General features: G+C 40.9%; 1 protein-coding gene across 2 annotated transcripts; it reads right to left on the bottom strand.

Annotated features, from left to right (window-relative positions):
- Positions 1-771: 771 nt before the first annotated feature.
- CFH (complement factor H) lies at positions 772-100247 on the bottom strand. Of its 2 annotated transcripts, XM_030573248.1 has the most exons (23): positions 100039-100247; positions 93959-94144; positions 88679-88784; positions 87258-87334; positions 84756-84950; positions 82604-82774; positions 80326-80505; positions 74702-74902; positions 64006-64173; positions 60609-60785; positions 56696-56872; positions 54962-55135; positions 54338-54520; positions 52393-52575; positions 51801-51983; positions 28501-28674; positions 25311-25520; positions 24331-24507; positions 18654-18830; positions 10032-10208; positions 5805-5987; positions 4531-4731; positions 772-1420 (listed from the first exon to the last, which is right to left on the bottom strand). In XM_030573248.1, exons 1-23 carry the CDS (start codon positions 100094-100096, stop codon positions 1407-1409), a joined length of 3732 nt encoding a protein of 1243 aa, XP_030429108.1. In that variant the 5' UTR covers positions 100097-100247; the 3' UTR covers positions 772-1406. The 2 variants fall into 2 exon arrangements, with proteins under 2 accessions (XP_030429108.1, XP_030429109.1); XM_030573249.1 differs by lacking the exons at positions 87258-87334; positions 88679-88784.
- Positions 100248-102455: the final 2208 nt, after the last annotated feature.

Below are 102455 nucleotides of genomic sequence, written 5' to 3'. Positions count from 1 at the left end.
GAAATTGCTGAGAAAAGTAAGATATCAGAAAGAAATATGTATAAACAAAATGGAGTTGTTGATCATTACTGTATGTCACAAAAGGTATAAATGCTTGCCTTAATTGTTTAATCTAACAGAGACCTACCTCAGGAGAGGAAACTCTGCCCATGTGTACTCTAACTGCAGTTTCTCGAAATAAACTGCCTCTGGCTTGTTGCTTTAACTCCAGAGAGTGAGAACTCATTTTTTTCCTATACCTAGGGTCACTGACTCTCCCTGTGCATTGAATAGGGAGCCTGGGTGAGTAAATTAGGACTGTGGATTCCACTAGGAGAATCAGTAACATAAGTGCTATACGCAGTCTTGCAAGAATGTGAAAAATTTCAAAATTTTTGGGAAAGTAAATGCACAGTTTTTTCAGCTTTATTGTGTAAGTGTGCTTACTGGTGTCTGCCACAGGTCCAGAATTTGATCCATTCCCTACCTATAGCATCCCTCAGTCTTCACTTTATCTTCATGTATTTGTCTGTGTGGAATCTGATAACGATTCATCTTTATCACAACACTAGTCTAATTTCCAGTTTATTGCATACAGTGGAAAATAGGAATAGACAATTTATTCACACACTGTCAAATGCATGTATCATGTTGATATTCAAATTAGCCGCAGGCTTTCATCTTTGTCTCCATTTTTCTACAAATCCTAAGATTCCTTCTTGCTTTACTACAGATAATGCTGTTAATAAAAAACCCGAAAAAGTCCAAATAAGAGACCTTTTAAGAATAGTGGTAAATGAAACATACAAATCTTTAATTTTAAAAAGAAGACATAATTAAGACACTAAGAGTTTAAATTTAAGCAGAGAAGTCAATGTTTTCTGTACAACTGTGCTAGATGACAGGATCATTTTTTGGTTACATGGACTAAAATATTTGGAAGAATGATCACCAGCAGCTAATAGTGATGGGCAGAACTCAAAAAAACCTCCATGCATATCCCAAACATTTTGGTGTGGTGATTGGGCTTAAAAATCTCTCAAGATTAATGTTTCTAATGAGACTTCCTTGAGTTCCTGATTTGGGCTGGAGGGAAATACTACTGCTTTCTTTTTCAGTGAGCAGGAAGTGTGTAATTCAAGATGCGCAGATGTGTATGATTTCCCTTAAAATTTCCTTTTCTAAATATAAAAAGTTGTAGTTTGATCTGAGTGTGAACTTATTTGCCGATCTGTTGTTACTATTTTATGACTATATATTTTAAACCGTTGTGACCAATGATAAAAAACGTGACTGAACTGAAACATGTAATCAATTTAAGCTAAAATAGTGACAAAGGACATAATGTGTGAAAATTACAAATAACTAGTCAGTGGATTCTGAGCCTCAGATCTCAGTTAAAATTATCTGATTGATGCTTCTTTTTTTCATCCTGAAGTACCTGTCAGAGAGAGAACAAACACTAGAAAATCAGTTTAGTACATGTCAATTTTTTAAAACAAATATTATATGCAACTTCCCTATGGACTGCACAGGAACAGACTATTGATTTCAACAAAATGGCATAAAACTTATACTGGATTGTTTTAACCTTTTTTGGAAAGTAAATGGGAACAAACTCCATCAAATATTATTGCAGTTACTTGAAATTGCAGCGGTTCAACTACTTCTTATATTAAAAATGATTACTTATTTTGAAGTAGCACAGAAAACCATACATTGATTGAATACATATTACTGTATTTTATCAGTATCCATGGTGTAGTTATTAGCATTTGAAGGTGATGGAGTTTTTGGAACAGGGATCTTGAACCTGTTTAGGTCCATGACTTTTTATCAGCTGGTTCCAGCCAGCCTTCTTCATATGTATGCATGAATTATTTGCTTCTGTTCCCATAATGCTATAAGGGAGGTGTCATTTCTCACATCAGTTTACAAAAGGTGATGTGGGAATTGCCACAATGATATAGTCATCCTAATATTGGAAGATCTGCAATTATGAGTATTCTTTATCAGAAGACAGGAGAACTAGAATGATGTAAGACAAAATATATTTTTTCATCCATAAATGTGACAGCATTGTTGCACTGGAGATAGAGTAGCTTGCCATAAGTAGGTCTGATCGATGGGCAGTCACAGGCCTCAGTGAAACTGATGGGTATGATACTTATCTTTCATTCAGGCTAAATGAGGAAGCAGTTACATGCCCCTTTGTCTAGTGATAGCTGACACAATGGAAACTACTGCCCATGGACTAGACCATATGCAAGGCGTGGGCAAAGGCTAGAGCAATTCTGGTTGAGTGGTTTCTCTAGGGATTGACAATGGGAGGGCTGGGGATTAAATGAGGGAGGGATGGAGAGTGTGTGCATGCACGTATGAATGTGTGAGCATGCCAGAAAGCTATGGAGAGACAGCAATAGACGTATTGGTAGCATGACCCTGACAGAAAAGATCTTTTTGGTCAGACTGGTGAATGTAAAGGTAGGCTTGGAATTGTGAGCAAGGAAACTGCCTCCTGTTGTCTGAGCCAACTGCTCAGAGAAACGGAACTTTGTGTCCATTCTTTGTAAATAATAAGGGCTGTGTCATGGAAATATTTCATACTACACCAATTTTTTCCTCTCAACTTAAAAATGGTGAAAGACCCTGAATATTGGCTAAAGGCTTAGGCTAAAAAGCGCAAAGTCAAAGATGACCAAAAGGAATTAAAACGGCAGCTAAAATATGACCTGGAGACCTTGCAAAAGGTATTGAAGTGACAGTGGGAGGTTTACCAGAAAGGACTGAGAGATGACATGCAGTCCAAGGCCATGTCTAAACTAATAGTTATGTTGGTAAAATTTTGTTGCTCAGGGATGTGAAAAAATACCCCTCAAGCAACATAACTTTTGCCATCATAAGCACGCACATGCACAGAGCGATGTCAATGAGAGATCTCACTGAGTTGGTTTGACTATGTCGACAGGAAAGCTCTCTCCCATTGGCATAATTTTTTTCATAGATTCATAGACTCTAGGACTGGAAGGGACCTCAAGAGGTCATCGAGTCCAGTCCCCTGCCCTCATGGCAGGACCAAATACTGTCTAGACCATCCCTGATAGACATTTATCTAACCTACCCTTAAATATCTCCAGAGATGGAGATTCCACAACCTCCCTAGACAATTTATTCTAGTGTTTAACTACCCTGACAGTTAGGAACTTTTTCCTAATGTCCAACCTAAATCTCCCTTGCTGCAGTTTAAGCCCATTGCTTCTTGTTCTATCCTTAGAGGCTAAGGTGAACAAATTTTCTCCCTCCTCCTGATGACACCCTTTTAGATACCTGAAAACTGCTATCATGTCCCCTCTCAGTCTTCTCTTTTCTAAACTAAATAAATCCAATTCTTTCAGCCTTCCTTCATAGGTCATGTTCTCAAGACCTTTAATCATTCTTGTTGCTCTTCTCTGGACCCTTTCCAATTGCTCCACGTCTTTCTTGAAATGCGGTGCCCAGAACTGGACACAATACTCCAGTTGAGGCCTAACCAATGCAGAGTAGTGCAGAAGAATGACTTCTTGTGTCTTGTTTACAACACACCTGTTAATGCATCCCAGAATCACGTTTGCTTTTTTTGCAACGGTATCATACTGTTGACTCATATTTAGCTTGTGGTCCACTGTGACCCCTAGATCTCTTTCTGCCATACTCCTTCCTAGACAGTCTCTTCCCATTCTGTATGTGTGAAACTGATTGTTCCTTCCTAAGTGGAGCACTTTGCATTTGTCTTTATTGAACTTCATCCGGTTTACCTCAGACCATTTCTCCAATTTGTCCAGATCACTTTGAATTTTGACCCTGTCCTCCAAAGCAGGCTAGATGAGCACTGTGACAGCACAGAGCGGTATTGGTACAACTGTGCTGCTGTCAGCTTGTAAGTATAGACATGGCCTAAACCTTTCTTCAGGCAGCAGCTACTAAGTATCTGGGCAGACTGAGAAGCCCAGCTGCAATACTCCCACCCTGGAATGGCAAGGCAGATAAATGAGGTGACAAGTAAACTGAGTCCCATGGATCAGATGGTTTCCCAGGAAGTAGAGGAGACTAGTGGAGCTTTGCCTAACACGTAACCTGTTAACAGTGCTTGCTGAAGCAAGGATTTAGGAGCCAAAAATCAGCTTCAGAGGGATATCAAAGGACTGAAGACCACAATAGAAGTCAGCTGTCTGGATGAGGAACTGGGCCAGCCAGAGAAGTTAGGTAAGACAAGACACTTTGCAAAATGTTTCTATCTTGTCTGTAACCCACAGAAGCCCAGATGTCAGAGGTGATTGTCCCTCAAGTAACAGTGTGGTCACCTTGCTTGTGAGCTGCATCTCTTTACCTCAATTTGCAAGAAGTCTGGGTTAGGATCCATGCTTTCTCATGAGTTTGTATGGTACCCATCACAACAGTGCCACTTGGCCATGCATTTTTGTATTTTTAAACCCTAGAATTCCTCAGTAAAAATTAAGAAATCTTTTAGTCAGATGTTTCACCAGTACTGTAGTGTAAATAGAGATTACTTACCTTTTTCCTTACATTTAGGATATGCTAATTTTCCCTCCATACACTGTACTCTAAGTGCAGAAGATATTGGATCCCTCTCATATCCCTGTTTACAGTCAAATTCAATAAAATCTCCACTTTCTGAATACAATTTAGTGGCCTCCCTCCATTTCAGCTCAATATTGTTTTTCTCCATGTCCTCTGGGGATGCTGTACATGGCTCTGGAAAAAGAAAAATGTAATGTCATTATGTACATGTGGATCTATTATTGGAAATTTGATTAACTATATTGACACTGACCCTGTCCCCGAATGCTTTACATAGTTAGATAAAACAGGGAAATATTTTCAGACAAGATTTGAAAAGTAAAGGAGAGGAGGAACAGCTGAGAGAACAAAAAGGAGCTCTAGAGGACCCTTTCACACCAAACTGTATGATATTGTGGGAAGGGACTCAGAGGAGATTGAGGTAGATGAACAGAGAGGATTTGATTCCATTTTACATTGTGGCTCCTTTGTGACACTCAGTTGATGCAAATGGGCCAGAACCTAACCATATCTGGCCAACAGAATACTCTCCATGCGGAAGGATGCTCTTTGCTCGTATAAAGCTAGCAAATCAAGCTCCCCATTGTCATCCCCCACCCCTTTTTCAGGTGACAAGGCAGGGGAGATCGAGGACATGTCAGGTTATTCACAAGATGTGAAGTCAAGTACAGGACAAAGCAGCCATTTTCTCATTTCACTTTGAGCATGTGGAGGTTAGAAAGACACTGGAGTGGACCAGACCGCATTAGCTTTATGCCATTAAAGCTCCCCCTGAGCAAAAGCGGAATCCGCTGCTGCTCATGCCAGCATCATGTCTACTCCTAGCTCTAAAGAGCAATGACCAATATTCCTCATGCCATTCTATAAGTTACTGAAATGTAGTTCATAGCATCAACTCTAACTGAAAGCTTTTCAACTAAAAATATATTTGAATACATCTTTTCATTTACAGTAAACATTGGTTTTATTGCAGTGGGTTTTTACAGGTTTTAACTGAGATTATTGTGGGGATACATTCTAAATATTTATAATGGCATGGCTGTTTGCCATTTCCTGATCTTTAAAAAAAAAAAAAAAAGGAGAATCTTCCCCTAACATATTCCTGTCTAAATCAGGAGTAACTCCATTCAGACTGATGGAATTAATGTGGTGTTATACCAGTACAAGTGACATCAGAATTGGGCTCATAATTTGAAAAATACATACTCACCACAGTTCTTTTTTATATAATATATTTTTGTACCTACCTAAGCAAACTGGTGGGTCTGTCCATTGGCCAGACTCGCAGCGAACAAATTGAGATCCCCTCATTACATGTAAACTTTTGCATTTGTATTGCACAGCTAAACCTGATTCATATACTTGCTGTACAAACTCAATGGTGTCTCCATTATCAATAATAGGTGGGGGTCCACACTTTCCAGCAGCCTCTAAAAGTAAGTATAGAAATAGAGAATATTTGCATCAGCGATTATTTACAATAAAGGTTGTAAGATCACAAACATTACACAATAGCGCTATCAATATACTCTGACAGAGCAGGAAAAATCCCAAGGGAAAAGCAAAAAAGAATCAGCCTGATATTGGAATTGCACACAAAAGACTAAAAGTTTTATCTTTATAGTTGAAGTAGCATGATATTTGTTTATTAACAACTAACACTACGGAACTGATGGCAGAAAATGTAGGTTAGTTTGAGATCTTTTGGGTTAGTCATCTCTGCCCTACTAATCCCACCATTCTGCCTTAACCACTCCCCTCCTCAGGCTCATGTGGACCAATCAACCTGCTTTTTGTCATGAGAAGTACATCCATGTATAGTACCTATTCTCTCCATGACCATATTACCATGTACGGCATTTGATGCACTCAGCACTTGTCTCAGACTATTGTAAATTATGACATTACCGTGGCATCTGAATATTGAGAGAAGAGCAAGACTGAGGATACAATAATGAGAACAGGACACTGACTAAATAGAAGCTGGGATAATACAGGCCAAAGGAGTGGAATATGAAACTCAGAGTGACACTAGAGAGATAAATGGGCTTGAATAGTAAAAAAATGAGGGGAGAAAGAAAAGAATGTATCTGAGGACAGAGTCTCTTGATGTCCCTATAACTGATGAACTCATAAATGTAGCTAAGCTTTGCCCTTTGGAAAGGTCCCTCAGTGAGGTGGATTTTAAAAATAATTAATAGAGAAGCCAAACTCATAAACTGAAATTTACTTTCAAATGCTAGCTCCCATTTCCTCTCTCTGCTTCTTTTCTCATAGAAAGGGATGTGGGATTAAGGCAAACAAGGTAAATTTTTGAAAACACAAAGGTTACAAATTAACACGAGTAGTACAAAAGCTTTACTTGTACTGATCATATGATTTGAGAGGTTTGCCTGAGACCTTTTTACTTGATGACCCACTTCTTTTGCCTTATGTCTCATCCCTAGATCTCATTTTTAGAAATGTGAATTTCTGGCACTGGTGGCCATTTTGAAAAAAAGTTTTGCCCTTCTATTTAATGTATTCTTATTACATGCATTAGAATGAAAGAAATATGTTTCTTGCCCTTTCCTCCTTTTAGCAAGAAAACATTTTATATATTTAGTGAAATTCTAAATAAAGTCTAGTAAACAAGTGTACAAAGTTTTAACAGAAAAATAAAGAGAGGCTAATATGCATCTTTAGAGAAAAATGACAGTTACTACATTAATAGTTTACAGAAATCTTAGTAATGGCCGAATAAAGAAGTGTTAAGACATAGGTGAATATTTTCCTCATTTTTAAGAGGAAAATATTCTAATAGTACATTTCTATAGGAGAATATACAGAGGATTATTTTTAGGGGGAAAATATGCAGTTAGTACAATTTTAAATAAAGTTGATGAAACAATTCCACAAAGAATTATTGATGAATGATTAAATTATTTAATGACTATTTAGAAATGCACTAGCTGCATGAAAAGCATATATTCTACTAAAAGTACAGCATTCTATGTATTAATACTTCTCCTTTATGCCTCTATCATTAAGACTTTGTATAATTATGTAATGACTGTTTAAAAATACAGTAAATGCACAAGAATATTTTCAGCTAAAACTCTGATTTTATATGAACATTTCTCCTTTATTCCTCTGAGCTTAAGGCTTTATTTAGAAATGTACTAGCTGCATAAAAACAATATTTTTTTGTAAAATGAAATAATTATGTCTGTCAATTAATCACAGTTAACTCGTACAACCAGGATCAGCTCCAGGCACCAGCTGAGCAAGCTCGTGCTTGGGGTGGCAGATTCCAAGGGGCAGCATTCCCTCAAAGCCTTTTTTTTTTTAATTGCTTCGCCGCTCCAGCTACCCTCTAGGGCAGTGGCGCAGAGGAGAGAAGTGCCCTGCTGGGAGCGGACTGTGCCCTCCGTCTGCCTCAGCTGCTGCCAGGTCTGTAGCAAGCCTGGCAGAGCAGCCCGCATCCTTCCCTACCTGCCGACCGAAGCGGTGCGGAGCCCTCCTGGCAGGCAGCGCGGCGGAAGCCCTGACTGCCCTCCTGCTTTCCCCTGCTCCCTCCCCTGCCCCTCTGCTGCCCAGGGCACGTCTGCAGCACCGGGAGTCCCCCGCCACCCGTTATGCTGCTCTGGCCACCCCATGGGTTTGCTTGTTTTGCTTGAGGTGGCAAAAAAGCTGAAGCTGACCCTGCGCACAACTAACTCAAAACAGATTAATTCAAAATTAATCGTGATTAATCACAGCTTCAGTTGCCCTGTTAAGCAATAACAGAATACTAATTTAAATTAATTATAAATATTTTGGATGTTTTTTCAACATTTTCAGATATATTGATTTCAATTACAACATAGAATACAAAGTGTACAGTGCTCACTTTATATTATTTTATTACAAATATTTGCACTGAAAAAAAGAAACAAAAGAAATAGTATTTTTCAATTCACCTCAGATGAGTACTGTAGTGCAATCTCTTTATCATGAAAGTGTAATTTACATATGTAGTTTTTTTGTTACATAACTGCACTCTAAAACAAAACAAAGTCCACTCAGTCCTACTTCTTGTTCAGACAATCACTAAGACAAACACGTTTGTTTACATTTATGAGCGATAATGCTTCCAGCTTCTTATTTACAGTGCCACATGAAAGTGAGAAAAGGCATTCACATGGGACTGTTGTAACTGGCATTGCAAGTTATTTGTGCACCAGAAATGCTAAACATTCATATGCCCCTTCATGCTTCAACCACCAATGTAGAGGACTGCTATTAAAACTGGGATTAATTGTGATATTTTTATTTTGTAATTAATCGTGATTAATTTTGTAATTGTTTGACAGCCCTGGAAATAATCCATATTAACATATATGTATTTCACTTTTTGTTCTGCCATTACTACATTACATTGCCCTGGGGCAGAAGCAGAAAATGTTACAGATGTTTCTGAAAGTCACGGATTCCATGACTTCCGTGACCTCCGTGACATAATCTTAGCCTTAGTCAAGGTACCAATCATTGTAAACACTAGTTGCAGATTACTATCTAGTTAGTTTTTAGAATCACAATTTTGGCTTTCAGAAAAAGGTGCTGTTACTCTGCAGATTTATTTTTAATATAAATATTCATATTCACCCAGACACCAATCCTGGTATGTCAAAAACCAAAAAATAGGAACCAGTAGAGTGACATCACTTTTTTCTGGAAGCTTAACAATATGTGGCGTTATCCTGGTCCTATTGAAGTCAAACAAAGTTTCTTCCACTGACTTCAATGGAGTGAGCATTTCATTAATTGTCTCTTGTGTACTGTCCAGCTCATCTGGAAGTGGCAGTGATACTGTGGCCCTAAAAAGAGTACCATCATGCAACCTTATTCACATTACATTGTGGGTCAAATCCTGAAATCCTAACATCAGACTAGTGAAACGTCAACAGACCCCAGTCATCAGGGGGCAGGATCGAACCTGAGACCTCTGTAGCTAAATGCACAAGCCTCTACGACATGACCTAAAAGCCATATGGCCCTTAGCTAACACTGTAGCAGATTCATTAATCTCTAAGTCGCCTCCGTGCTACTAGAGGGGACAGAGCACCACACCCGGGAGGTGTGTGGGCTACACTAGGTACACTGAAGTCAATGTTAACTACTCAACATGAGCAGTGGTGGCAAAATTTGGCCCTCAACCTTTACTCAGAAGTTACTCAGGCCAAACTCCCATTGAAATCCACTGAGGGTTTACTGGAATAAGGAGCTTAGGGTCTGGTCCAATGTGAGAATTTTCTCATTAATGTTCCACATGACCATTGCCAAGAACATCACAGACTAGAAATAGATTTGCCTTCTGGCTTTCAAGTGAGCATAAAGTTGTACATTAAAAGAAGAGACACAGGGAAGCAAACTCTTCTGAATGAGAGTGAAGTTTTTTGATTCTAACATTATCATCACTAGTGGGCTATTTTAGAAATAGAAAAGTAAAATACCTCTGCATTCTGGTGGTTGGGACCACTTTCCTTGTTTACAGCTTACCGTCGGAGACCCAATAAGGCTCAGACCTTGTGTACATCGATAACGCACTCTATCACCGGGGAAATACCTTTGCTGCTTACCACCTACACTCCTACCATGAGAAATGTCTGGTGCAGGTCCACATCTCATATCTGAAAAGAAATATGAAAACACAATCACTGACACATTCCCATGAAGGACATCAGGTTAGCACTTACCGTATTGCATTAGTTGTGTACAAATTCTTTTCAAATCCTCTAGGAATTAACCAGTCCTGTTTAACAGAAACTTTAAATTGTAGGGGGGTGACAAAAAGGCTATCCAATAGTGAATTGTTTTGGGTTAAGATTCATGGATGTGTTAAGATGAAAGTCAAACAAAATCATCAAGTTTCTGGAAAACAATTCATGCTTGACAAATCAATCTTCATTCTGTTGGAAACTTTCTGACAAGCTCTCTACACATTATATTGTGCTCTTCCTCCCTAACCCACTCAGAGTTTATGCTCTGGGGCTGAGGTGACTATGCCAACTAGACTGTGGCAAGTTCTCCCTCAGAAATAACAAGGGCAAAGCCATGTAAGCTTCTGCAATAACTTCTTCTGTTTCCCTTTCATGCAAAGGTGGTAGGGCCTTCAGGACTCCAAATCTGTAGCTCTCAGGTGACTAACCAGAGGAAAGGAGTGTCTTTCCAGTTTTCATTCTGGTCTCTGACAACACAGCCCCAACATGTGGCCAACTAACGGTTCTCAAATCCATGAGGAGACTTTGCAATGTTAGTGGCCAGTGTCAGCTCTACTTAAAGAAAGAATCATTGTAAAAAGAGCAGCAGGGAGCTGGATTTCTCCCTTGGAGCATCAAAATCTCCTCTTTTGACTGTTCTGTGTCAGTGGCACTGCTAGTTACTATAATGAGATACTGTATACATATTTACAGTACAAGGATCAGTGAATGACCTACCTGCTTGACAGACCACCTTCTTTCCCAAGAGATATTGGCATTAGAACCAGTGAAGGCCCTGGAGGTGTGGCTGCATTGAGTGGTAGGGCTTCACAAAATTGGCAACTCTCCAAAAGCTAGGCAGTCCAATCTGGGCAGAACTGGGCCAATGCAACTTTGTGGAGAGGTTTATAAGCATATGCTGCACCTTCCTTGAAAGGACAAGCAGCTAAGGGTACAGCACAACTATTTGCATAGGTAGGAAGAGTCTTTCTTTTGGAGTTGCAACCTTTAGCTGTTTAGTTCCTGTTTCAATCTGGTTGCAATAATGGGAAGGAGGTACAGACAGCAATTCCAGCAACTGGATGGGGGGAATATTGCCATTTAGTTAAATGCACTGTATTACTTGGCCAGCTGGCAGAAAACAATTGATGGGAAGCAGGGCTCAAATTGGGTTGTGTCATAGACACAGTACTTTTGGGGGGGGAGAGAGGAGTTATTTTATATGCTTCACACTCTGAGCTTTCATGTGGAAAACTAAAGTAAAGATCATGAGGAAAACTATAAAAATAACTGAATTAGTGTAACCGATGCTGAGATGTCTGCCTTGTTCTGCATTTAGCTTGGAACAATATTTCTAACTGGGGTGAATACCTTGTGAATCTAAATGGGGTGGACTCAGATGCCCAACTATTTCACTTGTGAAGAAAGCAGGTAAAATAATTGAAAAAGCATCACAGAACTCTACAGTCGACAGACAATGGATGGCATTTGGGAGATAGCCACCGCTTTCTCCCCCCTCAAACTCCAACCTCTAATTGTAGGGTAAAGAGGATTCTTCCCTACCTCTAATGGCTCTTGCTGCAGACTCACAAAATCAGTTATGCTCAGTTGAATATTTTCAAAACCATTCAGACTAGAACCAATATGTTTTAATGAAGGTTAAGATTCTGATGTCAACGTAGGACCCTAAGAGCCAGAGAGTAGGTTCCTATTTGTGCCTGTGCCTTAACCCAGCCCTGCCTAAACGTGTATGAAAACCACACTGTGAGGCAATCATGTTTTAAGCATTTGCAGAATCTCCTGAGAGTAACATCTCACCTTGGTATACCAAAAGAGTAGAGATTAAGAGAGTACCACCAACCCCCTGACTCCTAGCTTGAGCCCTGGTGAAAGGGTGGAACTGGCTCCTGCATAAAACTCCAAAGAGCAACATTTATCTGATTTAGCTCACTACAGCTACTTATGGTTTGGTTCAGCTAGTAAAATGGCTCCCAACATTACTAGCAATATACTATGGCATGAGTTCCAGCAACGATAGTGTGCAAGAAGCATACTCAGAGAGTCCAGACACCAGATAGGGTCTACACTAATTGGTGAAGTCTGTTCTCAGTTCTAGTCTTAGTAATGCTTCTTAGTAAGATTAAGTTGGACAGTAGGGATGTGATAAATCTACTTCGGTTGAGTCAGCCAAATATCAAACAACTGTTTGTATTCAAATGTTCCTCAACAGTTCCAGAGAGGCCAGCACTTCCAGAAGGAAACAGACAGCATGAATACCTGTGGCTGACCATTAGGTCCAAAGATTCCAGGCAGTGCAGCATTAGGAACTGCAAGACACATCCTCACTAAGTATATGTAGCATTAATTCATGAGTGCTCACTCAGGTCGTGGAGAATACAAAACAGGAGGCAGTTACTCACCTTGTGCCGTAATGATGGTAATTCAAGATGTGTGTCCCTGTGAGTGCTCCACTGTAGGTGTCTCTGCGCACTTACGCCTCTAATCAGAGATTTTTGTACCAGTGTCCATTGAGCCAGCACATGCACTCTCCCTCCCTCATGGTCTGCCTTGAGACTATCTAGCACTGCGCAGGTGAACCCCCCTCAGTTCCTTCTCTAATGCAGACCCCTTATGGAGAACTCTGAAGTAGAAGGAAGGGAGCACCAGTAGGGCCACACATCTTAAAAACCATCATTACTGCACAAGGTGAGTAACTGCCTCCTATTTTGCATTCTGCAGAACCTGAGTGAACACTCATGAACTAATTGCACAGGCATTCCTGACAGCTCTTAGCTCCAAACATTGATATGCAGGATCACTTCTGTGAAAGGCCACTTGTGCATTGAACCTTGTGGTTGTATAGGTTAGCTCCCCAGCCTCTTAGGGAGACATCCATGAAAGATGAAAGGCATCCATTGTTAGACTCAGTGTCAGTAGCAGCTGCACAAATGGAATGCCTGCTCAGATATTGGATGGGTCTTTCCACCAATCCAGAGAGTGTTTTACTGTGAAGGGCAGTGACAGCAGTTGGGTTAGTTTGTCCCTAGAGGAATAGACAGATGTGAGCTGCATCTAAAGACACTTCATGAACATCTGGGCTTTTGGAATGACAAAGGTGCATGCTGCCATATGACCTAGCAGCTTCAGGCAGTTCCTGGCTGATGTTTGCAGCTGGTCTGAACTGTCTCTATGAGACTTGTAAGGGAGGTAAGTCTGTATAGTAGGAGGAACGCTCTCACTTGTACTGCATCAAGGTTGGCGCTTTTTAATCCCAGTACAGTGACTGGAGTTTATGTGCCGCAATGATGGAGAGAACGTTGAAGAATACCCAGAGTGGAGCCGTCTGTACTGATAAAGGTCCTCCCCAAAGGTAAACCATAGGAATCTCCTGTACAATGGTTATATCAAGATATGGAAGTAGGCATTGTGTAGGTCAAGGGCCAGAAATCAATCTCTTTGCTATAGAGCTGGAATAATGGCTGTTAACATGACCACCTTGAACTTCTATGCCTTCCCATATTTGTTTAATGCCCTTAGATCTAGAATAGGCCTCCAACTCCCTTCACCTTGGGGATCAGGAAATAATGGGAGTAAAACCCCTTGCCCCTGAGTTGTGGCAGGACTGGTTCTATGGGCTCTAGGCATAACAAATTATCTACTTCCTGATGGGTCCCTAAAGTAGGATTGAGAAGGAAGGTTGCGGGAGGGATGTGAATTGAATGGTGTAACTCTTCAAAATAATCTCCAGGACCCATCTGTCAGAGGTTATATTCTCCCAACAGCTGTGAAAGAGGGTCAGGTGAAGGGGTGTAATAGATGTGTAGATGGCTGCTGACGTTGCAAGGTGTAATTGTTCAGGCCCTTGACTAACCCATCTAAAGTACTTAGAAGAGGCAGAGTGAGAGGTTGCAGATTGAGGGGCTGACTGATTCCGTTTCTGAGCTCTGGTCCTCTTATGCTGCAGCTTGTAACTGTGCTGAGATGGTTGGTTTTGAGGAGGTTATGACCTGTGCTGTGGCTGAGAGCTACATCTTCTGTTCTGCAGCGTAGATTTCCAGGCAGTGTAATATGGCCTGGAATCCTTCAAGGTGTGGAGAGAAGAATCTGTCTTCTCTGCGAAGAGCTTGGGCCCTTCAAACTGGAGATCTTCTTTGGGCAACCCAGAAAATTGTAGCTAAGAAGCCTGCATCATTACCACTGTCATGGAGACCAAGCAAGTTACTATATCGGCTATGTCCATTGCCATCTGTAGCACCATTCTGGCTATTAACCGACTCTCTCTGACAATGGCCTGAAAGTGCTCCTTTTGCATCTCGGGTAAATGTTCCAGAAATGCAGTGAGTTTCCCATAATTAATAAAATCGTATTTGGCCACTACAGCTTGGTAAATCTTGACTCTAAACTGTAATGTCACTGAGAAATACGTGATCCTTCCAATCCCGATCGGATGGGGTTGACTTGACATGGTGTTGCATGCCTTGTGCTTTAACTGCATCCATTAGATGGAGTTGGGTTGCAGATGTTGAAACAGGCAGTATGACTCTTTGGGAGGGCTGTAGTATTTTTTGTCAGCTCTCATGCTGATTATTGAGATGGAGGCTGGTGTCTGTCAGATAACTTTGGCAGGATCTAGAATTGGCTCATTAATTGAAAGGGAAATTCTGGATGAGGAGAAGGTGTGCAGAATATGCACCAGCTTGTGATATGTATCTGCCACTTCCTGTAGGGGAATGTGCATCTCATCTGCCATCCTCTTGGTATGATCCAGAAAGTTTTTTGGATCATCAACTACTGATGTGGGGGAGGGGTCATTACACCCTCACCTGGTGGAGATGGGGAGAATTTTGCTGGAGGAGTAGCTTCCCCTTTGAACCCTTCTTCCTCCTTTGCAAAAGCTTCCTCTTCCCCTGGCTCAGGAGCTCTGGACAACCAGGCTGTAGGAGATTGTGAGAGACACTGGGCAGCTGTGATGTGTGGGATGTCTAGATCACCTAAAGATCCCAATATAGCCTTGAGGAGGAGGAAGGGCATGGGCAGTGGGGTTGCCCCAGGGGCCATGTACTACAATTGTGGATCAGCTCGATGGAGCTGAGAAGTCCCCTTGTATTGTGACAGCAGGCCACAATGAAGGGTCAGGGAAAAGACCTTCTCCTCTTCACTGCCAGACTCATCACTGGGTAAGAGTGGTGCTGACTGGAGTATTGGTGATACATGGCCTGGTGCGGAGAGTGATTCCAGGCATTGGGATGTGCTGATACCAGGGCCCTAGTATCAAGTAATGGGGATTGCTGTTCTCCTCCAATTGTCAGGTCTCTAGGGTACCAGAGCTCATGTGATACCGTGGGCTCACTTGGTTCCGAAGAGGATTGTCAGAGGTACGTTGTCAGTACCAATGATTGAGAGGGTGTAGAGCACTCCCTAGTTGGGAGTTTTTAGTGGAGGACCCCTTCTAGGTACCATGCTTTCGAGCTACCGGTGCTGTGGGGATCAAGGTGGTTGCACTGGGGAATCCCTCTGGCTGGTCAACCACTCAGAACCCTTTTTAAGATCCTTTACAGGGGAAGTCTGCTTGTTTTTTCCATGACTCTATCCCCTTTGAAGTTAAAGGCTACAGGGATGATCTAGGGTTGGCATCGGAGTCCCCTGGAAACTGAAGTGTCTTCTCCATAAGGAGGAGTTTTAACTTCAGTTCTCATTTCCTGCAATACCACAGCTTTAGCTGGTTGTAGGGGATCACTTATGAGGGACATGGGACTCTCCCTAGCAGAGGATACTCTTCTTCTCTTCCTCTCTTTTTTTTTAAAAGTGATTTATTAAAGTGTCTTCTAAACACTCTGTGGGAGGGGAGAATCACCCCAGACGGGGCAGGAAACAAACAAATTCTCTCTCTTTTTTTATCCTAATAGGGTAAAAAGGAAACACTAACTATTAAGGAGAACAAAAGAAAAAAAATAAACTACTGCTTATGCTAATGACACAGATAAGGAAGGGACAACTGCTTGCTTCATTCAAGGACAAAGGAGGTTGAGAAGGAACAGAGGGAGGTCCACTCCTACAGTGCTAGATAGCCTTGAGGCAGACTATGGGGGAGGAAGAGCTTATGTGTGGGCTCAAGAGGCACTGCTACCAACAATCTCCCATTACAGGTGCAGGGGCACAGATGCACCTACAGTGGAGCACCTATAGGGACACTATTCAAAGAACCACCACCAGTTTGTGTGGATTATCCTGAACTAAGTCAGTTTGTATTCCTAAAGAGGTGATTATAAATTCCTGGAACATTATATAATTGTCTAGGTCAGGGAAAGATTATTCCAAAACAGGAGCCTCATCTGTAAATAATGAAGAAGTGTTAAGTGAAAGGAATAGTGTCAATCTGCTCTACTGTCTGCTGAACATCTATAACAGGAGGGTCAGAAACTGGAGGGATAATCTCCTTCAGCTGCTGGGTACCAGTGCTGATACACAGAATGGTAACAGTTAGAGAATGGCACTTCGATTGAGCCCTAGCAGAATGCTGACTATGAGAAGATGACCTGGAGTCTAGAGAAACTCCTCAGATTCCAGAAAGTCCACTGCTGTACTTCATGCAGTACCATGCTCAACTCCAAAGGAAGCTATGTCTCAGTCTGTTCCTGTAAAAGTTATGGTACCAGGGCCTTGACTTACACAATGAGGAATAAGGAGATACTTAAGATCTCCTGTAATGAGATTTCAATATTTAGGATCCCAGTTCTAGTCTGAAAAAAAGCCAGAATTGGAATGCCAAGCTGGCAAGGTACTGTGTGGAGCAGATGGGTTGCGGGACCTGAACCAACATAAGATGGAGAATACCAGAAGAAGCATCTGGGGCTTTCCTGATAAATGGATCTGCTGGACAATAGAGCTTCAAGACTCTGGCAACACTTACAAAGGCTCAGTTCCCAATGGCACTGAATATGTCAGTGCCATGGAGGATTTCAGTACCATGCTTAGAGGAATAGGCAGAGCCTGGACATTGTTCTGCACTAATAGTAATCCAGCACCAACAGGCATAAAATATCACTGGCTGATGAATAATTTCAGGTGTTGTAGATACCAAAACAGTAACATGCATTGCAGCAGATGTCTATGCTGTTCAAGGTCTTGACTGGTCATGAGGTGTTGGAGTCAACAACTCTGCATTCATTGAATGTGGGAATATGGGAAAGAGCCTCACAGGCGCTGATTTAGCTCTAACTTCACTAGTGATCTTCTTTGAAGAAGACGACAATGAAGACTATGATGACTTTTGCTAGTTGAAGAGGCTGAGCTGATGGATGACTTCTGCTGATTGCATGATAAAGAATGATATCGTCTTTCTGGCTCTTTTTGACATGGGGAGGCCACAAAGTCTGGCAGTGTGCTTAGAGAGTCGAATCTGAATCCCGGTATGGCCAAGTGGCTGGGTTCCAAATGGGGACACAAAGCCGCTTCCACTGGGACATCTCAAAGTAAAACTGCCTTCAGCTTCTTTGATCTGGTTTTAAACCTCCTACAAATAGGGTATTTATGCCTAATATGTTCTTCCCACTTCAAGTAGTGGGAATGAGAATCGGTGACTGTCATAGATTTGCTACAGTCAAAAAGCACTTAAATACCAAGGATTAAGACATGTCCTGCTGTTGAAAATAAAACTTGAAGAAGAAGAGCAAGATAACAACAAGAAAATATTTGAAAATGAGTACCACTATCTAAATTACAGCTATACTAAACCATTTACAATAAAAGAATGCTAAAAAGATTTCTAAAGGGAAAGGTGTGAGATGCTCAAACTGTCCATCTATGGGTGGCGAGGAGAAACTGAGAAGGTTAGGGCAGCTCCAACCATTTATACCCTTAGCTACAAGCATGAGTGTGCAGCAAAATTTCATGTACCACCTCGACAGGTACCACTATGTGAATATGTTCTCTGGCTTCGATGAACTAGTGCACACACAACCAAAGTGGAATGGACAGGTGCAAGCACTTCAAGATGCAGGGACTACAGTGGATCACAAATTGAATGAGTCAAAAGTCTGATGCTATTGTGGAAAGGGCAAATGTCATTCTGAAAAGTATTAACAGGAATGTCATATGTAAAACAAGAAAGGCAAATGTTCCACCCTAACTACTGTCTACATAGCTAGAAAGTTAAGTCCCAAAGCAGGTTACTTTGGGAGGCACTGTAATCCCCATCATTGGAGGTTTTAAGAACAGGTTACCTGTCAGAGATTATCTAGGTATACTTAATCCTGCCTCAATGCAGGGGGATGGATTAGACAACCTCTCAAGGTCCTTTCCAGCCCATGATTGTATGTCCCAGCTCACGAAAGCACACCTGGTCTTACTTGTTTTAATTAAAATACAAACACCTACCTTTGCAAATTGGTGGTTGTGACCAAGCTCCATTTTCACAAATTACATAATTTGATTCCATATTTTCAAATCCTTCCCGACATTTATATTGCACTTTATTACCAGGCAGATACCTTCCCTCCTTTTTATTTACAATATCAGCATTGGGAACTTCAGGTGGAGCACTACATGTTGCATCTGAAAAGGGAGAGAGACAAATATATATACTAGTAGTGAAACTCTATTAATGTAGTATCTTGTTTTCATGAAATGTTATGTTCCATCAAAAAGTGCACTTACATAAATGGAGGTGTGACATTATTGACATGAACTGGGACCATATAGATCATTGTTGCAACCAAAGTCCTGTAGTAGCACCAAATCTTGTATTAGGGGGGTCAAACAGGGTGTCTAAGACAAGATTATGGTTTGCTGATTATGATTATGCTATCTGTATCATTTTTGTAGTTGAAGTTATGAATATTGGCTCTATACTTCCTGCATTTCAAATTTATGCTATGCTTCTGGATGACACGCCAGACAAATTGGTGTCAGCTCTGACTAGCCTGCTTGATGGCCCATTAAGCTATACAATTGACTCATTGAGAGAGGGCAGATACGCCTTGTAACTCAGGAAAGTATGCAGGGACTTGCCCATGTGACTCCAGACTTAATTTTGTTGTAATTTTCCACAGTAAGGACAAATAGGTGTTCTTACATCTGGAAAAGACTATAAAAGGCTGATGCCTCATCTCCATCTTGTCTTCAGTCCTGCTTCTTACCTCTGGAGGGGCTTTGCTACAAAAGGAAGCTTTACACAAAGGACTGATGACTCATCCCAGCTGTGGATGTATTCCAGAGACTTGATTTGAACCTGTAGTTTATTCCATCACTGCTACAAGCCTGAACCAATAACTTTGCCATTACTGTATGTAATTGATTCCATTTAACTACTTCTAGCTCTCATCTATATCTTTTTCCTTTTATGAATGAACCTTTTAGATGCTAAAGGACTGGTTGTTACTGCCCTGTTTTAAGCAATTTGTCCTGAATTGGCACTCTCAGTTAGGTCCTGCCAGAACTAACATCGTTAAAGGAGGTTATTTGCTTGTAATTAAAGCTCTTTGAGATTCACACATTTGGGGTATTGTGCTGCCTAATTACGTTTAATGGTTGAACCTTCTCCAAGCAGCATCTGCTTATGCACACTCCTTCTAAAACCTTCCCTCTCCATCTCTGAACATTCTGAGGATGAAGCAATATAATGGGTCATGGGCACACTATCACCTCAGTTCTTTTCACTGCCAACCCAGAGATACAGCCCAAAAGCACCCTGAGAAAGAGGGGAAAGTGGATGCGATGTGTGAATATGAAAAGCCATTTCAAAAAACTCTCTTTTACAAGTAAGTAACCTTCATTTCTTCTTCCAGTGGCTCTGCATATCTCCACTTATGGGTAGTTTGAAAAGTAATGAGGAAAATAAACTGGAGGACATCACAGACCACTGCTCTACCAAATCTAGTATCTGCCCTAGAAGCCAAATTGAGAACATAATGATTAGTAAAAGTGTGCACAGAAGTCCACATTGAAACATTGCCAGTTGCAAGAAAAGGACTTGCTTAAGGCAAGCAAAAGACTCTACCACAGCTCTGGTGGAATGAGATCAAAGTATCCGAGGTACAAGAATTTGTTAATGTGTAACATTCAACAATTCATTATTAAATCCTTCTAGAAACAGTCTAGAGAGACAAGGTTTGATGCATGAAACTTTTAGCATAAAACACGAACTACCTAGATTATTTTCAAAACCTTTTTTGTTCTACTTAAATATGCAAGAGCTCTTTGTGAATCTAAAGTGCGTAAAACATATTTCCCCTTCTGAGTATGTGGCCTGGGAAAAATGTCAGGAAATTAATTGTCTGACTTATGTGAAATTCAGAAAGTCATTTTGACAAAAGCCTGGGATCAAGTCTAAGAATCACCTTATCTTTATGAAAAGACTTAAAGGGGGAATCAGCCATCAAGGCATTTAATTCACTCACCCTTCTGGCTGGTGACATGACAATAATGAATGCTGCCTTAAGATATCAAAAATAAAAAATACTCAGCCAAGGGGTTCAATTTTCTCTCACTGATGATGAAGGAGGAATTGAACTGGACTCCTAAGAGGATAACTGCTCTGACTGACCACCACCACAAGTCCAGAAGGCAGGCTGACTAGTGCTAGAACACTGTTCAGGTTTGGCTTGTAGACCTGAGACATCCAATGCTGCATTGGCCTTATTTTGAGATGCACAAATTGAGTCATACAAGTAGTCATGACCGCAAGACCCAGGAATAAAATTATTTTCTAAGTTTGACATATTTTATGTTTAAAACATATTGCGCTATTTTTAAAAAAATCTGTTCTCTGGTAAGAAGATTTTTCACTGCTGCTATGTGCACTAAGGAGCACAATAATAAAATTATGTAAGTTAGGTAGAGATTTGACTTTTTGACATTCAGATGTAGCCCCACATTTCAACAGTCAATCATACAAATATGTAAACAAAAATATCCTGTTTTCTCAAATGTGATGCTACCACAGAGAGACATTTGATAAACACTCGATGCTATGGATTGGCCAAATGCAAACACCTTGTATGGGAAATGGCATCCCGCCACCATGAAATGAAAATACTTTCAATGACTGTGTCAGATAGAAATATGAAAATATTTGTCCTTTAAATCAAGGGTCGCAAAGCAATCCATAGCTAAAAGTGAAGGCATTATGGAAGCCAGAGTTAACATGTAGAACCAAAACATCCAAATCTACTTGTTCAGATTTCTGAAATCTAAAATTGGATGAAACATCCCACTCTTTTTTCTGCATGTGAAAGTATCTTTAATAAAACCCCTGGTCCCTCTGCTGTTCAGATATCTTATTGGCAGTACATATAAGCAGTAATTTCTACACTTCTGGAAGTAGCAGAACCTTGTGAAATGGTTCTCTGGAAAGGGATAATGGGGCACTTGAAGGGGTTAGTTTCTCTAACCGAATGGCATAGCCCTTCTCTCTAATTTCTATGACCCATTTATCTAATGTACTAAGCCTTCATTTACTGAAATGATTGGTTAGCCTCTCTCCATAAGAGGAAGGGATGAGTCATTGCAATTTCATTTTCTACTTTTTATCATCACATCAAAGCGGAAGCCTGGTGTTCAATGAAGATGACAGGGAGGAGGCAGATTATTTTGATTTAGGCCTCAGTTTGAAAAACCTCTTCCTGTGTTACCTCTGGAAAAATGTAGCCCGCTCGTGTCGTTGACGGCATCTTTGATTTGACGAGAAATAAGCCAAAGAAGTTTGTGGATAATAATGTCTCTGATTATGGAAAGAAGGGGCAGAAAGTATAATCGTAATAGAAGAAATCAAACACAAACACAAAGAGCAGGCTGTCATTCTTGTCTCCTTCAGTTTTCTCAGCAACATGTCAGTCTTTTTATTTAAAGGACCATCTCTTTTGAAGGGAACTTCCTCTACCTTTATTCTAGTATTGAGAGCCAGAGTAAAAAAGCAAACCCAAGCATGTGTCCTCAGAGTAATTTCAGAAGCCAATGCTCTGGCAGAAGAGTCTGAAGCATTAAAGAAGGCCCTGAGTGTGTATTTTGCTACATTTTGACCCTCCATTAGGATTTCATTTGGCAAATTCTGTTTGTCATCTGGCAAATCCTGCAGAAACAATACTATCTTTTCCCCATAGGTGGAACTGATAGCAGGCCATAACTGCTTGATAGCTTTCCACTCTAAGACTAAGAAAGGAAGAAGAACACACCTTTCTTCTCAAGGAATCAATATTTCCTCCCCGAGTCAGCAGGAGTGAAATATGTTTGTCTAGTCCTCAAACTGCTACCAGCAGCCACCACCAGTGAATTAGACACAGGATGTGTGTGAAAATATGAAAACACCTCATCCTGATTATCTTATATAATTTCACTTTCTTCTTAGAAATAAGATGGCAAGAGGCAGAAGTGGAACAAATAATCTTAGCAGGCTGCAACAGAACATTAAGAATTGGTAGTGACATCCTACTCTTGGAGGTGGCACCAAAAGCTTCCTCCAAACACTAGAGGAGAGGTTTCTTCCATGGCTATGGAATATAAGTTCAACATGAACACCATGTGATCCATCAGGTCATGAAACTCTGCTGTCATGAGAAGGGGAAGAGGTAGAATTTTCCCTGACATTCTCTTGTGGTGACAAATCAGAAGAGTAGTCTGTGTTAGCATGTTTTTATTTAAAAAGAGGACTGATCTCCTCATCTTCTTCAGACAGAGTATCAGGCAGCAGACAGAGTATCTGTCTGAGATGCAGACAGATCCACTGTAACCAGAGGCAAGGATTCTCTGCAGCCAGATCCTTTATAGGTAAATCATTGTATCTCCATCCATATGGAGAATGGCTATAAAGTTACTGTATCAGCACTCAATAAGGCCATGGAGCTTCGGGCTGCCAGTTTCCACAGCAACTTGTATTGAGAACATATCCACAGGAGGAGGCACAAACTGGGAAGAAACAGTTCTCTTTATTCTTCCTCTATCTTCATATAAATAATGGAATTGATTTTGGATGTGTGATGGAGTGTAATGGAGACAGCAATGGACCTGGAGGGTGGAGAGAAATAAATGGTGAGAAAGCTGTTTGTGGATACCATGTAGAAGGCTGAGGAGGAGAAGGAGGGTAGAGATGGATCAAGAGAGAAACTAATAATTTCTGCCTTTCGTTTTTCAGATTAAGATGATCCAGACCTTGGAACTGGTGAGAAGTGCCTTCCTCAATACCCTTTGTTTCTCACTTAGATCTGAAGAGTGTTTATAACTGAATGATTGTACATCAGTCACTGAAGTAAAAGTCCTCTTTGGATCCAAAGATGGACCTGAAATTGGAGCAGGTGTCGAAGTCAGAGTGGAAGACCTGAATGGCACAGGATCTGGTGAAATACTCAGATCCACCCACTTGGTCCTTGAAGCTGAAATTAGACTGGTCTGGATTTCAGAGCCAGAGCTATAGAGGCACTGTCAGAATCAGACAAATCTGAAAACTCTGATCTATGCGATCTGGCACTGTTAACAGTGGTCATCTTCTCCCTTACCACCTTCTTCAGAATTGACACAGTTAGGGGTGATAATATGGCTCTTGATGCTGTAATAAGCCCACTGTCTTTCTCGATCAGCAATGCCTTTAAATCCCTGACTGCTTGAGAAACAGGACCCAGAGTTGGACATGAAGAAGGCTCTGATTTCCAGACAAAACACCCATTGACTTTAATGATTTAAAGGAAAGAAATGACTACTGAACTGAGCTCTGTATACTGACATGTACATCCTGTGAATTGTAACAAATTAAAAGGGAAGAGAGTGAACACAGATTTTATATTTTTAAAATTTATTTTAAATTTATATTCTTAGCAGCTTGCAAAAAAGATTTATTGTTCTACCATTTCCTCCTCCTCCTTTTGGCAAAGACTGATTCCTCCCAATCCCCTCTGTATTTGAAATTATCAGTCATGATTTGGCTACTTATTGTTTCTGCATCAGCATTCTGTAATCTATTCTATCTGTCTGACCCATCCAAGTGGTCTCTGAGTGCCCAGAATAATAATAATTAAAAAAATGAGTAACTAGATTCTATAAAGTTAGATCAAATTATTCACTGTACCTTCACATACAGGTTGTGTGGACCACTTCCCTGCTTTACACGTAACTTCTGATGGTCCACTGATGGTAAAACCAGGATGGCATTGATAACGTACTGTTTCACCAGGCTTATAACTATACTTCACTCTGCCTTCAGTCTGAGCATTGATAATATTTGGAACACTTGTACATTGCATTTCTGAAAAGACACAAGATCAAAATGAGTGTAACCCCTGCACAAACCACCTTTTTTACTTAAGCCCTTTGTAACTCTTTATACGGATACCTAATTTTAAATAAAAGTTGCAGCCAAAACCTAAACACATGCAGGAAATTGGGCGATGAAACTTGCAACATGAGCACTATTAAAAATCCATCTGAAAATTAAATAAACACTAGCCCTAAATACACTAGGAGTTCAGTTACTAATGAAATTTAGTTTGTGCCTCTGTCTGAGACCAATAATTGCAGCTGCTTCGCTTCTTCTGGACACCTCATACAGTGGTGTGTCTGCTTCCTTCAACAGAACTTTGATGAAAATACACTGTCCATGTAGAAACTTGATATGGGCCCTATCACTAGAATAGGTAAGTGCCTCACAGCTATTAATGGATTTATCCTCACAACCCCACTATCAAATAGAGAATACTATTATCCTCATTTTACAGATGGGAAGCTGAGACACAGAGATCAAAAGACTTGTCCAAGACTATAAAGGGAGTTTGTGCATTTCAGCCAGGAACTGAATGAAGACCTCCTGAGTCCTAGCTGGGAGCTTTTAAGAACTAAAACTACTCAAAACAAACAAAAAACAACCATTTAACCCAAAATCCTGAAGCTGTTACACATCAGAAGCTTTCTAAAGACCCTCAGCAAGAAAAATAAGCTTTTACAGAAATTTGAACAAATATATATATGTATATGTAATTTAGCCTCCAGTTGAAACTTATTGTCCTCTCCACTAAATGAACTGCTTTTGAAAATTCTACACAATGTAATTACCAACACATGTAGGAGCTGAGGTCCATCTTCCAGCCTTACAAATTATCTCAGGTGGTCCACGTAACATGAAACCAGAGTTGCAACTGTACATTAACATGGTACCATTCCGATAAGTCACTTGTGCTGATTGCTCCTGTCTTAAGTTCTGATTTTCTAGACTGAGAATCTCACCATTTGCTATGGAAGGTGGCTGGAAACATAATTTTTCTTCTGTTTTGGAAAAAAATAAAATTAGTATGTCAATTGCACATATAGTCTAAAACTCAAAGAGAAAGTAACAGTGAACTGCAGTGAAAATAAATTGTGATGATTTTTTGAGGTTGGAGAACATTCTAGATTCATCCACCCTAAATATGATTTACCATTGCCTCAAGCACCAAATAATAGGTGGATTCTAGATCATACTGCAGAGGTCCATTAAATGTCTATAGTCTCTTAAACATTCATTACAAGCAGTGCAGTGCACGTGGTGTCATGTCATCTTGTTGTAAGAGCTCAGAAATGAAAGGAAGTCTCTAATGCTTTGTCTACACTAAAGTTTTTATACTCATTTTCCAGAACAAGTGAAATTGCAACAGTGCATGGTAACGTAAAAGGTTTCATGATTTAATGCTAAAAATACTAGAGTCCAGTCTACACCAGAAGAGGCTCAATTACTGGAAATGCACTTATCCTGGGGGAGAGCTATAAAACATTATAGTGCAGATGCAACTTCGGCATGAGGAGGATCAAAACCCCTAGATCACTTTTGAGCACTGATGAAACAGGTAGGTATGTTCTAATGGGGGCCAAAAGACCTTTTACTCCTAAGGTTACCCAAGATGAATGAGAGATTTCAGTCATGTCATTCTCTGTGCACTTGTTTGGTATCAGTGAATTATGTTGAGTTTGCCAAGTATTCCTGAATTAACATATTACATGGGATTTAGATAGTTATATTGGGTTTAACAAGAGAGGGACACTTAAATCCATTCAAAATTCTGTTTGATTATCAATCAGGATGGAGGAGGAGGAAATTCAATTTTTTCTCAGAGAGTTCTGCTAAGGATCATATCTGATCCTGGAGTATAAACCTGAATGGGTTAGCGGAAATGGAAAATGGTGTCAATATAATATTATGAAGAAGCTAGATCCATTTTTGATTCTTCACAATTCTTTGTTTTAAAGGATCTAATCAGGAGATCATTATCAGACAGCAAGGGCCACTCTAAAACTGAATTATATAGTAAAATCAGTTGGATTCTGACGAGAATCTGAATCTGATTCATTAACAGAAAATGGATGGGATCTATTACAACTCTAGTTCTAAAGGAGATAGTATGTGTTACACAGAAGCAATAGACAATGAATTATAAACTGATATGTAAACATATCAGCTTGCATTAGAAGTATTAGTTTTGACTAATGTACAGCAATGCTATCTGTGAGGCTTTCTACATCAACTTGAATGGAGTTATATTTTTGGCCAGTTAAAATATTTTTAGAAACAATTTTAAAGTTCTGCTGGGTACCAGGAGAAACACCATTTGTCCCTAAGATACACAGAAAAGAAATAACAGAATGAAAAGAAAGAGTAGGGATGTCCACATAGCTTCAGAATACTCAAATTTCCAAAAGAAAGAGAAATCTCAAGAAGAGTTTTTGAAAGAAAGCAGGAAGGCTAGAGAGCTCAGGAAGGCTGTGCTGGAGAATGGCATTAGCTGTTTTGTCCGCTCAGTTCCTTCCAGGCCACAAAGTTACTTTAATTTGTGAGGAATAAGAGAATAACTTTTCAAGTTTAACTTAAAAAAAACAAAACAAAAACAAAACAACTCTGAAAACTAACATATGCCTGATGTTCTGAGATTGTGCATCTGGTTTGAAATTTGTTGGGACTGTGAGCCTTTAGCTGCAGGGACTTGAAAAGATGTTTAGAATCTCATGGACAATTTTGAAAGAAAGAATAAATTACTTGCATCTGAAGAAGTGGGTATTCACCCACGAAAGCTCATGCTCCAAAACATCTGTTAGTCTATAAGGTGCCACAGGATTCTTTGCTGCTTTTATAAATTATATAAAAGTTCCCTCTCTAAAAGTTACTGAACATTTTCCCCTCTTCTCCCACCAAAAAATAAAATAAAATTAAATACATTTTCCCCTGAGGAACCACGGTATTAAACTTTGTGATTAAATTAAATAATTAAATTTTGAAAGAGAGGAATTTTAAACCAGTTTAAATTGCAAAAAAAAAATGCACAGCCTTAATTATCTAGTCACTAGTTATATCTTCTTAATTCCTGCTATACATACACTCACATATACACAAAACAATTCAGAGGGGTGTTGTGAAAATAAATTAATTCATATTTGCAAAGCATTCAGTAGATATAGTGATAAGTACCACATAAAAACCAAGGAGGAAATATAAAATTGTGTACTTCTAGCAAGGTTTGAGTAGCATGCAGTAAATAAATACTAGGCCGCATACTGAGTAATGAGGATGAAACAAAATATTGGCTGCTCATTAGGTGAGCAACTATCCTTTGCACAGAATAAGGCAGAGATTCTGTGGAAAAAAAAATTGTGTGTGATCATGAAATTAAAATTAACATAATGAATACACACAAGGGGGTTAAATTAAAGTTGCACAGCCAGCCTTAATTATGGCTTTTCCTAATTTTTGAATGCTTGATTTTTCAACATTAAATTATATAAATATTGTGCGTATGTATACGAGAATCAGTATACACACACAAAAAACATACCAATATTTGTATATGTTTTTTCACAGCTCTTAATTTTATTAAATAAACATTGAGAGTCCCATCTGTGCTTTAATAGTCCCTTCTTTCACCCTTAGTGGTAGGATAAAAAAATGATTAGGTTCTGATATCAGATTGTACTTTTTGACATTACTATACTCATTTTTCAGACCCTAGTTAATTTTTAACCCATTAACAACATACTGCATACGATTCAAATCCTTTAACCCATTAGTCTAGTATTACAGGTCTGATTACTTTGTTAATTTTATTTTTCAATGCTTTTGTGAACAGAATGATTGGTAATGACTTCTTAACAAAATACATGAACACTAACTACCACAATGTGTAAGGGGCTAACAGTGACATGGCAGTTGTCCTGTTACTGATATTGTTTGTACATTTCCACTGACTGATGCACCTAAAGAAATATAAACTTCCATACTGACCAACACAGTGCGGTGGTGATTGCCACTTCCCATTTTCACACATTATTTCTTTCACTCCTTGGTGTTCAAAATGCTCTAGGCACGTAAAAGCTATTTTTTCACCACTCGCATAGTTTCGTGTCTCTGTGATCTTGATGGCACCCGGGAGCTGAGGTGGAGGTGGGCATCTTCTTTCTTTAGCAAAAGACATTTCAGTTAGATCTCTTGATTCAAACGATGGTAAATGTAAAAGTTCATTACAAACCAGAACAGTTAATAGATAAAAACATGTGCAGTCCATAGATCCTTATTAGCTATTCTCAGCATTTAGTTAGCATCATAATCATATTGCATTGACTCAAAGAACTGCATTATAGACAATGAAGTATAAATGTGGGCTTAAAATAAGACATTTTGTAATGGCCTCTCATTGTGAGCAGTTCTTCTTCCTGCTCCATAACAAGAGCATAACACACCATCACACAGTAAAGAAACCTTTATTGTAATTGAAGTTATTTTTCTAGTTAACCCAGGCCTGGTCTACACTACGAGTTTCTATCGAATTTAGCAGTGTTAAACCACATTAACCTTGCACCAATCCACACAACGAAGCCCTTTATATCGATATAAAGGGTTCTTAATACCGGTATCTGTAACCCTCCCTGATGAGGGGAGTAGCACTGAAATTGGTATTATTATTTCGAATTAGGGTTAGTGTGGCCACAATTCGACGGTATTCGCCTCCGGGCGCTATCCCAGAGTGCACCATTGTGACCACTCTGGACAGCAATCTGAACTCGGATGCACAGGCCAGGTAGACAGGAAAAGCCCCTCAAACTTTTGAATTTCATTTCCTGTTTGCCCAGCGTGAAGCGTCGATCAGCACAGGTGACCATGCCGTCCCAGGTGACCAGCACAGGTGACCATGCCGTACGGGATCTCTGTATGGGGAGATTAATCTGTTCTATCAGAACTCTGTTGGAAAAGAGGAAATGCCAAAGCATTTGGAAAAATCTCGAAGGCTATGATAGACAGAGGCCACAGCAGGGACTCAACATAGTGCTGTGCGACAAGCGTAACGGAAAGCCAAAGAATCAAATGGACTCTTACGGAGGGAGGGAGGGGGGAATGAGGACTCAAGCTATCCCACAGTTCCTGCAATCTCCAAAAACCATTAGCATTCTTGGCTGAGCTCCCAATGCCTGAAGGGTCAAAAACATTGTCGCGGGTGTTTCAGGATATTCATCGTCAATCTGCCCCATTTCCCCCCTGGTGAAAGAAAAAAAAGGGAAAAAATTCTTGCCTTTTTTCAATGTCACCGTATGTCTACTGGATGCTGCTGGTAGACATGGTGCTGCAGCGCTAAACAGCAGCATCCCCTCCCCTTCCCTTCCTGATGGCAGATGGTGCAATAGGACTGGTAGCCATCGTCATCATCCCGTGAGTTCTCCTGGCTGGCCTTGGTGAGGTCGGTTGGGGGCGCCTGGGCAAAAATGGGAATGACTCTCAGTCATTCTCTTCTTTAAAGCTTTGTCTCCTGGAGATTAAGTCCTGCCTGGAATATCATAGCAGCTGGAGGCTGCGCTCCTCTCCCCCCCACCCCTTTAATGTCTAATGGAGATTCAGTCCTGCCTGGAATATCATAGCAGCTGGAGGCTGCCTCCCCCTCATTTTATCTCAGTAAAGTCAGTGTTTCCTATTCATGCATTCTTTTTTACTTCATCAGACAAATGGGGTGGATAACTGCCACAGTAGCCTAGGAGGGGTATGGGAGGAGGGAAGTAATGGATGGCGTTGTTGCAGGGGCACCCCCTAGAATAGCATGCAGCTCATCATTTCAGTGGAATGTCTGAGGCTCTGACCTGGAACGGCCGTTTGCCTCTCTGGTTCTTTAGTAGGTTTGCCTGATATTCTAGGCAGGACTGACTCTACCTTTAGACCAAACTTAAAGAAGGGAATGACCCGGGGAGTCATTCCCATTTTTGTCCCTGCCCCACCAAGGCCAGCCAGGGGCACCCATGACAGTAGCAGATGGTACAACAGGACAGGTAACCATCACTGCCAATTTCCAAAGCAGCAGACAGTACAATATGACTGGTAACCATCTCTACTAACTTGCAAAGGCAAGTGAATGCTGCTGTGTAGCACTGCAGTACCATGTCTGTCAGCAGCATCCAGTAGACATACAGTGACAGTGAAAAAAGGCTAAACGGGCTCCGTGGTTGCCATGCTATGGCGTCTGCCAGGGCAATCCAAGGAAAAAGGTGTGAAATGATTGTCTGCCGTTGCTTTCACGGAGGGAGGATTGACTGATGACATTTACCCAGAATCACCTGCGACACTGTTTTTGCCCCATCATACATTGGGATCTCAACCCAGAATTCCAATGGGCGGAGGAGACTGCGGGAACGATGGGATAGCTATGGGATAGCTACCCACAGTGCAACGCTCCGGAAATCGATGGCTAGCCTCGGTACATGGACGCACACCACCGAATTAATGTGCTTAATATGGCTGCATGCACTCAACTTTATACAATCTGTTTCCAAATACCGGTTTCTGTAAAATCGGAATAATCTCATAGTGTAGACATACGCTCAGATGCTATAAACTGCTCAAGGCTCTAATCCAGCCTATTTCCTGAATGGTGAAATCAGTGCTATTCCACTGAGGAAACTGGGGGAGGTGCAAGAGTATGCTATGTGGCAGTCATATATGAGATGCACATTGTCTATTGCGGCACAGAGTTGAGCTATGCAGGGATCCGCATGCATGACAGTTAAGAGAGAGAGGAGGAAACAAGATATACATGGGTGGGAGAGGGTCAGTGCCAGAGGCGCCACTTCTTAAGGAGGGAGACGTGTGTAAGGATTCACATAGTTTACTCTGTAGTGTGGCCTCCGGGGAAAAATGATTTCTACTCTATCAGAATTTAATTGAAAACTGAGATCCATCAGAAATACACCCACACACACACACACACACACACACACACACAAAAGCAAAGTGTAAAAGGAATATTCAGGTTGCAAAAGTCAAGTACTCAAGAGTTAGTCTGTCATATACAGATGGTTAAGGGTTAATATCTCTTTTACCTGTAAAGGGTTAAGAAGCTCAGTAAACCTGGCTGATACCTGACCAGAGGACCAATAGGGAGACAAGATACTTTCAAATCTTGGTGGAGAGAAGTCTTTGTTTTTGCTGTTTGCTTTGTTCGTTGTTCACTCTCGGGACTGAGAGGGACAAGACGTATACCCAGACTTCTCCAAATCTTTCTGAATCAGTCTCTCATGTTTCAAAATAGTAAGTAATAGCCAGGAAACGTGGATTAGTCTTATGTTTGTTTTCTCAACTGGTAAATGTGTCTTTTTGCTGGAAGGATTTTTACCTCTGTTTGCTGTAACTTTGAATCTCAGGCTGGGGGTGGGGGAAGTCCCTCTAGTCTATATGAATCTGAGTACCCTGTAAAGCATTTTCCATCCTGATTTTACAGAGATAAATGTTACGTTTTCTTCCTTTAATTGAAAGCTTTCTTTTTAAGAACCTGATTGATTTTATCTTGTTTCAGAATCCCAGGGATTGAGTCTAAACTCACCAGAGATTGGTGGGGGGAAAGGAAGAGGGGGGTTAATTCCTCTTTGTTTTAAGATCCAAGGAGTTTGGATCTGTGTAGCCTTTCAGGGCAACCCAGGGAGGGGAGAGTCTGGGGGGAGGCGCGGAAAAGGGGATGGTTAATTTCTCCTTGTTTTAAGACCCAAGGGGTTTGGGTCTTGGGTTCCTCAGGGAAGGTTTTGGGGGAACAGAAGTGTGAAAGACACAGACTTCTGGCTGGTGGCAGTGTACCAAATTTAAGCTGGCAATTAAGCTTAAAAGTGATCATGCAGGTCCCCACTTTTTGGACGCTAAAGTTCAAAGTGGGGGAAAAAACCTTGACATGTGAGCAGCGTTGGGATTTCTAGGAACCAAAAGCCAGTAAGATTTTTTTTCCTCTCCTTTCTAGCTGCTTGGAAAGCAGCCTGAGGGCAGAGGTGTTAAGTTTTTAACAAGGGTCTTTGTTAAGAGGAGGCTTCAAGCTGTGAGCCAGCAGACAGCCAGCAAAAGGCATTTACAAGCTGAATTGCTTTTTTTTCTTTCTACCTCTCGGATATAGCTAGTTAGAAAATCTCTGTTAACCAAGCAGACTGAGTTGAAACATCCCAGTCAGTAGGCTGCAGAGGTAGTGTGGCCAGCACAAGAAAGCCGAAAAATGAGTGCCAAAAAAGCAGTTAAACAGGAAATGGCTAGGCTGGACGCAGAAGAAAAAGCCAAAGAGGTTGACCACAGGAGAAAGATGGAGATGAAAGAGGCTAACCACCGAAGGGCTTTGGAGCTCCAGAGGGAGGTCCACCAGCAGCCCCTAAAATTAGAAAAGGCTAAGCAGGATGGAAAAGCCAACCCTAACAACCCTTCTCCAGGTACTGTTCCCCATCCCAGGAAATTCCCCACCTACAAGGCAGGTGATGATACTGAGGCCTTCTTAGAAAATTTTGAAAGGACCTGCCTTGGGTACAAGATCTCTACAGACCAGTACATGATAGAGCTAAGGCCACAGCTTAGTGGATCCTTAGCAGAGGTGGCGGCTGAAATGCCTAGGGAAAACATGAACGACTATAAACTTTTTCAAACCAAGGACAGAATCAGAATGGGGCTAAAACCTGAGCCCGTCAGCGGTTCAGAGCCCTAAGGTGGAAACCAGATGTGTCATTTACCCAACACGTTTACCACATTGGAAAGAATTGGGATGCCTGGATATCAGGAGCAAATGCTAACTCTCTGGCACAGCTGTCCTTCCTAATGCAAATAGAGCAGTTCTTAGAGGGTGTTCCTGAGGAAACAGAAAGGTACTTCCTAGATGGGAAGCCCAAAACGGTAACCGAGGTGGGGGAAATTGGAACTAGATGGGTGGAAGTGGCAGAAAAGAAAAAAGCTACTAGCAAGGGGAGCGAATATCACAGGGGGCAAACAGAAAATAAACTCTATCACCGAGGGCAACCCAAGACCCCACCTACAACCCAAGGAAAGCCCCAAACACAATATTGTCCCACCTCACTAGTCTCCAGCAACCCACCTTGGCCCAGTGACCAGTCAGCTGGGCGATGCTTTAAATGTAATGAACTGGGACATATAAAGGTCAACTGTCCCAAGAACCCCAACCGAGTGCAGTTCATTTCACCACCATCACACCAAAGATCCCCAGGCCCAGATGCCTCTCAAATACCCTCGGAGCGAAGGGAAACCTTGAGAGTGGGCGGAAAGAAGGTTATCGTGTGGAGAGACACGGGGGCACAAGTGTCAGCTATCCATCAATACTTAGTGGACCCCAAATTCATCAACCCAGAGGCCCAAGTGACAATTTACCCATTCATGTCAAAATCTGTAAACTTGCCTACAGCTGAACTGCCTGTCCAATACAAAGGCTTGTCAGGAATGTGGACTTTTGCAGTCTGTGACAATTATCCCATCCCCATGCTACAGGGGGAAGACTTCGCCAACCAGGTGAAGCGGGCCAAGAGGGTGGGAATGGTTACACGCAGCCAAGCCAGGCAAGTTTCCAGACCCATCCCTGTTCCTGAGCCATCCACAAGGGCCCTCTCTGTGTTACCAGAGACCCAGACAGAGGTGTTGGACCCGGATCCCCTGCCAATGACTGCAACAGGCATAGTGCATCCAGTCCCAGAACTGGAACTGGAAGAGCAACCAAACACCAGAACCATTGCCAGCACTGACGCCAGCGCTTGCAAACCCATCTACCACTCCAACGCCAGAGGGCACCAGTGGGCCTGAACTAGCAGAAGCACTAGACCACCCTACCCAAGAGGCTCAGCCAGAGCCTGAAATATCACATAGTGCACCAGCGGAAAGCGGTTCACAGTCAACAAAGACAACCCCATCACCTATATCGCTTCCAGAGGGACCAAGCCCAAGTCCACAGTCTAAGGAGGAACTGGTGTCTCCAGCCTCAAGGGAACAGTTCCAGACTGAGCAGGAAGCAGATGACAGCCTTCAGAAAGCTTGGACGGCGGCCTGGAGCACGCCACTGCCTCTCAGTTCTTCTAACCGATCCTGGTTTGTTGTAGAACAAGGACTTTTATACAAGGAGACTCTTTCTGGTGGACACCAGGAAGACTGGCATCCGCAAAAACAGTTGATAGTTCCAACTAAGTACCGGGGAAAGCTCTTGAGCTTAGCCCATGATCATCCCAGTGGCCATTCTGGGGTGAACAGAACCAAAGACAGGTTGGGGAAGTCCTTCCACTGGAAGGGGATGGGCAAGGTCTTGTGAGGTGTGCCAACGAATGGGAAAGCCTCAAGACTAGGTCAAAGCCCCTCTCCAGCCACTCCCCATAACTGAGGTCCCATTTCAGCGAGTAGCTGTGGATATTCTGGGTCTTTTCCCAAAAAAGACCCCCAGAGGAAAGCTGGACTGACTTTCGTGGACTTTGCTACCCGATGGCTGGAAGCAGTAGCTCTAAGCAACACCAGGGCTAAAACTGTGTGCCAGGCCTTAACAGACATTTTTGCCAAGGTAGGTTGGCTCTCCGACATCCTTACAGATTCAGGAACTAATTTCCTGGCAGGGACCATGAAAGATCTGTGGGAAGCTTATGGGGTGAATCACTTGGTTGCCACCCCTTACCACCATCAAACCAATGGCCTGGTGGAGAGGTTTAATGGAACTTTGGGAGCCATGATACGTAAATTCATAAATGAACACTTCAATGATTGGGACCTAGTGTTGCAGCAGTTGCTTTTTGCCTACAGGGCTGTACCACATCCCAGTTTAGGGTTTTCACCATTCAAACTTGTGTATGGCCATGAGTTTAAGGGGCCATTATAGTTGGTGAAGCAGCAATGGGAGGGCTTTACGCCTTCTCCAGGAACTAACATTCTAGACTTTGTAAGCAACCTATAAAGCACCCTCTGACACTCTTTAGCCCTTGCTAAAGAAAATCTAAAGAATGCTCAGGAAGAGCAAAAGGCCTGGTATGATAAACATACCAGAGAGCGTTCCTTGAAAGTAAGAGATCAGGTTATGGTCTTAAAGGCGCAAAAGGCCCATAAGATGGAAGCGTCATGGGAAGGGCCATTCATGGTCCAAGAGAGCCTAGGAGCTGTTAACTATCTCATAGCATTCCCCACCTCCAGCCTAAAGCCTAAAGTGTACCATGTTAATTCTCTCAAGCCCTTTTATTCCAGAGACTTAAAGGTTTGTCAGTTTACAGCCCAGGGAGAAGATGACGCTGAGTGGCCTGAAGGTGTCTACTACGAAGGAAAAAGTGATGGTGGCGTGGAAGAGGTGACCCTCTCCACAACCTTGGAACGTCTGCAGCAGCAACAGATCAAGAAGCTGTGCACTAGCTTCGCCCCATTGTTCTCAGCCACCCCAGGATGGACTGAACGGGCATACCACTCTATTGACACAGGTAATGCTCACCCAATTAGAACCCCACCCTACCAGGTGTCTCCTCATGCCCAAGCTGATATAGAATGGGAGATCCAAAATATGCTACAGATGGGTATAATCCGCCCCTCTACCAGTGCATGGGCATCTCCAGTGGTTCTAGCACCCAAGCCAGATGGGGAAATACACTTTTGCATGGACTACTGTAAGCCTAATGCTGTAACTAGTCCTGACAACTATCCAAAGCCACACACCGATGAGCTATTGGAAAAATTGGGACGTGCCTAGTTCATCTCTACCATAGACTTAACCAATGGGTACTGGCAAGTACCGCTAGATGAGCCCGCCAAAGGAAGGTCAGCTTTCATCACCCATTCAGGGGTGTATGAATTTAATGTGCTTCCTTTCAGGCTGCGAAATGCACCCTCCACCTTCCAAAGACTTCCAAACAACTGAGGAGAGTTGGCAGTTTTTCAAAGGAACACTATTAAGGGCCCAAAAGCAAGCTATTCCGATGGTTAGGAAAGATATAAAATGTGGCAAAAGACTACCTTGGCTTAACCATGAGATCTTGCGTGACCTACAAAATAAAAAGGCGTCATATAAAAAATGGAAGCTAGGTCAGATTACAAAGGATGAATATAGGCAAATAACACAGGAATGCAGAGGCAAGATTAGAAAGGCAAAGGCACAAAATGAACTCAAACTAGCTATGGGAATAAAGGGAAACAAGAAGACTTTTTATCAATACATTAGAAGCAAGAGGAAGACCAAGGAAAGGGTAGGCCCACTGCTCAGTGAGGAGGGGGAAACAGTAACGGGAGACTTGGAAATGGAAGAGATGCTTAATGACTTCTTTGTTTCGGTCTTCACTGAGAAGTCTGAAGGAATGTCTAATATAGTGAATGCTTACGGGGAGAGGGTAGGTTTAGAAGATAAAATAAAAAAAGAGCAAGTAAAAAATCACTTAGAAAAGTTAGATGCCTGCAAGTCACCAGGGCCTGATGAAATGCATCCTAGAATACTCAAGGAGTTAATAGAAGAGGTATCTGAGCCTCTAGCTATTATCTTTGGGAAATCATGGGAGACGGGGGATATTCCAGAAGACTGGAAGGGGGCAAATATAGTGCCCATCTATAAAAAGGGAAATAAAAACCCAGGATACTACAGACCAGTTAGTTTAACTTCTGTGCCAGGGAAGATAATGGAGCAGGTAATTAAAGAAATCATCTGCAAACACTTGGAAGGTGGTAAGGTGATAGGGAATAGCCAGCATGGATTTGTAAAGAACAAATCATGTCAAACTAATCTGATAGCGTTCTTTGATAGGATAACGAGCCTTGTGGACAAGGGAGAAGCAGCGGATGTGATATACCTAGACTTTAGTAAGGCATTTGATACGGTCTCGCATGATATTCTTATAGATAAACTAGGAAAGTACAATTTAGATGGGGCTACTATAAGGTGGGTGCATAACTGGCTGGATAACCGTACTCAGAGAGTAGTTGTTAATGGCTCCCAATCCTGCTGGAAAGGTATAACAAGTGGGGTTCCGCAGGGGTCTGTTTTGGGACCGGTTCTGTTCAATATCTTCATCAACGATTTAGATGTTGGCATAAAAGTACACTTATTAAGTTTGCGGACGATACCAAACTGGGAGGGATTGCAACTGCTTTGGAGGACAGGGTCAAAATTCAAAATGATCTGGACAAATTGGAGAAATGGTCTGAGGTAAACAGGATGAAGTTCAATAAAGATAAATGCAAAGTGCTCCACTTAGGAAGGAACAATCAGTTTCACACATACAGAATGGGAAGAGACTGTCTAGGAAGGAGTATGGCAGAAAGAGATCTAAGGGTCATAGTAAACCACAAGCTTAATATGAGTCAACAGTGTGATACTGTTGCAAAAAAAGCAAACGTGATTCTGGGATGCATTAACAGGTGTGTTGTAAACAAGACACGAGAAGTCATTCTTCTGCTTTACTCTGCGCTGGTCAGGCCTCAGCTGGAGTATTGTGTCCAGTTCTGGGCACCGCATTTCAAGAAAGATGTGGAGAAATTGGAGAGGGTCCAGAGAAGAGCAACGAGAATGATTAAAGGTCTTGAGAACATGACCTATGAAGGAAGGCTGAAGGAATTGGGTTTGTTTAGTTTGGAAAAGAGAAGACTGAGAGGGGACATGATAGCAGTTTTCAGGTATCTAAAAGGGTGTCATCAGGAGGAGGGAGAAAACTTGTTCACCTTAGCCTCCAATGATAGAACAAGAAGCAATGGGCTTAAACTGCAGCAAGGGAGATTTAGGTTGGACATTAGGAAAAAGTTTCTAACTGTCAGGGTAGTTAAACACTGGAATAGATTGCCTAGGGAAGTTGTGGAATCTCCATCTCTGGAGATATTTAAGAGTAGGTTAGATAAATGTCTATTAGGGATGGTCTAGACAATATTTGGTCCTGCCATGAGGGCAGGGGACTGGACTCGATGACCCCTCGGGGTCCCTTCCAGTCCTAGAGTCTATGAATTTATGAATCTAGATGGTCTCCTAGCAGGATTGGGAGAATATGCAGTTGCCTACCTCGATGATGTGGCCATTTTTTCTGATTCATGGGCAGAACACCTAGAACACTTGGAAAAAGTCTTTGAGTGCATCAGGCAGGCAGGACTAACTGTTAAGGCTAGAAAGTGTCAAATAGGCCAAAACAGAGTGACTTACCTTGGACACCAAGTGGGTCAAGGAACAATAAACCCCCTACAGGCCAAAGTGGATGCTATCCAAAAGTGGCCTGTCTCAAAGTCAAAGAAACAGGTCCAATCCTTCTTAGGCTTGGCAGGGTATTACAGGCGATTTGTACCACACTACAGCCAAATTGCTGCCCCACTAATAGTCCTGACCAAAAAGACCCAGCCGAATGCAGTTAAGTGGACTAATGAGCGTCAGAAGGCCTTTACCCAGCTTAAGGCGACACTTATGTCTGACCCTGTGCTAAGGGCCCCAGACTTTGACAAACCAATCCTAGTAATCACAGATGCATCTGAGCATGGTGTAGGAGCAGTTTTAATGCAGGAAGGACCGGATCAAGAATTCCATCATGTCGTGTTTCTCAGCAAGAAACTGCCTGAGAGGGAAAGCCACTGGTCAATCAGTGAAAAAGAATGCTACGTCATTGTGTATGCCCTGGAAAAGCTACGCCCATAGGTTTGGGGACAGTGGTTCCAGCTACAAACCGACCATGCTGCGCTGAAGTGGCTTCATACTGCCAAGGGAAACAACAAAAAACTGCTTTGATGGAGTTTAGCTCTCCAAGATTTTGATTTTGAAATTCAACATATTTCAGGAGCTTCTAACAAAGTAGCTGATGCACTCTCTCATGAAAGCTTCCCAGAATCAACTGGTTAAAAATTGTCCTTTCAATGTGAAAAGTCTTGTAGTTTACATAATTAGTAGTATATGTAAAGGTGCATGTGTTTATTAATCTGTTTATTCTAAAGTTCTTGGAAGAAATCACCGCCAGTGTGGTTCCACACTGTCTGAGATTTGGGGGGGGGCGTGTCATAAACAGATGGTTAAGGGTTAATGTCTCTTTTACCTGTAAAGGGTTAAGAAGCTCAGCCCACATCCAGACTACCCCGCTGTATCGGCGGGTTAAAATCGATTGCTCGGGGATCGATATATCGCGTCTAGTCTAGACGCGATATATCGATCCCCGAGCGCGCTTACATCGATTCCGGAACTCCATCAACCCAAACGGAGTTCCGGAATCGACACGGAGAGCCGCGGACATCGATCCCGTGCCGTCTGGACGGGTAAGTAATTCGATCTTAGATATTCGACTTCAGTTACGTTATTCACGTAGCTGAAGTTGCGTATCTAAGATCGATTTTCCTCCCCTAGTCTGGACGAGGCCTCAGTAAACCTGCCTGACACCTGACCAGAGGACCAATAGGGAGACAAGATACTTTCAAATCTTGGTGGAGAGAAGTCTTTGTTTGCGCTGTTTGCTTTGTTCGTTGTTCGCTCTCAGGACTGAGAGGGACAAGACATACACCCAGACTTCTCCAAATCTTTCTGAATCAGTCTCTCAAAAACCTTGACATAGTAAATGCCAGAACTAAAGATGCCTGTGCAACTTTGATTCAGACACCTTGTATGTTTGTATTATGATACCGTCTTTAATTACATAAGCACAGGGTATTTTCTTCTAGAGCTGTCAAGCCACTAAAAAAAATTAATCATGATTAATCATGTGATAAAAACCAATCACGATTGTGTGATTAATTGCACAGTTAATAATTGAATACTCTTTATTTAAATATTTTTGTATGTTTTCTACATTTTCAAATATATTGATTTCAGTGACACAGAATACAAAATGTACAGTGCTCACTGTATATTATTATTTTTCATTACATATATTTGCACTGTAAAAAAAGGGAAAGTATTTTTCAATTCACCAAATATAAATACTATAGTGCAATCTCTATCATGAAAGTTGAACTTACAAATGTAGAATTATGTCAAAAAATAACTGCATTAAAAATAAAACCAGGTATAATTTTAGAGCCTACAAATCCACTCAGTCTTACTTCTTGTTCAGCAATCGCTCAGACAAACAAGTTTGTTTACATTTGCAGGACTTAATGCTGCCGCTTCTTGTTTAAAATATCACTGAAAGTGAGAACAGGCGTTCACATGGCACTGTTGTAGCTGGTGTTGCAAGATATTTATGTGCCAGATGCACTAAAAATTCATTTGTCCTTTCATGCTTCAACCATCACTGCAGAGGACATGAGTCCATGATGATAATGGGTTCTGACTGATAATGATCCAAAGCAGAGCAGACCGGCGCATGTTAATTTTCATCATTTGAGTCAGATGTCACCTGCAGAAGGTTGTTTTTCTTTTTTAGTGGGTTGGCTTCTGTGACTTCCACATCAGAATGTTGCTCTTTTAAGACTTCTATGACATGCTCTATACCTAGTCCCCCTCAGATGTTGGAAGGCTGTTCAGATTCTTAAAGCTTGGGTCGAGTGATCTAGCTATCTTTAGAAATCTCACATTGGAACCTTCTTTGTGTTTTATCGAATCTGCACTGAAAGTTCTTAAAATGAACATGTCCTGGGTCATCATCCAAGAGTGCTATGACATGAAATATATGGCAGAATGTGGGTAAAGCAGAGTAGGAGACATGCAAACCTCCTCCAAGGAGTTCAGTCACAAACTTAATTAATGCATTATTTTTTTAATGAGCATTATCAGCAAGGAAACATATCCTCTGGAATGATGGCTGAAGCATGAAGGGGCATATGAACGTTCAGCATAACTGGCAAATAAATACCTTGCAATGCTGGCTACAAAAGTGCCATGCAAATGCCTATTCTCATTTTCAGGTGACATTATAAATAAGAAGTGGGCAACATTATCTCCTGTAAATGTAAACAAACTAGTTTGTCTTAGCAATTGGCTGAACAAGAAGTAGGACTAAGTGGACTTGTAGGTGCTAAAGTTTTACATTTTTTTGTTTTTGAGTGCAGTTATGTAACAAAAAAAAATCTATATTTGCAAGTGGCACGTACATGATAAAGAGATGACACTACAGTACTTGTATGAGGTGAATTGAAAATTACTATTTGTTTGCTATTTTATACAGTGAAAATATTTGTAATATAATAAAGCTAATATAAAGTGAGCACTGTCAACTTTGTGTTGACAGTCAACTCATGTTGTAATTGAAATCAGTGTATTTGAAAATGGAGAAAAACATCCAAAAATATTTAACACATTTCAGTTAGTATTCGCTGTTCTCTGGTATCCCTGCCTAGTCATGGCAGAATAGGTTGCATGTTCTAACGATCCCCAGAGTGTGTGTCGGTGGGGAGATATTTGCTCCTGGTAGGTTCAACCATGCTGGATTGGTCTATGTGGGAGAGGCCAGACAAAACAGATACCCTGGTCCTCCAGGTTGGGGGTTAGGCACAGAGCTAACAACCCTGACCTGTAAAAAACAAAATATGTTACAGAAACAGTGATGAATTGGTATTCTATTATTTAATAGTGTGATTAAAACTGTAATTAAATCAAGATAATTTTTAATTGCAATTAATTTGTGTTAATAGCGTGAGTTAACTGTGATTGACACACCTGTTTTTTTTTTCATATGACCCCTACCTCATTCAGTACACTGAATGGATGGTATGTGATCATATTACTAATGACTGTATTCCAAGGGGGCTGAATTAAGATTCCACAGAGGAAGGATGGTCCAGTACTTAGTGTGCTAGCCTAGGTCTTGGGAGACTTGGGGCTTGTCTACACTGGCAATTAACACTGTTGCAACTTTCTTGCTCAGGGATGTGAAAAAAAACTCCCTTGAGTGCAGCAAGTTGCAGTGCTGTAAAGTGCCAGCACTGGGAGCCATGCCCCTTGCTGAAGTGGATTTTTAGAGTGCCAGGAGAGCTCTCTCCCAGCGTTGCACTGAGACCACACAAGGCACGTTAAAGCACTGCCTTGACAGCGCTGCCGCGGCAGCACTTTAGCGTTGCCAGTGTAGACTAGCTCTTGGATTCACATCCTTACTTTGGCACAGACTTTCTTTGTGAACTGAGGCCATTATCTCAGTGCTTCAGTCCTGCATCTGCAGCATGGGGATACTGGGACTTCCCTACTTCACAGGGGCATAGCAAGAATAAATGCAAGAAATTGAGTTCCTTCTTTGAGAAAATAACTGATTTTTTAGAGAAGGGAAGTGCAGTAGATCTAATATACGTGGACTTCAAGAAAACATTTTGACACAGAGCCTCAGGAGAAATTAATTAAATTAGGGAAGATGGGGATTAGTACAAGTATTGCAAAGTGGATAAGAAATTAGCTAAAGGGGAGAAGGTAATGGGTTATTCTGAAAGGTGAATTAATGGATTGGAGGGAGGTTACTAGAGGAGCTACTCATGACTCCATCTGGCAACTAATATGATTCAATATTTTGATTAATGACCTTGGCACAAAAGGTCAAGTGTACTAATGAAATTTGCTAATTATACCAAGTTGGGAGGCATCATCAATACAGAGGAGGATAGGAACATTATACAGGAAGACTTGGATGACCTTGAAGACTGGAGTGACAGAAATGGGATAAAATTCAATAGTACAAAGTTCAAGGTCATGCACCTAGGGTCTAGTAATAAGAATTTCTGCTACTAGCTGGAGGCTCACATCAGTTGGAAGCAACAAAGGAGAGTAAAGACCTACTGTGTAGATTTATCACAGGATAATGAGCCACTAATGTGATGCAGCTGTGAAAATGCCAAATGTGATCTTAAAATGTACACAATAAAGCATTTCCAGTAGGAATAAAGTGTAAGACCTCACTTGGATTATTGTGTATAATTCTGGTCATCCATGTTCAAGAAAGACTAATTTAAACTGAAACAGGCATAGAAAAAAGCTACTAGGATGATCAGGGGAATGGGGGGTCTATCTTATGAGAAAAGACTGGAAAGGTTTCGTGTGTTTAGTTTCACAAAAAGAGGTCAGAGGGGGATATGGTTGCTCTCTATCAATTCATTACGGGGGTAATTCCCAGGGATGGTGAAGAACTATTTAAACTACATAACAATGATGAGACAAGTAGTAATGGATGTAAATCTAGCCATGAACAAATTCAGGCTGAACATTAGAGGAAAGTTTCTAACCATGAGAAGGATGCAGTTCTGAAACAGCTTCCCAATAGACAAACAATTTCCTAAGTTTTACCAGAGATCTGGACAAACTTTTTAGTGCAATTTTAAGACGAGGATGCTTGTGATGGTAGGGGGCAGGTCTCAACAATTCTAGAGCTCACTTCTGGTTTAAGTCCATGTTCCAGAAGCTCATGCTTCAGAGGTTCAGCCAGCCACTGGCAGAGGTCCAGGAGGGATTTTTGGCCCCCCTTTCCCCAATGTATTCTGGAAAGGTGTTTTCACTGTCCGCTAAAGCATCACCCAAGGACCATGGCTGGAGATGGGATATTGGTGGGAGTAGGGCCAGGGCTTTGAGGTAGCACTGGGCATTCTGTCTTTGCTGGCTGGTTCTTGCTCACATGCTCAGGGTCTCGCTGATCACCCGGAAGAAATTTTAGCCCAGGTTAGAATGGATGTAGTAAGAAGCAGATAGTTAGGAGTTTAAAGGGGTGGGGAGTCTCATGAGTTCCCTGAGGACTAAGTTCAGATCCCCTGTGAGTGTGGGGAGTGTACTTCAGGGTAAATGTTCTGGAGTCCTGCAAGAAAGCGCTTTGTAGTTGGATGTGCAAACATTGAGAATCCGTCAATTTTGTTATGGAAGGTGTTAATCACCATGAGATGTACTTGAGACAGCTCAGTGATAACCCTGAATTCTTTAGCTCTAGAAGGCAGTCTAGCACCAGTGGAAGGGCAGTAGTGGAGTAAGTCATTTATGCAGGTACCACGTGGAAAAACATTTCCACTTTTGTAGGTAAATATTGCATGTGGAATCATGTCTGATGTTCGATAACATGCATTTGACCTGCTCTGAAAAAGTTAACTCATGTTTAGAACCATGGAGGAGCCACACCTTCAGATGGAGCTTCTCCAGTTGTGGGTGGAAGATCTGACCATCGGCCTGTGACAGGAGGTTTGGACTCATTGGAAGAATTTGTGGAGGATGAATTGACATACACAGCAGGTAAGGGTACCATATCTGTCTGGGCTATGCTCAGGCAAACAAGATGATCTTGGCTTTGTCTTCCCTGGTCTTGCGTAGGACTCTGTGTATTAATGGAATCTGTGGGAATGCATACATAAATGTCTTGTCCCATTGGATCAAGAAAGCATTCCCCAGCGACCAGGGACCAAGTCCCACCCTGGAACAAAATAGCGGGCATTTGTGGTTCAGTGCTGGGGTGAATAAGTCAATCGATGGGAACTCCAATTGATAGAATATCCGTTGTAAGACTGTAGTGTTCAGTTCCCATTTGTGCACTTGTAAGAACTGTCTGCTTAATGTGTCCGCGGTGGTGTTTTTGTATCCTGGTAGGCAAGAAGCTGAAATGTCGATGTGGTGCTGAATACACCATTTCCATAGTCTCATGGCTTCAGTGCATAGGGAAAGAAATCGCCTCCCCCACCCCCACCTCGTCTGTTGATGTAGAACATGCCTGCAACATTGTCTGTCATCACTCAAATTAATTTGTTTCTTACGAGTGGTAGGAATTGAAGATAGGTGCATCTTATTGCTCTGAGTTCTAGCAGATTTATGTGAAGGTGTGTTTCCAGTGTCGACCACCTGTCTTATATCATTTGGTGGTCCAGGTGTGCCCCCAAGCCTCGTGCGCAGGCATCTGTTGTGATCATGATTGAAGGAGGTCTGTGGTGAAAGGGAACACCTATGCAGATGTTCTCCAGTCTTGGCCACCATTGTAGGGATGCTAAAACCTTGGTCAGTGGTGTTAACATCATGTTGAGGCTGTGTTTGGTGGGTTTATACTGAACACAGTCATCTTTGAAGACACTGCACTTGTAATCTAGCGTGTTTTACCACAAACATGCTGGTGGCCATGTGTCCTAGTAATTGTAGGCATGTCCATGCCTCGATTCGTGGACAGATGGACATGGTGTCTATGAGATGTTTGATGGTTCAGAATCTGGCATGCAGTAGTTAGGCTGTGGCTTGAGTTGAGTCTAAGTGTGTCCCGATGAATTCTAGTTGCTGTGTGGGTATCAATGTGAACTCCTGAAAGTTTATTTGCAACCCCAGTTTTTGGAAGAGGTTAATGGTCAGTCGTGATTTTTCTGTCTCTATGTATGATTATACTTTGATAAGGCAATTGTCTACATAAGGGAAAATTATGATCCCTTGTTTGAACAACTGAGCTGTGATTGCTGCAAGGGTTTTGGAAAACGCTTTTGGTGCAGTATAGAGTCCAAATGGGAGCACTCTGTATTGATAGTGGCTGTGTCCCACTGTCAGTTACAGGAATCATCTGTGAGCTGTGAGGGCGAATGTATTGAGTATCCCTATTTCGTTGGTATAGTTGATATCGCTTCCTTTTTGGGGGCAGTGTATATATGCCAAGTGTATGAAGGGTCACTTCTTCATAGTGTGTAGGACTTCATCAGTTTTTGCCAAAAACAGTTTATTCTAATTGAAAGGTAGGTCCTCAACTTTCAGTTGGCGTTCTTTTGGGTTTGCCAGATGATAGCAGACATGAGGCTTTGTATATCACAATCACTGTAGCCATGGCACGGGCTGCAGTATTCATGATATCCAGGGAAACCTGTAGGGCTGTCCTGGTGACAATTGTCCCTTGACCAGGACTGATTTGAATTGTGCTCTTCTGTCTTCTGCTATGTACACAGTAAACTCAAAGAGAGTTTCCCATAATTGTCCAAGTCATATTTAGTCAGGGAGGCACTCTAGTTGGCAATGTGGAATTGTAGCATCGAGCAGGTGTAGACCTTGCGACCTAAAAGGTCTAGATGCTTATGATCTTGATCCTGTGGCACAAAGCGGTGTTTGCTGCTCCACCAGTGGTTTGCTGATGGTTTGCTGCTTCCACCACTAGATAATTTGGTTGTGGGTGAGAAAACAGGAAGTCCACGCCCTTGGCTGTGACATATTATTCATGGTCCACTCTTTTTCATGTTGAGGGGGTCAGCCATACTGTCCAGCAGGTTTGAGGATGGGCAGGGTAATTTTTGACACAGAAGATGGTTGTAGAATTTTTAATAGTTTGTGTTGGTACTCTTGAACTTCCTCTAGAGGGATGTCCTGGCTGAGTGCTATGCACTTGAATAGCTCTTGAAATTGTTTAAAGTCATCAGTCATGGTAGGCTGAGGTGGCATAATGGCTATATCTGGAGAAGAGTTATGTTCATATGATACTGCTTCCTCTGGTTCATTGGCCATCTCCTCCTTCGCTCCTGATGTTGCCAGCCCTGGGGATACAGGAGGGGACTGGAGCTGTGCTATAGGTGGTAAGAAAGTCCAAGCATATTGGGCTTTGCATGCTGCCCATGGTGGCCACTGCATCGTGAATGCTACTTGGGGACCCATCTATAGGAATCCATACCATGGAAAGTGAGGTTGTGACTGGTGGATTTTATGCCATGATGTGCCTCCAGTAGGTTTTCATTGAGATGTGGGAGAGCCCTGTGGTGAAAACACTTGCTCCTCTTCGTCCTCATTGTTACTGTCACTAAACATTGATGGTGCCATAGGTAAGGTCGGTTGTGCGATAGATGATCCCACGTTGCCAAGGAGAGGTGATTCTGGCACCAATGCAACAGTGATGTCCTTCTGTATCAGGAATAGTTGTGGTGCCAGTGGGTGCAGTACTGATGTCTTAGTAGTATGGATTGGGTGTCTAGGAGTCTTCTATTTTGCCTTTGTTGGGGCCAGTGACCACACTGCAGTGCTGGCTATTAGTACTGGGTGAGGCGACAGTGCTGAGGAAGGTGGCTGCGCCAAGATCTGTGTCAGCACTGGTGGTTGTAAGGTCGGCACAGTCTCCGACACAGGTGTTGGTACTGTCGGTGCTGAGGAAGAGACATGGCATGTTTGTGGTCTCAACTGCTTGTTCTTATGAGTGGTGCATTCCGGTGCCAGAGGAGCCAGGAGAGTCGTAGGACTATCAGGGCCATTGGCACCACTTTTTCTGAGGTTCCCATTGTGGAGAGGTCTAGGCTCGCTTCCTCTTTTCTTAAGAGAGTGGAACAGTGCTCTTAGTCAGTTTAGACTGACTTGGGGAGCACTTAGAGAAAGGCTTTAGGGTGTCCTTTTCAGATTCATGTTGGAGTGATTTCTCCATTAAGATCATTTTGTGTCATAGATTCTAGTCACACCTGGCTCTCGCCTTCAAATTGTTGCAGTGGATGGTACATGTGCCTCCCTGAGGCATCTCATGCAGAGGGAGTGCCCATTGGAGCTCAGCATAACCTCCTTGCAAGAGCCACATCTTTTGAAGCCAGGGGAGCCTGGCATGTCTAAAGTAAAGTCCTGAGTGGATCAAAATTTTTTTTCTTACATGGTTTGCGCTCCACAGGGAACCGTTAACTTGGAAATGAAGAAAACTAAGATTTTTTGTCTCAACTAACTACGGAAAAAAATTAAACTGAACTAACAATTATCTATTTTTTCTATCTTGAGGGGAAGAAGCTGTGGCACTGCTCCAAGCTCTATCTTCAGCAGAAGACAGTTGAGATGGAAGTGAGGGGGGTCAGCTGTGCATGTGCTGAAGAGACTCCAATGGCACTGCGAGAAAGCTGCTGCGCATGTGTGTCCCAACCAGACCATAAATCTCCGATCAATGGCTCCAGGATGCATCATCACCTGAAGAGGAGCACCCACAGGGACAGCACTCAAAGAAGAAGGAATTATAGCCCAGGTCAGATTGGATGTTACCTTAGGGTCTTTTACCTTCCTCTCCAGTCATTTGCAAGGATTATCAGGATACATCTCACTTACTTTCTCTTCTATTGTGGGATCCTTGGGAACTGGCGCACCTCTGTCCCGCCTATTCTCTGCCTTTAGCACATAATAGTCTAGTCTCCTGTAGGCTGTAATACTTGGTCTCATTGGAATTGATAGGTTTAGTGTGTGGGGGTGTTGATGGTCTGTGCTATACAGGAGATCGGACTAGATGATCTAGTGGTCCCTTCTGCCCTTAAACACTATGACTCCATTAAATATTGTGAGATACAACAGAGATGGGGCTAAAAAAATACCTGGCATTTCTTAACTTTTGAGTGCTTGAGTTGAAACCTTAATGTTCTTTTAACATGGCTCTGTGTGTGTATGCACGTGCGCAATTTAATATATTTTTAAAAAGTACATAAAAATAGAAAGTCCATCATGTGGCATCTTATTGACACCCACATCAATCATGTACAGAGTTGGAACCTTTAGATCTGCTGCACAGACCTCTGCCATTTGAATTAATGGAGTAACTGGTAGCAGCGGCAGGTTGTCATCTATATGAACCAGCGCTAGGTGGAGATGAGACAAACTCTTTCCAAATGTGCTTCACAGATATTTGCTTTTAAGATTATATTTTAGTCATAGGACTTACTTTACTTTAGGAATAGTGCCCAGCCAGCTCCAGTTCCCCTTTCTCTGTTCCCTGTCTGATCTGGCTCCTCTTTGTATCTCCCCCAACACACACACACACACACACACACATTCACTTTCACACGCTCTCCCTTCCACCACCTCTATATCTGCTCCTATTCCCTCCTTCCTCTCATTCAGATCCCAAGTCCCAATCTCCCCCCATCCTAGTTCCAAGTACCAGTTTTTCCATTCCATCTCCCCTTCTTGCCAGCCTCCAGTCTCTCCTCACCTCAGCTCCATGTCCCAATACACTTTTCCCCCTTCCCTAGTCCAGCTTGTGCCCCCTCTCTATTGGAGTCAGGGAGCTCTCTCTCCTACATTCTAACTGTGGGCCAGCAAGAGGGCCATAGAGAGCACAAGGAGACAGGCTCTCAGTTCTGGTGTTCAGTCCCATACCAACATAGAGTAGCAATTAAGTGTGATTTTGCCCTTGCAGCCTGGCTGGACTGCTCTCAGTCACTCTGTGAGGATGGTGTATGCACAATATGGTCAGTGGATGGAGAGTGAGCAGAATCCTTAGAGATTCACAGCTAAGTTGTCTGAAAAGTCTCTACTGAGCATATAAAAATTAGATTTTTCAAAGATTTATAAATCTGGCCAAATTTTGGCAGATTTTCACAGTTGTGACAAAAGGTACATCCTTGATGCCAAAACCACTCCCCTGACAAATGTCAAGGTCCTGCTCTAAAACATGGGGATCTTAGAGCAGTTCAAAGAAAAGCTTGCAAGAACGTTTTATCATGGGCAAAATAATGTATCTTTCCCTGATCTCATTCTTAGAAATAGTGGAAACAGTGTGACTGAAACTATTCAAAGGGGTGGGAAAAAAGATCAGCCTGAGGCAGATACCTGGCATGGAAAATTTTGGCATAAACAATTAAAGTTTGAAAACAGTGTCTTAGACTGAGATATGTCAGACAACCACTCTGCCTATAATATAGAGTGGGACAAGTCCTATCTTTGACCCTGCTCAATGGCTAAAGTAGCTGGAGGGGAACAGAGGAGGGGCTGATGTACTGCTTCTATATATTTCACAAGTTCTCTTATAAAATATCTGTCTGAAAACTCAGCTGCTAGCTCCAGAGTCAACGAAGAATGGTCAATGTATCAGATTCACAAATATCTGGATACTGTAGTGTTGTTATTTCTGATGTCTCATAGAATATATTAACACAACACCCTTCTGTGCTAGCCCAAGAATTAAACTCTGGTTTCAGCAGACATTTCAGTGGGTTGTTTCTAACCTGGTGTAATTTCTCCCTATAGACACTGTACATTACTGCAATCCACTATACCCCTCCCCGCCACTTCTCTCTCTCTAAAAATATGAAATGTTAGTATATAGATATAGATATATACACATACACACACAGTATGTGGACACTTTGGAGACAGGGATGCAATTCAAACTGCAAATACCTTTCAACCAATTAAAACATTTCAGTTTTGTTGAGATTCAAGATAAATTACCAAAACAAAAAAATTAAATACATTTGACCCGTATCTCAGTTAAGTCCTAGGAATAAAACAAATGAGGACCACACATGGTATAACAATATTCAACTGTGTCTTCACTGGGTGTGCAAACCAATTTAAAATCACAGTAAAAAGCATACAACAATGCAGAATGGATATTTTCTAGCAGGACTTTAGTGTCTCCAAAAGAATTTACTTTTTCCTCATGAGCAATATTAAATTTAAGACTGAGTAGAACTCACTCTCTCTTGCTTACTCTAAATGCTCATTTGAGGACACAAATTCTTTGCTCTGGACTTTTTTAATAGGCATCCGGTAAGGCAATAAAACCAGTAACTTGTTGCCTTTGTAAGGGTATGACACAACATGCAGCCCCAGCAGTCTTCAGGATTCTCTTTTTGTCAAACAGACAGCAAACCTAATCATTCCTATTGTTGTGGATTAAGTTACACCTCATTTAAACTGGGGGTGGGGGGAAGGGAGGGGGAAATAAAACAACCACCTTTCATTCCAGATCACTGTGAAAAACAATAAAGCTCCTTCATGGAGCCAGATAGCTGAAACAATAGAAGCACCATCCAAAACACAGGCAACATGGCAAGGACTGAGTAGAAGATGAACCATATGGCCCAAGGTGTTTCTCTGGGGACTGATAAAGTAAATGCAGGGGCTGGGGCATTTACTGGGGGAGCTGTATCAGTGTGAAAAAGGAACATCACAATGAAGGAAGGAGCAGAAAGCCAAGGAGATAGCTAGAGTAAGCACTAGGGGAGGGAGCGGTCTTGGGGAGAAGCTTATTAATGCTTTTTGGGTACAGTGGAAGCTGGAAAAAGCTTGGAACTTAGAGCAAAGAAACGTTCTGTTGTTTGATCCTACTGGATGCAGGGAAATAGGACTCCCTCTCTCTCTCTCTCTCTCTGTGTGTATATACACACACACTTTATACAGAGAGAAATAGACAGAATAAATAGGATTCCATCAAAGAAATATGGCCATCATCAAAGTCTTGTCTGGAAACAACCCACTAAGCATTCATGGCCCACCATACAATTTCTATTCCCCGATATGGCCTTGGCCCATAAAGTTTGTGCACCCCTGGTTTAGAGAATATCAAATTATTTCAGTAATTTAAAAGCAGCAAGTTGTCTTTCCTATGCTTCGGCATATAAACAGATATATATTTTAATGATTAAACCAGTTATTTTTTTCAAACTACTGAACTTCACTCAGACTAAAAGGTAGATGTAATACTTGGTAATTATAATAATTAGAAAAGAACAATTTGTATATAAATACACAAGCTTACCTATGCAGTCAATTTTGGGTGTCCATTCCCCATATTTACAAATTGTTTGTATAAAGTTTGTGCCATCTGTTTTACATTTGTACTTTATAGATGCTTTGTGCCTATAGCTCTTTTTGCTGGTGGCAGTTTGTAAAATGATTATATTCTCAAAATTGTCTGGAAGTGCACATGTAGCAGATTGATCTAAATAAAATCCAAAACAAAAATTAAAATATGCTATAAATCATAGGATGTGTCCAGTAAATATTCATTTAAAGGCAGACGTTCAATTTGCAAATACATGGCCATGTCAGAATGTTGTGTCTACTATTGTTACAAGTAATCTCTAAAGTTACCAGAAGAGAAAGAGATCAAAGAAAAAAATAAAAAATGTTTTTCATTTGTGTACATCATAAAGCTTTCAAAGATGCTGAGCTGGCTTTGTTGGAAAGATACACTGAAAGGTGGGGTCAGGCAAACCCTGCTTTTTATGTAAAGAATGGTTCTAAATAGCTGTATAAACTGTATCTGCCTGAATATTGACGAATAATCTCTATTCAACCTTAAATGAAGTTGTTAATTTAGTGCTTAAAGTATTATCTAAATAGCTTACCAGCACATGAAGGCAAAGATATCCATTCTCCACTAAGACACTTCACTGTCTTTGGCCCAACCATTTCATAGTTTTTTTCACATTCATATTCCACTGTATCTCCATGAATGTACTGTTGATGATCTATATTGACAGCTTTCCCTTTGGTAATACTGGGTGGTAGTCCACAGGTTTTTTCCTCTTCTGTGGAAAAGAGCATAAATATTCCATATTATATTCTTGGTAAATATAAAAACATGATCAAAGAGCTTTACTTAAAATAATTATTTAGGACCTGACCTTGCTCTCATTAAAGTTCGAAGTGAAACTCTGATTGACTTAAATGGGCGCAGAACTAGGCCCTTAGTTTGTAATAGCATTTGCCTTTCTTCCAAACTCCTCTCCCTCACTTCTCTATGAATAGGACATCTTCCAGGGCTGTATTCAGCTTTTCTCTCCTCACAGCTAAGTTTTGTAAGGATTGTCTCTTATTCCTCTCTATTTCCACATACAAAATATCATTAACTTAGCAATGCTCAATTTATATTCCCTCACAAGAATGAAAACACTAAAATGTAAGGAAATCTTAAATCAAATCAATACTCACATTCAACACAATACCACACTACAAATTGCTAGTAGTTCACTACTATCATGACACTAAACTACACCCCCTTAATACTCACTTTATATTTAAAGAAAATAAAATCCTGCCATCTTCAGTGCACACATCCAAGAGCTGAAAAATCACACAGCTGCCATGTTGACAACTGCAAGCTCCCTGATCCCCATATTCTACACTTTCCCTTTTCTAATTTGCAGCCTCTGCTCTCCTGCTGCTGCAACTGTGTCACTCCACTGTACCTGTTTAAAGCCTAACCTTTATTGCTCTCTTTTTCTGCATTACATTGAAACTTCCTACAAATTATAAGACTGAGAATAACTTCTTCCCTGGCTATGACATTTCCTTATACTGCTCCATCCCAAATCTCTTTGCTAACCACTCTATTTTATATTCCACTCTTGGCTTTGTACTTCATTTCACGTTGCCCCTACAAATAGAATTGCTTCCCACAGATTGGGTAGCATGCAGCTTTTTCTCCCTTCATTAAACATCCTTTTCTATACTTCTGTCTTTCACTTGCTATAGAAATATTTTACTTGTGTTTTAGTTTTCTCATAACTCCTTGGGACAGGGACCTTGCTATGTGCACCTATGGTGCTCCATAAATAATAATAAACAACTTTCAGCAGCATGTTAGGATGATAGTGAAATAGTCAACTGACCTGTTATCCAATGGCATTCATCAAAAGTTCTGCTTACATGTATTTAAGGCAAGGCACAGAAAATAGTATCTAGGAAACAATTTCAGCTTACACAGTGCTAAAATGAGGCCAGCAGCTACACCCTTTTCCTTACACTTGTCATAGATCAGTATGGAAACATAACCAATGATGATTTCAGCAGGCCAAAGCCCAAATCGCTAGACATACCAAGACAATCATAGAACCTCTAGTGGATCTGTTAACACTTTGGATTTTATCTATTATTTTTTAGGTCACAATATCCTTTTATTCCAGAAAAACATCTGTAATTATTTCCTATAAATGCACATTTTCATTTCAGATAAAACCAAAAAAAATCTGTTCGATTTCTAAATATGCTGCAACTAAAAGAAGATATTATAATGCATTCATTTTAATTTTTTAAAAACTATGTTAGTTAATATGCATACTAAGTGATGCTCTCCAGTGAGCCATTGGAAGTATTTTAGATGTCAGGTCAATAAAAACACTAGCACGGGTCTGATTCCATCTCAAAGAGGACTGTGGAACAGAAACTATGTACACTGGCCAGTATGTTACATTTAAGTAGGTATAGTTTTGATTTTGAAAGTCTCTAAAAGTGTAAAATAGAAAAGTATTAATATATATTAATCTCAAGAGTGTGAAAAACACATTTTACCTGTGCAAGAAGGTAAAGATGTCCATTCCCCATCAATACATTCTATTTTTCTTGATCCAATAATTTTAAAACTGCGGTCACAGTCATATTCCACTGAGTCACCATGCTGATAGTTCTCATGAAGTTCACTGATAATATTCCCATTGGTAATGCTGGGTGGTTCTCCACAAGCTTTGGTTTCCTCTAATACAAAGAGATTATATCTAAACAGTTGTTCCAATTAAAAATAGACAACAATAAAAATGAAAAAAAAAATTCACTGCTTCAAGTGGAGAAAGATGGCACAGCTGACCAATGGATTAATTAACCTTATATCTGGAGATTTGGATTCAAATCCTACTTTAGGTCACAAGAGGAAATGAGTGCCCTGAGTTCAATCTACTACCACTTCACACAACTGGCAGTTTCACTATAATCAAAATGGATGGAAACAAATTCACAGTTTCAAATGGGAAAGGAAGGCACAGTGGGTTAGTAAGTGAATTGGCATGAGGATAGATGGGGTAGTTCACCTTGGGACAGATACTAGGATCCAGAAAGAGCCCACAGAAGAGTTTATGAGTATCGAAGAGCCAGATTTACTAATAGGTATCCTACTTAAATAAGCCTAAGAGAAATATTTACCTTTACATGTCGGAGATGCTGGGAACCATCCAAAGTAATAACATTGAGAGGAGTCAGGTCCCACTCTTTTGTGACTTTTTGCACAGGAAAAAGTTACCACATCTCCATTATTATATTTTCCTTTCAGGGGGAAAACTGAGCCTTTGGACAATGTCAACATTTCACATTCTATGGCTAAAGATGGTGGTGAGGAAAGGAAAGAAAATATATTATAGCAAATATTTCTAGGGGAAAGTATTTAAAATACAAAAGATTTGAACAAAAGGGGTCAAGTATCAGAGGGGTAGCCGTGTTAGTCTGGATCTGTAAAAGCAGCAAAGAGTCCTGTGGCACCTTATAGACTAACAGACGTTTTGGAGCATGAGCTTTCATGGGTGAATACCCACTTCGTCGGATGCATGCAAGCTCATGCTCCAAAACATCTGTTAAGTCTATAAGGTGCCACAGGACTCTTTGCTGCTTGAACAAAAGGGGTTGATCAAAAACCAGTTTTAAACCATGGAAAGGCACCTACTGATTTGGATCAGGGCTTTGGTTATCACCAAGAACAAGAATCTTGCTGAAAAAACTGGGAATTTGTAAAAAAGTAAGAACTCCATCTAGGGTGGGGAAAGAAAAGAAGGCAAGCAGGAAAAAAAACCAAACACAATAGTATCAGAAGAAGCACAATAGGACATAACTGGGAGGAAAAATAAAGATGACATTTAACCAAATGAAGGGGTGACTTTCCATAATCTTCCCCCCACATTCTATTAATTTAACTATAAACATTTTGCAAGTAATTTAGAAACTGGTAGGTTTCATAGCCTCAGATCCTTACTCAGAACCTTACTCAGAAAAATCACACTTGGAATACACCAAATAATCAGTTAATGATGCTACCTCAAACTGGATTGTTATTTGTCCTGACTTAAAAAACAACTATTAGTTGTTCAAAGTTTTTGTAAGATTTGTTTGACTTTCACAGTACAATAATAATTCTGCAGTTTCCAGTGCTCTGATTACCTCTTAATTTCCCAGTGGTTCCATTACTTTTTAATTTAATCTGGACTCTGTTTGAATCAGAGCTGCTCCATCCAATCTGGAACAGACAGATGCAGCTATTTCTGAGCAGACCACGAAGCTCTCAATCCCAGCAAATCTAGATCTGTGCAGAGCAGAGATACCCCACAGCCCCTCCAACCCTCCTCAGACTTCCCTCAGAGCCTGACCCAGGGGACAGTATTTATTGTCCGTATTGCAGTAGTGTCTGGGGTGTCCAGTACGTGCGGAGAACCCCATGGCACCAGACACTGCACAAACAGCCAGTCCCTTCCTGTAGAGCTGAGATGTAAGTACAATATTTATATTCCAAGGGACTAATTTTATTATTATATGGTAAAAATAAGAAAGGAAGCCATTTTTTCAGTAATAGTGGATTTTTTGTGTCTGATTTTGCAAGGAGGTGAAACTTGGAGGTTTGCAAGACAAATCTGACTCCTGAAAGATATACAGTAATCTGGAAAGGTTAAGATTACGAAGAACACACTTTCCTGGAGATTGGCGACTGAATGCAATAAATGATTCTTGACTGTCCCAGTAGACATGAACACTTCCCACCCAATCATTAGCCACAATGTAACCTGCACTGACATCAGAGCTATTTAAACTTGTAATCAATATAGCAACTATAACAGTCAAAGGAATTCATTCTGCAGGGTAGTAGTTTAATTAAACAAAACAAAAACACCTTACCAAGACACTGGGGCTCAGGAGTCCATCCATTTATGCTGCACGCTGTATAACCTGTTGTGATTTTATTTACAGTTTGGTATCCATCTGCACATTCATATTCCAATATTTCTTCAGGCAGAAACACCGTTTGAGTTGTGTGGAAATTAATATGCTCGAAACGAGGCTTTTCACATGTTTCTGTAGAATTAGAGAAATTTAATTTTTTTTCTTAATTAGAAATTCTGGTATTCTAAAGCATTCTCATTATATCTTTGTGAATTTGGGCCCCAGTATAGTAAAAAATGAAAATTTTACACACATATCTCCTTAATTTTTCTTTAGGAATATGTGGTGGTGAAAAGAAAGTGTTCATAGATTTAGAAGGCAAGACTAGAACAAAACATTTAGGCAATAAATATATACCTGCATTTTGCATGCTTGCTTCTTATATCATTCCCACTAATGTTTACCAGACAAGTTTGTCTTCGAAAATCTACAGTGATAATAGTGACTCAAATCATTTTGGATTAGGCTTAGTGTGGCCACAATTTGACGATATTGGCCTTCGGGCGCTATCCCACAGTGCACAATTGTGACTGCCCTGGACAACAATCTGAACTTGGATGCACTGGCCAGGTAGACAGGAAAAGCCCCGCTAACTTTTGAATTTCATTTCCTGTTTGCCCAGCCTGGAGCGCCGATTAGCACGGGTGACCATGCAGTCCCAGAATCAAAAAAGAGCTCCAGCATTGACCGTATGGGAGATACTGAAGCTGAACTCTGTATGGGGAGATGAATCTGTTCTATCAGAACTCTGTTCCAATAGATGAAATGCCAAAGCATTTGAAAAAATCTCCAAGGCTATGACAGAGAGAGGCCACAACAGAGACTCAACACAGTGCTGCGTGAAACTTAAGGATCTGAGACAAGCATAACAGAAAGCCAAAGAATCAAATGGATGCTCACGGAGAGAGGGAGAGAGGGGGGACTGAGGACTCTGGCTATCCCACAGTTCCCACACTCTCCAAAAGTCATTTGCATTCTTGACTGAGCTCCCAAAGTCTGAAGGGTCAAAAATATTGTTGTGGGTGGTTCAGGGTATATGTCGTCAACCCTCCCCCTCCTGCCCCCGTGAAAGAAAAGGGGTAAAATCATTTCTCTCCTTTTTTCAATGTCACTGTATGTCTACTGGATGCTACTGGCAGATGCGGTGCTGCAGCGTTACACAGCAGCATCCCATTGCCTTCCCTTCCTGATGGCAGATGGTGCAATATGACTGATATCTGGCATCATCATCATCATCATCTTGTGAGTGCTCCTGGCTGGCCTTGATGAGGTCGGCTAGGGGCGCCTTTGCAAAAATGGGAATGACTTCCTGTCATTCCCTTCTTTAAGCTTTGTCTAATGGAGATTCAGTCTTGCCTGGAATATCATAGCAGCTGGAGACTGCCCCCGCTTTTATCTCTGATTGCAGATGCAATAAAGTAAGTTTCTTATTCATGCATTCTTTATTACTTTATCAGACAAATGGGGGGATAACTGCCATGGTAGCCTAGGAGAGGTGGGGGAGGAGGGAAGCAACGGGTGGGGTTGTTGCAGGGGCAACCCCTAGAATGGCATGCAGCTCATCATTTCTGTGGGATGTCTCGGGCTCTGACCCAGAGCAGACGTTTGCTTCTCTGATTCTTTATTCTAGGCAGGACTGACTCTACCTTTAGACAAAACTTAAAGAAGGGAATGACCTGGGAAGTCATTCCCATTTTTCTCCATGAGCCCCTGACCGACCTCACCGAGGCCAGCCAGGAGCATCCATGACAGCAGCAGATGGTACAATATGACTGGTAACCGTCACTGGCAATTTACAAAGTAGCAGATGGTACAATAGGACTGGTAACCGTCTCTGCTAACTTGCAAAGGCAAGTGAATGCTGCTGTGTAGCACTGCAGTACCGTGTCTGTCAGCAGCATCCAGTAGACATATGGTGACAGTGAAAAAAGGCTAAACAGGTTCCATGGTTGCCATGTTATGGCATCTGCAAGGGCAATCCAGGGAAAAGGCACAAAATGATTGTCTGAAACTGCTTTCACAGAGGGAGAATGACTGACGACATTTACCCAGAATCACCCGCGACACTGTTTTTGCCCCATCATGCATTAGGATCTCAACCCAGAATTCCAATGGGCGGGGGAGACTGCAGGAGCTATGGAATAGCTACAGGATAACTACCCACAGTGCAGCGCTCCGGAAATCGACGCTAGCCTCGGTACATGGACGCACACGCCGAATTAATGTGCTTAGTGTGGCCACGTGCACTCGACTTTATACAATCTGTTTCCAAATACCGGTTTCTGTAAAATCTGAATAATCCCATAGTGTAGACATATCTATTGTTACTGTGATAGTTACAATTAGGTTGTAGTCATGATCCCTTGCATCATCTGTAAGGGTTAGATTCTGCTCCAGTGTAGGGAAGCCAGGGAACAGATTCTCTGCTCTGGTCCAGCTATACTGAGCAAGGAACAGGATCAAGGGATAGAACAAACATAACTTCAAGCCAACCTTCTGCCTTCCAGATCCTCAGGTTGTTCCTCCTTCTTCAAGCTATTTTATGCTGGTTCTCTATGGCCCCAAAGGGTCATTTCAGCAGCCAGAAGAGCCAGGACATCCCAGTTATGATGCCTTTTCCCTAGTCACCTTTATATCTGGGGTGGGGGAGGAATTCCAACCAACCAACTATTTTTTTGGTTGTTTTCTGCAGTCAAAACTATGCAAAGCAGATGGAACAGGAGGAGAATTGGGCCTTATACATATAAAAATTCAAAGATGGAAAGCAGCATACAACAGTAAATAAGGAGTTCTCACTGCATTCAGTTATGTGTCCCTAACACTTAGTCCGGTTTTATCCCATTTGAGGGTCTGGTCTTTGTTTACCAACCAAACTAATCCATGCACCAGCACTGTCATTTTCACTGCCTTTATTTTCAAATCATAACATGCATGAACACCACAAAAGTTAAACATTTCCCTGCTGATTTCCAAATGAGTCACAAATTGCAGGGAATCTCCTCCCTATAGAAACACGAGAATTATTCTTGACTGGAAATATAGGAGACTACTTTATAAAGAGCCAGGCATCTAAAGGAAGGTTTATTCACTTATTGAGCCAATTTTGTAGACTATTCTGTGTGAAACATCCCAGTGTGCAAGAGTTATTGCAGGTGCTATCATACGGGACACCACTTTGCAGAGCCAGAACTGCGAACAACTTAAAGTTCCTGTATTTCACAGACAGATAATGGAGATGGGATTTTCTAGGTCTTAGTAGCTATGCTGTTTATTTAATACTCTTCTCTGAGCGATGGAATGGACTTCATTTGAAGACAAATTATAAGCAAGTTCTTTTATGTTCTGTGTATGTGGATAATAATAAGCAAAAAAGAGGAATAGCCAGGAAATAAGGCAGCCTGAAATAAAAGGAAGAGATGACCCCCCACTTGGACTGGGTTAATATTGGAGTTATTGTCCCACAAAAGTGAGAGATTTAATTGTCCATTTTAATCACCATATTTCCTCTCATCTGGAGAGAAGGGACTCCCGAAACCAGAGGACTATAACTAAGATACCTAAAGTGACAACAATTGGAAGAAAGTGTTTATAATTTTGTGCTCTGATGCTTTTACATAAAATTTAAGTCTTTATGATTTAAATTCTGATCAGTCAATGGTAAGTTATTTTATTTATGATGGTAATACCTCCCCCAAATAATAGATTAATTTTGCCAAGTCATAGTAAGGCATAACCCAAGGAGCCTCAGCCTTATAAGTTTCCCCACATGAAGCTGCAAGCTTCTCTCCAGCCCTGAACATGGTGCTCATCCTCTACTCGGGGAAAAAAGGAGCAAAGTAGAGAGTTCTTCAATCATTAAATTACTCACTAATGCACTTTGGTAAAGGAGTCCATCCTTCTCGAAGGCACTGTGTCTTTCCCAACTCATTTCCTTCTGGAGTCGTGTAACCAATCTGACACCCATATTTTGCTTCCTCGTTTAAATTAAATCTGTTCTTACTGTCAGAGAAATAACCATTCTGTATCTCAACTTTTTCACAGATTTCTAAAATAGAGAGAGAGTATGACATTATCTCAAGATAAATACTATTAATTAACATGCTTTTCATAGATGTAGGGTGACCACGAGAAGAGGTACACCTGAAATGAAATGGAGGAATGCTATTTAAAAATTTTGTGAACAAGAAGTTCCTTCATACTTTTGGAGAGTGGGAGAGGAAGGTAAGAAATCATAGTGTATATCAGTGTTTCTTATCTCTCACAATCATTCCTGATACTGATTTCTCAAAGTCAATCTAAAAGATGGTTGAACTGAAAATGGTCATTTTGATTCTGACACTGTCAGCTCTTATTCTGCGGGAAAAATTCTATCCTTGTATTGTATGTGCTGTATGTATAAGTAATTTGGTGAAGCACCTTCAAATCATAAGGGGCTCATCAGTGAGAAAGACAGTGATAAAACATCATACAGACATTATCACTTAACCTGCCTTCTTCAAAGACAGCCTCACCCACTGCAATATTTCCACAACTGTGACCAATAGAGCATTTATGCTAGGCCCCCTCAGTTTAAAGGAGAGGGTGTTTGTAGCAGGGCATTATCCTGGAGATGCATTCAATTTTGGAATTCACTCTCTCCCTGAATTTGCTGACTTCCAGGATACACTGCGCAGCCCATCTACTGTCTTGGGCATTTGGGGAGAGTAGAGATAGGGAGGGAATGAGGCTTTGAGGCAGGATGTGTTTGTCTGAATTTTGTTATCAAGGTTGAGAACTTGATTTTATACATGATATCTTAACTAATGTTCAAGCACCCAGAGCTACCAGACAAACTGTACAAGCCACTCCATGGAGGAAGGGGAGGCAGAGGGGCAAAGTGAATCCATGGTTTTAACCCACTTTGCAACACCCAGAAGTGCTGACCAGGTATAGACAGAGGAACATGCTGCATTATCCCAGAAGATGGTGTAATGCACACACAACTCATGCCTGGTAGAGAACAGAAAGATAGGATTTCCTGAAGCACAACTGCTCCCTGGATTACTTTGCCTCAACAAAAATGAGACATACCTGTGGCGCCTTATAGACTAACAAGTATATTTGGGCATAAGCTTTCGTGGGCTAAAACCCACTTCATCAGATGCATGGAGTGGAAAATATAGTAGGAAGATATATATAGCAGTACATGAAAAGATGGGAGCTCTCTTACATCTGATGAAGTGGGTTTTAGCCCACAAAAGCTTATGTCCAAACAAATGTGTTAGTTTATAAGGTGCCACAAGTACTCCTTGTCATTTTTGCTGATATAGACTAACACAGGTAACACTCTGAAATTTGCCTCCACGGTATCCCTAAACACAGGCCAGACCAGTGGCTAAATGTCACAATTTATAAATATTAGGTGGAGCTAATAGTAACATTTTTTATTAAATTTGCTCGATTCTCTGAATGATAAAATCCCATTTCTAATTGCTTGTAACTTTGTTAGACTTTAACCATTTGATTGAAATTTTCCATGTTTGGTGTCTGCCTCAGCATAATTTTTTGTTTTGTTTTGAAAAGTTTAAGCTGAAACAGTTTTGCTGTTTCGGACACTGATGTTTGAGTAAAATATTCTGTTTTGTCGATGCTAAGTAGTTGTTAGAGCTGTTTTGTTGAGAACCTCTAGCACTTCCATGGTTTGGAGCAGCAACTCAACATTTGGCTGTGGTGTCCACCTGGTGTCAAAGATTCACCTTTTGCTGTCCTCAGAAAAATGTACCCAAATTTGGCCATGTTATAAACCTATGAAAGTACAGATTTGGAGCTTGATTATTCTCTGAAGATTCAATCTGTACTGAACATGCTCAAGCCCAAGGTGGCAGGGGCTGAGCAGAACTTTCCTTGCAGTTGTCTCTCTTGGTTCCTAGGGGCAACACTTATGCCAGGCACTGAGACTGTGGCTATGTCTACATAAGAGTTGGAAACTTGTACATTCTAGCATGAAGAGACATATTTTAGCTTTAGCTCCAATCGAACTAGCACATTAAAAATAGGAGTACTGCTGTGGTAATGCAAGTGGCTAGTCACCTCAGTACATAGCTATGATCTTTGACAGGATCATATGCGAGGAGGCTAGCTCCTCCCACAGCTCAAGTGGCCACAGCTACATTTTTATTTTTAGTGCTGAGAGGTGGGAATAAGAATGGCTATGGGGTTGCGTTAAGGAAGAACAGGGTTGGGCAGAGGGGTTGGGGACTATTATTATTATTTTGTTACAAAAAGATATGCTCATCTCTACACAGAAGACAAAGAAATGCCTGGTACCTGTCCCAAAGAGTTAACAATCTAACTTTTAGAAATGAAACAACTAGGGTTGCCAATTTTCCACTGGCACAACACCAAACAGCCTTGCCCTGCCCCTTGTCCACTCCTCCAAGGCCCCACACACACTCTGCCCCCACATAGCTCATTCTCCCCACCTTCACTCACTTATTTTCACTGGGCTGGCTCAAAGGGTTGGGGTGCAGGAAGGAGTGTGGGAGGGAGTGCAGGCTTTGGGGTAGTGCCAGGGAAGAGGGTTTTGGGGTGCAGGAGTGTGCTCTTGGCTGGGACCAAGGGGTTCAGAGGGCAGTTGGGTGGTCAGGACTGGGGCAGGGGTTTGGGGCCCAGGAGGAGTTCAGGAGTGCAAGCTTCGGGCGACGCTTACCTCAAGCAGCAGCATGTCCCCCCTCAGGCTCCTACACGGAGGTGAAGCCAGGCAGCTCTGCGCCCTGCCCTGTCTGTAAGCACCACCCCCGCAGCTCCCATTGGCCATGGTTCCCGGCCAGTGGGAGCTGTGGGAACAGCGCTTGGGGCTGGGACAGTATGCAGAGCCCCCTGGATGCCCCTATGCATAGGATCCTGAGGGGCTCATGCTGTCTGCTTCCCGGGAACAGCACCAAGGCTAGCAGGGATCCTGCCAGTCCCGTTGCGCAGCACTGCCAACTGGACAGTTAACAGCCCAGTCAGTGGTGCTGACCGAAGCTGCCAGGATCCCCTTTAACCAAGTGTTCTGGTCAAAAACCGGACACTTGGTCACAGTATATACAACAAGCAGGGGTGGGTGAAGAACTTTGAAGGTCAATGCAATATGATCACACAGTTGCTCAGGTCAGAAATGTGCATTGTCATGACAAGTCACCTGCTAGGACTGGTATTTTTGTTTTCATTTCAGGCAGATGATGATAGTAATATGTCTACGAGTATTTTAACAAGCAGTTCAATAGAACATGAACGTTCCTTACTGGTAGAAGTACATGTTGGAGTAGGTGACCAGCCATTCTTCGTGCATGTAACTCTGGTTTCCAGATTATGAGTAGAACACACATATGAAATTTCATCACCTTCTTTGTAGGTGTTCCAATAGCTAGATAGAAATCTACCATTTTCCAAATAACCAGGAGAACACTTTTCTAAAGGGAAAAAAAAAAAGGATTACATTCAGTTAGCAAATGGAAGTCAGACATTTAACAAAGAAAAAACAAAACAAAACACCCTCTTCAAAACTAGCTATTTGAAAAAAAATATTTCAAATAAGATCTTGCTGCATAGCACTGTAGTACTTCATACTGAAAAGACCTTTATTTTCAAATATGAATCAAAGCACTTGATTTTTCCACCAGCCTGAAATTTGTTATATCAACTGTACACAAGTGTAAACAATTACACAAGATGCAAGGCAGTGAAGAATTGGGTCACATGGTCCAGATTCTCAGTTGGTGCAAAACAGCAAGCTCCATCAACCTCAATGGAACTACACTGATTTACACCAGCCAAAAAATCTTGCGCAATATGTTTAAGTAGTGGTGTCTGCACAGATTCATTTACAGCATTAGCCTCCAGAAGATGTTATCAATCATATTATTCCCTCAAGTTATTTTATGTATAGATATCACTATGATGCTCATTGAATCTGATTATTAAAACAAAAAGCATCTTTACAGAATCCAAATGATATAAGTACTGAAACACCAACATGGAGGGACATAGATACCATTGCTGTTGATTGGGTTTATGTTCAGGCTCAGGCACTAGCTGAAAAGTTCCATTAATCCAAAATAAAAACCAAAGTCATGTGTAATAGGACTGTTTAAATCATGCCATTGTAATGGCAATCACACCATCAGCCCAGGATAAACAAGGTGACAGGAGAGGGCCAACAGCCAAAAGAAGCATCTCTTACTTTCCTTCTCCCCATGCTCAGTCACTGGTCTAGTGTAATGAAGTGTAAAGGTAACTGAGTTAAGCCTTCCAAACTAAATTCACCATGTTTGTTTCATGCAGCAGATTGAAATATATTATTCAGACAGGTTTGGGCTCTTGTTAGGGTTGCCAATTTTGGTAGGATGTAGTCCTGGAGGATTCATCAGATGACATATTCTTCAATTAAAGATTAATTCCTGAAGACTCATTTATTTCCCTTCCCATTATTATCTAGCAGCATAACATGGTGCTCTTGGCCAGTGGCATTTTTTCCTTTCCTCGGAACTCTCCGAGATATCTACCATTTCCCACTCATTAGTTATCACTTATGGATGAAACCTTGAACCTGCTGAACTCAATGGCATTTTTTCACTGATCTAAGTGGAAGCAGGATTTTCCCCCAAGGTCTTAAGGTAAATTACTGTGGATCCCATTACCAATAGCTCAGACTAAGCCCGGAGTTTTGCTACAGAGCAACACAGTTTGCTCCCTCCTGCCAAGGATTAAAGATGCTGCCTTCACAGCTCACTAAGCCTCTGATAGCCTAGGAGCAAAGAACAAGTTTTGGTACCAAAATTCTGATTCCCTGAATATTTTTTAACATTTTTTTCCACCCACTTCCATGAGTTGTGAATGCCAGGAAAGACTCAGCTGTAATCGTATATAGATATTGTTACTGTGGCAGTGCAACCTCTGCAAGCCCAAATCTCTCGCTACAAACCTGAAGGTTCTTTGCTATGGACTCTGTAGACCAGGGACTGGCTAATTGGGGCTCCCACTGGCCACAGTTCGCTGCTCCAGGCTAATGGGGGCTGTTGGAAGCGGCACCCAGCACATGTCTCAGCCCATGCCAGTTCCTGCAGCCCCCAGTGGGAGCCCCGAACGGCCAAACCTGTGGACATGACAGGTAAACAAACCAGCCTGGGCCACCTGGGTGCTTACCCTGGTGGGCCGTGGGCCAAAGGTTGCCGATCCCTGGGGTAGACGGACCTTTTGAGGGGCCATGAAAACAGCTGGTCAGACAAGAAGACATTTACAGGTGCTTCATGAAAAAGTCTGCATAATAGATGGATAAGACTCAGATTATAGTTTTCTTCAACTGGTATTCAAAAATTTCCACTTAAATAGAAAGAATCTGGCTTTGTAAAATGTTTTGTGCACAAATCTGAGAAAGCCTGGGCATTAGCTAAAGACTTTGTGGACTCTTAGGATTCTCTGCCTCTCCAGCTCTGCTTCCCAATCTCTCATTACCCCAGTTAGTTACTCCTCCTGCCAGAACCACCCAGACTATATACATCATTCATGTGTGTGTTTCAAAAAGTTGATAGAAAATATTTGACCTGGTAGAGTAAGGATGTGCAGGGAGTGGGGGAACAAGATTTCTTTTGTTTCAGATTATAATAGCATATTCAACACTTCCCAGCGCCCCTAATGGCCTTTCCCAACCCTTCTGGGAGGGTCATGACCCTCTGGTTGAGAAATCCTGGCCTAGTAGTTTGGGCACAGAAGCTGGACCGGAGAGTGGGGAATAAGGGAGCCCCAATCCTCTGCTTTCCTGTGGGCCTGCCAATTCTTAAAATATGCATTATAAAAGGGAGATTTTTATCATAACTTGTGCTAATACTAAAAAGAAAAGAACAAAAAAAACTAATGTATGCATCCTGCTAATACTGATTTTGTCTCAATTCCTTAAGCTTTCACAGTTAAAGTTTAATTAATGTTTTTAAACTTTGAATTGTTGGTAATGAGGGTGTGAATTGCGGTATTAATTGCCGTTGCCATTGGGAGATAATGACAGAACTGCAGTATTGTTTTAACCTTGCTTAAACAAGATGTCCAGCTGACAATTTCAAAATAGAGCAGCAAAAAGGAGAGCTAAGTTAGAAAGAGAATATTGTAAGGAAGTTACCCAAACTTGCTAACTATTTCTCTGTTAGTACTGCTTCAGAATCATCTTCCATGATGGTGGATCATCTTTCTAAGAAAATGATAATCAAAGCAAAGATATGAGTATGAACTTGTTCCCTCAGGAGATTTCAGAAGAAAAGGCAAGCATTCCTGAAATTAAAGAGAAAACTAATGATGAAAAGATGACCCACTTTTTCTAACACTTGTCCATACAGAAGGTAGAATGAATAATAAAGAGGGTGATGTTGCTGTTAGTGTTGAACAAAATCTGGCTAAATGGCCTTGTTTGATAATGGACGAGTTTTGTACTACATGTATTGAGAAAGATCTGCTCTGTTTTCAGAATTGCAATGACAAACAGGGAAAGATTAAGAATGAGCTCTCAAAACTGGATACTCTCATTAAAAACCAACCTTCCATACAAACTTCCTCATGGATAGAGACTTTACAAAAACTAGACAAGCCATTTACAGCACAAACTTTGCCTCTCCACAAAGGAAAAAGGACACTAAGCTATCTAAACTTGCCACAAGGAGCCACAACAGTAGTTCCCTTAACCCACCCAACAATATTGTTAATCTTTCCAGCTATCCTCTTAGCCCAGCAGAAGAGTCTGTCCTATCTCAGGGCCTCTCCTTTTGTCCCTCCAGACCCACAAACACGATACAGTTCTGCGGTGACCTAGAATCCTACTTTCGACATCCCCAACTCAAAGAATATTTCCAACATACCTCTGAACAGCATACTAACCCACAGAATCCTCCCTACCAGCACTACAAAAAAAAAAAAAAAAAGGATTCTGCGTGGACTCCTCTGGAAGGTTGAAACAGATTGGACTTCTACATAGATTGTTTCTGTCAATGTGCAAAGGCTGAAATTGTGGAAAAGCAACATCACTTGCCCCATAACCTCAGCCATTCTGAACCCAAAGCCATCTACAGCCTCAGGAACAACTCTGACATCATAATAAAAAAGGCTGACAAAGGAGGTGCTGTCATCATCATAAATAAATTGGAATATGACCAACAGGCTGCTAGACAACTCTCTAACACCACATTCTATAGGCCATTATCCTCTGATCCCACTGAGGACTACCTAAAGAAACTACACCATCTGCTAAAAAAACTCCCTCACAAAGCACAGGAACAAATCTGTACAGACACATGCCTAGAACTCCAACCAGGGGTATTCTATTTGCTACCCAAGGTCCATAAACCTGGAAATCCTGGGTGCCCCATCATCTCAGGCATTGGCACTCTAACACCAGGATTGTCTGGCTATGTGGGCTCTCCTCAGGCCCTACGCTACCAGTACTCCCAGCTATCTTCAAGACACCACTGACTTCCTGAGGAAACTACAATCCATCGATGATCTTCCAGAAAACACCATCCTGGCCACTATGGATGTAGAAGCCCTCTACACCAATATTCCACACAAAGATAGACTACAAGCTATCAGAAATAATATCCCCGATAATTTCACAGCTAACCTGGTGGCTGAACTTTGTGACTTTGTCCTCACCCACAACTATTTCACATTTGGGGACAATATATACCTTCAAGTCAGTGGCACTGCTATGGGTACCCGCATGGCCCCACAATATGCCAACATTTTTATAGCTGACTTAGAACAACGCTTCCTTAGCTTTCGTCTCCTCACGCCCCTACTCTACTTGCGCTACATTGATGACATCTTCATCATCTGGACCCATGGAAAAGAAGCCCTGGAGGAATTCCACCATGATTTCAATAATTTCCATCCCACCATCAGCCTCAGCCTAGATCAATCCACACAAGCTGTCCATTTCCTGGACACTACAGTGCTAATAAGCAATGGTCACATAAACACCACCCTATACCGGAAACCTACTAACCGCTACATTTACCTACATGCTTCCAGCTTTCATCCAGGACACACCACATGATCCATTGTCTACAGCCAAGCTCTAAGATACAACCGTATTTGCTCCGTTCCCTCAGACAGAGACAAGCACTTACAAGATCTCTACCAAGCATTCTTAAAACTACAATACCTACCTGCTGAAGTGAAGAAATAGATTGACAGAGCCAGACGAGTACCCAGAAGTCACCTCCTACAAGATAGGCCCAATAAAGAAAAATAACAGAACACTACCAGCTGTCACCTTCAGCCCCCAACTAACACCTCTCCAGCGCATCAAAGATCTACAACCTATCCTGAAAGATGATCCCTCACTCTGGCCTGGTCCACACTACACAGTTAAATCAATTTAAACAGCGTTAAATCGATTTAACTCTGTACCCGTCCATACTACAAGACACTTTAAATAGATTTTAAGGGCTCTTAAAATCGATTTCTGTACTCCTCCCCAATGAGAGGAGTAACCCTAAAATCGATATTACTTTATCAATTTAGGGTTAGTGTGGACGGAAATCGAAGTTATTGGTCTCATTCCTTTAATGTAGCTACCCAGAGTGCACCGCTCCGGAAATCGATGGTAGCCTAGGACCATGGACGCACACCACCAAATTAATGTGCCCTACTGTGGATGCATAAAATCGATTTTATAATATCGGTTTTATAAAACGGGTTTTAGTAATTTCGATTTTATGCTGTAGTTTAGACGTAGCCTCTCACAGATCTTGGGAGACAGACCTGTTCTCACTTATAGACAACCCTCCAACCTGAAGCAAATACTCACCAACAACCACACACCACTGAACAAAAACACTGACCCAGGAACCCATCCTTGCAACAAAGTCAGATGCCAACTCTGTCCACATATCTATTCAAGTGAAATCATCATAGGACCTAATCACATCAGCCATGCCATCAGGGGCTCATTCACCTGCAAATCTACCAATGTGATATATGCCATCATGTGCCAGCAATGCCCCTCTGCCATGTACATTGGCCAAATCAGACAGTCTCTACACAAAAGAATAAATGGACACAAGTCTAACATCAGGAATCATAACATTCAAAAACCAGAAGGAGAACACTTTAACCTGTCCGGTCACTCAGTAACAGATCTGAGAATGGCAATTTTGCAACAGAAAAGCTTCAAAAACAGACTCCAGAGAAAGTGCCAAACATTGAATCTATCTCCCCATGTAAGTATTCTCACTCTTCTTATCAAACTGTCTGTACTGGGCTATCTTGATTATCACTTCAAAAGTTTTTTTCTCTTAATTAGCCTCTCAGAGTTGGTAAGACAACTCCCACCTTTTCATGCTCTCTGTATGTGTACATATATCTCCTCACTATATGTTCCATTCTATGCATCCGAAGAAGTGGGTTGTAGCCCATGAAAGCTTATGCGCAAATAAATTTGTTAGTCTCTAAGGTGCCACAAGTACTCCTGTTCTTTTTGCAGTATGATAGACCCAGGCCAGTTGGGTACAGCAGAAGGCAGATATACTGGCCACTGGATTAATAGTTTTCTGTTCCCTGATTGACCAGAGCAGGGGCTGCTCCAGGCTAATGAGAACACCTGACTCTAATTAACCTGCAAACAGTCAGGTGAGGCCATTAAGCTAATGTGACCACCTGACTCTAATTAAGGCCCTGCTGATACTATAAAAAAGGGATCACTCCAGTCAGAGAGAGGAGAGCCAGGGAGCCAGAGGAGAGGAAGTGCGGCTGAAGGGCTGGTTAATGAAGAGACCCTCAAACCATCGTTAAGGGAGCCCTAAGGTAAGGGTGAAGAAGGGAGAAGCAGGAGAGCTGTGGGGAAGTGGCCCAGGGAAATGTAGCAATTCTGGCAGTGAAAGGTTGGCTGCCAACGGCTGCTACCTGGGCTGAAACCCGGAGCAGAGAGAGGGCCTGGGTTCCCCCCAACTCACCACTACAGGAACATCTCCTGGGAGGGGAAGTCAGGCCCCTGTCAGGATAGGAGGCTAAACTGTTCTGAAATAAGCCCCCCCAGGGACAACAGAGACTGTGGGAGTTCTCTCACCAATCTCCTTGCTGGCCTATGATAAGGGCTCAGTAGACTGTAACCCTGGCCCTAGACGGAGAAGGGCTATGTGGAAGGTCACAGTGAGCCACTGAGGCTAGCATAAAATGCCTAGAAGAGCAGGACCCATGGGGGCAAGGTCAGAGCTCTGCCACAGCATATACAGACTAACACAGCTGTAACTCTGAAATGACAAACTTATAGTTTCTGAGTATCAGAAATGGTATCTTTCACCTCTTCTTTTTGAATGAAAACTACCAAATGGAGAGCATTGTCAGAACCATTGGTCAAAGCATTCTAAACCCACAGGAGCAGTATTCTGTTTTATGTGAAAACTCTTTTCATTGCCTAATAATCTTAGCACCTTCATAATTGCAGGCTTTTCCAACTGGAAAAAAAGCAGAGGAAAAGACTTTTTCTCATGAAAACAATGTGGAACATTGTAACACCATAGTTGCATGACTAGCAAGTTCATAAACCAAGAATCCCATTGACAGGGAGATGTTACAGCTGCATCTAACACAAACTGCTTACTGGGAAGACATTTCAAGGCATATTGTGACAGTTAAGATTCTTGATTAATGCGAGTTAGCATTTAGAGCAAGGGAGGAAGTTACTGACTTTCCTCAGAACCAAAATTATCTAGATATTCTTGAAGCCATCATCTAATTTGACCAGTTTGTAAGAGAGCATATTAAACACTATGGAAACAAAGAGAAAGATCACCTATCCTACTCGTAAAAAAAAGCTGAGTTCATTGAGCTCATAAGGTTTTGGAATTCATTGTAACTGAAGTCAAACAGGAAAAATACTACTCTTTGATAGTAGATTCAGCTCCTGATATCACCAATGAAAATCAGTTATCTGTTATTTTCTGCTACTGCTTACATGGTGCCATAAAAGAGGACTTAATTGTGCTTATACCAACTGAAAGCCAGACGGGCAAGTCACTCTTCCAGACTATGAACAGTTTATTGGATCCAAATGACATGCACAGCTCTTCTCTGAACTTAGCTAGGACTTGCAGTATTGATTGTTGCATGGAAGACATAAATGTTTCAGTTTTGTTCAGAAAACATCTTTTTTGTGGTGTTGCTCAGGCATGGAAGCTTCTATGAAACAATCTTATTAAAAGGAAACAAGAACCTCTCCTTGTCTTAAAAACCTGTGTGACAGGGTCAGGCCAAATGGCTACAGGAGAGTGATCCTGTTGGTATCCAGTAAGTGGGTGGACAGAGCTCACTGCTAAAGGGCCTCCCAGCAGCCTAAGGGGAGGATTCACAGGGCGGGATACCAAATAACTGCGGGGAACAACTAAATGAGATAACAGGAATGGGAATGAGGTCACAGGGCTAAACAATAGTGATAGAAGGTAGAAATATTAGCCCCAGATTAAGCAGATCTCTTTTCCCTAAGATAGATAATGGGCTCTTCCAGAACAATCAGGAAGTTGCTGGAAGCAATTAAGGCAGGAAGGCTAATTAGGATACCTGGAGCCAATTAAGAAGCTACCAATTAGAACAATTGGGAGGTTATGCTGATGAATCCAACAATGAAGTGCACAAACACAGTGTAAAGGAAAAAATTTCCTGATGGGAGAAGTGACACTGCTTTGAGGGAAAGGAACATTTCAGGTTGACTGTTTTTATCTTATCCTCCATAAACGAAGTTCAGAATTAAAAAGTTAATGGTACACTAATTATCCACAACGTTCAGTTTTCTTACATTTCTTGATCAAATAAAATGAAGTGAAGGGGAAATGAAAACATGCACTCACACATTGCTCAATGCTTACTTGAATGATCTAGAACCTCAGCTTTCTGCCAAAATGTATTAATTTTCAGAATTTATAAGATGCTGTGACATGCAGGATAGAAGTGTTACTGGAATCACCAGATTTTTTGTATGATAAATATCTGAGCAATGTTTTCCTGAATATTTACATTGAGTGGAGACTGCATTTGACTGTACCCATTGTCAACTGTGAAGCAGAGTGATCATTGTTTCTACCATACTTAAGACAACTTTTTTTAAGGCAAGCTGAGACAAAGTTTAATGATCTGGCTATCATGTCAACTGAATGGGATTTATTTCAAACACTGTCATTTCAAGGTAAAATAATTGAATTTGCAGCAATTAAAATTTGCAAGATGCCAGTTTAAATATGCAGCATTTCATTTGGCTCTTAATGTTCCATATTTTTATGTGTATCTGGGCAGTTTATTCTGTTCATTGTCCTTGATTTTCTTTCAATTATTATTCAGTAATATACATGATTTGTTGATTGTCATAAGCAGGGTACTTTTTTACTTTTATTAATACTGTGCTGATGAAAAGGGGGCCTGCACTCATTGATCTGGCCAATAGGAGAGTTGAGTTTTATTCCTGGCTCTGAGACTAACTTGTGTGAATGTTGGCAAATCATTACACATTTCTGTGTCTCTCTTCCACCTTTTGCCTGTTTTGTTTATTTAGATTGCAAGCTCTTTGAGTGAGGAACTGTTTCTTGCTGTGTGAGTAAAAAGTGATGAGGATCCAATCTTGGTTATGCCTCTACTCACTATTGGAACACAGCCAAATATTATATTATATTATATTATTATTATTATTAAATTTCCAGGAAAAATAAAATGATTTCTGTAGTATTTGTGTATATGAAATGCTACACTCAATTGTTCATTATGATATTAATAGTTGATGTTTTTATTTGAAAATCATAATTTTACAATCTTGTGTAAGACTGAGAATTAGGCTATGTTTATACACTAGCTATGTATCAAATATTTGTCTAGTTAGGGGTATAGAGATTATTATTTGTATGATAATTGATGTACCATCAATGTACTCAAAAAAGCCTACATCTCATTGTAACAATTGACTTGTTAAAGTTTCTTTCATTTGTAGTTTTGTATGATTTTGAAAATGACCAGAATTTGGCTAGTTTTTGTACAAATAAGAGGGAAGATTTTATAGACAGTTACTAGATTAAGTTATTTGATGGATGGCCTGAGACTGCAAAGTGGAATGATATAGAGGAGTCTTCAGCTGGCTACTTAGATCAACTTTAAATCTGCTTTGTATGGCTAGAGTTTTGCAAAGCAGACTTAGTACGTGTCAGGATCACCAGCTGCAGGTCTCCATATTCAGAGCATCTGGCAGTGGCACTCCACCGTCTTTGCCACCAAAGAGCAGCCCTGAAAAAGGAATAAGATACACAGCCTAAAATAGTAATGTCCAGGGCAAGCTGCAAAAGTCTTCTAAGAAACAATATATTCCTGCACTACAGGAGGAGACAGTGTGCGTGTACGCATGTGTACACATGGGCAATGGCACAAAAGAGAAAAGAATTCCTATAGTTCTGCTACTCTCACAGGCAATTTTCTTACAACTGAACATCTCAAAGACAAAAGAACCACCTAAGCCTCTCTTTGTGTAGAAAATTTCACAACATAAAATACTCCTCCTCATTGGTCTCTGTCGACACATATTATTGATCTTTGCTCACCCTTTCTAATTCCTAAAGATCCCAGTACCTTCCACAAACACTCTCACTCTCAAAGGGATACCAATGCCTGTCCTGTTCCCTTGTGAAAGAAACAGAAATGCAGGTTAAAATATCAGCAATAAGGAGAAAGGAAAAAAAAATCCTACAACTGGTTTCTTGAAGGCCTGTTCCAAGTACTGCCTCCTTCTCAGGCTTTTGAATCCTTTTAAAGAGACACCCATGTCCTTGGGTGACAGTGTTTGCTGGGGGAGTCAAGGAGCCGGAATGGAGCAGAATTGTAGTAACACCCACCTTCTGTCACAATTCTGGTTCTGTCCATTGCTGTATATAATTATTAGTAATAGTAGAATAGAATTTCAGAAAATAATACAAACATATGTTTACTTACTAAGGCATTTTGGTGCAGGAGACCAGCCCACTTTAGTACATCTGATCAGAGGCCACCTCTCCTCTCTTTCAGATACGTAACCATCAAGACATCTGTAGTAAATTCCCACACCTAACTGTGCTGGAAAGGCTCGTTCTTTGTAATATTCATAATATTCAGTTAGTGCTCCATTTTCTATATGTGGGTAGTCACAGGGTCTCACTTTAAAAAAAAGTTAAAAAATGTATAATAATACAAGGTACATGCAAGAAAAATTGATCCCTTCTATGGACACTCATTTGAAGAGGTGGAAGGAGAGAAGAGCTCTGCAAGGTTACAATCACAGTTTACCCGAATTGTTCCACTGGAGCACAAGATAGAGCTTTCACCTGGTAGCCAGAGTTTCCAGCCTCCAGAACCCACATGTTGTGTGGGATCTCCTCATGATACAGGGCCATTCATCAGTTGGCAAGATAGTGTCATGGAGGTGATGGAATTTCCTCCACACGAGACAGGATATGATCCACATACTAAAGGTTCCCTTTGTGTGCAGATCTAGGGGGAATTAACTCCATGTTTTCCAAGATATCTGGAGTCACATTATCAGAGAATTAATTTATAATATCATTGCTGGGCTCCAAATCCACTTACACCTCTTCCTGTTTTAGACAGCTTTCATTTGTTTCTAATTATCAAAGCCAAATTCTGAAGTCCTCGATAAGTTTTTACTCAGTTCTACTCAACAAAACTCTCCTTGCAGCCTGTCATAAACACATAGTTAAGGATTAATGTCTCTTTTACCTGTAAAGGGTTAAGAAGCTCAGTAAACCTGGCTGACACCTGACCAGAGGACCAATAGGGAGACAAGATACTTTCAAATCTTGGTGGAGGGAAGTCTTTGTTTGTGCTTTTTGTTTTGTTCATTGTTCACTCTCAGGACTGAGAGGGACGGAACATCATTCCAGTTTCTCCAAATCTTTCTGAATCAGTCTTTCATGTTTCAAAATTGTAAGTAGTAGCCAGGCAAGGCGGATTAGTCTTCTGTTTGTTTTCTCAACTGGTAAATGTATCTTTTTGCTGGAAGGATTTTTACCTCTGTTTGCTGTAACTTTGAATCTAAAGCTGGGGGGGGATCCCTCTAGTCTATATGCATCTGAGTACTCTATAAAGCATTTTCTATCCTGATTTTACAGAGATAATTTTTACCTTTTCTTTCTTTAATTAAAAGCTTTCCTTTTAAGAACCTGATTGATTTTTCCTTGTTTTAAAATCCAAGCGGTTGAGTATGAACTCACCAGGGATTGGTGGAGGGAAAGGAGGGGGGATGGTTAATTCCTCCTTGTTTTAAGATCCAAGGAGTTTGGATCGGTGTGAAGCCTCTCAAGGCAACCCAGGGAGGGGAAAGTCTGGGGGGAGAAGGAGGGGGGATGGTTAAGTCCTCCTTGTTTTAAGATCAAGGAGTTTTGGATTTGTGTTCCTCAGGGAAGGTTTTGGGGGAACAGAAAGTGTGCCAGACAAAGACTTCTGGCTGGTGGCAGCGTACCAGATTTAAGCTAGTAATTAAGCTTAAAAGTGTTCATGCAGGTCCCCACTTTTTGTACCCTAAAGCTCAAAGTGGGGGAAGAACCTTGACACAGCCACTGGGATTTTACCTTAGGAAAGATTGAGTAAACATTTGAGAAAGAACTTCTTGTTTTTGCACAGGGAAAAGAACTGCCTGGAAGAATCTGTTGTATGCATTGTTGGTGTAGCCATGTCAGTCCGAGGATATTAGAGAGGCAAAGTGAGTGTGGTAATATCTTTTATTGGACCAGTTTCTATTTGTGAGAGAGAAAAACTTTTGAGCTTACACAAAGCTCTTCTTCAGGAAGAGACTATGACAGTTCAGAATAAATGACGAAACAAATGCATGGTACAAATTTAGGGCTGTGGTATATGTAAGTGACTCAGAATTCAATGATGACAATAGTTTCTTTCTTTTATATCATTCATACAGTAATGGTATTGTGCTTGGCATGCTATCATTTGGATAGATAAAACACACAGCTACAAATCTTGTCTGTAGAAGGGTTGAGTATAGCACATTTTGTCAAATAAATCATGGTGTATACATTACTTGTGTAGTTATTTACAGTTCCATTAACTTATACCATATCATCTTATTTTCACAGGTGCTTTATTCAAGTCCATCAAAGTAAATAAGGAAAGTAAATAAGTGTTATTTACTCCTTCTCATAATACAAGAACTGGGGTGTAGTGCGGCTTGGCCACGGTTCATCCCTCAGCAGGGCTGTGGGGTATCCCACTGCCTCGCTCTAGTTTGCGGGCCGATGGCTCTGCAGTCGTGGGAAACAACGCACACTCGGTTAGGGGGCTCAGGCCCTTGAAGCGGGGCTGAGTCGAACGTCGCCATGGATACACTGCAACTGAATGGTTCCCAGTCGAGGGTCTTCTGGGAAGCCTAGGCTTTGGTGGACTAGAGTCTGACCACAGCCAGAGCCAACATTTAGCAGCCCCCAACAACTACGTGCACAGTGACCTTGGCAGCCTGTGGCGGTCGGGCACGGTTTTCTCCGGCGCAAACGTGCCCAAAGCTGCAGTCCATCTCAGGGTAGTCCCATGCTTCCCACAGGAGAAACAGGGCCCAATTTCAGGTCACCCAGGCGGGCTGAACCTCCCCTCTGGCTCATAGGGGGACTCTGTGGGGCACGGCCAGTCTCAGTCTCGGAGGCTGTAGGAGTTTGCCAAGGGGGGACCCTCGGGACGTCTATATCAGGGCTCCTGACTCTGCAGGGGTTCCGTGGTTTGACCTGGGTGCTCACCCATCTTTTGGGGTTGGGGTGCTCGAGCCCCGGATGGTGGCCCCACGTAAGCGGTCCGACCGGGGTTTCCGCCGCCAGGAAGCCCTCCATGAGGGTGACGGCAGCCGCTACCATTGGGGGCCGGTGACGAAGGACCCAAGCCCTTCCCCGCAACAGGAGGACATGGAGGAACTGCTCCAAGATGATTTGCTCAGTGAGCTCATCGAGGTTCAGCCTGTCGGGCCATAGCCACCGCTTACACAGGTCTCTCAGCTCCTGAGCCAATCAACCGGGGGCGGGCACCCACATTGTAAGTCAGATTCCGGAAGCGCTGCCGGAAGGTTTCCGGGCTGACGTCTAAGGAGTCCAAAATCGCTGCCTTCCCCCGGGTATAGTCCCTGGCATCCTCCGTGGACAAACTCTGGTATGAAGTTTGGGCCGTTCCCGTCAAGTATGGGTCCAGGAGGGTGGTCCACTGATCTGGCGCCCAGCCAGCAATGTGCGCCACCCTTTCAAAAGTCACCAAAAAGGCTTTGGGGTCATCCAGCGATCCCATTTTGGTCAGCCTTACAGGTGGGATGAGTCGGGGAGCTGCGTTCGTGCCCCCCAGCTGGGGCCCCGTGGGACAGGATAGTGTCGACACCAGCTACTGCAAACATTGTTGCTGGAACTCCTGGTGCTGCACCGTCAGGTCCTGGATCAGCTGCTGCTGCTGGGCTCCCATCTGCTCAACAAGCTGTTGTTGTTGCTGGAGCTGGGTGGACTGCTGCTGCTGCCGGTGCAGCAACTGGGCCGTCTGCTGTCGCTCCTGGCTCTCCGTCAGGAGAGTGAAGAGCTTGGTCAAATCCATGTCTCCTGTGGGGGATCGCTCTCCTCCAGACCCTTTCTCACAGGGGTCAAGGGCTCGTGCCCACATTCTGAGCAGAGTCCCCACTTCTGGTACTACGTGTAGTGCGGCTTGGCCACGGTTCGTCCCTCAGTGGGGCTGTGGGGTATCCCACTGCCTCGCTCTAGTTCGCTGGCCGATGGCTCTGTGGTCGTGGGGAACAACGCACACTCGGTTAGGGGGCTCAGGCCCTTGGAGCGGGGCTGAGTCAATAGAGAAATGGCGGCGCAGGCCCTAGGTCAGGGCGGGGCAGCCAGCAAACAGTCAGAGCCTCAGGCCTTTAAGGAGGGACTGAGTCAAGAGTCCAAATAGCAGCCCAGGCCCTGGATCAGGATGGAGCAACAAGCAAACAGTCAGAGACTCAGGCTCTTAGGCAGGGGCTGAGTCAGCAGTTAAACAGCAGCCTCAGCCCTAGGTCAGGGCGAGGCAGCAGGCAAACAGTCAGAGAATCAGGCATCTCAGTCAGAGACTCAGGTCCTTAAGCAGGGGCTGAGTCAGCAGTTCAAGAGCAGCCCAGGCCCTAGGTCAGGGCGGGGCAGCAAGCAAACAGTCTAGAACTCAGGTCTTTAAACAGGGACTGAGTTAATAGTTCTGTAGCAGAAGGTCCTAGCCTCTCCAGGCCAGGGAAAAGGGTGAGTCTGCCGCCCAAGGAGTGGGTGGCAGGGGAGATGCATAGGGTGACCATACAGCAAGCATGAAAAATCGGGACAGGAGGTGGGGGGGTAATAGGCTTCTATATAAGAAAAAGCCTCAAATATCAGGACTGTCCCTATAAAATCGGGACATCTGGTCACCCTAGGGACGCAGGCCCTCCCACTCCACTGCGTCCCAGCCCAGGGCCCTAGCAGTGGCAAAGATTCGCTGTTGTCAGTGGGGATCCTGGTTGCAACACACTGACATAGGCTTTGGCAGTGTTGCAGCCAGACTGGCATCGGCTGCCCCCAGGCTACTTCCACACTCCCCCTCATAGGATACCTGAGTCGGGGTAGCGTGGCTGGCGACCTCAAACACCATCGGTTCCTCCGCGTAAGTAGCGGACAGCAGGCTCAGCCAGTCCTCCTCGGAGTAGCTGGCAAGAGGCAGGCTCGGCCAGTCCTCCTCGGAGTAGCTGGCAAGAGGCAGGCTCAGCCAGTCCTCCTCGGAGTAGCTAGCAAGAGGCAGGCTCGGCCAGTCCTCCCTGGGGTAATGAGCAAGAGGTAGGCTCAGCTGGCCCGGTACAACCTCAGGCTGGCAGCGGCCTTCTACTGTCTCCCCAAAGGGAGCTCAGATGTCTGGCCTCTCCAGCGCCTGGTTCCCAACTGAGCTCTGCTGGTTTTCTTTTATACTTCCAAGTCTGTGCCGTGACCTCTGAGGGCCAGGCACAGGGTGCAGGACCCAGGGACTCCACCCAGGTGGGTGTTAGGGGAGGTTCATCCCTCAGCGGGACTGTGGGGTATCCCACCGCCTCACTACATGGGGTCACCAAGTAAAATTAAAAGGCAGCAAGCTTAAAATGAACAAAAGGAAGTATTTCTTCACACAACACACAGTTGAACTCTTTGCCAGAGGATGTAGTGAAGGCCAAGGTTGTAACAGGTTCAGAAAGACTGTAGATAAGTTCATGGAGGATAAGTTCATCAATGGTTATTAGCCAGGATTGGAAGAGATGGTGTCCCTAGCCTCTGTTTGCCAGAATCTGGGAATAGGCAGCAGGGCATGGATCACTTGATGATTACCTGTTCTGTTCATTCCCTCTGGGGCACCTGGCATTGGCCACTGTCAGAAGACAAGATACTGGGCTAGCTGGACCTTTGGTTTGACCCAGTATGGCTGGTCTTAAACTTTGTAAAAGGAAAAACCCTGCAAATATACCTGTTTCATTTCTGTTTACATTCTCAACTGCAGAAATTGTATAATCATTGTATAATTGTTTGGGCTTTGATAATTTAAAAAACCATGTTAAAATAAAAGTAACTTACAGATACATCTTGGAATAGGTAACCAGCCATTCTTTGTGCATTCTGCTCTCCTGTCTCTATTGCCCATTTCAAAGTGAAATCCTTGATTACACTCTACTCTGATTGCTTCCAATTCTCTGAACACTTTCTTTTTGGGGTGGTAGGTTCCATTAGTCACTGTTGGAGGATCACATCTAATTTCTAAACAAAAACAGATAAACAAGTTTAGCAACTGTAAAAAGGACTTTAGGCTATAAGTACCTCCTTCAATTAAAATTATTTGTATCTTTTTTCCCCCTAGCTTTACTAGCACTGTCATATTTGAACATCATCTGCATAAAATTGACATGGTGAGATTCCTATGAATTTGATGAAGTCTTTAGAGATCAGAGTATTTGCTTGGGGTAGTTTATTTTATTTTGGGGGTGAGAAGGGGTCAGTTGTTGTTGTAAGTGTCATTCTGACTATTGTGGGAAAAAACACTTTACCAAAAAAATGAAGCCTTGCAGTGAGCCAAGGTGATCACATTGGATTTGTCTACTCTCTTCCGGCGGTTCATTCCACACTACCCTCCTGTCATGTTTGGTTGGATGGAATAAGTTGTCCCAGATATTCCAAGGTGTTAACATAACACCATCATGGTACAACACAAACATGGTTCAGTGGTTTGAGTACAGTGCCCTAGGCCTGCTTAGTCCCATGGCAAACACACCATTAAAATCATGTTAACCTTTAAAAGATATAGGAAAAATAGTTAAAGCATTTGAAATGTAAAGTTGGAAGTAAGGCTTTATTTTAACAATATCTCTTATTCCCTTTAGCTATAGGGAGATTTTAGACGGAAACCCCTCTTTTTGGTGGTATTCAGGATTTAGCTGGAGATAGTGAAGGTGGCGAAGTCTTCTGTGTTCATCTCTCTTTCCCAGTCTCATCAGGACATCTTTCAGGATCAAGATGAAGGCCCAGTGGTGTCTTAGTATCCCAGGAGATGGTGAGGATTGCAACCCTGATGATGAAATATCACTCCTTCTAGTCAACCCATCTCCCATCACTCCTTCTAGTCCACCCATCTCCCATCCTGCCTGCTAACTCTTTCTGAAGATTTATTTTTAAGGCGCTTACCAAAGGCTGTTTGTTCAGCTACCTGATGTTCTGCATTGTCTGGCCCATTTGCGTGTTCCCTTATTCACAACACACACACAGTCTGTTTCTTTTCCCCATGTGCACCTTTAATCTTTAGATTCCAAGCACTGCAGACATAGCACAGGCATGTGTCAGAAAGCTCCTTCCAATTATATATCTTCCCCTTACTGAGCTAATTACCTAATTATTGCAACCATTGCCCCCAGTGTCAACAATCCTCACCAAGCCTATAATCTTCTCATTGGTTATTAACAAATCCAGAGATCCTCACATCATCCTCTTAAATGATCCCACTGACTAAACCAAACAAAGTGTTTACAAGCTGCAATGGAAAATGTGTCCAGCTTTCATTGGCTGGTAGGACATTAGAGTCTATAACAGTAGCCACTGAAATCAGGAGATGTTGACACCGTAATGTGACAGTATATTCATTTTTGAACCCAAGAGCAATCAGGAATCTCATGTGGTTTCAGTGGCTCTTTTTGCATTTTTCTTTCTGTACGGAGTGTTTCTGTAGCACTGTGTTGTTGGGGAGGGGACCCTTTTTGAACAGTTGTTCTTAGACTGGAGCTGGTTAGGTCAGATGTACATGTCCACTCTGTTTGCAGCAGGCTACACTGGTTGGCAGGCAGGCACGTCATTGTTTTACAATGGAGTAAGAATGCTCAACAGATTGAGGGCAAGATACCATGCTCTAAAAATAAACTCAGCAGAATAAGGTCTTTCAGTTCTCACCGTAAGGCATTTTTTCAAGACCTCATAATTTTTGTGTCTCCTTTCTGCTTCCTCTCCACATTTTAGAAAGGATGTTGAAAAACTGGACACCAGAACTGGATGCAGTAATCTCAGTAGTAGTCTCACCAATATCTTTTGCAGAGGTAAAACACACCTCCCTACTTCTACTCACTACTCCTCTATTTATACATTACACAAGGATTGAATTAGCTCTTTTTACGATAGCATCATAGTTCAGTTGTTTTTCCACTATGACTCCTAAATCCTTTTCAGAGGAACTGCTTTCCAGGATACAGCATATATAATAATTATGTATTTGTATTACTATAGTACCTTGGAACATTAGTTGTGGACCAGGACCATAGCTGGCTAGCTAGATAAAAGTAACAGAACACACAGTATAAAATGGGCAAAAGCAGACCTTTACAAAATGGTTTTGGACTCCATCCATATTCTGTACACTCTGCATCAGATCTTTCACCGAATGTATATCCAGCATTACAAGTAAACTGCAATCGTTCATTCTCCCTGTAAACTTTCACTGGAGTCATTAAATTTCCATTATTAAGTCTTGGTGGTACACAGGTTATCACTAAGGACAAAAGAAACAAATACTAAAAAAAAAGTTATGATGCCTGACTAAGAAAATACCCCCTAAAAAATAAATACAAAATTTCATTTTGACATGGCTGTTTTAAGATGTTAAATCAGGAAATAGTAAATCTATGTTTCATCATAGAATTTAAGTCTCTATATAAAATATAAAAGCCCATCTAGACCCTGGAATAGATTTCATGAATCTGTCTTTGGATTTTGAAGATATATTTGCAATTTGGGGTAAATACACAGAAGACAAAGTCAGTTCAATGGCATAAAAGCAGCAGCACTCTAGCAGCAGCCTTAAACAACTTACATATTTAATACCAGTCTTCTACATTTGAATTATAAGAAGTAGGAGGATGACAGAGCTGCAAAAGTTAGCCCAATGTGCGAATAAGTGATTAATGTGCTTGTCACTGTCATATATTTCCTAAATAAACACTTCATAATCTGTTTATATATAAACAATTTCCTGACTCTGAAAACTCATTGGGTTCAATATTAAATGGAAATATTATGTTAAGAAATCTTTTCAGAAGCAAATATGCCTGATGCAAGTACATTGGTAAATCAATCTCATACTATAATCTCTATTTACAAAACAAATTAAGAATCAAATAAATTATATCTGGCCATGACAATCTGAATAAAACATGATCCACCATGATTGCTTCAGTTTTAAATACTTTAAGAATACCAATAAAATGGAAGCATACTTGGTTTTGATAGTAAATATCAAATGTCATATAGACTCAAACTCTGTTTGCAGGTTAGTCTGTTAATTTTTAAGAATAGATAATATGTGCATGTGACAAGTTAGCAGTTAAAAATATATTATATATGGAGTTATCCTGTATGTCACACTCAGCACAGGGGAAAGATTAATGTACTTCATTAGTAAAACCATATCATTAACAAAAAACACTCTGGCTGATTAATTTTACTTCAGAACCTGGCTGTTTGCTCCTAGTTCAGTTGCAGGTTGAATGGGTAAAAATTAAAAGCAACTGATATAGCCTACAATCAGATGTGCTCACAGAGATCAACTCTTCTCAATGCATGGGCAGGACCTAGAAATAAGATATGACAGGAGTGCTCTGTGTTAAGCAATATTATTTCAGGAGACGTGAAAAACTAGTATTTTAGATACTGAAGAATGCCACTCCCTCATGTCTGTGGCGAGACGTTGAGCCACCCAATTAAGAAATGAGGGAATGGAACATCCCCTGATATCTCAGCACCCAAGGAGGTGGAAAGATGTAAAGTGGCGCTTACCAAGTTCATGCTATTAGGAAAAGAAATAGGCACATCCCGGATACATTTCACGTAGAATGTGATGATGTTATTTCTAAGTTCCTAAAATGTGCTATATGCTTTACAAAACAAACAAAGCCACAGTTTCTGCCCTGAAGAGCATACAATCTCAATGCAACACAACAGTGTAACAAGTCAGGTGGACTTGAGTGGAAATTAGGCTACAATTCTGTTTGATATACAGGAAGGAATATAATTAATCTCATTCCTTCCTACTAGTTTTGGCTCCAAAAAGCCAACTATCTAGTTGATCTACTGTCAACAGAATAGATAGTATTAGAATATGCAAAAAAATATTGAATATTCTCAGCTGTAGGTACTTTCTTGTTCCATTTATTCACTCATGTATAATGTCTTATCTAACTTATCTAATGTCAATCTAACTTTTCAGTGAAGATTGGGGAATGTCTAGAAGACTTTATGACTAAATTTTCTAGATTTTACTTCCTTTACACATAGCATACAATGGAGATGAATACATCAGATAAGTACTGTAATTATTGTCACTGGAAATATTTTGCTCGTTCCATAATTCTCCTACAGAATAATCAGTTTCTAGGAATCTGTAAGTGCCATGATAACAGCTTCAACAGTAAATTCGAAATCACTTTGGCTAAAGAGAAATTTCACTGAAACTAAAAGATACATTTTCTTCTCACCTATGCATGTAGGTACAGCAGCATTCCAATTTCCATCAGCTGAGCAATGTATTTCTTTAGATCCAGAAAGTTTATAGTCTTTATTACATTCAAACTGTACAACCTGGCCAAAGGAAAATTCTTGGTTTGCCTCATATACACCAGTTGCAACGATTTTTCCATTTTCTGGTGCATTTACTGGTAAACACTTGCTCACTGTAAAAATAAAGCTATAATTTAAGGCCTACTCTGTAACTATATTGTAAAACAAAATCAGCATTAAAAATAAGCTAAAGACTGTTGCAAAAAAGAAATCATTCTGGGATGTATTAGCAGGAGTGTTATAAGCAAGACACAAGAAGTAATTCTTCCTCGTTACTCCACGATGATTAGGCCTCAACTAGAGTATTGTATCCAGTTATGGGTGATGTAGACAAACTCGAGAAAGTCCAGAGAAGAGCAACAAAAAATATAAGGGGTCTAGAAAACATGACCTAGGAGGGAAGATTGAAAAAAAAATGGGTTGGTGTAGTCTGGAGAAGAGAAGACTGAGAGGGGACATGCTAACAGTTTTCAAGTACATAAAAGGTTGTTACAAAGAGGAGGGAGGTAAATTGTTCTCTTTAACCTCTGAGGATAGGACAAGAAACAATGGACTTAAATTACAGCAAAGGCAATTTAGGTTGGACATTGGGAAAATCTTCCTAACCGTCAGGCTAGTTAAGCATTGGAATAAATTGCCTAGGGAGGTTGTGGAATCTCCATCATTGGAGATTTTTAAGAGCAGGCTGAACAAAACACCTGTCAGGGATGGTCTAGATAATACTTAGTCCTGCCATGAGTGCATGGGACTGGACTAAATGACCTCCTGAGGTCACTTCCAGTCCTACGATTTTATGATAAACATTAAAATACAGAACAATTGAAAAAAATACTATAAGTAAACTACATAGTAAACACAAAACTAAGCTTTATCACATATTCAGATACCACAGTGACTAGTATGATATAAATTCAGACTGAGAGACACTAGAGAAAGTTGGTACATGGAGTCTCCTCACTCTGCTGTGTATTCGTCCTGGTTGCAGACAGAGTGTTCACCTAGAATTGCCTTGAGTGATAGATGGGGGTCCAATTAACATATCCAGTGGCACTCACAGCCCACGCCCTGCTAAAAGTCAACATTAGTTGCTCTTGCTTATGCCAAGACTACATCTGCTCACAGACTAATCAGTTGGAAAACTGTAGAGAACTGCAGACTGACCAAACATATCCATCAGTTCACAGTTATTAGCTCAAAATCCTTGATAAAGATATTGGACTAATTTCATCACTGATATAAGTGAATACAATTTATCTCAGCAGAAAGTTTGGCCCATATCTCTAATTTCTCATAACTGCACTAACCCAAGAAAAAGAATAAATATATGATCAAATATTCCTTATTACAAAGGTAGCCGTCAGATGGGACCAAATTCCACCCTTGGATGTTCGCAAAGACATTAATGGGAGTGTATGTTCGTATTTGAGACCAGAATTTTGCCTTCATCTCTTTCTTCTCCCAACTTTCTCCAGTATATCAGTCATCTGCACATTCTTTGATTTTGCATCCTATTTCAGGGTTCCTCAAACAAATCTATAAAGATTTATAAATTTATAATCATGCATGATTAAGCGCACACATTCACACGTAGTCATGCTTTTCCTTTAGTGAGAAACCCTTAAAACTTTGGGATTAAAGAAATATAAATGACAATTCTTACTGGCCAAAGTCACATTCACATCATAACACAAATACTGTACTGTGGGATGTGCATTCATTGTATGATGGAACACTTTCCCCATAAGTATTAAAGCTCTACAGAACAAAATTAAGAAGGAGATTATCTAAGAACAACATTAAAGGACAGATTGTGACATCGTTGATCATGCTGAATGAGTAATACTACTGAAACCAATTGGACTACATGAGTAGTAAGGTAGAGCCCAGCAGCCGGACTGGGATCCTGTGGGTCCTGCAGGACACACTGCCATAATAGTAGAAAAAGTAAAATGTATTTATTCTGGGGGGGGGGGGGTTGAGTGGGGAAAAAACCCAAACAAAAGAAACCAAAACAAAAACAAAACAAAAAAAAACAGACTCTGGAAATTTGGAGGAAAACACTACATTTCTTGTCAGTTTACCAAGAGTAGCCTTTTTGGGAAATTACTATTTTGTTTGAGCTTCTCTTTCCTATATGTGTTTATCTCCCTCCCCTCTCTTTCAGGATATGTGGGATCTCAGATTTTTTTTGGTTTGGAGCAGGATAAGAATGCCAGAAATAATTCAAGAGAGGATAGGAGTGGGAGTGGGAACTGTAGGGCGGGATGGGAGCAAAGTTTAAATAGTCTCATAGAGGGCTCTAGAGAAAGGTACTAATCAATGTGAGCAAAGAAATCACAGTTGGGTCCTAAATAATTTTAAGCAGGTAAATATTAAATAAAAATCAGTTTGAAAAAAAGATTGTTGTAGACTCCATTTACCTTCACAGTGGGGGAGTTCATTGCTCCATCCATCTGCCTGACACTCACGGAAATTTCTTTGGCTGAGCATCTGATAACTTACCAAAAAAATTGTAACCAAAATATAAAACTCTAAAATACAGCAGCATTATATTTTAACAGGTTATGTGATGCTATTATAGTTAAAACAATGCAAGTAGTTTCCTCTGTTCTAATACATAAACTAACCCAAAACATTCGCCTGGAGAAGAAAACAATACTGTCTCTACTGGGCTCCTTCTTCACTTTGCTAAACTTCCTATTGCTCACAGTAGCAAAATGATAAGTGGCAGAAGTAAAGCTTCATTGAAGCTTCTTTATTACAGAGAGCTGCTAATGCTAAACTCTGGCTCAGCCCTCTGTATAGAAGCCATTGTAATTCACTGTGGTTCCACAACATTAGGGAGAATTGCAACTTCTAAGCCCAGTTCACTGGTACTCTCTAGCACAAAGGAGGCATAAACCTGGTGAAAATGGCAGATTAAGCCAAGTTTATGGATGCTTTGCATTGCCAGAGCAGTGCAAACCAGCCAGACTGTAATGGAGTATATCTTACTATCTAGAAGATTTTTTATTCAATTTACTAAAGCTCTTTCTAGAGAGCTATAGTTAGTCGTGAAAGCACACGATGAATGTAGTTACTGAGTCTACCACAAACTCGCAATTTGAAAAAAAAATTATCTGCAATTACTATAGAACAGGAATGATTATTGTTTGGCTTGTAGGTCAGGGCTTGATTTTCACAAGTGCTGACCTCTGAAAATCAGGCCTCTGATCCACTAAGCCCCGTAACAAGGCTTCATCAGTTCATTAGTTTCTGAGTCCTGGATTTCCATATTAAATATGAGATCAACTGCAGTCAGTCAGTCTAAGCAAATTAGGTGTGGTCCTCAGGAGGACAAAGTTTGGCTGACTGCTACAGAAGCAGCAAAGAGTCTTGTGGCTTCTTATAGACTAACAGACGTATTGGAGCATGAGCTTTCGTGGGTGAAAACTCACTTCTTCGGATGCATGGGTATTCACCCACGAAAGCTCATGCTCCAATACGTCTGTTAGTCTATAAGGGGTTAGCCACAGGACTCTTTGCTGCTTTTACAGATCCAAACTAACACAATTACCCCTCTGATACTCTGCTACAGAAGTACATCTGAAGGTATAAGATTAGAGAGTTATGTTAAATAGTCTTTTGGAAACCCAAGCTACTTATAATGTAATGAAACTGGATGCACTTTCATCATTAACCATTTCTAATTATAGAAATTTAACAATATTAACAATGTAAATCTGTCAGTCTTAAATACAAAATCGCAAAGCCATAACTAGACACTTACTCCATTAACTTTTACACTCCACATTGACCTGCTCTAGTACTCTCAGAATATTGAATAACAAAACAACATTACCCTTCATCACATTTGTACTGAACGCGAGCACCAAATACAAACTCTGTTCCAGCAGTAAGTTCAAAGGAACCAAACTGAATATCTCCAGGATGGCCACAGGGCTTGTCTGTGGGGGTGGCAAAAAGGGAAATGTGTTTATAAACCTTCTATAGTGCTGTAAAAGGAGGTAACTTTGACGGTCAGATAAGAATTGTATTTGCTACGTGGGGTGGGATTTTCAAAAGCTTTCGGCATTAGCTTAATTCTCTCCTATTAAAGTCAATGGGAGTTTGACCATTGATTTCAGTGGTAGCTGAATGCCGAGCACTTTTGAAAACTCAACCATAATGAGGGGGAATTAAATATTGAGACTATCCAAATTTTTGCTTTCTGAGTGACAAACAGTAAAGAATCTGACGCTAAAAAATATTTGTTAATACTCTAAAGGCCTCTGCTCTAATATTGGATGCTTTGTCAGACTCATGATCATGATCAGATTTATATACACATTGAAAAGTCCCAATTTGTTAATATTTTTTTAAGGCACAAGGTTTATTGACCTGATATTTAAAACTTTTCCTTGAACACTTTCAAAAGGATTCTTTCAAAGAGATAAAGGCTCTTTAGAAATGCCTCTATATGCATACATGTATATTAGGAGGAAAATAAACGTATTATTAAGTCAATCAAGTAATTTACATGTACAGCTTGTTACATAGGTGATACATGGAGACAGAACTGTAATTATGCATTGACCTTTTAACTGAGGGATATAGTAAATTCCAGCATGCTAATGAAGTTTTTAAATACCTGGTCATAAATTCCCAGATTATAGCAGTGAGGAGCTTGAGTTATATGAAAAACATTGTTCATGAAAAGATATCTGACTGAGAGATGGCACTTTGGTTCTGCAGAAGATAAATACACTCCTACAATGACAGGCTGGGACCCTGGGTGAACGGTTACCCTTCAAACTGGAGCCCAAGGACTTCTTAAGATAAAAGGGTGTGTGAGCCAGGGACCTCTTGGTGCCATCTGGCAGAGGGCATCAGTGTACATAAGGATTACAGGGATCCCCCTTGGTCTGGTATCTACCTACTAGTTTGCCAAGAGTTTCATGTAAGGTATCTACTGAAAGTTTATGTCACAACAGTCATCATGATCACTAAAAAATGTATGTATGGATAATATGTAAGGGGTTTATACACACACACACTTATGTTCTTTTGGCCTGTGAGTTGGAGTCAGTCACCAAAAGTTGAAAAACAAGTTTATTTCAGGCAGAAAATGTTTATCTAGCAGTCTGTCTGTAAGTAAATGGAGTATTGTATAGTTCACAATGAATGCCCATTTATAGTCTGAGCTAAATGTTAATGATGGGATTATGAAATCTTCGGAGGGGGGAATTTACAGCAGGAAATAAACGAGCAGGAGGGTCTTTTATAAGTGAAGATCATGGATTTTTGGACTACAACTGTAGGTACAGAGACTACTCTACATTCTTCATCTAGGATGCAAGATAACAGAGGGTTTGCTTCATGAAATAAGGATCACAAGTTTTTAAATCCTGGGAGAAGAAATTTGGGTGACATAAAGATCACTAGACAGAAGAGTATCATGTTAGTTAAGTCTGGGCTCTATTATGTGTGTTATGATTCTGTTTTAGATGTAACCCTTTGTTTCCAATATTTCAGCTTGATATCATTTGAAACTCTGTTCTTTGTTAAATAAACTTAAAAATGCTTTCTCTATAAACAAACTTAAGTGCTGTGTGTTAAGCAGAACTGTATTCTGTGGTATAACTGGTAAGCTGTGGTGTTCTATTCCTTTGGGAATAGAGGATCTGGGAGCGTCCAATGGATTGGGGCTGGATACTACAGGCAGATGCTTGATGGACTTGGGGATTGGTGTGTGCCTATCACTAACCTGAAGAGGAACAGCGCAGCCTGCATAGGCTGAGAGAAGTGTGCTCGTTCTGCCTGTGGCTAGTGGTGTCAGGAAGCTGCGCCCTGATAAGCATAGATAAGAGGAGGTGGTAGTGAGGTGCCTCAGAACCCTACCCCTGGGAAGCACCACAGTGGAGTGATAAGGCAGGATCTACACCCAGTTTGCTTGTGAGAGAGTCACCCTTAGAAGGGTGAAAAATGAAAAAAACAGGTTATGGATTGCTATTTTCTGTTTATTTCAGGTAAGGAAATAGAGTGCAGTATAAAATGAGTAGACAAGAAACATACTCCTAACTAATATGCAATAGTTGGAGCAGCAGCGTGAAGCTCATGAATTAGATGATGAAGGGAAAATCACTGAGGAATTGAGATTTTCACTTGTGGAACAAGATAAGTTATGCACAGGTATAGTCCTCAATGAAACAGCTATGAAGTTGGAGTTTGCCATCTAGGAGGTGGCAAAAGTAGAGAAGAAACCGTCTGTGGGCAGCCAAAGATAAATGGAACGCAGTGGAAGCCACACACCAGATAGCACTGGCGCTAGAAGACCACATTTTTGAAGCCCAAGAAGCAGAGGTCAAAGAAAAGAAGGAGAGGCAAAAAAGAGATGGCAGGCAGCATGCCCTGAGCATACTGGACTTACAAAAATAGATCCTTCAGCCCACGTGTAATCCTCACCAGGGATCACACAGCTGGGACAAACTGTGCATTAGTTACAGGAAGACTGATTGCACTGAAGAATATTTAGCCACCTTTGAAAGGATCTGCAGTGTACATAACAACTCTGATGACTGGAGAATGATCATCTTACTCTCCAAACTGAATGGTAAAACTTTGAAGGTGTTTAATTATATGGATGTAAGTGAGACTATGAAGTATGACATTTAAAAATTGTTTTTATGAAAAAAAAGGTTTCAAATTACACCAGAGGGATATCACAAAGTTTTATAAACCTTTAAAAGGTTGACAAGTTAAGTCACAGGGAATATAGTCATAAAATGGGGGATTATTTGAAAAAAAAACACAAAAAGTAAAGGGGCAGAAACTTCTGACCAGTTAATAGATCTATTTACTCAAGAACACTTCTCTGATGTCTGCTCTAAGCAGGAGAGAGCTGCAGCTGGGAGACTTTGTGGAAGCAGTTGCAGAAGCAACTGACTTGTACATAGAAGAGAGATCCTTCTTAGAGTTCATGTCCCAAAAAGAAGGGCAAAAATCCTGTAGTAAAAGAGTGTCTTTGGTTTGTTCCTGGAAAAAAGGAGGGAGGGAATGGGATTAAGCGCAAATCACCCTTTATTTCATATTCAGAGCCTCACTGGCTAAGTTTCTGAACCATTTACTCTAGTTCTGTAGCTATTCTGCATAATTTTTCACCTCTGATTTCTTTACTGTGTATTATTAGAATACTGTGCCCAGCTTTGGTGTTCACACTTCACAAAAGATGTTGGTAAATTGCAAAGAGCTCAGAAAAGAGCAACAAGAATGATTAGAGGTCTGGAAAACATACCTGACTGAGAAACTAAAGAGGCTCAATCATTTAGTTTATCAAAGAGAAGATTAAACAAAGATTTGATTGTAGTCTATAAGTGTCTTCACTGGGAAGTGATTTCCAATAATAGACCACTTTTTAAACTAAGAGAAGAAGGCATAACAAAATCAAATGTTTGGAAGTTGAAGCTAAGTAAATTCAAACTAGAAATAGGCAAAAAGAATTAAATGAGGGTAATTAACCATTGGATCAGTTTACCTAGGGACAGGGTGGATTCTTCATCACTTGCAATCTTTAAATCAACGTTATATTTTAAACAAATTATGGTCTTGATGAAGAAATTATTGGGCTGTGTTCTTTGGCTTGGGTTATAGAGGAAGTGATACCAGATAATCATAATGATCCCTTCTGGTCCTAGAATCTATGATTTTCTCTTAATGATTTTCATGTCAAATTAACTTTGCTATATGTAGGATATTTTGATTGGAGATGTAGACTATTTGGGAAAGCAGTATATTTGGATGACTCAGAGAAGATAACTGATTCCAGATTTAAAATAAGGCCACGTGAAGAAAGAAATAGGCACTTGAGTATGTAATCAAAAGGAATGGAATTGTGGGACTCCTTCCTAAATGTGCTGGCCATGTTCATTCTTGGAACAAGCACTATTTAATGACCTGCAGAGAGCTAGACTTTTATTCAGACTGCTTTACTTCTTCAATGAGCTTTACAAACATAATCTCTTTTTAAATGATTATTTGATATCTACAGCATCAGACTTGAAAGAACATATGATAAAATTTATGTGAAGTTTACTTTTTAATTCAAAATTACAGTAGATGTTAATCTGACTTGATTATTCATAGAGCTGGTCAGGAATTTTCTGTCTGAATGACCTTCTGATGGATAATGCAGTTTCTGCAAAATTGATATTTTCTTTGGAAAAATCTTGATCTTTCCAAACATTTCTGATTTTCCATTGGGAAAAATTAAATGAAATATTTCATTGTGGGTCACTTCAACCTGAATTAGCATGTTTCAATTTCTTGAACTGACCCGGAACATTTAGTTTTGAATGAGGTCAATAAAACATTAAATTGCATTTCTATGAATCTATTATATAATGACAGGTTTCAGAGTCCCCCTTCTCTCCTGCAGGTCATGTTCCCTGAAGCACTACATCTCCCATAATGCACTGTGGATTTCCCTCTGCATGATGTAATATGGAGGTCATTATGTACTGAGAAACATCTAAGTGCTGTAGTCTGGTCAGGGAGCTGATATAGGAAAAATTGAGGTATCAAGGCGCCTGAACATCAATTCCCATGAGGCAATGCATCACTTTCGTAAAATGCAGTTTAAATGAAACATTTCAATCAGTTCTATTTCAACCAAAGCTGTTTTGGCCTTTCAGAACCAATTTTTTTTAATTTCCATTCTGTGAAACATTTCAAAATTTCAACTTTTCATCCTAATTTATGACAAAAACAAATGTTCAAATGTAAGAATTTTCCATAGGATGGAAATTATGAATTTTGCTCAGTTCTAGTTATTTCTTACTATAAAGTAGCTATGTTTACCTTGAACAACTGTTAAAAAAAACCTGCTTTGCTAAATCATCTATCTGTACCTTTGGTGTCTGTATTGTAAATCACTGTAGTATTAATAAAGATTTTTTTAATGGATTTTTCTTTCTCACTAAAGTTTAGGGGCCAAATCTTGGAATTATTGCAGACGAAACTCCAATTGATGTTAATGAGCATCATTGCCCAAGTGAGGACTTTGTGATGTCGCCCTAAATGTTGAAAAAGGGAAAATGACAAAGTATTTCAGTTGAACATATGCACATTTTGCAAAGATACTTACTTCTACATTCCACGTATGGGTGGAGATGATGCCACACACCATTTCTACACTCAAATATAACACGACCAAGTTTTATGTACCCAGGTCGACAGTTGTAAGTTGCTAAAGTAGCATGTGGATATGATTCCTTGTCCCAGGTTCCTGTAAGTATTTCCTTAGTTCTTCTAGGAGGTGGAGTTTCACAATCTAGAAATTAAGTAAATGAGAAATTATTAAAATAGATGGTAAATACACCAAAATAATGTTAACAAAAGGAAGAATGAGATTTGAGAGCAAGTAAATGCAGTTTCTTGATTATAATCACCACACAGTGTTGTTTAGAAAGATCATGGACAACTGAAAGGTTTCAGAGTGGTAGCCATGTTAGACTGCATCAGCAAAAACAACAAGGAGTATTTGTGGCATCTTACAGACTAACACACTTATTTGGGCATAAGCTTTCATGGGCTAAAACCCATTTCATCAGATGCACGGAGTGGAAAATACACACACACACACACACACACACACACACACACACACACACACACACACACAGTACATGAAAATATGGGAGTTGCCTTACCAAGTGTGTGTGGGGTCAATGCTAATGAGACAATTCAATTAAAGTGGAAATGGGCTATTCTCAACAGGAGGAATAATCACTTTTGTAGTGGTAATGAGGCCAATGTAATCAGGGTGGCCCATTTCAAACAGTTGACAAGAAGGTGTAAGTAACAGTAGGGGGAAATTAGTTTTTGTAGTGACTCATCCACTCTCAGTCTTTATTCAGGCCTAATTTGATGGTGTCCAGTTTGAAAATTAATTCCAGTTCTGCAGCTTCGAGTTGGAGTGTGTTTTTGAAGTTTTTTTGTTGAATAATTGCCACTTTATTCTGTTACTGAGTGTCCAGGGAGATCGAAGTATTTTCTGACTGGTTTTTGAATGTTATAATTCTTGACATCTGGTTTGTGTCCATTTATTCTTTTGCGTAGAGACTGTCCGATTTGGCCAATGTACAATGTACACTGGACACTGGACACTGTGGAAGTAGAGGAAGAACTGACAGGGATTTGAAGGGGATTTAATATTCAAACAGTCCCCTGGTGTAAGCAAGACTCAGGCTAGCTGTAACCCTAATTACACAAGATTTGTAGAAGTAAGGACTGTGTGAGGTGAGTGGGAAAGAACTGTGTGAGAAGTTGTTGTGACCTTGTGTCAGATAAGAATGGAATGTAGACTATAGTCTAAATTGTTGAGGAAAATAAGGTATCAGGAGGACATGTGTATAAAAAAAAATGCAGCTGTCATCCATTATTGTATGTAACACAAGGTATAAATGCTTGCAGTAATTGTTTACCTGGAGAGAGACCTGTTCTGCTCTCTCCCTCCAGGCAATTGCTAGAGAAAATAAAGTATCTGACTTGCTGCACCCAACCTGAGAGTGAGAACTCTGTTTTTCTCCAACAACACCATCAGACTAACCTGATTTTAAATAGAATGGGAAAAACTTGGTACATATCCCATAGCAAACCAAAATTATCAATCAAATGTGAAATAATAAATATCTAGATACTGGGGATAACTAACACCTTCCAGCATAACTATAACAGCAGCACCACTTATTTATTATTATTATTAAAGGAACACACACACAATGCAGATTCTCAGATAAAAAGACCTGAACACAGAGCCTGAAAACTCAGTTATAGCTAAAAAGACTCTTTATGATCATTTGAATCACCACGAAGAAACAAAAACTTCTGTAGAAAAAACAAAATGCAAGCAAAATGTTCAGTCATAAGAGATTTACTCCCAGTGAGATTCATTGAGTTCAGGATGTTTGTGCAAGGTCCTTTGCACCACTCAAGTGGTGAGGCCACATGCAGATTGGAGGCAGCAATAGAAGGGACACCCTGAATGCCATATAAAGGGGTCTCCATGCTGCTCCTCTGTTGAACGTTGTTCTGGTGCTGACTAGAAGGGAGACACACAATGAACAATTAAGCAAGTGGGCAGGGATAATATGTCGTTGCTAGGCTGGGGTGGGAGGAGGAAGCTGCACTATGGGTTCCTGCCCTGGCAACAGATGGGAGTGATACATTTCAGTTCCCCAGTATCCCTGACCTTCTGCAGCATAAATTCTAATTACTGTCTTTATGTAGGAAATAAATTTCATTTTATTTGCACCAAAAATTCCTTTATCTCTCAGTATTTATAATTCACTAATATGAATGTCTATAGCTGAGAGTTACTCAGAAAGTTATGCAAAACCAGGAGAACCATTTATTACACAACAAGTCTGTAAAATTAAAGCATACAACTGTGTAAAATTATTACTCTAAGCCCGCTAGAGGGTGCCCACATGCTATCAAAAACCAGATGCTGGGACTTTCACAGAGTAACTAGCAAGACTCATTAAAACTCATTTGCTTTTTTAATCCACTAACTTTTTGCTTCCCTCCTTTTTGAAATAATATGTTGGGTTGATATTCTGATAAATCACTGGCAATTATTACATGCCAACAGCTAAGTGAAATGCATTCCTCATCTTCGCTTTCTCTCAAAAAGGTATCTTTTCTTTCTTCCCTTTGCATACAGTTCTGCTCACTTGAATGGATAAATGAGAATAGTTCTATAACTAAATGGCAACATTTTGGCTGCAGGAGTGTTTGTGCAGCAAAACATTAAAATATAAAAACCATTTGGCCCTCAGTTTTTTTCATACATCTGCAATGCATCTTTATGACACATTTGTGCACCAAGTATTCACCTTGAAGTTCAAATAGGTGGTGAGAAGGATAGAATGTGGACTTCAGTGTTTCCATTTTTAGTATATAAATTCCATAAAGTAGTGACATTTTCCCTTCATGTCTATGAGAAAAAAACTTATTTCCTGTTCATGCTTACATCAAAGGGAAAATAGACTTGTGTCTGCTTCATTTTTCTTTAATAAATGACACATTTGACAATATTGTTTTTGTTGACAAATTTAAATAAATAACTTATTATGACCATTTCAGTGGTTGCACATGTTTCTAGATTTGGTTTTCTTTATATCATTTAATTCAGAAAGTGAATTTTATGTAAGATTTTGGTGCAATTTATTTTTCCTTAGCCTTAATGAAGTAGAAAAAACTTGGTTTGAAGAGAGACCAGGAATTTCTCAGATTCTACAGAAATTGTATATTTCAGAAAACCTCACGGCACTTTGAGTTCTTAGAATGGGAAAGGCATAGTCAAAAGCTCTATGTTCATGAAGACAATTTTTTTCATTAAAGATAGCACTAACTTTTCTAATCTTCCCTGCCTATATCATCTGCTTTTGTAGTCTCTTTCATTAGCAACTTCAAGAACATTTAAGCAGCATTGGAGCTAAATAGAATACCAATGCGCGACTGATCATACACACACAGGGCACTATCATATTCAAATCCCACTTCAAGCATGTTTATAAAGAAATAGCTACATATAATGTTTTTATTACAATATAAACCCCAAATTGATCTTGTTCACAATTCCATTTGCTCTCTATATACATGCTGTTGGTATGCTTCATGGTTGGCCCCATTAACCATGATGCCAGTTCATCAGCACAGTAACTATCTATTCAAGTAATTTTCTCTCTATAGTCTTGTCATAAACAGATAGCTAAGGGTTAATGTTCTTTTACCTGTAAAGGGGTAACACCAGTAACCTGAAATACCTGACCAGAGGATCAGTCAGGAAACAAGACTTTTTCAAATCTGGGTGGAGGGAAGTTTGTGTGTGAGTTCTTTGTTCTTTGTCTTGTGTCTGACCCTCTCGGCTATGAGAGTGATTTTTCTATCTCCAGCGTTCTAATCTTCTGTTTCCCAGTTGTAAGTACCAAGAGATAAGACAGTAAGTTTATATTGTTTGTTTTTTGTATTTACATGTGTGTAGTTGCTGGAGTGTTTTGAATTGTATTCTTTTTGAATAAGGCTGTTTATTCATATTTCTTTTAAGCAATTGACCCTGTATTTGTCACCTTAATACAGAGAGACCATTTTTATGTCCTTTTCTTTCTTTTTATATAAAGCTTTCTTTTTAAGGCCTGTTGGAGTTTTTCTTTAGTGGGGACTCCAGGGAATTGAGTCTGCAGCTCACCAGGGAATTGGTGGGAGGAAGAAGTCAGGGGGAAAATCTCTTTGTGTTAGATTTACTAAGCCTGACTTTGCATACCCTTTGGGTGAAGGGAGGGGGGATTAGACCTCTCGGTACTTCTGTTTCCAGGACTGGAAATAGGGAGGGTGGAGTCCCTCTGTTTAGATTCACGGAGCTTGCTTCTGTGTATCTCTCCAGGAACCCAGGGAGGGAACACCTGGAAGGAAGAAGGGGGGGGGGAATGGTTTATTCCCCTTTGTTGTGAGACCCAAGGAATTTGGGTCTTGGGGTCCCCAGGGAAGGTTGTTGGGGGGACCAGAGTGCCCCAAAACACTCTAATTTTTTGGGTGGTGGCAGCTTTACCAGGTCCAAGCTGGTAACTAAGCTTGGAGATTTTCATGCTAACACCCATATTTTGGACGCTAAGGTCCAAATCTGGGAAAAATGTTATGACAAGTCTCCATAAGAGCTACTGTAAAAAGCTTACATTGCACATAGCCTACTAATAACGGCAACTATTTGAATCATTCTCACAATATTTCACATAGTTAGATTTTATTGACAGGCTATGAAACATTAATTTTCTCAAACTTGACTAACATTTATATTCAAGATTTTCTTCTCAAATCTAACCTTCTTTATAGGTTGTCACAAACTGCACCTTCTTGGGCACACATCTTGTTCAAAAATCGTGACTCTGGGTGACTGGTACAGCCCTGTTACCCCTCAAAGATTCCTCTCAGGAAACTTACCGATGAATATCGGATGATCCTGTCTGCTTTTCTTAACTCTATTTTGAGGACTCTTCAGATTTTTTTCAAAAGATCTCAGCTGAGTATGACTCCCACTTCTGGGTTTGGTAAATCCCTAAATGTTTATTTAACCAGAGTAAACATAATATAAACATAACAGTAGTATTCAGTAACCCTTCTACTTCTTTCTCCCAGAGCAGAGGGAAAACCTGTGAAGCCCAGCAGTTCTTCCCTTCCTAAGCACAGTTTATTTCTCCAACCTCTGTGTGTAATCATGATCTAATCCGCCTGGGGATTCAACTGACAACTTTCAAATTCAGCAAATGCAGGAACAGTTCCTCAACTGAAGGCATATTGTATATTAAACTATTATACACCCTAATCAGACAGTATAGACACATTCTTATATTACAGAGGAAACAATTTGAAAATTAAACAAAAATGCAATTTGTTAGCCTTAGGACATAAGAAACTGATCTATGTTACAATAAGTGGCAAGAGGGCTACTAAAGAAATTCAGGGAGCACACAGCTGGAACTAAAAAGAAAGAAAGAAAGAAAGAAAGAAAGAAAGAAAGAAAGAAAGAAAGAAAGAAAGAATTCATACAAAACCTTTTCCCCTTTAATGGTCAGGAAGTTTATTTCTCTGTCATCTAGCCATACAACCAGGATTTTTAAAAACGTATTTTGAAAGCACCTATTCCAATCAATACTGCAAATGGTATTCTTACAGTGTAACTTATTAATGACATACAGTAATGAAATACAAAATCCCTTAACTAAAAGAAAATTGTATAACTTTGTCAATATTGTATGTAATATTTACCTTATTGATTCTACAGGAGATATTTATTTATTCACAATTATTAGATATTAGCTTTCAACAATTATAATACAAATTAATATATTAAGCTGACAAACACATTGGACTTCTTGGCTCTAGTTTCTAAGCACAGTAATCAGTGAAAAAGCTGAACTTCAGTTTAATAGCATTGGGCACAACAGCAAAATGTAGTCAAATACACAGCTGAGATCACACTTATTATAAGATACTGCATACTGACTACTGCAAGACAGTTTTAATTAGTTTTGACTCCAAGACTCTGCTGAAAAAAAATGATAATCAAAGTTTTATCTACATTTACAAAATATTTTGGCGACCACTTGTCCCAGCCTGTCCCCAACATATCAGTGAGGATCATGCCTTTGTTTTTAACAAACTTACCTTTTTCTGCAGTACATGTCCACAGTAGGAGCATAACAGTATAGCCCAGCAATATCATCTCAGTGCCTCAGAAGCAGACCATCACATTTACAATGATAGGTGGTATTTTCTGTTGCTCTCAGCTATGTACACTCTGTCTTCTAACACTAACTGCTCCTGGAGCTGACCTTGCAAAGATTTTATTCTCCGACTTCAGCAATCACTTCCCCTAATCTTCTTGCAACACACAATAGTCTCTTTCTTTCTACACCCAGATATTATGCAATCTTTGCAGAAAAAAAAGAGAGCCTTGTAAATACTGGTTGGCTCTGTCCTTTCAGTGTTCTGTTTGCTTTTACCACACACTTCATATCTGAGAGACACCACAATCCCTCCTAATTAAACAGAAAATCAAACACAAGTTGCTTCAATGAATCTAAAGTTTATTTTGAAAGGATATTTTCTCTGTGTTTTATATGCTTAATTAATTAAATGTTAAAATTTATATGTTGTAATTGCAACCAAGGGCGTGATCCTGACGCACCAAAGTCAGGGACAAAATTAATTAACTACAACAGAAATAGGATCAGGTACCTAATCTTTCTTCACACTCTTAACCCTTTCCTAGTAGGCCAACAGTCACATTGCTGTCCCTCACTGTCACACTGTGGTTATTCTAAACTACTAAGAAAAACAGCATTTGGCCCTTGCAGAAACAGCTATATGGAGAGGAAAAAGGATTGAACAAAAATGGATAGTGAGTAAGATCCCACTCAGTACTTTTGTGGATTGTGCTACTATTCCACATCCAGTGACAAAAGGCAGAATAATGTAAGGAGTTGTGCAGCCAGGATGCATGCCCAGACCAAAGGTTCTCAAAAGTTTCACAGGTGGGCCATCTTAATAAAGATTATTTCATAGACCACCTCCTCTCCCACTGGCAACTTCACAGACAATTTGTTTTCCCATTCACAATCGCTTTATGCAATATGTGGAATCTACAACAATGGCTTATGTGGAAAAAAATAATATCAGTAATACATTGAGTATACTTTTAAGTTTCTTTTAATGCAATTTAGCAAAGAAAACAAGGAGTACAGCCCATAGCATGTGACCAGATACGTCTCTGAAGACCATTACCAACTCACAGACAAGAGTTTGGAAACCTCTGAACTAATAATATACTTTTTACTATACAGAATAGAGCTTGGAGGGAAAAAGGTTTCCCATCATGTGAACATTTTCAAAGTGTAAAATAATAATAATAATAATAATAATCTTATGCCCTATCAGGACAAAAAGTTTCTCTCTCAAATTTTTGCAAAACAAACAAAAGAAATTAATGGTTTGAGTCAATCAAAACATTTCATTTCAATTTTGACATTTCTTGTTTTTTAAAACCCAATTTTAGCTAGACAACAGTAAAGTCATTTCAACCAAAAAAAATTTTTTTATTTTGAATATGTCAAAATGGGGATTTTCAACAGTTTTGAAACTTTGTTTTCCAATAAATTCTTCAAGATTCATGGACACTGAACCTGTTTTGTGAACAATTTTGATTTCAATATAAAAATTGTCAAAAAATTCCCAACCGACTCTTGTTTACAGTAAACAACAGACTTGTTTACTCTTCAAACAATTTCAACCTTACAATTTGTTTTATGTTTACGATAAACCAACTCAGTGCTGTGTTAAATGGAAGGGTGTTTTAATCCTAGTTAAGTTAGTAAGCAGTGATGTATTTTTGTGTCTTTAGAGGAATAAACATTATTTCTCTGAACTGTTCAGGAGTGAGCTGAACATTGCAGAGCACATGGTTTTGGGAAAATGTGGGACTGGGAGTGTGTTGGGGGGAGTGTCACCCTGCTAGTTGTAACTTTGGATAAAAGAAGTCAGAGTGGGGCTGTGGGGTTGCAGATAGGAAGCTGAGATTGGAGCTGCTGAACTGTGGCTGTCTAGCACACATATGATTTGATCTACATGCTTACAGGCTGGTTGTGAGAATGTCCCCAGCTCGGAGCTACAGCAGCAAAGCATTGTAATGCACCCAGGTTTGCAGGGCATATGGTGACACAACCCCTCCCTGGTTTGTACTGCACCCTGAATCCTGGAACAGATGCCAAGGGAGGTTTTTTTTTAAAAATCTGAAGTTTAAAATAAACATATCCTCTGCAATGTTTGCATCACAAACATTGCAGCTCAAAAAATAACGTCTGTAATCAAGTTTGGTGTCAAGGATGGTAGAGAATACGGGAATTTGTGCTGCTGCAGACAGGGAGCTATGAAGTTTTCGGGCAATGCTTCATGAATAAAATTGTTCATGTAGTAGCAACAACTTTCTCCCCTCCCCCCTGCCCACACACTCTACTGGTGGCAAATTTCTGAAGTGTGTCTAAAACCATTGGCAGCTGTTCCATGTCATCTATCCAGCATACAAC

This window comes from Gopherus evgoodei, chromosome 8 (assembly GCF_007399415.2).
Source record: "Gopherus evgoodei ecotype Sinaloan lineage chromosome 8, rGopEvg1_v1.p, whole genome shotgun sequence".
NCBI lineage: Eukaryota > Metazoa > Chordata > Testudines > Testudinidae > Gopherus > Gopherus evgoodei.
Note: the sequence above shows the minus strand (reverse complement) of the source record. Positions and strands in the feature narration are given on the sequence as shown.

Coding starts and splice junctions, on each gene's coding strand:
- CFH (XM_030573248.1), bottom strand. CDS start 100,096: ATGATATTGCTGGGCTATACTGTTATGCTCCTACTGTGGACATGTACT. Junction 80,506..82,603: donor TCCAAAACCATTTTGTAAAG/GTCTGCTTTTGC, acceptor GTTTTTGTTTAG/AAATTAGATGTGATCCTCCA. Junction 64,174..74,701: donor TCCTGCACCAAAATGCCTTA/GTAAGTAAACAT, acceptor TTTTCCCTTTAG/AAAAGTGTTCTCCTGGTTAT.